Source organism: Sylvia atricapilla, chromosome 2 (assembly GCF_009819655.1).
Source record: "Sylvia atricapilla isolate bSylAtr1 chromosome 2, bSylAtr1.pri, whole genome shotgun sequence".
Classification (NCBI taxonomy): Eukaryota; Metazoa; Chordata; class Aves; order Passeriformes; family Sylviidae; genus Sylvia; species Sylvia atricapilla.
In genome coordinates, this window is record NC_089141.1 from 108,068,654 (window position 1) to 108,176,375 (window position 107,722).

The 107,722-nt window shown below is 39.0% G+C and overlaps 1 protein-coding gene across 5 annotated transcripts; it reads left to right on the forward strand.

Moving 5' to 3' along the window:
- The first annotated feature begins 8,723 nt into the window (after positions 1–8,723).
- Positions 8,724–106,078, forward strand: USP9X (ubiquitin specific peptidase 9 X-linked). Of its 5 annotated transcripts, none has more exons than XM_066314049.1 (45): positions 8,741–9,093; positions 32,751–33,004; positions 36,570–36,715; positions 37,020–37,099; positions 41,060–41,172; positions 41,506–41,724; positions 42,954–43,069; positions 43,323–43,574; positions 43,652–43,790; positions 45,340–45,492; positions 49,308–49,412; positions 50,905–51,111; positions 51,880–52,016; positions 57,168–57,301; positions 61,536–61,623; positions 63,174–63,516; positions 64,928–65,023; positions 66,937–67,148; positions 68,715–68,955; positions 69,165–69,314; positions 69,432–69,552; positions 69,992–70,122; positions 70,382–70,660; positions 73,825–73,950; positions 75,993–76,118; positions 78,794–78,960; positions 82,207–82,315; positions 82,900–83,046; positions 83,164–83,310; positions 84,061–84,268; positions 86,571–86,791; positions 87,189–87,379; positions 87,802–87,975; positions 89,867–90,008; positions 90,178–90,928; positions 91,431–91,554; positions 92,762–92,987; positions 94,196–94,325; positions 95,948–96,133; positions 97,815–98,035; positions 99,085–99,173; positions 101,551–101,707; positions 102,105–102,317; positions 102,751–102,846; positions 104,301–106,078. In XM_066314049.1, exons 2-45 carry the CDS (start codon positions 32,909–32,911, stop codon positions 104,433–104,435), a joined length of 7,644 nt encoding a protein of 2,547 aa, XP_066170146.1. In that variant the 5' UTR covers positions 8,741–9,093; positions 32,751–32,908; the 3' UTR covers positions 104,436–106,078. The 5 variants fall into 5 exon arrangements, 3 of the variants coding, with proteins under 3 accessions (XP_066170147.1, XP_066170146.1, XP_066170145.1); XM_066314048.1 differs by having other exon boundaries at positions 8,742–9,093; positions 84,061–84,283; XM_066314050.1 differs by lacking the exons at positions 94,196–94,325; positions 95,948–96,133; positions 97,815–98,035; ... (3 more) ...; positions 102,751–102,846; positions 104,301–106,078 and adding an exon at positions 94,039–94,140 and having other exon boundaries at positions 8,726–9,093; positions 84,061–84,283.
- The last annotated feature ends 1,644 nt before the right edge of the window (positions 106,079–107,722 follow it).

Sequence of the window (107,722 nt, forward strand, 5' to 3'; positions counted from 1 at the left end):
CCCACCAAAGCCACCCTGTCACTCCCCTCCTCAGCTGGGCAGGGCAGGGAAAATACACCAGAAGGTTCATGTGTGAGATGAGGACAGGGAGAGGTCACTGACCAGTTACTGTCACGGGCAAAACAGGTTCAGCTTCAGGAAATTACTTTAATTTATCACCAATCAAATCAGAGTAGGGTAATGAGAAATAAACCCAAAACTTAAAAAGCACTTTCCCCCCATCCCTTTCCTTCTTCCTGGGCTCAGTTTCAGTCCTGCTTTTCTCTCCCTCCTCCCCTAAGCATCTCAGAGGGACAGGAAATGGGGACTGCAGCCAGTTCACTGCACATTTTCTCTACCACTTCTCCCTTATAGAGGGAGAACTTAAAGTCTTCCCTGCTCCAACATGGATTCTTCCCATGAGCTGCAGATCTTCATTAGTTGCTCCGGAGTGAGACCCTCCCACAGGGTCCTTTGGGAACAGTCTGCTCCAGCTTGGGTCCCCCATGGGGTCACAAGTCCTGCTGGCAAACCTGCTCCAGCAGGGACTCCTCTCTCCATGGGGTCACAGCTCCTGCCAGGAGCCTGCTCCAGTGCACCTTCCCATGGGCTCTCAGCCTCACTGGGTATCCACCTGCTCCAGCATGGAGAGCAGATGGATCATCTTGGCTCCAACACCTGGAGCAGCTCCTCTGCCCCTCCTCCTTCGCTGGCCTTGGTGTCTGCAGGGTGTTGCCCTCACATCTCACTCCTCTCTTTGGCTGCTGTTTAACAACAGGGTTTTTTCCCTCTCTTAACTGAGTTCCCCCAGAGGCGCTCCACCATTGCTGTTGGGCTCAGCCCTGGCCAGCTGGTTGGTCTCAGAGCTGGCTGGTTTTGACTCCTTGGGACACAGGGGAAGCTTCCAGCAGCTTCTCACAGAAGCCACCCTTGTAGCCCCTCAGAGCCAAAACCTGGCCCCATAAACCCAGCCCAGGGCTCTTCCTGGCTAAATGGGCCATTGCTCATCTTGCTTGCAGCTGCCAAACTCACTTCTGGGCAGACACCCCACTTGTGGAGGACACAAATTTAGTTTCCCCTGATACTGCCAGGCTGAAAGTTACGTAGCCATCCACTTTTTCTCTGCAGCTACTGGAGAAAGGGAAGCAGCTCTGGAGGGCAAAGGTGGAACGGGGCAAACTGTGCTCAGGGAGTGCTGCCTTTCCCCATGGTCTGCCCAGAGATGCCAGGGAGCCGCCTCTGACAAGGTGCCTGTCTTGGACTCTAGTATAGGGTGTATTCTATCACCATCTTCATGAACTGATGGATCCAACTGTTGGAGCAGTGCTCTTCCCAGGCCCCCTCCCTCTGGGGTGCCTTCTGTCAATGGCCCATCAATGCCTTGTACATGACTCACAGATAACTCCCTCCTGGAGTTATCTCTCTTTAATGGGCCATCAAGGAGCCCCTGTATGACTCATCATCCCATTGTGAGATGCTCCGCCCATGGGGAGGAGCCAAGCATTCTCACCTGGATATAAGCTGGGATTTGGGAGAGTAGAAGCAGCCTTCACCCACTGGATTCCCAGAGGAGCAGCGCTACCAGACCTTTCTATAGGATCACTGCTTCAGGAAGAGCACCTCACCTGGACTGCTTCCATCACCCTGCTCTGGTTGTATTCTGACTCCGTCACTGGTCTTTTTGTATTATTGCATTTATTTTATTTTACCTTTTTTCCCTTTTCTTCTCATTAAATTGTATTTCTGACTTGGAGCCTCTCACTGGTTTTACTTTGAAACCACAACAGTGCCCCATTTGTAGGTAACTGTGGACAACCCAGCGAGATGGATACAGCTGAAGTGAGTATTATTTACCATGTTAGGAGCCTCACTCTCCTTTGAAATAGAGACAGACTTATAATGGATTTATCCCACTAAGCAGAGGCTGGAGCTGTGCAGTTGGCCGCAGTCCTTCAGCCATATGGTTTTGATAGTCATAACATTCCTCGAATTAAGGTTCAAGGAAAACTTCAAAGTCTACTATTACTCGGTGAAATTAATACTATTAGTGGCATTCATCTGTGGAGTTCAATTAAATTCTCTACCTGAGAAGAATAAGGAATTAGTCTTTTGTAATGATGTGTAGTCACAAGTTAAAATCCTTAAGAACAGCTGGCAATTTGGTCCATCCTATTCAGAGGGCAAAAAAAAAAGCACAAAACGTGAATGACTGGATTCTTTCTGTCATTTCAGAATATAAAGGAATAATTACTTTGTCTCTGGGAAGTTAAAATACATTATTTTGTCCATTTTTGTTTTGTTCATTTTATATTTCTGTTAGAGATGTCAAGATTTCCTGTTATACATCTAACCATGTCTTACTACATATGCATCTAAAAGTACAAACACAAGGAAAAAGCAAATAATTAAAGAGATATTATGATATGAAATTTGATTCTCATTTTAGCCTAGGAAATAACCAGCAATAAGTTTAAAAGCAGAAGAACTCCCGAACTACAGTAGTTTCAACTTCAAAAAGAAAATGAACTTGTAGATATCAGATTTTTCCATTTGGTCTCAATTTGTAACCGAGAGCAGTGCAAACTATGGAAGTAGTGACAAATCAGTTGAATTTCTAAAGAGCATTTTGCTTGATATTCAAAGAAGTCAAACCACAGAAATAATGCTCTGTTTACAGCATAAACTTTCGCTCTTGTCTATGGATGTTGTTCCCACATATTTAGATTCTGAATTATATTTACCTTCCCAAAATAATGGTATAGAAAAAAAAGTAAAAAAGAACTGTGTGTTGAAAAAAAGCAGATTGCCTCTGGATGATAAAGGATCTACTCAAATATTGTTTCAGTAGACCAGCTGATATGTCTAGTAAAAACAGACAAGCTTTGATGCATACAAGCCTGTTTTCAGATCTAATAAAAGATATTGCCCCTCTTTACAAGTTCTGGCTTGCTTACTGCCTTATACCATTCTGGCTACAGACACAGCTATTGCTCAAACACTATTGCTACTGTGAACCTTCCAGCCAAAATAACACTACTGCTGTACAAGTCCTAGTATCAGTTACTTCACATTTATCCAACATATTTTAATGCAATTTCTCAGAAGGGCTACGTAAAATACAGCATAGCATGCAGTTAATCTGCATTATGTTCTGAAGTGACCTGCCACAGAGACATAATGGAACAGCAATAGCAGTTATCAAAATTCAGTCTTTACAAATCATCCATGCAAACTGACATTTGCTTACTGTACCATTGCATCAAAGGAGAAATAATGAGTTTGGTTTTTTTTTGACAGTGGGAATTATTTTTGCAGGTAACTGGCAATAAAATATAGATATAGAAAGAGACTAGATACAGAATGGAGAAAAACATCTGGATGAAGTAAAGAAGGAAAGAGTGGAATGAAAACACGTAACTAAAGGTTCCAAAATCCTAGTAGTCTGCATGCTACTCTATGAAATCCCTCTTTAGACTGAAGAAAGAAAATCTTTAGTCATGTGGAAGAAAAAAACCCTAGCTTTACAAAATTTGAAACTTCCTTCCTGTAAATATTTTTAGATTTAAGCTATTTTTATAAAGCTCAGATAAAACCATTGACTCAAGATGTGAAGCGGATCTGTGTGTCTCTTCAGATCATGTTTGCATGTTGGTGTCAAAATATGTGGTTTACTCTTAAATAATATTTTCCTATTGTTTCTGATCACACCTTTTTTTTTTTTTTTTTTTTTTTTCCATTCCAAAAGTGTGGTGGCAACCCTTCTCCTTTCAGACTACCCTGTCTTGAAGTTTTGAAACTTCTCATGCTTTCTTAATGACACTGGTTTCACATGATCACCTTGTCTGGCTCTGCCTCTGCCTGTTGGTTCCCCTTGATTCTTTCATTCATTTCATTCCTAATTCAGCCAATTTCAGTAGATCCTGAATAAGGAAAAAGGGCTTTCAAAGAGACACTAATTCCTACAAAATTTTAGGCAGACTGCTTGCAAGAGGAGGAAGAAATGCCACTGCTGGAAAGGGTAGTACAAATCAGTTATCATTCCTCCTGCTTGCTATTAACTAATGAAGCTCCTGCCTAGGCCAGCACATCCAACACAAACCAGGCACTCTAGACCATGAGGGATGCAATTCAGGGCTGGAAGGGTGCAGGATGCTCAGCCCTAGGAAAACACAACAAGCTGTTTCTGTTCTGCTGCGCCCATAGCAATGCTCACGTTTACAAACCCCACTGAGCAGAAAATGGCCATCCCATGCCGGGTGAAGGATGGGGTTTGTGAGCCACAGGCCCCCTCAGATCCCTACCAGTGCAATGAAAAACACTCTGTGTGCAGAAAGCCGTTCAGAAAAGCTGAGGAAATCGCAGTAGTTCACAAATCTACAGATTTTCTGGTTGCTTTTTTGAGCAATGTCCTCATCTAGCACATTTAGGAACAACATTGACAAGTTGGAAGAATGGTTTCCCTTCTTCCCTCACTCTGCTCTTAAGGCTGGAAGGAAGTCAAACTTCTTCAAGGTTCATGTGGATGAAGAGGACCATATGGTTGTCAAATCAATTTTTTGAACTCTGTCCAAGTCCTACGAGATGGATGCTTTTCACATGGACACCACATGGCCTATCTGAGGACAGTTCAGCTAGGAATGAATTAGACAGGAAAAATATTTTTAATTGCTCCCTGTCCAAAAGATAGGTGAGATACTCTTTTTAGGCCTATAAACAGACTTTTTGACAAATGGTTTCTGCAATATCTTCTGAGCATTTGGGAGGCACACTGAGAATTTCTGTTCATGATGTTCATTTTACCCATACATGCACAACTAAATGAGTAACATGAAAACGCCACACCATGTTTCTTTTATCACAAGAATTGTTCCTAATCAGATAACCTCCTTTCCTCAATGTGAGAGACCACAGGTCCCTATGAAATCTTTTCTTAAAAAATGGCTATGATCTCTGCCTAAGCAACCATTCTTTTGTACCTGTAGTATGGAGCATGAACTGGATTTAACTGCTTCTGTGAGTTTTTTAAGAGTGACATTATGCCCATTCCAACATCACTGTTAATATCTCTTACAATCAGAAAGCAAAAGTTGAAAGATGGAAAGTCACCACTATGAAGAGAAGTCTTACAGTGATGTGAGGAATGGTAATTAAAGCAGTAACCTCAGAAGAAACTAAACTTAAATTTATATACTTGACCTTTATTTGCAACAGAAAAGAGATAGAGCATCACTCCAGGAGAGTTTCTACAAGTTTTTGATGCATCATTATCATGGTTTCTGCCCCCCCCCCCCCCCCTAATTTTGAATGTTAATTTATATGTACAGAGTAACTAAGTTTGTTTTCTGAGTGGACAGTCTGTGATGCAGCATTCAAGGGGCTGAACTAGGAGAAAAAAAGATCTTTTGTGGGTCTGTGGAAAAATTCTGCTTCCTCTCATTTGTTTTTCCTCCTTTTGCTACCCCACTGCAAAGCTCCACAGCTTTACTCTGCATCAGCAGCATTCTAAGTTTCATTTTTGTCTACTCATGGGGCAGTGCAGCATCAACCAGGGTTTAAGAATTGGAGATAAACACACCCATTAACACAGAGCCTTTCTAAATTCTGAGTAATTCCCTCACCAGAATAGAATGTTTTGTTTTTCATTTTCAGCTAGTCCACAACCAGTTTCACTTTTTGTTTGATGGGCTAGCTGCAGTGCTGGAGCAGGGAAGCCTTCAGGGAAATGCTTCCCTTCCCCACATTTTCACACTGAATTAAAGATGTCAGAAAAGCATTTCTAATCATACCAGCAATTTCTAATCATACCAACAGTTGTGTACAGTGAGGAATTGACCAGAATTCTGTCACAGTTATCTGTGTGGATGCTTTCTTTGGAGCACTTAGTCAGATTTGTGAATGCCTACTGACTTCTGTCTTCATCTCATGGGTATTTCTTTAATCAGCAATTTATCTTGCTTGTATCCTTTTGTTTCCACAGCTGCTGCACAAAGACAAACTGGTAACATTTATTTGCAGCCTTGGGGGGTGTGAACCTTTTCAGGCAGAAGAGTGTAGCACAAGGTGAGCCACAGCAACGCCCTCAGAAGCCTGAGCAAAGAGGGGCAGGCACAGGTTCTTGTTTGGGGGAACAGGAAGAATTCCCCAGCCAGAAGTCCATGTGCAGTTTGCTGGTTCAGGAACCTCACAGGGTCATTCCAGACCCAATACCTTCTTTTATTTGGTGCCATAAATAGCTGTGTGCTTCAGCATATTGTGACCTTTGATTAGCACGGCTTCAAGCAATTGCTGGTCTGTCAAGGCTCTCCAGAACACACCTTTAAACCAGGCAGGCAGTCAGATATAAGCAACAATACTTTTGACTTTTTTTTCCCCCATGCAAGTGCAAAATTCCTCTGGTATTGCTGTGCTTCTGAAAATTGAACATTAAGTAGAATCTAAAACCTGAAAAGTACCACCAAAGGTCCTGGAGAGTTGCAGAGGAATTGGTTCTTCATCTGTTCCAAGCCTAAGGTTTCAATTAAAATAATCAAAGTTTCCACTCTTTTTCTTGGCTGAAGGAATGCTTCTTCACAAGAGGGAATACTCTCTACAAGTTGCACCACCATTGTTTCCACAGCTACTGTTTGTATTTTGTTGTTGTTGTTGTTGACTTTTATGTGAACTGACAGTCAATTTCTTGGCGGACAATTGCCCGCATTATAAAAATCCACTGATGTGTCACTCTTTGGCTCTGCCGAAAAAAGCCATGGTAATCAGAAGGAACACAGTATTTGGCCTGTCATTAAAAAAAGTATCTACTTAACAATAAAAAGAAATACCATCGACACAGTAGTTTATTTTTAAAGATACAGTGTCCAAATGTAGGCAATTGTTTGAGGTGTCGCAGTGCCTCTCTAAGTTATCACAAACAGTGAAGGGCTTGAGGAAGAATACTGTGGTAGCAGGGGAAAGTACAAGCATTGTAGGTCCAGCTATTTTAAATGCTTTCCCTGGAAAACAAAGTGGATAAATGGGAAATAGGAGGAAAAGCTGAAAGTAGTTGATAAGGGACAAAAAAGAAGGCCACAGTACCATGCCCAGATGCATGAAAATCACACAGATATCACACAGGCTGTTTTGATGTGATTAGGTGTAACCCGAACATGAAAGACTTACACTTGCACACTTTCACCATGGTTAGGGCTTGTTTTTATTGTTGAAGAAAATGCACATAAAGCTATTCCTTCAGTAAACAAAGTGTTGTACAGTGGGGAAGGAGCCGCATCCCTTGCTTACTGAGTGGCTAACACAGTAACACACTTCAGCTTTCCATCCCAAATAACACCACCTAATGATCAGCAAAATAACCCCTAGTAACGCTGCTAAATTAGGACATCTCAGAACTTATCACCACTTGGTTTTGAGCTCCAGCTTTTTACTGAAAAACACGCACCCAATTTTGTTCCAATTCCTGCAGTGAGCAATTGGTTTTTCAGTCCTTTGTCACTGCGTGGCCCAGAAAATTCAAACATTTTGCACAAGAGTTAAAATTGCAGGTTCCTGGCCTGAGCCTCTCCAGCAAATTCCAACCTGTGGAGCCTAAATTCCTCCTGTGTTTTCAGCTCAATACCGTATCTTTCACTTCCTGCTCCGAAATTCTTCAATGATGCTGTTAAAATCAGACTTTGATCCTGAAATAAAGACTAACAAAACTTTAGGCACCACTCCAGGTATTCCTGAAGTCCAAGTTCCCCATATCTGCCAAACTCCTGCGCTGCCACAAGGCATCCTGTCCCGTGTTTCCAGGTTTTAAATCCAGGCTTGAAGTCTTCCCGGCCGCTACATAAAGCACGTACTAACACTGGGGATCTACCGATCTGCTGCTCTGGCCATGTAAATGCAGACGTATCAAAGAAAGGAAAAAGAACCAAAGAATCACAGAATATTCAGAGCTGGAAGGGACCCATGGAGATCATCGACTCCAACTCCTGGCTGTGCGCAGGGCATCCCAAGAGTCCCAACCGTGTGCCCAGAGCGCATCCTGAGCCCTGCCAGGCTCGGCGCTGGGACCACTGTCCTGGGCGGCCTGCAGGAGGATCGAAAGGTCCGTTTAGCTTTTAGAAAGCGCCGGTGTCCCCGCACGGGGTGCCGGTTCAGCGGGCGGTGAGGGCCGGGGCCGCCGGCATCGCTCCATTCCCGGTCTCTGTCCCAGCGCGGCGGGAGGCGGCCGCGCTGACGTCACCACCGTCACCGCCCTGACGTCATCATCCGGGCCCCGGCGCGCGCCCGGCGGCGCGAGCCACAATGGAGAGCGCGCGCGCGCCCAACCGACGCCAAGCAGGCCCCGCGCGCGCCCGCGCGCCGCCGGCCGTGCGTGTGTTGTGTGTGCGTGTCCCTCACGGTCCGCATCCCTCCCCTCGCCGCCGCCCCCGCCCCGCACACGGACACACGGGACTGGGGGGGGGTCCGGCCGTCAGCGGCAGCCCCGGGCGGGCACACGGGCGGCGCGTCACCGCCGCGCTCGGGTGGCCGAACCGCCGCCGCGCTGGGCCGGGTGCGGAAGGCGCTGCCGGCGCCGCCATCTTGCCCACGGGGCCCCGCCAGACGCGGCTGCGCCGCCGCCGCCGGGAGCGCGAGGAGCCGCCGCCGCCGCCTCCCTCCGCGCTGCCTCCCCCGCACCGCTGAGCCCCGAGCGCGGAGCTCCCGCGGCCCGGCCCCGCCGCCCCCGCCCGGCCGAGCCCCGGCCGCGCGTCCGCCCACCCCCCCGCGTGCGCCCGGTGCCCGGACGGGGCGGAGCGGAGCGCGCAGGCCCCGGCCCAGCCCCAGCCCGAGCCCAGGCAGGACCGCCGCCGCCGCCGCCGCCGGGCAGCAGCTGGTGACGCAGGAAAAACGCCCCAGAGAGAGAGAGAAGCGCTCGGGGCCGGCACCCGGAGCGCGGGCAGCGGCGCCGGATTTGCCCTCCCGCTTCCCGCCGCAGCGCAACCGAGTGGGAACCGGGGGAAAGCGGAGCCGCCCCCTCAGAGCCGCGGCCTGGCATGAGACCGTGCCCCGCCGGCCGCCGGGCATGAGGCAGCGCCCAGGAGGGCTCCGGGCCGCCGCAGCAGCCGCCGCGGGACGAGGGGAAGCGGTGCGCGGGTGAGTGCGGAGCGGTGCCCGGGCGGGGCCGGCAGCTGTTTGCGCTCCCCGGGGATGGGGCTCCGCGGGCCGGGGCGCGGCCGGGGGGGAGGACGGAGCTCCCCGGGACCCGCGGGGCGTGAGGCGGCGGCAGCGCCTCCCTCGGAGCCCCGGCGTGTCGGCCCCGCACCGCCGTGTTTTGGAGGGCGAGGGAAAATGGCTGACGGCTCCTCATCCCCGGCTGCCGGCGGGGGGGAGCGCCCGGCGCCCTCGGGGGGCTCTGGCCGCCCCGCCGCGGCCCCTCCGGCCGGGCCCCCTCGGTGAGGAGGGCCCGCTGCGTCCCTGCGGCGCTGCACCGGCGTCTCCTCCCCTGGTTCTCGCTTCCCTTCGCCCCGAACGCCATTACTGAGGTGGAGTGATTGGGGCCGCGTAGGCCCAGGCGACGCCTGGAAATCAGGCCCTGCCGAGGCGCTTTCCCGTCGGTCTCAATGAAATCCACCGGCAGCAGCTCGCTCACGCCCGCTGTAAACACTGTTAACACGTAGGCCACTCCTCTGGCCTCGGCTTCCAGCGCCCCGGCTTCCATCTACGAAAAACATTCGTGGCTTTTTCATCTAATTCCTGCAGTTCGCCGCGCCGCTTCTCCTCGGAGTTGTGTCTTCGGGCTTGTCTGTAGCGATTTATTTTCGGCAGGACAGCCCTCTCCCCTTGCCCGACGTGTGCGGCGGGGGTAGGTGCTTGTAGTTTGGCCGCAGATCCTCTCTGTTATTGTCCTCGAGAAAACGGGATTTCACCGGTTGGATGGGTTATTGGGGTTTTTGTGTGTTGGTTACCGCTGTGTTAACGTGTGCCGTCCCACTTTGTGCGGCTTTGTTTTGTATACAGTGGGGATAGCTTTTGAAAATTACTTATTTTGTTCTTGAGTGATTTCTTTCTTGTAGAGGCATCCAGAAATGTTGGGTTAGTTTTTCAGATGCCATATTTAATTTTCAGCTTGCTCCTTCAGAACTCCAGCTAGGTATTTTGCAGTAGCTCGCAACTGTACAGAAAAAAAAATTAATAAAAAGAAGCTTTCAGAAAAGAATTGTTCTAATTAAGTGTTCAAAGGACTCGTAGGCTCGCTGCAGACATATTGTGTCTGTCTCAGCTGTTTTCGTGTTATCTGTACAACTCGGTTTATATTCGCAGTCCTGCACTTGCGGTCCTATCGCTGGGCGTTTGTATCAGCCCCGAGACCCTCTGGAGCCGCGGGCTCGGAGCCAGCACAAGGCCTGCTCCTGCTTTCGCTGACCTATTTGCCCAACCCGGGCCTGGATTTTTATAAAAAGTTGTTGAATTGAGATACTGTTATGTCTTCTTCGGTACACTTGTGGCAACACTTGCTGTGACAGACCACCTAACCTGTGCTTTTCGGCAGCTTCTCAGATGCCTGACAAATGGGTGGTAAAATCGTTACATTTAGGAAGGGGCTATTGATGGGTGTTTGGGGATTGACGGAAATTGATTATAGAATAGAAACAATGTCCCTAGTAAGAAAGATTTAAGGGGGACTGAAATCTGCAGGCAGCTAACTTTATTAGTCATATTGTACTTGGGAATTTTTTTTTTTTTTCATATTTTACTTGAGAAATTGTCTGGCCTCCCCATCAAAAATGTTACTGATTAAGTTGCATATTTATTTCTGCAAAACCCGAGTCACACATGGGGGAGTTGGTTTGTTTGTTTGCTCGGGCTTTTTTTGTTTAGCTTTCTAAAATAATACTTTTGATTCTTGGAGTTGCAGTAATGTTTATTCTTTGAACCAACAAACTACAGTAGCTGATACCAAGAATTTCAGGGAGGCGTATGGAATACATGGATTGATTATTCTGTTGCAATACCCCAGACAACAATGATGCTTAATGATAGCTGTGTACAAAACCCAAAAACATAATCATAAAGCTGCAGTGGAAGAAACTCAAATTATCAGCATGTTTATAGGGAAAGAATTAACCAGATATAAATGTAAGATGTATCATAGTAACTTTTCCCTCTCCAGTGGGTCTTTTGTGGAGTTTGTCTTCAGGGTATTTCTTTTGGGGAGCTTCTGTCTTAATCTTGCCTGGCTGCTGCTTCATGTCCTGCAGAATTTGCCTTTGTGGCAATGTCTCTGCCCATGGAAATGACAGGAAGTCTGCATCTGGAGGTGGGAATCAATAAAGACAGTGGGAGCAAAACTGTTTTTGGTCTCTGTGGAACACTGTCACCCTTACATAAACATTTTATTCCCCACATTGTGGTGCCTTTGTACTCAGAAACAGACCAGTGCAACTACTCTGTGTTCTAAAGGCACACTTTTAGGTTTATGCATTTTATTAATATGCTGAAATTCATAGATGAGAGACTCAAAATAAACTAAGATACTGATTAGTGTTTAGTTTGCAAAATTAAGTAGACTTCTGAGAAAATAAAGGTACCTGTAATACCTTTGTTCCAAGGCATCTTATATTTGAAATTAAAATTAGTTTTGGACCTTACAGTATGAATACAGCCTTGGGTAAGAATGGGTACGAATTAATTTATTTATTAGTTTGAACAATTTATTTTTAAATGGCTTTGAAGTTCTGTTTCTGTCGGGTGTCTATTGCAAATATATTAAATTCCATGGAAAGTATTTCTGCCCTTCCTGCTCTGGTTTAGACAAGTTCTGAACTTCTTTCAGATATTTGAATGGAAAGTACTTTTGTGTTAGGTGGTACTCTGAGTGCAGAGATGTATCTTATATGTCTATATAGATATATATGTTTGTCTGTATATGTATTTACTCAATTAAAAAAAATACTGTTTTATCTATTCCAAGAGATCAAAAATAGGTATATTTTGAAAACATCCAGATCAAGGTAGCCTCATATGTGGAGTAAATGAATCAAAGGTGTCCTTTACTGTTTTTAAGTTAAAGCACGGTTTTATTTTTTTTTAAAGACAATCCAAACCCTGCAAAACCCTTGAAACTACAGTACTTACTTTAATTCTTTCTCTTGTAATTACAAGAGCCTTGCTTATCCAGCACTTGCAGAGACCAGTGTGAAAATGTGAGAAACTTGGCTGGATTTTGTGTTCATTTGAGAAGTTGTGCATGTGAAGGTTGTTGTGTGCTGTGGACAGTTGTGTGCTGGGTCGTGGGCATTCACAGTGATCTGAACACGTGGTCATGGTTTCTCTTGTGCAGGTATCTTAAGGTTTTCTTATGTGGATGTATCTTCTCTTCAAGCTCTGTGTAGCTGCACCCAGTTTTATTATCCATATCCCCCTGTTTAAAATCAGAATTCAAAGTTTAAAGCTACACTTCAGGGCGTGTTTTGGGACACAGCGTGGTCCTGTCTCTCGTTCATTGCAGTCCTTGTCTTTTGCAAAGCTGGCAGCATCGTGTGCTGTTCCTGTAAGTTTGTCTCATGTCACACATGTTTGTTATCTGGGTTCTGTAAATACACAACTTTACTTTTATTTTTTTCCATGGCTGAGCCTTGTTCTGATATTCCATAGCAGAGGCAAAGGAGGGAGGGAAGATCTTCTATTAGCACATGCAGTGAGACTTGAATTTTCTATCTGGGAAGTTTGAACTAGTTTAGATTTTGTGTTAGAAAAACACAGTGACTTTTTTTTTCCCATGTATTAAATCTAGTTTTTTGTTGTCTTACTAATGTAGGAACATGTGAAAGTTCTCACACTCTTATTATGAAACCATAATTCATTATGAGTTCCCTTTTTAGAACAGTTCTGTTGTACTGGCTGATTCTCTTATGCTTAAGGCTAGAACATGACTTGGGAGTATGGTTAACAGAGGTTTCCTCTGCTCTTGGGCATTTCAATATTTTGTTTGGAGTCTTCAGTAGAAAGGCAAGGCAGAAACTGTTCTGTCCTTACCTTGTACCCTCAAGATGTCAACTGCTTTCTGATACATCACAGTGCCCACCTGAGCCCAGCGGTGTGTTGAGCACCTTCTGTGGATCTGGGTTGGTAAAGTAGTTTAAAATGGGGTATTTCTAACCTTACAGGAGAGCTGTTACTAACTGTCCTCAGTGTAGAGGATAGGAAGAAAGTAAATAAGGTCTTAAAGCAGCCAGTTGTGACTTAATATTAAATCTTTTTCTTCTCTTTTGATTTTTGTTTTTGGTAGTTTTTTGTTTGTTTGTTTTCTTGAGGGAGCTGAACAGCACAACCAGCTCCTTCTGTATTTTCTGCTGCGAATTTTCTATTATTTGCTTTGTTTTATAAGAGCCATTAGTTACTCATTTTATTTTGAGAGTTGAAGTCACTCTGCTCGTTATTCAGGCTTTTTGGTTATGAGTTGTTGTTGATGTGTTTTCAAATAAAAACTATAATGCTGGAAATGAAAACCACTGGGATATAGGTGTGTTCCCAAGGTTGCTTTCTAAAAGACCATTGTTGATATATGACTTTGTTAAAGGATTAGTTACTGTTGACCATGAGAATTGCTTTTGGTTAACTTTGTGTCAGTACAGCTCTGAAAGAGATCACGGGATGTAGATTTAAGATCTGGGTGTGTTTTGAATGCTGGTATCATCAAGCCTTTTTCATGAAGTCAGGTTGAAAATGCTTTGGAAGTAATGGGTAACTAGCAGGAATGTTACTGTGGGAAGCTTTTAATTGTAGCATCCTTGATCTGCTTACAAAACCACTTTGTTACCCTGTTTAGTGACTGAGTTTTCCTTACACGTGTAACTCCCAACAGAAAACCACGATTTTCTTGCATTTCGATCTTTGCATGGACATTTCAGCAAATGTCTGTTTGGTAGTTACCATTTAGCTGTGGGTTTACTCAGAAGAGGGGAATTCCACATTGCATCATTCCTTAGAGATGTGCTTTTTTTTTTTTTTTCCAAATTCTGTTTCTAAGCTGGGATTCAAGACTGTGTCGAATCAAGACATCCTTGTGCTGCGAGTTTCCTCATATCCTCTCTGTTACAAATTGCAAAAATCTTTTTTATTTTGACAGAAGTATTCAAATGATTGCTTCAAAGTAATGAAAAGTATGTGGAGGGAATTTCAGGGCTGTCTTTTCATTAGGCTTTCATGTAAAATACCCAAAACTGAAGTAACAGAATTGTCCCTAGAAGAGCCTTTAAGACAAGTAGCACTTTTTTGTAACAGCTGAATGGCAACATGGAATGACAGAGACGTGCACCTTCCAAATTCCATGGGCTTCAGTCTTTGAGTAATTTCATTGCTGCTTAACCTTCTCTCAGGCTTCAGCAGGACTAGGTGGGGAGAGGAAAAGGTTTGGTTTTGTGTTAGGGTGGTCGTACCTGGAACAACATGAAATGGTGAAAGAAGGAAAAATAAATACTATTTAGAAGTGTGTTCAGTCAGAAAAATCAGTGGTGATGTCAGTGATGATCTCTCTGTTACCTGAGGGGCTTTTTTGGCTGGAGGAGTGTCCTGGCTGACACTGTGCTGTGGGACAGTGGGGCTGTCCCCCCTGCGCTGGCTGCGGGTGCAGCTTCAGTTCTCTTGTCCAGAAATCAATTTGACAGTGAGGAGAAGAAGAGTCTCTTTTCAAATATAAGATAGGAATGGACATTGTTGTCAAAACACTGGCATCTTGGGAAATGAGCCTTCAGTTGTTTGTTTTTCTGTCGTTTTAGCAATAGAGTACTTCTGGGTGTTTTTTAGTAAATTTTGACTGGATGAGTCCATGAATTTGAAAGTTACATGAGAAAGACATATCTGTTTAATTTCTAGGTGAATTGGTTGGTGAAATACTAAAATTTTGCTGAACTAAAGCCTTAAACTATATTTTAAACTTTATTTTAGACTTTGTAGATTTCTGATTTAGAAATAAAATGTTAATTGTCTGACGATTTCTGATGTTTTCTTTTAGTTTATTTTCCTGAACCCTTAAGCTGTGACGATTTCCTTTTTTTTTTTTTTTTAAATCTTAAGTTGTGACATAAATCCTCTGGAGCTTGAAGATACAGCTCAAGTGGTTGGTTCTGCAGTTTCAGGTTCCAGTTTTGCACAGCTCTCAGACAGTGTTTTATTAACCACTGTGGGACCTTAAAATCCCAGTTGCTTTTCCTTGAATACTTATAGTGGTGTTTTTATAGAGACACGTGCACACTCATGCAATGGGATTTTCTCTAGCATGATGGACTGACTTTTTTCCTTAGGTGGAGTGGTAACGTCAGATGTCTGAAGTGCTTTACAGCTCTCTTGCTGTGTCAGAATGTCTTTGGGGTAGTTTTGGTAATTAAGCAGGATCACAACTTGAAAATTCTCACAGTTTGTGTTCTTACAGCAGTTCAGCCAGCTTGCTGTGTTTGACAGTTTGTTACGTGTCTAGTGAAGATGGAGCTGAAAACATGAATTCCCTTTGTGCAATTTGGGAAGCCATTTTTTTTCCCTTTGCTTCCATGGAAAGGGACTTGGATTTCCAGGATTGGAAAAATGAGGATGGGGTTTTTTTGTTGGGTTTTTTTGAATGGATGCAGCAACCATCAGTGATGAGTGATGTTCAGTGAGTTCAGTGGTACCTTACTGTCTGCTAGTGTGTAGTGAAAAAACTCCAATCAGTCCCAGCCTCTGTTTAGCAGGTGTATGACTGGGATTTTCCATTTACCTGCACCATTCTGAGATTTTTGACTAGATGGAGGAGGGTTTGGTAATTCACCCTGCCATGAATATTCCTTTTCATTTCTATCACTTTCCTGATAATGGTTTGAATGTTTAGGACCAGTAAAACTGCTGATACGTTGTCTGGAGGCAGCTGAAGGAGGGTAGTGGTTAGTTCAGTTTCATTGCTGGCCGGTAAGAGCCAATATCAGGGTTTAATTTGGAGGTTCCCCTGCACTGTGGTGGTTGATCCTTAGATGGTTCTCCAGAAGATCCTCATTTTCTGAAGTTGACGTTTTACTGATACTCAGTGTATTGTTTGTGTCACATTTACCCTGGTACAGATTCCACCCAAGGGCTGAGGTGTTGTGCAGGTTATGGACATTATGTAGGCCAGCAGTGAGTAACTCAACAGCTGAGAGCAGAGGATCAAAATCTCTCCTGCTTTGTGCTTTCAAGTGTGTGCTTCCACTGTGCTACACCTGAAATATGGTTTGAGGATTTGGCAGTGTTGATGAGCCACTGCAGCTCTTTGTGGGTGTGAAAATACAATCAATAGGTAGTAGTTTGTGCTTAAAATGAAGACTAACCCTTTAGTTCTACTTTCAGTTAGTCTAGCAGCAAAATTTGCTTTAATGTGAGTTCATCATCGTATGTCACTTAAGTTCTAAATTGCAGTTGTCCACTAGAATTTTTTATTCCATGTATTTGACATAATCAGTTTCTCTAGTGTGTTTCTTCAGTTTAAGTTCTTGTCTTAGAATTTTGTTCCAGAAATGGAGGGGAGGAGGAGAAGCCTGAACAACCATGTTAACATTTAAACAGCTCAGTTGCAATGATTTTTCCTTTGATAGGAATTGTGAAGAAGTTACTTTGGACATTCATTTCTGTAGGTATAAAAAACTTTGCTTCTTACATAGGCTGCCAAAGTGTTTGTTTTCTCTTAAGATACTTTCATGATATTTGTGATGATTTTTTTGTTAATAAGAAAATTTTGTTATCATTTTTGTAGTTTGCTCCTACTTGCCTGTTTGGTCAAGTGTTAGTAATCTGCTTTCAGTGAGAGTTGTCTTGTCTCTGCTGAGTAGCAAATGTTGTTTCCCCAGCATTGGTGATGCTGGGTCTGTACTTTGGTGATACTTTCTAGCTGTGAATAAGGAAGTGTCTGCAGTACAGACCACAGCTTGTCACAGGGGGCATCTAATCAGTTGAGTGTTTTCTTTGCCTTGATACATTTGTAAATATGAGGTTGATGTAAGTGAAAAGTTTGTTTCCGTCATATTATTTCATCAGGACTTGGGGTTTGTATCTCAGAGTGAATTTCTCAACAGAACCAGAAGTTTATTTTAACAAAATGTGTCCACTATTAATTTTTTAGCCAAATTGTCAGATGGCTCCGTGAAGTTATTTTAAAATTGTGTGTGGTAGAAAACAGATGATGCAAAGAGCCTTGGGAAAAATTATGAATCATGATCTGTATAAGCATTTTATAAGCATTTAAGAACCATTTAGGGTGGTGGTAGTGCATCCTGTGATCCAGCCTGGCCTTGAACACTTCCAACAATGGGACACCCACGACTCTGGGCAGCCTGTTTGGGTGCTTCACCACCTTCACAGTAAAGATTTTCTTCCTGGCCGCTCATCTAAACCTCCTCTCTTTCAGCTTAAAGCCTTTCTCCCTTGTCCTGTCTCTACATGCCCTTGTCACAAGTCCCTCTCCAGCCTTTTTCTAAGTCCCCTTTATGAACTGGAAAATGCTCTAAGGTCTCTCCAGAGCCTTCTCTTCTCTGGGCTGAACAGCCCCAGCTCTCTCAGCCCATCTTTATGGCAGAGTTGCTCTGGCCTCTGCTCCTTTTCCTGTGATCTCCTCTGGACCTGCTCCAGCAGGCCCATGTCTTCCTTGTGCTGGAGACCCTGAGGCTGGACACAGCTCTGTGGCTGGGATGTCACCAGAGCAGGGGACAAACTCCCCTTCTGCACCCTGCTGCCCACACAGCTTTGAGTGCAGCCCAGGCCACGTTTGGCTTTCCAGGCTGTGAGTGCACATTGCCCAGGCCATGTGCTTGTCCCCCAACACCCCAAGTCCTTCTCCTCAAAGCTGCTCTTATTCCATCCTTCACCTGCCTGTGCTTGTGTTTGGGATTGCTCTGACCCTTATGTAGGACCTTGCACTGGGTCTTGAACTTCAGGTTCCTCTGTGTTTACATAGACGTGGAAAATGGGGAAATAGGAGAATGAAGCTTGTCATTAAACCGGTGTTTTCCCTCCCCCTCTCCCCTTAGTTAGGAATTCTTCCTCCCACTGGATCCTCAGCTCATTCAGTCAGATGGAATTGGATCATCATTCAGTATTTTTTCTGGAATTCTTTCTGTAAATGCGTATGTGACATCAGTCTAAATACTGAGTGGAATTATTCCTCTGTTAAGCTTGATGGGTTCTTTAGGTTCTTTCCATTCTCTGCCTGTTTATTACCCAAACATTAATCAAAAAGCTTTTGTTGTCTTTGTGTTATTGTTAAAAAACTGAGACTGTCAAGTTCAAACCTACCTCCTGTCATAACTTTTCAGTGGATTTTTGTTAGATATTCAGGTGTTACACAGTTTTGTTGGCATCAGTTGCTGTTGTACCTCCTCACTCTTTCTCCGTTTTTTGTTTCTCTCAATGTCCAGAAGAATGAGAGGAGGACAAAAAGGTTAATCTGAAAAAGGCTGGTGTGTTCTCCAGCAATGTTTTTGAACAAGACACAGAATTAACTTTGAGGAGTTCTATATAGCTGTCTTATAAGCCAGAGATTTCCCTTTGATTTCTGAAGTTCTGTTTCTTTCCTTGTTAGACATCATTAAACTTCTGTGACAAATAAGGTACGGACAATTTTTCTTCCCGGTGCCTCAGTTGATTACTGTTTACGCAGGGGACTTGGTTTGATAGAAATGAAATTACAGTGGAAACCAGATTACTCTGAAAATTCCAATTAGGTAGGAGCAAAATGGCAAATTGAGCCTTTGACAAATACAGAGAGCATGTTGTGTCTGTCTGTCATGCAGACACAAGATTTTGTTAAAGGAGAACCTATGAAAAAGTCGAAAGTTGTTGACTGTCACCGTGGATGTAGCTGTTGTACTCAGCTACTCAAGCTCTGTCATCACTAGTTCCATTTTTTTAACCTGAGTTTCCAGGTAATGTTTGAATTGCAGGTAGAGTTTTGCTTAGAGTTTCATAACTCTGGCTTTTTAAATTTTTTTTTTATTTTTGTCATCGGAAGTAAAATTTTTGCCACCTTCCGTGCATTACAACTTCTGTGTTACTTGCTGTAGCTTCATCATTAAGTTGTCTCCTTGTAGTGAGATTATTCAAAGTATTACTGCCAACTAATTTTCCTGACTCATTGTGATCTGCTGAATATTCCACTGGCTTCATAAGAATTTCCAGTACAGTTTGTTGCCTTCACCTTCTCAAACTTCTTGCACTTGGCATTATTTGCTGTAGCTGCTTAATATTTCTTTCATGACTGAGCTTGTGCTGTTGGTGGACTGACATTCCTGGCATTTATCATCTACTGAACACCTTTCTCTGTGTGTGTTTTCCTGTGATATCCATTATGCCTGGGAAGAATTTTGTTCTTTATGACTTTCTGTGTTGTAAACACTCATTTGTGCTGTAATGTACGTGAACCTTGGTTACATATTAGTTAAATATGCGCTAATTGTAATGATCTGCATTCGGTTTCCTTCACTTTCCCTCCTCTTCTAGGGTGTAGTTTTGTGAGAGATTTGCAGCGATGCTGAAAGAGGTTGGTTCTGTTCATGGTTATGTTCATCCTGATTCTCCTGCCATTGTTAATGTTCATATGGCGTATGATACAGCTGAAAATGAAAATTATTTTATTCCTATCCTCCAGTAATCTTTCAGCCAGATTGGCTTCTTGATCTGGCTGGTGATGTGATGCAAGGGCTAATTCCTTAGTGGTGAAGAAGTGCTTAGGAAGGAAGGCAGCAGGATCAGCTTCCTTCCCTTCTTGTCACAGTGGAGACTCCCCTGATTTCAAACAGACTGAGCGGCTTTACACTGAGCTAAGGCCTGTCCTCGTGCAGAAATACAATGAGACTTATTTTTGAGAATTTATTAAGATATATTACTTGTACTGGGGGATGAAATCGCTGTTTCACACTGAGATTCCAACAGTAGAAGCAGAACAGATCCATGCACACACTGTGGTGGCAAAACCACCTTATGAGGGTTCTGTCACTCACGTGGTGCTGGTTTTAGCACTGCCCCTGAGAAGAACAGATCCAATGTTCCTCCTTGTCTCTCCTGGCCTATTGGTAGGCTCAGCTCAGAAGTGGGATCTTTGTAGGCTGTTTTGTGATGAAGGGAGGGCTCTTTAACAAGGAGGTTTTATGAGATCGGCAGTTTATGGGATTATTTCAGTCCGGGGAACACAACAGCAGTGTGTGTTACAGATTTTTTTAATTTGTGTGTCATGGGTTTTGATTTTCTTGAGTGACTTCCTGGTTTTCAGGTAGCTGCAACATAATTCTTAAACCCATCCTCAGTCCTTAGGATGTGTTAATAGTTGATTGTTTTCTCCTGCATTTCTCAGTAAAGAAGGTTGTGACATGCTTTTTAGTAAGTTTTATGGATACAGGGATACTGTGTGTCTGGGACAGTGGTGTCACTCCTTGGTTCTGTGGAAGGGAGTGAACAGTGGAAATAGTTCTTCTATTTCCCACCCTGCTCTGTTCTTAGTGTACTTAGTGGGGGCTTCTTGTTCCTTTCCAACCTCCTCTGTTATTTATCTTTCTGCATTTATATCAAACGACACCCTTCATTGTGTTGGCAGAAGGAACATGAAGACAGAAGACCAAACTGCTGTTCTGTTGCCTCTTCTTGCTTCCCTATAGAGAGGCCAGGACATTAAAGGGGAGTTGTTACACAAGTTCTGTGGAGCAGGTGGATCGTTCTCAGGGACTTCTGGAGGATTTGGTCTGCCTAGGAAGATAGGATTGTATGAGTTTGGTTGGAATGGAGCATGTTTAAGGCAGACAGAATTAAAAGACATGAGCTATCATCTTGTAACACCTCTAGGGAGCTTGTGCAAGCTTGATTTTTCAGGCAAAGTGTCTTATGACTGACATGGTTGTAAGGCAGCAGAAAATGTCAAAATGTTTACTTGCAGTTATCTGGCATGGAACAGCACAAAAATCGCCAGGCTGAGTAGGCAGTTGGTATGTTGAAACTAGTTGGAAGTTTGGTTAAGTTTGTTAAACAGTGATGAAGGAGCTTATTGAAAAATGAATTTTAATGCTGCTGTCACTTTCTTCTGTATTAGAGATATTTGAATTACACTTGACAGTGATGATGATGGTAGAGTTTGGGTTCTTGTGCTTAGTTTGTGCTGATTAAGCATTACATGAAAAGCAGAGTTCTAAAACAAGTGAACTTAAAGCTAGTACTATAACAGGAATGCTTAGATATTTGAATTTAAAGCATTTAAAAATATCTAGGTATTTTGCAAAGTTATTTTTGTCATGATTCAAGAATGCAATCTACTTCCAGCTTAATACCTGTGTTAGGTGCTGTAATTATTTACAATTAACCAAGCAATAAATCGTGTTGATTTTATACTTTGTGTGAAAATTTCCATTAAGTGTTGATAATGTCACAGAATATTAGACATAAAGACTACTACTGATTAATTTTCTTTAGTGTTTGACATAGTTTAGAGAAGCCATTAAGTTTTCCATAGGGAGCATGAAGGGAGCCAGAGAGGCTGAGCCAAATTTTTGCAGGTCAGTTTTAAACTCCACTTTTCTACCAGAATCTTTACAGTCCAATTGCAGTATTGACATGAGGTGCTGCACACCACAGTGACACATCAGGTGCTGTGCATGAGCAGGGTTTAAGAAATGGTGCGCAAGTAACATGTAAAAATAACATTGTAGTAATATCCCTAATTCACTAGCTGAATGACTTAACCAACATTTCAAATATTTATAGTCCTGAGTTTTGCAAAGCCTTAAGTGCAGTATGTATACTATAAATAAGGCCACGTTTTCAAGCTGCAAGTGGGACAAATCTGCAGGATGCCATTATCCTTCCCTTCAGGTACTTGAGAAAGAATGAAGTGCATTCAGCACTTAGCAGTGGCCTGGTAAAATGCATGAATGTCATCAGAAATTACAGAATCCACAATATGTTTATGTGTCTCAGGAAGAAACCAAGGCTGGGAATGGCACTGAACATGAGTGAGGATTTGGACCTCAGTATGGTTTGGCACAATCTTCCAAGGAGGGAATGTTGAAGTGTTGTTTCCTTTTTTCACTCTGTTCTATAGGAAGAATTGGAGTTGTGAACAGTATTAAATGACTCTAGTACTTTGAAGGGAGTGTTTTGATTTAAACTTTTCTGATTAACTTTTTGATTTTTGTCTGCAGTTAGTATTATCTGTAATCCTGAGGCAGTTGGACTAGATGATCATTGGAGGTCCCATGCAGATGAACAAAATAATTCTATTCTTAAATATTCTTGAAATTGGAGGAGGAAGTAGATATCTCACCATTTTAGCTTCATCAATCCTGCCTATGAAATTGTGTTTTAAAAAAAATCTGAGCTTTCTCTGAGCTCTGCAGCGAAAGAAGAAAACAACATCCAAGGGAGTTTCAGAGGTTTATCTTCTGTTTATCCTCTGCTAGAGCTGGGGTACAAAAGTTCTTAACAATTATGAAGGGTTTGAGCCTCTCTCATAAAAAGAAGTGACACATTCTGTGGGTAGCTTTTGGAATTTACAAGACCTATGTTCTTCTCTAGTTAGCAGTAGGACTTGGCTTTGAGAGACATTATAGAATCTAATGCAACCTAAAGTAACAATAAAACCTTCCTGCACAAATTGCAGAGCTGAAGTTTGGGCTGTGCACTATCAATGGCTTCACTACAATCCTCACAATATTTGATACAAACCCCAACGTTCTTACCAAGTTAAAGGTCCAAGCATTTGATGATGAAAGAAGAGCCTTGAACAGTACCAAGGTTGGGCATCCACAACGTTCCTGGGCAGCGTATTCCAGTGTCTCACCATCCTCAGACTAAAAGATTTTGTCCTAATATTTAACCTAAATCTCCCCTCTTTTGTTTGTGCCCGTTAGTCCTTTTCCTTTCACTGCCATTCCAGATGAAGAGTCACTTTCCAGCTTCCCTGTAGACTCCCTTCAGATACTGGAGGAAAGTTGCTGTGAAGTCTCCACTGAACCTGCTCTTCTCCAGGCTGACCAGCCCCAACTTCTCAGCCTGTCTTTATTTAGGGAGCTGTTCCACTGCTCTTACCAACTTCGTGGCCTCCTCTGGACTTGCTCCAACAGTTCCATGTCCTTATACTGGGGACACCAGAACTGTACCCAGGACTCTCAAGTGGGGTCTCAGCAGAGCAGAGTAGAGGAGGAGAATCCTAAGATGTTAGAGACTACCTGAATTTCTGTACTGCATTATAACACACTTGTCTGATTAAATTTACAGGAAAAAACCTCAGCGTTTAAAAAAATGAACCTTTACTGAGTGAGACCAGAATTATTAACATGACTTTAACAAATAGGAGCACATTTCCTAGCCAAACCCTTCACCTAGCAATTCAGTTTTGTACTGTTAATATATTACCAATTACATAGATAAAACTATAAAATTACTAATAAATCTTGCACGTGGCACATTGCAGAGTAATGAGAATTATCTGGTGAGCTTGGCATGATAAAATGTGCACTAACATAGCCAAGTGTCAGGTTATTTACCTAGAAAAAATGACATATAGAAAACTTTGTATATATTGGTGAACATGGCAAAGAGCACAGTTATTTTACAAAAGCAACTGCCTGTGAGCACCACAATTGTATGTTTGTAGAAAGAATAAATTTTAGCACTGTCTTTTTAATATCAACATGTAATTTTGGTCACAGAACTGATAAGAAACTTGTGAATTACAGCCTTTTACATCTAGGAAAAAGTAAGTAGCCAGAAAGTTCTCCCTCCACACCAATTTGCTGCCCTAGTGAGATGAGAGTGCAGTGGGATGAATCAAATATCTGTGAGATACTAGAGAATGTGAGAGACCATCCATTGCCAAGGTAGCCTGGCTGTTCTGGGGTTTGCAACTATTTATCTACTCCCTTGCAGTTATGGAATGAAGATGTCTGTTTAAGATTGCTGTTTCTATTCTCTTTGACTTTTGGGCTTATCAAAGAAGAAAAAGGACTGAGAAATCGGCAGACAAGAACTACACAAGTACTGGCTCTTTCCTTTAACTTTAACTGGCCCTTTCCTTTCAAAAAAAATCAGAACTGCCAATCAGGCGCACAAACAAAATCAGGAAGAGCAGGAGAACCTACCTTTTCCTCCAGCTTTTGAGAAGAGGTACAGCATTTCATACACGACATGGTATCTCCTCCTTGGTTCCGTAGCTACAAATTATAAATACATAAGGCATTATTCCAGCTAGGAGCTTTTAAGCTGTGGACTTCAAGAACAGAACCAATACATCTAAATTGTGTTTTTTTGTAGGTATTTTAGCTTCTGATGCAATAAAATGTTTGACTGCTTGAATTAGCACACAAAGTTAAGAAAAGCCACTACCACCTATCTATAGATACACTTTCAATTAAAAGTAATGTCCATACAGAGAACCCATCTTTAAACGTAACTCCTAAAGCACAGATGATAAAGAGTAACACATTCAGTAAAAGTTCTTTGTACCAAGTGGAAAGGGAGGATGCTGAAGGCATTCCCAGAACACTGGGACTGTTTTGTGCTCAAGTTTATTGGGTAGTGAACTTGGCTCCATAGCTTGCAGAGGTGTAGCTGTCACATCCATTTTTGAATTGGTTGAATCCAGGACCAAACTATGGATTTAATCATCAGAAGTAAGAGAACTAGTGCATTTAATCCATCTTCAGTGCAAACTTTAGACATGCTATTTTCTTGAAATAGTGATAGATATAATGATACAGTAACAATTACTCCAGAGATGATAATTACCAACTTCAGTAGGTTACCAACTGTACTCCTTCTCCTTGCCTGAACTGTTCCACAGCTGCCCACAAAGGACTGGGTTTGCAGCTGGACTTGAAGTATCAACTTAATCCTAATTGGCTCTATGGCCAAAAACATGGTTTTTTGGGTTGCAGAAGGACAGCTTTGTGCATAAATTAACCACAGCCTGTTTGGGAAAAAATATTAGATAACGGCGTGAATTTGATCTGACTGAAACAAATTATATTCTGAAGTTCTTTGATATTTTTTGTTTTTTTTTAGTTTGCTGCTGTAGCTTGTTCTATTAATACAAGGTAAAAGGAAGTATTTCCCACTTCTTTGCATGTTCATTGGGAATTCAAGAAAAGGGCTTTACAGTAAGTGAAAGTCATGGTTGAAAACATCTAAGCATTTTAAAATAGATTTTTTGCATTTACTAGATAGAAGTCAGTAAGTTTGCTCTTTTTAGGTTCTAGTGTGTGCATTTACCAGTGGTTTTTATATTTACTGGATTCTGTTCTTGAAAAGTCTGGGTTTTTTACTGTCACAACTAAAATTTTCATCTCCCACCATAAAACCCCATATTATTTAGCCACTTATCAGTGTCTTGAATGTAGTTTCTTCATTGCTGGGAGATGTTTAGACCAGTAATTTAAATAATAGAATTTTAGGGGCTGTACATTTATGTCCCTCTTCCTTCTGTCACTGAGATACACTGAATATCCTTGAGGATGTATTTTGATAGCAGTTGAACCAGTGTAACTTGCAGTGAAAGCTCCCGAGTGAAGGAATGGCTGTACAGGATGAAAGGCCCAGTCTTGCTCAGCACTTTCTCTTTGACAGCAGCCTGAGATGTGCACCTGTGGAAAAGCACGACAGCAGGGCAATAGCCCGCTGGGAGGAACTCAGTTCATTGTCCTAACATTTGGTGTCAGACATTGAATGGGTGCTGTGTATTTGGGTTTGTCTCTGTTTACTGTCATATGAGCAAAACACCTCTTCAGAGCAGGAGCTGAGACTATTTTTTCCATCTCGTAGCCAGAACAAAGTGTGTGATCTGAAGGCCTGACCTTTCCATTATTTGTGAAGAAGTATCATGTGCTGGAAGTAACCAGGGGTGCACTGTCTGACTGTTACTTGTCCCAAGAATTATTGGCAGGTGAATGTCTTTTGGAGAAAGACACTGCTGCTCTCAGTTCCCTTTCAGGGCCTGGCCTTCAGCAATTACTGCTTTGAAGCAAGGCAGTCCTTTGATGTAAAGGGTTTCCTTTTTTGTTTATGTCTTCTGGGAGGTTACTCTATGTGGAAGCACCTCTCCTCTGAAGACACACTGACAGGCTTGGGGCTGTTCAGCCTGGAGAAGGCTCTGGGGAGGCCATAGAGCCCCTCCTGGTATTGAGAGGGAGCTACAGGAAAGCAGGAGAGGGGCTTATGGCAAAGGCATGTAGTGACAGGACAGGGAGAATGGCTTTAAACTGAGAGCAGGTTTAGAGTAGATGTGAGGAAGAAATTATTTCCTGTAGTGAAGCACTGGCACAGGTTGCCCAGAGAAGTTACAGATGCCCCATCCCTGGAAGTGTTCAAGGCCAGGTTGGATCAAAGGAGCAGCCTGGTCTAGTGGAAGGAGTCCTGTCCATGGCAGGGGCTTGGAATGGGATGATTGCTGCAGTCGCTCAGTCCCTCCCAACCCAAACCGTTCTGTGGTGCTATGAAACAGGTTGATGTTTTGAGTGTGTCAGCTTTGTTGCCTTGGTGTGCAGAGCCAAATCCTGTTGTCAGCCTTGGCTTGAATACAGTTTGTTTTGATTAGAATTTCTGGGGCTCCAAGTTCCGAAGTTCAGTTTCATTCTCTGCTTGCTTAAACTCATGTGGGTGCTGCATGTAGGAGCATCTTGTACAAGGCGAAGTTGGATGCTGTTAAGTAGACATATCGTGGCTGAGCTTAGTCCCAGCACCAAGTTTTGAATTAAAAAGAAAAGAGACCTGAAAGAACTGAGATATATTTTAGGACAATTCCCCTTTATTTTGTTATTTGGATTTGAAGACAAAGACGTTTGTGTGTATACATGGATGTTCTCCATGTTCCAGAAACTTATGATGCCATTTGACTTCATTTCAGGTGTATGATGTGGAACAATCACAAAAAAGGTTACTTGAAGTAATCTATTTTTCCATAAGAATACTTTTTGTTTGTAACCATTATAGTTACTCAAATTCTTTCTTGTTCTGTACCATTAAGACATTTATTGCTTTTAAGTAATGTTGGAACTTGATGCAATTGACTAAGTCTCATATACACTCACTTCTTTAGGAGGAGAAGGAATTTAAAGGGTTTATTTGTATTTATTGTATTAAAGGGTACTTATTTTATTTTGGTGATATGCTGTGTGAGATAACATTTTCTTATTGCTGCTTATCAGGTATTTTTAAATGTTGAAAGTTAGGTACTTCTTGCTCAACTGAATAGTAGCTTAATGACAGGTTTGGCATTAATCATTGAATGCATTTCACTTTCAGTGCGTGCCAGTGTCAATGAGCAAAATGCTGCGACCTCCGGTTCCCTATTCTGATTATGTAAATAATTTCCTCCTTCCTAAAAGATACAAGGCTCAGGGAGGAAAGAAAATGGAAAATTTGTGGGGGTGTGTATATATTGTAACTCCTGAATTAGGTCAGTGTTACAGATTTGTTGGGGGAGGTATTTCTAGATGAGAAGTCATTCTGGTTGAAATAAAGGAATAGGGTAGAAGTCTAGAATTTTTAAACTAGAATCACATAATAATCCTTGTGATGAGTCAGTACTTATTAAGGTTTTAAGAAGGCAGTTCCTGGAATCCTGTATGAAACAAGTCAGTGATACCTTTCAACCCCAAATTTGTATTGCTGCTGTTAAGCCTTTTTGCACTACAGCACTTGTGATGAAGCACATCTGTGAGCTCCTGTTTCATGGGAACATCATTCTGTAAATGAATTGCTGTATGCTTGTTAGAAAGCTCTGTTGTTACATGTTCAGCAGACACTTACTCTGGCATTCATTGTTACCACATGGCAAAGTAGATTTTGTGACATATGTCCTCACTTGTGGATAACCAGAGCACTTTAGTTAAAGGAAAAAGTCTGTCCTGCTGGATAGGGCTTAGGTAATGTTCCTGGATAATAAAATGTATTTTTAGGTCTGCCTCTGTCACCTTGCATTTGCTTTTTTCTGTGGCTCTATATTATAAGTAGATGATTCAGGGGAAAGGACAGTATGTATGGGGCTATTTCAGTTACTTTTGAAGAGGAGACTTTGAGAAATTCAAATGAAGGTCATTCTAGAAGTATTAGAAAATTGTGTCTGTTCCTTTATCATTGCATGCTAAGATGCCATCTTTTGTGTTTGCTGTGACATGTTACCATGTAACAGAGTATTGTGTACCTACTTACTTCTTACCTACAACTTATCCAGGAACCCACATCTGATTTTTTTCTCCTGACTTTTGGTAAGGTGCTTGATTTCTCCCTGAAACAAAATTAACGTGTTGTCCCATGTAGGCATGAGATTGGAGACTGTGATGAGGTTCAGGTGTGCAGCTGTACTGAATGGAAGCAGAGGCTCCTCCTGGAGGACAGTGCCATGCCTGGTGTCCTCTGTGTGGGCAGCAGAGCCCTCACAGAGTCCTCTGTTTGAACTCTTGGAATGCTGTTCACAGTGAGTGGTGCCTTCTGAATGGGGACCATACAGAGTCAAAAAATCTATAGTTGTCTTTTTCTGGGGCTACTGAAAATCCAAGGAGTAAGGTGGAGCAAAAACTGGCTTTCGCTTACAATTTAGTGGTGGATCAGGGTGACATAAGGAGATGGGAAAAACATGTCAAATAGGAATTTTCTCAGTTGGCATCAAAAGCAAGTGTCGGTGGGATTCATTTGACTCAGTCTTCATAGCCTGATACATTGCTTGATTAGCAGTGGAGGAGTGAGTTTGTTACTTAACAGGGTTCTGTCCCCATCTTGACCTTGTGTTAAAACATCCATTCAAAACTTTGGGTAAAGGTGATGATTTTTTTTAGTGTGGTTTGTACCTGGTATAGGCAAACCCTAGATGTGTGGGTAGGCTGGGGCATGAGGTTCCGGAAGGCAATGCTGCAGAAACAGGCCTGGGAGTCCTGGTCACTGGAGAGGTGAATGTGTGCCAGCAGTGCCCTGACAGCCAGGAGGGACATCGCTTGTCTTGAGAGGCATCAGGCACAGCATCACCAGCTGGGCAAGGGAAGGGATTGTCCCACTCTGCTCTGTGGCAGCCTCCCCCTAAGCTGGCGCACAACGATGCAAGAAAGACGTGAAGTTCTTAGGGAATGTCCAGAGGAGGGCCGTGAGGATGGTGAAGGGCTTTGAGGTGAAGCTGTGTGAGAGCAGCTGAGGACACTTGGTCTGTTCATCCTGGAGGAGACTGAGGGCAGACCTCACTGCAGTTACAGCTTCCCTGTGAGGGGAAGGGCAGGGGCAGGCACTGATCTCTGCTCTGTGGTGATAGTGACAGGACCCCAGGGAACGGCCTGAAGCTGTGTCAGGAGAGGTTAAGGCGGATACTGGAAAAAGGTTCTTCCCCTGGAGGGTGGTTGGACACTGGAATAGGCTCTGCAGGGCAGTGGTCACAGCACCAGCCTGGCAGAGCTCAAGGAACATTTGGACAATACTCTCAGGCACAGGGTGTGACTCCTGGGGATGGTTCTGTGCAGTTCCAGGAGTGGGACTGTATGATCCTTGTGGGGCCTTTCCAACTCAGCATATTCTGGTGATTCTGGGATAGTGTGCTGAATCCAAAATCAGAAATAGTAGAAATGAGATGTATATAAAAATTACTATAGAGTATCCATTAGAATTCAGCTGGCTGCAAGCAGTTTGAATTGTTCTGTTGGGCTGTCTGTACACTTAAAACCAATATGTCACTGCATCAGTTTGTATTTGTTTATAAATTATCAAATTGATTATAAATCGGTATAAAGGCTATTCTTGAGCTGAGCCAAACTGTGCCTTGGTGCGTTGTAACTCTAAAAAATTGAAATTTAATAGTCTGAATTAAAGAAGTGATGGGAATTTGAAGTTTCGTGGTTAATTAGTTCTAGAGAGATTAAAACAGTGGTGTGTTCTCCATGGGCATGCAGTTTGATGTTTTCACTGAAACATAAATGGTAAATGAGTGGCTAAAAACAGGACTGGTAAACCACTAATCTGCCACTGCCTTTTAATACTGCTTAAATTGCATGAATTGGATTATGACTGCATTTACAAAAGTATGTTTACACATTCTGTAATTAAAAGGAAAATACCTGAACAAGGATATCCCTGCAATTGAGAACATGCAGATACTACACGAAGCAGTCAGATGATTTATTAGAGATGGAATGTTTTTAGTTAGCTGCAGCTTAACTTGGAAGTTTCTGTTGTGGGTCTTGAGGATGTCACACAAATTTGGAGGCGGAAGCGATGAACTCGCTTAGGAAGTTTGCCTTGTCTAATGCACATGACTAAGATAAGTGAAATTCTATGGAAGCCCTGAAATACATTTTCTTGGGAATGTAATTAAGGAATATGCGTGGAGAATCATTAGACTCTTAAGCAAACAATCCCTAAATAAGAGGAAGAAAATATAGATTACTCCTTCATGTAAATGTTTTGTATTTACTAGCATCTACAAAATTCATAATATTTTCTTTAGATTTGGTTTCATTCTGTGAATTTGCAAGATTTCGAGTAAATTGGGTATTTCAGTAGTAGCTCTCTTGTATCTCCTCATTAAGTTGTGCTACTTGCCTTGAGCAAAATGGAATTTACGGGAATGCTTTGCCCACATCCTTCAGCTAAGCACAGAGGCAAAATCTGAGGGTAAATTCACACTAATGTCAGTCTGTCTGACAGGAGAGCTGCAGTTTGTCCTGGTTCCCTGGCTGGCATAGGGAGAGTACTCTCTGGCCTTACAGTGCACCACTTCAGATAATTAAAGAAACTAAAAAATGATCAGTCTTTGTACATTTGGTGGGGTTTTGTTGTTGTTTCCTTTAGTACTCTGAACCAGCTCACCATTATTCATAACCATAATTCAGCCCAAAGCATTAGAGTAGGGAAGAGATGAAATCAAGAAACTTGTCCTTGGCATCAGCTGCTGTGGAATCGCAGCTGCTGATGGACACTTCTGCCTGCAGTTTAAGCCAGCCTGGACCAGGATTGCTGCTGAAATGAGCTGTTTTACCCTTTTCCTGCTGCTTTGCTCCCTGGCTCCTTGTGCCAGCACAAGTCTTTTATGTGGCCCTTGTGTGACCCAGCCCTGTTAAGGAAGAATGGTGCTGATTAAAGAAGGTTTATTGTGGTGCTGGTTGGCTTAGGGCTGCGGAAGAGTGCAGTGTGAGTTGGCAGCAGTTTGATTTCACTGGTTTATGGGAGTACCTCAAAACCTCCATCAGGTAGTGCAGGGGAACTGACTGCATTGAACTGCAGTAGACTGCAGTGTGTGTGTATGTGTATATATATGTGTCAGGAAACTTACTCTTGCTGGTACTTCCTGTGTAGTGACCTTTATAAACATCAGTCGAAAACAATTAAGTACTCAGGAGAGCATTTTTTTAAAAAGTGTGGTTAAATACCAAATACATTCATTTTAGAAATTGCATTTCAAAAATCAGCTTCTTCCTGAAGTCAGTTTTGAGTTGGTAATGCATTAGTTCTGGACTTACTAGGCTTACTAAGCCTTATGAATATGAATTATGAAAGCTAGGAATGGATTACAATGGACTGTTTTGAAACAATACAATTTTATTCAAAAGTGAACACTATTGTGACATTATTAGAGATCTCTAACTTTGTTGGTGCTGCTAATATTGGAGAATGGGCAGAGGAGTTGGAGTGTATTCAGTCAATTTTTATTGTATATGTAATGCATTGCAAGTTCACACAATGTAAGAAAAGATTTTAAAGTGTCTTGGAGAAAGATAACAGCATTGAAACTTAACTTGAGATGAGACATCATTATAAAACACTTAGGAATATGCATAGTGTTACAACAGAAATTTCACTCCAGTTGTTAACTTGAGGTTTTGGAGGTTGGATCAGGAGCTCAGCACTGCCAAATGCATCTTGCTGGAAGCTCATACAACTCTTTGTATCACCTTACTTGGCTTTTTAACTTTCTGAGAACTGTTTTTGTTTTATGTGGTGCTTGGAAGTCTGAGTCGCTCTGGGAAATTACATTTCAGCTTCCGTGGTTATACAATGCCTGTGGTACAGAGTGGAATTGCTGTTATAACTTAATGCAAATCTTTTTGTCTGAATATAACACAATGAAGTAGAAACACGGTGAATATGGAGCTGTTGCTATGCCTTTACAAGTTCAACAAATCTGATTTGTCACCATTTTCTTCCTACAACCTGCTAAGCTGCTTGGTGGGGATGTGATGGGTTTGGTAGTGAGGCCAAAAGGCCAGTGGACCCAGACTTTCATAGGCACATGCTGGATAAAGGGAATACAGGTCAAATTCCCTGCGTGAATGAATACTGATGTGCTAGGAGGAGTTTGGCTGCAAAGCTTCTATTACTCTCAGCTGAAGTAGAATCAGTCTCTTATCTCCCTCTGATATTTGCAGTTAGACAGTGTCAGGAGGAGAGTATTGGAAAACATTAAAAATTTGGCTCTTTAGACTCTTAATCAGGTCATTTCTGCATAGACCTTGAGCAGCACCATGAATTCATATCTGCTGTAGGAATTCAGGCACAAAAGAGTCAGAGTAAACAGCTGCACACATTTACTCTGAACAGATTAAACAGCCACAGATTTGAAATGTGTGTCAGTTTCTCAGTGGTATAAAGGTGACTATATGTGTAATTTTTTACTTAGAACATTAAAATAATCTTAAATATTTCAAATGTGACTTTGTCAGTTGCATTCAATAAAAAAAAATACTAAGTCTAAAATAAAAGATTCTCCACAGCAGTGTATTTGTTTCTATAATGTTCTTTTACTGGTGTGGATTGTTTCCATGCATGTGTTAATACAGGACATTGTCTCTTTTTCCCTCCTCCAGGTTATGCAATGGTCTCTGCAAGATGGCATGTTCTTGAGTTGGAGCTTTTTAAGGCAAGCATATGCTGGTACTTCAACTTTACTAAGTGGACTATAATTTCTTCTCTCACATCAACTACATAAGCAGACAAAATTGCAAAGATCTGCCCTGTGTCGAGTATGACAGCCACGACTCGTGGCTCTCCGGTAGGAGGGAATGATAGCCAGGGCCAGGCTCCTGATGGACAGTCCCAGCCTCCCCTCCAGCAGAATCAGGTATGGTATTAACAATCAATTCATCTTAAAATAAAGGAATTTGTTCTTTAGAAATAGCAGTCCTGAATTATTTGAATTTAGTTCTGGAGATCTCTAGTTGAGTTAGACATTTTTGTGTGTGTGTCTGGAAGTACAGCAATATTTTGTGAGGGATGAAGGCGGTGGTATTGGCAGAGTAAATATGGTTAGAGAGCATGGCATTGTAAAAAATGCTCCCTTTTCAGGCAGGGGCATAATTCTTTCAAGCATACCTGTTTCGGATGAGAAGCCTTCTTGGATTAATACCAGAAGCTTCCTCAGAACCACATTGTAGAACCTGCCACAGATTGGTAAAACCACACTCCATCTGTGAGTTTGGTTTCTGCTCAGTTCTGCAAAAGCACTTTCTGGATAAAGCAGCTTACTCAGGTATCAGCCCCTGCAGAGCAGCTGCATCCGGGTCTCTGTTCATTGTACTTGACTTCCTGAACTGCTTCTCATGTTCCTTGCTTTCAGAAGAAAAGCAAAAGCTTTCATCTATTACATCACAGTGTAATGATTCTTTTTTGTTGGGGAAAAAAATACCAGAGAAGATGCTTTTAAACAATATCATGTAAAGCCAAAACCATTTAAGCGAAGAACCCACGCTTTGTTATTTAATTCAGTGTGGAGATGGTATTTTTTTTATTACCATAAGGTTTAGTGATTGCTCCTCCCTGAGAGTGAATTGTACTTTGATGTGTGGAGTGGGCTGGCCCTGAACTGCCAAGGAAGTCTCCACTGTTGCTGACTCCCTCTGCCTCAGTGGGATGGGGAAGAGAATTGGAAGGAAAAAGTGAGAAACTGTTTGGGCTGAGATGAATGCAGTTTAATAAATAAAAGGGGGTAGGGGGAAACAAGTGATGCAAGTGCCATCACTCACGACCAGCTGATGGATGCCCAGCCAGTCCCCAAGCAACAGCTGCCTTGGGAAAAAAACCTCTTTGTTTTATTGCCAAGTGTGACGCTCTGTGGCATGGAGTATCTTCTGGGTCATTTGAGGTCAGCTCTCCCAGGCTGTGTCCCCTCCCAGCCTCTTGCCCTGCTGGGTGCAAAGTGAGAATCACAGGGTGGGTAAGGTTCAAAGGGACAACTGGTGGTCATCTAATCCAGGCTCCCTGCTCAAGCAGGTTCCCTAGACCACCTTACTGGGAATTGTGACCAGACAATGTATCTCGAGAGAACGAGGCTCTACAACCTCTCAGGGCAATCAATTCCAGTATTTAGTCAGCCTCACTGTTAAGTTCTTCCTCGTGTTCAGGTGAAACTTCTGTGTTTCAGCTTTTGCCCTTGTCCTTGCCTCTTGTCCTATTGCTGGGCATCACCGAGCAGAGCTCTGACACCTTTCTGCAGATACTGATGTGGTCCCCTCTAAGCCATCTCCAGGTTAAATGGGCCCAGTCCCCTCAGCCTTTCCTCAGTGAGATGCTTCAGTTCCTTCATCATCTTTACCACTCTTTGCTGGACCCTCTCCAGGAGCTCCACATCTCTCCTGTACTTACAAGCCCCATACCAGACACAGCACTCCAGGTGATCCTCAGCAGGGCTGAGCAGAGGGGCAGGATCCCCTCCCTGACCTGCTGGCAGTGCTCTCCCTAATGCACCCCAGGATCCCATTTACCCTCTTGGCCACAGGGACACGGTGCTGGCTCAGGGACACTCATTGTCCACCATGTCCTTTTCCCCAGAGCTGCTTCCCAGCAGGTCAGTCCCAGCCTGTCCTGGTGCCTGGGGTTGTTCTTCCCCGGTGCAGGACCCTGCATTTGCCTTTGCTGGATTTCAGGAGGCTCTGTGCCCATCTCTTCATCTTGTTGAGGTCCTTCCCAAGGGCTGCAGGTCTCTCTGGGGTATTGGCCTCTCCTCCCAGCCTTGTGTTACCAGAGAATTTATTGAGGAGGCATCTGCCCTCACCCAGGTCAGTGATGTACAGATTAAACAGTTCTGGGCCAAGTATTGAACCTTGGGGGCCACCACTGGTGACAGGCCTCCAACTGGGCCCTGTGTCACTGATTATCAACCTCTGGGGTCTGCCAGTTCTCAATCCCCCTCACTGTCCACTCACCCTGTCCTTGCTTCTTGAGTTTGTGGATGTGGATGCTGTGAGGGAGTGTCAGAGCCTTGCTGAAGTCGAGGCAGACAACATCCCCTGCTCTCCCCTCGTCCATCCGGGAAGTTGTTTCATCGTAGAAAGCAATCAGGGTGGTCAAAGCATGGTTTACTTTTAGTGAATCTGTGCTGACCTCTCCTGATTATCTTCTTGTCTTCCGTGTGGGTAGAGGTGGCCTCCAGAGTGAACTATTGTCACCTTTCCAGGGCTTGAAGTGAGGCTGACTGGCCAATACTTCCCTGGGTCCTCTATCTTGCCCTTATTGAAAGCTGGGGTGACATTTGCTTTCTTCCAGCCCTCACACACCTCTCCTGCCTCACTGTGGTTCCAGCAGTTCTCTCAGCACTTGGAGGTGCATCCCATCAGGGCCCATGGACCTGTGCATATGAGGTTTAATTACATGGTCTCTACCCAGTCTTCTCAACCAAAAGAAACTTCCTTCCTCTAGACCTCCTCCCCAGTCTCCTGGCTGAGGCAGCAACAGGACCACATTTTCCTGTGTGTTTATTTTGGTTGTGATGTATTTGAAGAAGCCCTTGTTGTTACTCTTGACATCCTTAGCCAGGTTTAATTCCAGCTGAGCCTTAGCTTTCCTCATTACATTTCTTCATACTCTGACAAGATCCCAGGTGGCCTTTCCTGCTTCTCCCTCATGGTATCTCCTGCCTATGTCTGAATTCTGACAGGAGTCAAAGAGAAAAACAGGCCTTGAATCTATGTCAGCACTGTTCACCAACAGACAAAACACTGGTGTGTTCCCAGTGCTGTTTTGGTCAGAAATCCAAAACCCAGCACCCTACAGGCTGCTGTGAAGACAATAACACTCCCTGCCAACCAGATGTGGTGCAGCAGGAGAAAAATGTTCTTGAGGTTTTGTCTTCCTAAGTGTTGTTCTTATTGTCAGTTCATACTATTTGTGTGTATGAATAATAAGCAACATTTGCAAAATGTGTTGTGTTTTGCATGGCCCATCAAAGTGGATTTAACAGTAATGTTCTTTGAGGTTGATTAGTAGATGGTTATATTAATGAGTCATTTATTTTTAGCAAACTCTTTAAGAAAGTGTTTTTTATTATTGTTTTCTTTTTTGCTTTTGTTGAAAGCTATATCTCTGCTTAAAGTAATCAATTTTTCCGGACAAGATTTGTAAAAGCTGGAGCTTCAGTGTATTTATTTCACCTTCTGGAAAAATGATCTGCTGAAAGTAGAAGCTGTTACCACAAAAATCCCACTTTCCTCACTGGGAGAGTTGCTTGATTTTTAAGCTGCCAAGATAGAAAAAATGCAGCACATTTTATGCTCTGTTTCTTGTTAATAAATCTGAAATCAATATATTTTATATTGATATGTACTTGAGAGGATTATTTGGGATACATTATGACAGAAAACTGCCAAAACAAGTGCAGGTTGTACTTCAAGTATTTTTCATCCCAATTTTAGACTTCTTCACCTGATTCTTCCAATGAGAACTCCCCAGCTACCCCGCCTGATGAGCAGGGCCAAGCTGATGCTCCACCCCAGCTTGAAGATGAGGAGCCTGCATTTCCACACACAGACCTGGCAAAGTTGGATGACATGATCAACAGGTATTTTCACACTTTCTTGTCAAGGTGTGGATGATTTGTGCAAATGTCTTGACAGTGGAATCAGAATTTTTGTGTCTTTGTTTCACTGGATTTCTTAAAGTGATTTTTTTTATTGGGTTAAAGTTGTAAAGAGAAAAAAGCTTGAAGCAGAATGCGGTTTTGTTTGGGTTGGTTAGTGCAATACTTGTCAAGGCATTTATAAATCTATGTACTGAGCCTATATTTAAAAGCATTACAATGGGTCAAGAATTCTTAATTTTTCAGAAGCACAATTGAACGTGGGTTTGTTTGTTTTTGAATATAGGCCTCGATGGGTTGTTCCTGTATTGCCGAAGGGGGAATTAGAAGTTCTTCTAGAAGCTGCTATTGACCTAAGTAAAAAAGGTAACTGAAAGACATTTGATTATTGGATTGGTGTGCAAACATTCTTCTTTTCAATCCTTGGTGAAGGCTTAAAAATTGTTAATAAATTCTGTTACAACCCTGGTCTTGAAGATTGTGCCAGAGTGCTGTGCAGAATCTTCACAGATGAGAACTTTAAAAAAGTCATTAATGTTGTTGGAAATAGGTGCCTTAAAAGCAGTAGGGAAGTTGAATAAGCTCAGAGATGTAAAAATCCTGTAATTCCTGTCATACCTGTTTTCTGTATTCACTTTGATATCAAACCTAGTGGGTTTGGTCTTATAGCAGATGCTAAAACTCAAAGAATTCTAGTTGGTTTTATTTTTTAATAAGTTTCTAGTCTAGCTTTCAAATGTCTTGCCAGAAATTTTTGTTCAGATTTGGCACATGTACACCTTTAAGAATGTCAGAGAAAAGTTAGCATCTTAAACAGCATGGCTTAGACTAATAGTCTAAGTGCTTGATGGTGTCTGGCTTGGGAGTAAGAGGGTTCCATATCAGGACAGTGTGTGTCTGGTAAATTTATACTGGTCAGATTGACAGGTTTGCCGTGTGTTCTGGAAAGTTCTGTTCTCCTGGGAGGTTGCTTGTGTTTGAGTAATAGCAAGAGTCATAGCAAAACAATTTTTTAGGATATCTGCACTTACCAGCTCTTTGTATTTTGAATATAGTTCATGCATACAAAGTGCCTGCTCTTTCTTCTGCATGGGCGCTGGCCCAGGACAACTTAATTTTCATGTTAATAAATATTATTCTTAAGCAGCTTTAAGACTAAAAAGCTGATTGTGGTTATGATATTCTGGGTTGTCTTGATTTTTAAGTCTCTGTTGCTTTGGAGCACTCTGTGGAGGAACAAAAGTTAGTGTGCGTCTTTGCGATCCAGCACAGAATAATGACGTATTGTTGCCAACACTGATTTATCAGCTGTAGTTGTGTTGGAATTGGTGGCTTTGTGTGTAGCTGAGTCTGGCAGGAATCCTCAAGCAAGTGTAGGATGTTCAAGGGATCACATCTGTTCTGAAGGAAAAAAATTGCCAGCTTTTCTAAAGAAAGTGCAGCCACCTTTGTGTCTGTGTTGTTGGAACAGTGCAGTAAGAAGAAATTATCTGCTTGTGATTTGTGAGAGAGGAGATGTATGTTCTGCCAGCTGTTAAGTCATCTTTAAAAAAAAAAAAAAAAACAAAACCCAAACCTAAAAGCTGTCAATGCAGTGAAGTAATAAGAGCAGAACGAGATTTCGAGCTACTCCTGATATCAATGTACTTCCCCAAAGCATCAGGCTTAGTTGAAAGTTCCCCAGAAGAAAAGCTTGTTTTTCCTCTTGAAGTTGTGAAAAACAGTGGAAACATATTCTTATGTTTTTGCAGTTTCATTTTTATTAAGTTGTTGGTGTGCAATTCTAAGAAGTACTTCTGTGTTGCTACTTAATTATGTTTCCCCTTCCCCTCTAAATAAATTCCTGTGTGTGTACACAAGGATTATTGGATAAAGAGAAAACAAGGAAAGCTCTTAGAAGTAGTTGTTTACTGTGTTATCTTTACAGCTACATCTTAGATTTTTGGAGGGTTTTTTGCTACTTGCAGTTACATGATGGCTAATGTGGTTCCTTTTAAATAACTTCCAGTTCCCAAGGAATATGATAGGGTGTAACTTGGTGTAACTGACACTGTTGTGGTAGCTCAGGGCTTGGCAGACACTGTTTGAGAGTGGGGTATATATAGAGAAGCAATATAAATGGTTCTGTTGTGTGTATTTCTTAATGGATTGAACTGCTCCATTATCTCTGTGACATCTAAAATTTGAGTCCTTACTACCTGTCTATTGGAATTTTTCATATTCTGACGAGATCTGTTTCCAGAAGGAGGACATGAAAGGACAGATTGAAAAATAACCAGCTTTTGAATTACATAAACTCTGTATTTCTGACTGTATCTTATTTAAATTCTGAAGCAACAAAACCTAGGAAGACCCCAGTAAGTATTTTTGTCAAGCACCATTTTCTTGTTGTTAGGGCTCTTAAATGGCTTTTATTCCTACTGTGGCCAATGGCCATCAGCATTCTGAGGTGACTGCAGCACAGCTGTTTCTTTGTGACCCTGGCTATAAGAGTGATATTTGCACCATCTTTAAATCTTTCCAGAAACTACAATTGACAGGGACATAACTGAACTAATTGGAAGTACGTATATGAATGAAATGTCAGCATTAGCACCTTCAAGTGAAAGGAGCAAATTTGACAGAGTAGTGTGAATTCTGTTAGACTGTGAGTTGCATTATTCCTGGCAGATGCACCCATTTATGGAAAATTCTCTTTTTATGTGTAGGCATCGATCTATTCTTCTTTGTTAAACAACAAGCCATGAAACTATCAACAGATTGTCTGGTGTTACTTGCTAATAGAAGAAAACCTATTTGAAAAATAGCACTTAATAGCTAGACTGATGTTTATCTTCACAATAAATCTGGAATACTTACAGAATATTTTTAATAATGAGATTTGCTCCAGAAATAAATGTCCTAGTGAATTGGAAACTATAAATTTAAAAGATTAAAAAATGGTTTATTTTAAGGTTTTTGTTTTTTATAGGCAAGAATATTCTCCATTCTTTCTTTCAAAAGAATTTTATTGCTCCTAACATTTACACTCAGTTTTTAATGTGCTGCCAGAACTTTACAATGTGACACACGCAAGCAGGATGCAAGGCAACTTCTGGAATTTATAACTTACTTAAACTGAAATGAGATTTCACTACACAGTATAAACTTAAGATTTTGTCCCAAATCTGTGTTTTTGATGAATTGCATGGAATGGGGAAGAGAGGGAGGCCCTAGTGACAAAAAAAATTAAATCTGTGTGTGCATGGGCACGTGAGCATCCAAAAGTTAGGCCACCCCAAGAATGGGAGTTGTTTCCAGCACTGAAGACCATCCCCATCTCTCTCAAGGGGATTCATCTGCATTTCTGTGGGACCACTACTGAATTCCTTACTGAAGCTGTATCTTCTGCATTTCCTTGAAATGCTTATTTTTACCCCTCTTCACTCACTGGTTTTGTTAGCAAGTAGATAAGGGAGAACATAAAGAAGAATGGAAGAGAAAGATAGTACTGTTATTTTTGCTAGCATATCTATCAAAACATAATGTTACATAATTTAGTAAACATAATGTTTACTAAAACATTAATCTATGGAGTTTTTTGTCCATTTAAGCTTATGTAAGTTTGTTTTCATCCAAGCCTTGTTTAAAATTGATTCTGAAACTTTAAACACCAAACCTTTGAAGTCCAAATGTTGTGATTTAACCCCAGCCAGCAGCTAAGCACCACACAGCCACTCTGTCACTGCCCCTCTGCTGCAATGGGGGAGAGAATCAGAAAGGCCAAAGTTTAAAAATTCATGGATTGGGATAAAGACAGTTTAACAGGTAAAACAAAAGCCTTGTGTGCCAGCAAAGCAAACCAAGGAATTCATGCACATGTTTGGGCAGTGTTCAGCCATGCCCAGGACAGCAGGGCTCCATCATGTGTAATGGTGACTAGGGGAGACAAACAACATCACTTCTAACATCTCCCCCTTCCTTCTTGCCCAGCTCTGGAGGTTGATCATGACACCATATGGTCTGGGACATCCCTGTGGTCCTTTAGGCTCAGCTGTCCTGGCTGTATCCCCTCCCAGATCCTTGGGCACCCCAGCTCAGTTCCTGGCAGGGTGGTGTGAGAAGCAGGAAAAGCTTGGATCTGAAAGTGCTGCTCAGCAGTAAAGAAAACATCCCTGTGTTACCAACGCTGTTTCCAGCCCAGATCAAAACACAGCCCTGTATAAACTACTGAGCACTTATCAACACCAGCACACCAAATCTCTGCTTTCAGCATTCAAAATGCTCATGTAACAACTAATGAACTTCCACGTCTAATAGTTTGTTATTCTTTCTTATTTTAAATAGGCCTTGATGTCAAAAGTGAAGCATGCCAGCGATTTTTTCGAGATGGGTTAACAATATCCTTCACAAAAATCCTTACAGACGAGGCAGTGAGCGGCTGGAAGTTTGAGATTCATGTGAGTTTTTTTTTAAGTTGTATTTCTGAGGAGCATGGTAATTTAAATAAGGAAGGAGACTACCATTGTGATTAGGGGGAGACTATAAAAACTGGATCTAATCTTTAAAACTCAGTAGTGAGTTGTGAGAAAAGTCTTGTATGGACCTGGGCAGGCAATGGGGAGTCATCTTTCTGTCAGTGTTTCATTTTATTGCCTCCAGTGTTTTGGAAGGAAATAAAACATGAGAGATTATTTGGGGAGGACTGGAACCGTGTATGTTCTGAGTTTATAGTTCATATTCATTGTACAGTCCCCTGCCACATTCTTACTTGTTCCTTTTTTTATTAACAGAGATGTATTATTAACAACACTCATCGACTAGTGGAACTCTGTGTGGCCAAGTTGTCCCAAGATTGGTTTCCCCTTCTTGAACTTCTTGCCATGGCCTTAAATCCTCACTGCAAATTCCATCTATACAATGGTACTCGTCCCTCAGAAACTGTTCCTGCAGGAGTCCAGCTGGCCGAAGATGAACTTTATGCCCGTCCTCCTGACCCACGATCACCAAAGGTGTGAGAGCCTTTCCAGACCTGTGGGTTTTATTCTATGCAGTGTTACCTAATGGCACAGCAGCTGTAGGGAAGTGTTCTTAGAGTGAGGGGCAAGAGCCCTCTTCATTCTCTCTATCACTAGGATGTTCTGCTGCTTATGACTCCTGATTTAATGTACATTTCCCCTTAGAACTCTTCCTATCTTTGTCCACAATCAAACTGTGTCACATGTTTCTGTGGTAAGCTGGCACAACTCTGCTGGAATGCCATTCCTACTGTGTTAATTGGCTTATTTGCCAGTTGATGGATTTACCTTCTCACTTGACATGAAATTTTGTTAGTGACACATTTTGAGGAGAAGATTATGTGATAAAGTAGGAATTTTCTCTCCTCCCTTACAGTTTCCGATGGTGGAAGAAATGTTTTTAGTTGGACATGAGATACTACTGTCAGTGTGGTTTTTTCCATGGATTTGGTTTGGTTGGGTTTTGTTTTGGGGAGATACTGAAGGGTTTTGTATGTTTGTTTAGGTTTTTTGTTTGTTTTTATAGTTGTGGTTTCTTGGGGTTTTGGTTTTGTTGTTTTTTTTTTTTTTTTAACTGGAAGTGAAGATTAGCAATCCATTCTGGTTCTTGAGTCTGAAGTTTTCAGACTCATTTGATCTCCAAATGGCATTGATAAGACTTCAGGAGTTAACTGATTTTTAAAAAATATTTATTTATTTATTTGTTTGTTTGTTTACTTCTTTATATGTATATTAAATATTCTTGGGGAGGTTAGATTTTTAATTTTTTTTTTGTTTAATAGAACTGCTGAATATTGACTTGCAAGAACCAAGGATAAAAAACTCCAGTGTCCTTGGATTTCCCTTGCATTTCTAGTTGTGTTTAGAAGAATGTTACTTTGCATTCTTAACGTTTTTATATGTGGCATTATCACATCCAGGACAAAGAAAAAAATACCAGAACTGTCAGACTTTCTGTAGCAATTTAGCAGCCATAAATTATAGTCAATTTTATTCCTATAGATCTAATACATTTCTTTGAGAAACTCTTATACAGCATCTGCTCTTTGACATGATAACAGAAAAGATCTTGTTTTCTGTTTCTGAGCATTTCCTTAAAACTGAATATGTAAACTGTTGTGTAAAGACACGTTTAAAGCAAATTTTGTTATTATAAGGTACTGTCAAGTATTTCTAGATGGCACTTTGTAAATAGCAGAAAATAACTGTTTGTTTTATTACAGGGTTGGTTAGTAGATCTTATCAACAAGTTTGGCACATTAAATGGATTTCAGATCTTGCATGATCGATTCATGAGTGGATCAGCATTGAATGTTCAGATCATTGCAGCTCTCATCAAGTAAGTTTTTTTCTAAATAATGATTTATGCATTTGCAAAAGTTGGACTCAGTATAAAATATGGTGTTAGCAGAGAGCTTAGATTTTATTGAAGCACTTCCTTTTGTTCCATCTCTTTAGCTAGTTGTGTCTACCTTCACCATTCATGTGCTTCTAAGTAGATATAAGTTACTTTAAATAATTGCACCTTACTATCATAATATTGAATGACTACTGATTGGGACACTTTCCTTTTTTTTTTTCTTTGTTTTTAGGCCATTTGGACAATGTTTTGAATTTTTAACATTACATACAGTGAAGAAATACTTCCTTCCAATTATAGAAATGGTTCCACAGTTTTTAGAAAATTTAACAGATGATGAACTGAAAAAAGAAGCAAAGAATGAAGCCAAAAATGATGCTCTGTCAATGATAATCAAATCTCTAAAGAACTTAGCTTCAAGAGTTCCAGGACAAGAAGAAACTGTAAAAAATTTAGAAATATTTAGGTTAAAAATGATTCTTAGGTAAGATGCTACTCCTAATATAATATGCCACTGGTGACTTTTTTTTCCACACTTCTTACATTACATTTTTCTCACAGGTTGTTACAAATTTCCTCTTTCAATGGTAAAATGAATGCACTAAATGAAGTTAACAAAGTAATATCCAGTGTGTCATACTACACTCATCGACATGGTAATCCTGAAGAGGAAGAGTGGCTCACAGCTGAAAGAATGGCAGTAAGTGCTCCTTTTCAGTAAAACTCACCACCTAGATTTTGTTTCTCCTTTGTACTTCAGCTGTAGAAGTAGCTCTATATTGTGGATCCAGCACACACTGTTTATTTTCACATACAGTGTTAGAAACATTAGGTATCATGGGATGGTAATAAAGCACTTTAATAGTAGCCTTTCTGTGGAGAAATGCTGTATTTGTGTCAAAGCTGCTGCTGAGAATTACTTCCCAGTGCTGCTAAAAACATAGCTCCAAAACAGATCCTTGAATAGTGTGGGTTTTATAGAGAGTTTTTAAAAACCCAGAGAAACCTAGATAAAAGAAGTGTGATTCTTTTGAAATTTCAGTGCCACAGTAACTAGAAATTTAACTGTCATTTAAATAAGGATATAGTCTGGGTTTGGTGCTTCAGCTTTTTCTTGTTAGAGTTCTATGTGACTGCTCTGCTTTTCACATTCAGAAGTTGGACACTTTGGTACAGAAAGTTCTAGTTACCACATTTTTGTGTTAATTAATATTTTCATATTTTGAATACTGTTGCTTGGATATATGTATAGGGAAGTATGAAAATAGGCAATTATAAAACTAAAATAAGAACTCTTTTCTCTTAATCTTTGTGAAATCTAGTTGTGTTAAGTGATTTTTACACTGTTCTGCCCCATCTTTCTGACTGGTCGCCTGTTGTGAGGTTTGTAATCTACAAAAGGACATCTGACAAGAAAGAATAACTGCAATTTTGTCTTTTTAAAGCAAGATGAGGAAATAGGTTTCTTTTTTACACATTTCCTACACTTTGGTGTCTCATACAAAACCTGTGTTTTTAACTGAAAACATCTAGATTCCATTATTACATGAGACCAGCTTGAATATTGTAAGTCTAATCAAGGACACTGTTGGAAATTATGATGCTGTGGATGTTTGTTTTCTCTTTGAGTGCTCAGAGCACATCCTGCTTTCCTTCACTTGGAACAAAATGGTCTGACCGTGCCAGTGACACCACTGAGAAAATTGCATCTCCTTAAATATGACTTGAATATTTGCCTCTGTTTCAATTAGAAACATTTCAAAACCCCTAAAAGTGACAGTATTTAAATAATGTTTTTTATATTTCAGTCCTAGCTTAAGTCCTTTTTATGGGATATGCTGTAGGTGTACCAGTAGAGTTAGAAGTGTCATAATTTGGTTTTGATTCTTAATGACTGTGAATTGGAAGATAAAAATTTTGTTCCGTGAATAGAAGAGTGAACTCTTCCTCACATTCTTGTGTTTGAAATTGTTTGAATATTTTATGCTCTAAGTTCATGATTTTAATATACATGAAAAAAAATTCCCCCTAAGATAATAAGTGAAGAAGATTCCAATAATAGTCAAGTAATGTATTGTATTATTTTAAATTGTGATTTTTTTTGAGAGAGAGGAAATAAAAGGTAAAAGCCTTCCTGTTTTGCTGTACCTTTTTAGTTCTGTAACAGGTTGGATTTTTGTTTTCTAGTTGAAATATCAATGATGGCACATGAATAATTTGAGATGGCACTACTTTCTTTTTATATTCAGGAATGGATCCAGCAGAACAACATTTTATCAATTGTATTAAGAGATAGTCTTCATCAACCTCAATATGTAGAAAAACTTGAGAAAATTCTCCGATTTGTCATCAAAGAGAAAGCTCTCACTTTGCAGGATCTTGACAACATTTGGGCTGCACAGGTAAATAATTCAACTGCTTGTCTGCTGCTGCACAGGAGGCATGTCCTTGTGTGTCGTGTTGGGAAGAGAACCTGGGCTGCTTCTGCTCTGTGTTAGACAAAGCTAAAGAGAAAATTGACATGAAATGAGGCCTTGGAGCTTAAAGTTGTCATCTCAAATGTCTCCAGTGGAAGGGGTCAGCTTCTATGTAAACTTGAGGGAACAGTTCAGAACATGGTGCAGAGATGATCCTTTTTAAATATTAAGGAACCTTCAGCATTGAGCAAAGAAAGACATGATACATGATAGCTTAGTTTTTTAAAATGCATGAAGAAATACGTGTTGCTAGTCTCTGAATCCCCCACAGTTGTGTAAGTTTTTCCTGGGCAGAGTGTGATTAGTAAGGCTTATAACAATGACTGTTCTAGAAGTTGTTTAACTGCAAGTTCTTTTCCTTGTGTTGCAATAATTATTTTTGAAAAATTACAAATTTTGCGATGTTGAATTTTTTACTTATGTGACTGGGGAGGCTGGACTTCCTTAACTGTGGGCTGCACGAGTTTAACACACAGACTAGGCAGCTGGAGAGACAAAATCATTAAGAATTACTGAGCATACAGAAAATTTAAAAAAATAGGGTAGAAACATAAATAATGGGTAGTGAAACTCTGATTGTACAGTTAAGTCCTCAGGCCAGTCTTTAAAGTGTAGGAAAGCTAACTGTGGTTTCCGAGACAGAGAGGGAGGGCTGTACTGGTTTGGGAGGGACAGAGTTAAATTTCTCCATAGTAGCTTCTGTAGTAACTATGTCATCTCAATTCTGAGTTTTCTTACTTTCACTCCCCTGACTCTCTTCCCCCATGGCATTATGGGATGGAGAGCTCAGTGAGCAGCTCTGTGGTGCTCAGTTACCTTGAGGAGGGCTAATACAAGTCTGGTTATTTTGGTAACACAGTTTACATGTGTCCATGCTGTTCTGAGACTATAACATTTGGCTTAAGTGGAGTTGTTTTCAGGTTACATTTAAAACACTTGGGACTGCAGGTGATGTAGGGGAGGTCTCTGGTGTTGCAGGTAACTTTATCATGCCTGGGCTTCAATTCCAGCATGGCAGTAACTGCACAGGCTGAAGCTCAATACAGTCTGTTTTTATTATCCCAAAGTCCTGTTAATCCAAAAATTTTTAAAAAACTTGTCATGTAGCAGAGCAATACTCAGATTACTGGAATAAAGGTCTTGGATCATACTGTTAGTTTTCTGCTTGTGGTCTGTAGATTTTTCCAGACTACACGATACCTGTGGAGGAAAAAACCCAACAAAATGTTGAGAGGTTAATTTGCTGTTAGTAAGCCTCTTTTACCTATTTTAGAGACTCACTTTTAATAAGAGGAGAAAAAAATCTTAAAATTGAAAAAAAAAAAAAAAAAAGTCTTCCAAGCGATTACCTTGCTCCTAGTGCTTGGAAATAGGACATGTGGATAAGCTAGTGTAAGTCAAACTTTCTACCCTTCCAGAAAAATGTGAATAACCCTTTAAAAATGGACATAGTCCACCCTAACAGTTGAAAAAAATCAGGAATAAATAAGAGCAATATCAAAAGCAATGTTCCTTGCCCTTAAATGCATATCTTACTCTGCTCACTTCTTATTCTTTCAAGTAGGTGGCTACTGCAGTGCTCTGGCTGTAATTTTGCCCTGTACTTTTTTTGTGTGAAAGTAACTCTTATTCAGGTTAATTCATGGCCTTAACCATGGGATTATAATGGACTAAAAATTAAGAGTACTAAAATCTGCTAATACAGAATGATTTTCACCTACTTCATTACTCCCTGTGTATAGTAATTTTTATAAGTTCTTATTAAATGACTGCTCCTGAGAGCAGCTGGGGCATGAAATTCAGTAGTGAGGAGTTGATTTACTGTGTAGCTTTATATAACAGGCTATTTTAGCTTGGCCTCAGTGCAGCAGTGGGGAGGTTCTGCTTTCAGGCTCAAGCACTTGTGTTGCAGCCTGGGTTTCGAGGGTGAGCATGCACCTGAGACTCTTAGTATTACTGAAAGTAATTCAATTATGCTGCTTTTACCTTTCAAAGGCAACACAAGTTTTAATTTTATTGAAGTGTCTTAAAAAGCCAGTGCTCACAATATAGGAGTGTATTCGATTCAAGGAATAATGTTGGAAGTTTCTAAATGCAAGCATTAAGTTGCAGCCTCTGGAGTTGCAGGTAAAGGTCCAGCTGTACAAAATACAGAATGGCAGAGGCTGAGGTCTTATGACTTACATTCTGGAGTATTTCACTGGAACTTCCCAGGCATTTCCCTGTTCCTGTGCAGCAAGCTGGCAGGTTCCTTACCTCCTCCCACTGTCTGGTTTTGCTTCCCCAGACCCTTCAGTGCTTAATGGCTGCCCCATATCTGTTAAAAACTTCCCAGATCAAGGTTGTTACCTACCTTGTTCTTGTTCTTCTTGCTTCCCCCAGGAGCTGGCCATACTTCTCCTTTTATTTGTTATATTTTACATGCTCTTTCTGCCCTGCATGTTTCAGTTTTTCTTTCTATCCAGGAAATAGTCTGGTAAGAGGAAAAAAAAATTACATGATGTTTTCCAAAGTCAAGTGGAATTACAGGTTTAGTAATTTCCCCCTCTTGTAATCTGACCCATAATGTGAAAACAAACATTACGACTTAAAATTACTTTTTTTAAAACAAAAATTTATGGCACCTTATAAAGAATTTAAGGCACAGCATGTAACAAAACTATTAGTCTGGTTTTGGTTTTTAGTTTTGGTTTTAAATTACTGATGGAAGTTTTTAGTCGGAATTGAATTTCAAAAGTGCTTATACATGTATTTTTAATAGTGTACAAGATTAATTACATCAGAATGTGTATTCTAGGTATTTGTTTTGCATTTTTTATTTCTCTCTTATAGCAAAATTTTCTACAGTAAATCAGATATTGATTCTCATAGTCCAAATTTGTTGGTTTTTGAGTGCAGATGTAAAGTGCAGAATGTGTTTTCAAGCCTGGGCAGAAAATTGTCTTCATGCTCAGAGTTAAATGGAACTAGTTTTTTTCCTCTCATCGTCTTCCTCCTTAAATGTCAAAATTGTGATGTACACCAAACTCTCACTTAAAACCCTATCTAGTATAAAACTCAACATCTTGTCTTTTGTTGTTTCATTGCTAGATTTGTAAGTTTAAAAGCTTCTGGACTTCAAAACATTGTCTGGTAACAAGTTGTTAGTAATAGAAGGCTTTAGTTGTCTGTGAATCCACTAACACAAAGGAAGTACTTCAGCCTGAGAAACTATGTAGAAGTACTAAAAATTGGTTTACACCTTAAAACACCTCAGTGAAATTCAGGAGTGGATTTTGAGTAATTTCTTATTTAAAAAACCACCATACCATAACCCATTCCCCCACCCCCCCGCAAAAAAAAAAAAAAAAAAAAAAAAAAAAAAAAAAAAAAAAAAAAAACCACAAAAAACCACCACGTTAAAATACCAGTTTGTAAGTTTTAGACTTTTTTTGTCCACTGTCCCAGCTTGATTTTATAGCAGGAACAAAAGTATAAATATTTTGATGCTGCAGTATTTATGTTCTAAATAAATACTTGTGTGCACACACACAAAGCACACTTAAATACTTACACTTATAAGGGAAATCTAAATATTATGAATTCCCAGTGAAGTATTCAGTTTGCTGTGGTGCTCCCACAGCATCAGCTTTTCTTGCTGGCCACCTCTAACAGTCTGCCTGAAAAAACTGTGTAGAATGTCTTGCTGCTTGACTTTATATGAATTGTTGGTGGATTCTTTTTCTTTTCCTTCCTGACAGGCAGGAAAACATGAAGCCATTGTAAAAAATGTACATGATCTCCTCGCAAAATTAGCTTGGGATTTCTCTCCTGAACAGCTTGATCACCTGTTTGATTGTTTTAAGGTAATTTTGTGTTTTGACTGTGTCCAGGAAATGGATTGTCAGGGTGTGTGTTAATTTGTGGCTTTTTCAGTGTCTTTCTTTCTGCTTTTAGATTTGCTCACTTTCTGTGTGTTAAAAGACTTGGTAATGTCTAGCAACAGTCTATAATATTTAATTCTAGAAAGGCTGTTCTTTAATGAGCACTCCTTCTGAGATTTTCTGTTTACTTCCTGCCTAAAACAAAGGCTGCTTATGTTTGTTTAGTAGACAGTTTTGTTTTGTGGTTTGAACACTTGAGGATAATGCAGATCTGTGAAGCCTGTAGTGTTAGTTACATTTAGAAATCGTAGGAATATAGAATTTTCCAAACAAAATAAGTTATTTGTCTTAAATACCTTTTTGCATTTGTTGCAAATTAAGAAGTGTTTGGTGATTTAGTAAATTATGGTTTTCTCCTGGCATTAGAGTAGATTTTGTCAGGTTTACTGGGCAGTGCTACTTTTGATCTTTTAAGCAGAGGAGATCAAGGACTTCCGTTCCCTGCTCCCCCAACTTCCTCTTTATCATGTAATAACTTTTCTCTGTTTACCTTACATTCAAAATGAAACAGTCTCAGGAAGATAAAGTTTAATGTTTATAAACACATAGTGATTTGTTTGAAATGACAAAACAACTCGTTTCTGAAAGTTTATGTTATTCATTGGCTTTTACGTATAACATTTAACATTTGCAGCTTCCAATAGTGGTGCTTTCCAGCTTGTTTTACTGTTTCACTTTCAGGACATGATCTGCTGTACTAGAAAATGCAAGCCAGCTTTGTAGACTCTTGTTTTCTCTTTTTAGATAAATACATTATAGTCATATTTTGGCTTACAGGCAATTTATGCTTCGTTTAATGTGGTCTTGTAGTTTGGTGAATGTGGGTCTAATGTTCTGTAGTTCAGATACTCAACAGAGTGCTCAGAAATTCTGTGTGTAAACTGTTGTGTCTGACCTTGACAGATGAATATGAAGTGATGCTATATTGAAAACTTTCCCAGGAAAAGGTTAATTTAATGCAGGGGCCATGTGTTTCAGTCAGATTCAGAGGCAGGAGTGATACTGAAGTTTTACATATGTAGTAATTATTAGTTATTTGAGAAGTCTTCTAAGTGTTAAGCACAGGAGTTTTGTTAAAGCATTTGAAAGAAACAGCTGAGTCCACTCTGTTGGTGAAATTGTCAATGGTAATGTTAACTTTTTCAAGCACATCTGTGACCTTTAAACAAAGAGCCATCTTTTTTAAGCCTCAAGTTGAATCTGCTGTGGTTGCAAGTACTAGAAGACCAATTCATCTGTGTCTGGCTTATGTATTGCTCTAATTTGCTATTGATTATTAATGACAGTAATTAATGTGAAAATTCTTTATGTAGTTGCATCACTTTATTGTTGCATCATTTATTAACAGTGCAGGTTATATGTGAAACTTTGAACCAAAGGAGTTCTGTAATGTTTTTTACAAACACTGTCTTAGGCAAGTTGGACGAACGCGAGCAAGAAACAGCGTGAGAAACTGCTGGAGTTAATTCGGCGCCTTGCGGAGGATGACAAGGACGGTGTGATGGCACACAAAGTGCTGAACCTTTTGTGGAATTTGGCTCACAGTGATGATGTGCCAGTTGATATCATGGACCAGGCTCTTAGTGCCCATATTAAAATCTTAGATTACAGCTGTTCACAGGTGAGTAGTCCGCTATAAAATCAGTCAAGAGTTTCCTTCCATTCCCCATGAAAAATTCAAGGTATTTGTAAATTTAACAAAAGTGTTACTTACATAAATTTGTATGGTTCTACCAACATCCCGGTACTTTTAAAATGTTGCAGGACATCTTTTAATTAACACAGTTGGTGCTTTAATAGGAGAGAGTGTAATACATCAGAACTCTGCCAAAAGAAATAGGGAGAAAGGAAAAGCAGCCCTCCTGCCCCTCAAACTCCATCATGCTGATTTGTTTCAGTGGGTTTTGTTGAGGGTTTTTTGTGCCAGTAAGTCCTTACCTGTCTTGTATGATGATAGAAAGGACCTAGCAAGATCTTTTTGGTTCTATTATACACTCTCCTTCCCCAGCCAAACTTCTGTGGAAGTCTGTCAGAGTAGTAATTAATTATGGTTTGAAATGAATCCATTATCCATCTTGCTAAGAAACAGTTTCTCATTGTTTCTTGATATTTTACCGAAGTGAGTAGAAATAAATGAAAGAGGAGAGAGCAAATTATTTAAACACTTGTTAAATAAGTAGAGGGCTTGAGTACAGGAAGTTTGTAACACACTGGTAGCTTCTGCCAGCATGTAGTGCTGCTCAGATACTTCTGTTATGCTTTCATGCTTCGGTCCTCAGGTGATCCAGTATTTGTTTGATTTTGTGTGTTCTATCTTGGAAGCAATGAAAGGGAATTAGGATGGTTCTGCCATATGCCTGGTTTTGATTGTAAACTGCTGTTCTTTAAGGATCGAGATACACAAAAGATCCAATGGATAGATCGTTTTATAGAAGAACTTCGCACAAATGACAAATGGGTCATTCCTGCACTGAAACAGATCAGAGAGATTTGCAGTTTGTTTGGTGAAGCACCACAGAACTTGAGGTAAGAATGGGATTCAGATAAAATTTTGTCTGTTAAAAGTTGGATGAGTTGGATTTGATTTTTTTTTTTTTTAAGAGGTCAGAAAAGTCTAGGAAAAACCATAATCCGCATTGGAAGTTATGGTCTTGAGTTTGTTCTAATCTGTATAAATAGTGTCTGAAAAGTCAGACACCTAAGTTTGGTAAGATAGCATTAGCTGCTCCTACATGCATGTTTTTAATGATTTTTATGCTAATCTAGTGGAAAATCTAGGTTTCTTTTTCAGTTATTCATGGACTTTCCTGCCTAACAATGGAATTATCTTATATACGTTTATAAGCATAAGTACATTTTACGAGCCTATATGGCTGTATGCACACACGTACATACATAAACATAGCCACCCACCTTGTTCCTTGATGATAAATTCTTGCAGGTCATCTAGTTCAAATGGTTAAAATCAAAGGTAACCTTATGGTCTGGGAGAAATTCTCTACCGATTTTCTCTCCTGAATGGAATAGATTAGAAATGTGTGGCATTTGGCTTATTTGACTTAAGAGGTTGGTTTGTTTGTTTTGTGGGGAGTTCATTTGATGTTTGTTTCTGAAAGGAATAAATAATGAGAAGCCATTATCTCTTTGGACTTGTTGAAGTATATTATACATGATTATTTTAATTATTTTAAATATCTTCTCAGTAAGAAAGACTGAGCCTCTAAGAGTGTTTGTATCCATGTCAGAATTTTTACAAACTTCTGAAAAACATTGTTGGCATATCAGTGTTGCACAATTGCTTTGTTTTAATTCTTGTAAGCAGATAAAGCATTCAAATCAGTGTTGCTATTACAGTTGGCTCACAAGAACGATCTAATCAGGGAAAGTTGAGGGAAATAAGCCACAGTTTGCAACAGCACTATCTTCTTATTTTCAGGAGCTGTGATAATGTTGCATTCCTGGCTTTTGGAGTTTTCTTTATTAATTTAGTTTGCAACATACTTCTCAGATTTTCAGTATATTTTAATTCATTACAGTTTTACATTAATGATTGTTTAAGGTTTATCCAAAAAGGTCACAGAATTACCTGGTAATTCACAGAAAAGTCTTGTTTTCACCGTCTTGGAATCCTTAACCTTTCTCATGCTGTAAGATCCAGGCAAACCAAGCTACCTGGTTATTCAAGTTGGATGCTTTTAGCACAGTGCCTTAACCAAAAGGTGCTTTGCTTTAAGGAATTAATTACTGGAACACTTCAGTCATTCAAGGCACTGATTTAGGTTTGTGCTCTGAAGTAATCTTGGGAGGAACTGAAGGTCTTTTGGTCGTGGAAGTGTAGGTTTCCCCTATGGTCTGTGTTCAGTTAAATGGTTTGAATGTCTCTCCTCTTTTTTTAAATCTGACCATATCTTCCTCAGATTTCAGGGCAGTCTGCATTGCAGTATGTAGTGGCACCTTATTTTTATACAGAATTTCAAAAAAAATATGGCAGGAAAGTGAACTTGCAATTGAAAGTTTTAACCAAGGAATTTAAAACCCTTTTATTTTCTGAATAACTCTTAATATTGATACAGTTTGGAAACTGTAATGCATGCATACAGTACCTCTTCTAACAGCTTACCTTATCTGACTTAAAACTTAAACATCCTTCTAGAATTTGGAGTAAAAATAGGTCCAAACAGGTGTTTGTGACAACTGCCTCAAAAACATGTCAGGGCAGATACTCTTTATGCTACTCTTTTGAGGTGGGTCAGCTGCCTGGCACTGGCAATGGAAAGTTCAGTCCAGATCAGCAAGTGCTGCTGATCTTGGCAAAAATCTGTATAAATTATCTTATGCCATTGGCACTGTAGAAATTCTTTTGAGGGGGAGGTTTTTATTGTTGCTAGTTATTCATGCAGTTGAACAAAGTGATGAATTTGTTATACAATTGCTGTGGCAAAATTTAGCTCCCTGACAGAGAAATGCTACATGTGTCAGGAAATTCAGCTTAACCAGAATTAAAACAGAAAATAATATTTATATAAGTACAAGGACTCTTATGTGTGCAAAGATGCTTATTAATACCTAGGGTTAGTCGCCTTTATTACTCAGAATATTGACCTTTAGTTTACAGATAATCATATTAATTCTCTCTGTGTTGTATGATACAGCCTCCTGTAGACCAATATCAAATGCTTAAGTCTGACCTGTGTCTACCTGAACAGTAGAAGACCAGACTCTTAAATTACTTGTCCAGGAGAATTGACTGAACACTGAGACTTCAGAGGTTTCATAGTGCTTTAAGGCAACAGTGATGCTTCAGGTCACTCTTTAGCATAAGTAGTAGAATTTGTGAGGGTTGACTGCTGCAATTTGGATTTAAATCTGAATAATCTGCACTCTCTTTTAGTGGTACATAGCATTTGTTCAGTTAGCACAATTGCCATCTTCAGAAGCTGAGTTACATATGTAGTATTATATTGGGTGAGTTGTATGTGCAGATAAATAATTCTCTTTAATCCATTTAAATTAAATTGTTTGGAATTTTGCTGTTGCTGGTTTGCCAGTATTTTTCTAACAAATAATCATTCTAGCTGTGTCCTTTTTCATAATCTGAAATAATTTGTCATCCCTTTCAAAATGCTATTTTTTCTTTTTATACGTTGAATTTTGGTATCCATTTACTATAAACACAATGAAAATATGAGTTTTTCTGTTAACTTCAATCTTTCAAGCTCCTTAGTTATTGCACATTAATGAGGGCCTAGTAACTAATAATATATGTAATTATGAATGATTACATTAAATAAATATTAATATTTGTTTAATGTTATTTGTTTAATATTTCATGATATTTTATTAATGTTAATAATGTTTACTAATAATCACATTAAGTAAACATTAATAATAATGTAATGTTATTAAAGGTTAAATGATTGTGTCCCAATGGCAACATCATATTAATCTAACCTTAGATGCTTAAGGAAAATTTTAGTTGCATGTAGACTTGGTCTTAATACTAGAAAACATGCTGGAAGCTCTTGTCAGGTCAGCCTTTTCCCCTGTGCCTAAAGACAATCTTATTGCCCTTGTGTTTGTCCTAGCAATGGATCAACATAACATCGGAAATGTTGCTCATGATCTCTGTTATAACTCTAGTTGTTTCAATTATTAAGCTTTTTGAAGTCATTGCAAACCACAATGGATCCATGTTCAAATGCACTTTTTGTGCATGTGGCAGAGAGAGGAGAGAAATAAAAAATATCTAACAGAGAACATTGTAGTCTTCTGCTGATAAACTTTGGTTTTGATGTTTTTGATTTTGATAAACTTTTTGGTTTTGATGTTGATACAAATGCATAATATTATGAATATAAATACGCAATCCACTATCTCTGATTCCACAAAATAACCCACCTTGGTTCTGTTTGTTTCTTCAGTTGTTTGACTATATGTATTTCCTAAATAATCAGGGTTCTTATTTACTGTTACCTTTTGTGAATGCAGTTCCCTTGTTTAGAGACAACATCTTGAGTAACCACTGAAATAGACATCCAGGCTTTTGCTGGATTTGCTGCTGCTTTATTCTGAGTAAGAAAGTTGGTGGAGATGGAGTGAAACATAATTAGAAAGTTTCTTAAAGTGTAAACAGAGAATCTTTTGAATATATGAAGTCCTGTATGTTTTCCTTTTTTCATACATTTTGATTTCTCTCTGACAGATGTCTGGGTATTTGGGTTTAACACCATTTGTGTTTGAAGTGCCCCTTTCAAACTGTTTTAGAAAATTCTGCGTGTTATGGAATTTAATCTTCTGAAAAGCACAGTGCTTAGCAGGCTGAATTCTGTTGGTTGCAGATAAAATAATTATTGGCAGGGTGTTGATGGCTTCTGTCTTTTAAACCCAGATGGGCACTGATCTTTGGCCAGTGAATCAATTAATCTGTTGCTGTTACCTCTACAGTGAAATGTGGTTATCAGCTGCAAAGATCACTGTCAGCTATGCTGGAACTGGGATTTCTTGCCTTCCTCCCCACTGTTCCCTAAAGGTGTGGCAGTACTGTGGAGTGCTCTAGGCCATGTAGCATGGACACTCTCTTTCCCAGAAAGGATGAGAATTCCTACCTGTAAGCCACTCAGCTGATTCTGAGGTCTACTTGTTTAAGTGTTGAAAGAATGGAGAACAATTTTGAAATCACATCTCTCTTTAGGGCAGGCTATGGGATTGGCTGAGTGGCAGGGAGGAATGCTGCTCTTCCTCCTGACACCCACTTGTTTTCTTTTTTCTCTCTTTACCATGGAAGAGCAGTACTGGTTTATGCAGTCAAGATCAGTGCTCTGACCTACAGCTACAGCAGTTGAGACATTTTGAGAGTGTCCTGCAGAGATGATGAGTCCCCAGGCTCTAGAATTTGATAGTGTTCATGGCATGTGGGTCTTGGACACAAGCTCTGTCTTTTCTTTTGCTTTTGTCATTTGAATATTTCTGGTGCTGTTTAAGATTAGCATTTTTGGTCAAGTCTTGATAATACACTTCACTTGTAATCTAATTATTTCTTTGTGGTATTTCCTTGAACTTGTCCAGGGGGTTTTAGGTTATATGCTCTTGTGTAACAGCTTTTTTGGCTTGTACCAACATTTTTTCACATAGTCATTATTAGAAAAAAATTAATACTTTTTTTAGGATTTTAAAGTACTGAAATGATTGGTGTGGTTATTGGCTAGTGTGCTTTGACTCTGGTGTTGAGTTTTACTTGGTGTTTTAATGTTAAATATGGAGAAGAGTATCAGATGGCTGTGGGAGAAACCAGGGTAATGTGTATTGTAGTTATACTGTAGTTGAGGGTCTCTGTGCTGCATTTTGGACAGGTGTTTATTTATCTTCTGCCTTGCTGCAGATATTGTCCCTCCAGCACACTGAGCTGCTCACATTGCTTTGATGTTTTCCATACATATTGTAACTGTAATTATTATTATATTATTATAATGCTCATAAATGAGCTGCTTTAGTAACTGATAATAACTGTTGATATGTCAGAAGATAGAAAAGTATTGTCAGAAACTTAATCTGTGTTCTGTTTGAGATGTTGTAGGAAAATTTGCACCTTGCATCAAAGGTGTTTCTCTTAAATTGATTTCTGAACTATTTGCTGCAAAGCTTCTTTCTTTTCCTCTGACACTTGTATTTTCATTTCAGTCAAACTCAGCGAAGTCCTCACGTGTTTTACCGACATGACTTAATCAATCAACTTCAGCACAATCACGCCCTCGTTACACTGGTTGCAGAAAACCTCTCTGCCTATATGGAAAGCATGAGGCAGTATGCTAAAGGTGAGTGTTAACATGGAAGTTGCTTCATGGAGTATAGGAGAACTCCAGTTGAAAATGGAGTTAAATTCCCATAATAAAATAACTGTTAAGTTTATTTGTTTAATTTTCAAGCATCTATGGGGTTAATAGCCTTTGTGGTGACTGGTTTGGTTAGAAAACCTTAAAATACTAATTTTTTCTTTTTTATAATTGAAATGTGTGTTTTGCAGCAGAATATGAGAAAGTGGCAGCCATTGTTTATCTATGGATTGATAAAAATCATCTTAACCAGCTTAAGCTAGGGTAGTTACTTTGTGGAAGGTTCTAGTAGTAAAACTTCTAGTTTTGAATTTTGAAGGCTCCTTTGAGAAGTGTTTTTATCACCTCAATTTGCAGCCAATATTTGGAATTTGTCATGGAGAAGGACTTCAAACCACAGGGATACCATTTCTTTTTCCTGTGTAATTTGCAGCACTTGTGTTAGTGTTTTTGTATTTTAGGCTAAATCCAGCTCTTTGCTAGATGAATTTACCCTTTTACTCTGGATTAACTTTTACCTACTGAGGTAGAAGTGTGGAAGTGAAGGTGAACAGTGGACCAGGAAATTCAGTACACTGGACCACAGTTCTATAAATATAAAATGATGCCAACAGAAGTGAAAGGAGGAGATTTACACCCTTGACTTTACTTACTGGAACCAAAGACTGTTCTACCCTGGCCTTATAACAGTCTGGCAGCCTTTCTGTTGGATGTCAAAAATGACACAGTGTGTTCTGGAGGAATTCAATGTAGGTCATTCAGAGAGGGCAGTTTATTTGTCTCTTGGAAAGCTTCTATCTACCAGTGCACAGGAAAGTAGCCTTTTGGACTTCATGTGTTTTGGAGTATTAAATATATATATTTATATGTGTGTGTGTGTGTATATATATGTATTTTGTATAAGAGTTACCAAAAATACATACCTGAGGAGTTGTGTAAATAGTGGTGCTCTGTGAAGATGGCCACTTCAATGAGGTGTAGGCCACTGAGAATAACATTCAGTTAAATCTACATACTGCAGCTGTATTTCTCTATTCAGGAATACATGAGGGAGGGGGGTTACCCTAATTTAAGTTCCTTAACTAATGATAGCATTGCACTAATTCATGTTAAAATAATACTAAATTATTTGGTCTGTTCTCACTGTTAGGCTAGGAACTATTTTTAATTTGTCTTATTTTTAATTCTCAAGCCAAAAGGTAATTTTTGAAAATATTGTTAACCTATCGAATTGTTGAAGGCAGAAGAATTAGGCTGATGTCTTGCATGATTCTTTTCCTTTCCCAAAAACCCACATTGCCCTGCCCCTTCCCAGCTATAATGACTTAGTTAAGCATTAATACAGACATCTTCAGTGCAATAGGAATTACAAGTGTGTAAAGGGTTTAAATTTAATCTAATTACAAAGCAATTAAATTGCTGTTTCTCAAGATGAAGCTGCTGCAGAACTTCTCATTTGTATCAGAGTACAAAAGCAGATCAATAATAATGTGGGGATTTTTATTAGCTGCTTTATTGCGTTATTAAGGGCAACCAGGAAATCTTCCTCATGTTGCAGATACTGTGCTCACTGTAATCCACAGTTCCTGTGCAAAAAACTCTTTTAATTTTCAGTTTTATATACTAAATAGAGCAGAACATAGAGTACTGTGAAGTTTGTCTTCCATGCCTTCATGGAGGGGGAGGAATTATGCCAGGGGGCCATATAAATGAAAGGAAATAAATGAAAGGGGAAGAAAGAAGATTATGCATGTGAAGACAGAAAGAACTGGAAGCTGTAGAATGAAGCTTGGGTGGAGAAGGTGAATGAGATGAGGGGGGAAATTCAAGGCTAAGTCCCAAACAATGACACAGGTCAAACAAATGCCACAGAAATAAAAAATCCAGTAGTCAACAGACATTCTTGGCACTTAACACTGCAATTACCGTGTAATTTGGACATTTTAAAATTAATTTGAATTTACCATATGTTTGTTTTCCTTGAAGTCTTCCCTGGTTGTGTTCAGTGATGGAGAACAGTGTTCCTATTCTTCTGTTATCCACTAATGCGTGGTGGTTTCTGGGATACTCCCCTTTATATGTTTGCCTTTTTAAGGTTAAAAACAAGCCTAGTCTATGCTTCTGAACTTTTTCCATGCCCTGTGATTTTCACTTCTATTGAACTCATCCTTTCCTTCAGCTCTCCGTGAGATGAAACAACTGCTCTTGGATTTTGTAGTCCTGAAGGAGGTCACAGTTTCACCTTTTCAACGATTAATCAAAGATCTTCTGAAAAATTTAAAAGATTGCTAGCCAATTCTCCTTTATTTCTGTTTTCCTGCAATAATAAAAACTCCAAAGTGTTAATGAAATGGATTTGTAGAAAATGAACCATATGATCTTCTGTGTGTGTTTATCACTAATTATACGTAAATTTTCAAGTGGTTGTTTTCTGCTCCAGTATGTAACAGGAATTTTTAAGGAGATCACACTTTGACTTGCTGTGGGATGTACAGAGTAGAAAATAAATTGGGAGATGTAGAAAGAATGTGATATAGAAAATATTTAGGAAAGTGGAATTTTTTTGTAGTGCAGAGTTTTTCAGAATTCTGAAGTACATCCACACTGCCTTTCTGCAGCTGCATGGCTTTGAGTTCTCCTGTCATTACTGCTATTGACGTTGTGTCTGTGAATTAAACTCTAGTCAGGAAGAAAAAGCCCAGATAGTCCCCACAGTGAAAATAAACCAACATCACAACCTCCCCCTCAGCAAATCAAAATCAAACAAAAAACCCACCCACAACACCCAACACTTCAAATAATCAATTTTAATTTCTCTGCAATATGCTTATCTACCCTGATTTTTTTTCTGCTGGAGACACAGCATATTTTGCTTGTTTTCTACTTCTAATTCTTAAATTATTTTTGTTCACATACTTTTATATTATTTCTTCAGATTTTTTTTCACATTTCTCCTTTTGCTAATTGCTCATTTATGATCATTTCATTAAGGTTATGGTTTGATTTTTAAGGATTTCTGATTAACATAATGTCTTCAGTTTTGCAGACATCAGTTAACTACTGGTGTTCTGTTTCCTCTGTCACTCAATTTTTAAGGTACAGTACATTTTACATTTGGATATAGAGAGGAGTATTTATGACAATTTTTTTTCTCTTTATTTTGAAACACTGATGTACTTCTTTTATCCCTCTGCCTGATGTAATAGAAGATACTGTATTTCAACTCTGAAGATAAAATTAAGTATTAACCTTGATGTTGTCATGAGAAGTCTACCATGGCTGGGTCACCTTAGTTAAGGGCAATCTTTACACCTTTGCAAATACGAAATGTAGCATTAATTAGTATATAATGCAGCTGTCGTAATGAATATGTGTCATGATGAAATTCTGCTAGTACAGATGAAGGTAATACAAGTGCAGATCTATATTGTATCTCTTTAATTTAAAAAAAATGAAACAACAGCCAACCACCAAACAATACCATGTTCCTATGAACAAAATTGCTGTTTTTTAAGAAAATATTTTCCTAAACTTTGACAAAATGCAGGTGAAAGTTTGACTTCATGCTTTACTTTCAAAATACTTCTTCTGTTTCAAGCTTGTCAGTATTACAGGCATTTGGGATTTATGTTTGGAGACTTGCAATAAATGATGTCTTATACTTCCTCTGAGTTATGTTGTGTGCATAGCTATGTATAAAGGTGGTAAAGAAATGTAGTTATGATTTCCTCTGGAGAAGAAAAAGCCTAAAAAAATAGAAAAATTAAATTTTGGAAAAGATGCTGCGTAATAAAACTAAAGCATCCTCAGGAAAAAAAGCACTGGATAATTGAGTTATATGCTTGGTATAGTTCTATTTTCAACTAACTTCTGACTTCAAATTGACTACTTGAAAATAGGAAAATTGATGTGAATTAGTAGAGTGCAGTTCCAATTGTTCTGTAACACTTCCATTACATTCTGTAAGACTGAACAGTGAGCAGCTGTTATCTGCACATAATTGTTGACTTGATTATAGACCTCGGTGGTCTTTGCCTGTGCTCAGCTCAGGGGGAAGCATTACCTGGTAGCTGACATGTGAAAACCCTTCCTACATCCCACTGCAAATGTACTGGGTCTGGGTTATTCAGAGTAACAAATCTTCAAACACATCCTGTCTTCTGGAGTCAGCATCACTTTTCTGAATGTGTTGTCTAATAAAATACTTTATTTGCAGAGCATGGTGAATATGATCCTCAGACTGTGAGACCAGGAAGCCGATACAGTCACGTGCAGGAAGTACAGGAGCGGCTTAACTTCTTACGGTGAGTTTTAACTTCAACATTTAACTTATTTAAGAATGCTTTGAATGTTTTTTAAAGACAAACTCTTTGCATTTCTTTCTCTTCTATGACTTTAATTTGTTTTGTTAACTTCTTTCAAAATCAAGATGCAAAGAATACACTGAATGTTTTTGGTTTGGCTTGGGTTTTTTGTTTCCTGGAGGGCTTCTATGCTACTGTTGGGTTATTCAGATAAAGTTTATTAGAATCTTTGGAATCCAAGGCTCTGATTCTGGACTAAGATTTGTACTTTTTCCTCTCTGTGTACGGAACAATACTGATTTAAATAGTGTTATATTTCTATTGGGGTAACTCAGTTTAAAATTTAAAATATTCCAAGGAGGAGTATGGCCATGTGTCCCTGCTTATATCACACCAGATTTGAATCCATGATCATAAACTGACATATACTTTTGTACATTGCTGATACTGCATTGGCAGCAACTGAGCCCTAGAAGGAAAGTGCAATGAAAAATTTATTTGGATTATTTTGGCCAGCTCCTGTTTGAGTAAAATAAGAAAACAAGGGATCTCTGCTGATCACAGAGCAGAATGTTGATGCTTTTTAGGCTAAGTCTCTCTCAGCTTTTTCCTACTTGGTTTTAACCTTTTTTTAGATGAGTGAAAATTTTGGATTGTCAAGTTTTGAACTATTTTTACCTTGTTTTCTAAGGGAGATTTTCTTTTTAAAGTTTTACCAAGAATTTTCATTATCTAAGCTAAAATGTGAACTGTTTAGTAAAATTATACAATAGGATACTTAATGTATCACTCATGCATGTTAACAATTTTAACTTCTTTAGATTTAAGTTCACTATTTGTTAATGTACAGATTTATGAAGTCTTGTGGATGTCAAATGTAGAATATGTATGTAGCAGTTCCTGAAAAGCAGAGCCATAACTCAGTCCTTGATTTCTTTTACATTTAAAAAAAAATTGCATCAGAAAAATTATTCTAAAGAATTTTGATTATCATTTGTTCCTCCTGAAACATCCTTATGTTAGTTCTCAGCATTGAAGATCTTAGTAAATGTTTCATAATAATTGAACACAAAGGAAAAACTTGCTTAAATAAAAGGAAAAATTTCCAGTTAATTAATTTCTGCTTCTGGCTCTGCTCCATGCTATTGATACCTTTTTTGCAATTTTGCTAAAGCAAGTGTTAAAGCATAGCGAATGATTGCAGAACTAATTTTGTCTCATATGTTGTGACCTGATTTTTAGACTAAATAGTTAACATTAGGAAATGTGCATTTCTGTGTATATAAAATGTAAACAATGTTTGATATTTTTGTGTAAGGTCCTTTTTACTGAATTGTGTTCTTTTTTTGTTTGGAATATAAGGTCTTGATCCATTCAAACTTGCTGATGGGGCTAATTATGAGTAGATTGAGATGTAAATAAAGTTTACATACTTGTGATATATACATGTATAATGTGCATATCCAGCTTTGTGCCTGTACTTTTTACTGAATTGTAACTCTGGATGTCTCTTAGACAGTGCTGTTAATTGTCTTTTTGTTTTGCTCAAGATTTTTATTGAAGGATGGTCAGCTGTGGCTCTGTGCCCCTCAGGCGAAGCAAATATGGAAGTGTTTAGCTGAAAATGCGGTTTATCTTTGTGATCGCGAAGCCTGTTTTAAATGGTATTCCAAACTAATGGGGGATGAACCAGACTTAGACCCTGACATTAATAAGGACTTCTTTGAAAATAATGTGCTTCAGCTGGATCCTTCCCTATTAACAGAAAATGGAATGAAATGTTTTGAACGTTTCTTCAAAGCTGTGAACTGTCGAGAAGGAAAGCTAGTAGCAAAGAGACGAGCCTATATGATGGATGATCTGGAATTAATAGGATTAGACTACCTTTGGAGGGTGAGTTAATTGAAGGAAGCATCTGAAAGGTTAACTGCTAAGACTTTCTCAGTCTCTTTGTGTTTTTAGGAATGTGTAATTTATTAGTAATGAACTGAAATTACGAAAATCTACTTTTTCTAACTGAACACATGGCTTTTGACTCCACTGTCCGCCCAGCAAGTATGCAAGTTGGTGACTTTGTAGACTGATGTTTAATGGAAAGTTATTTGAAACATAAGTGTATTTATGTATGCACATGAAATTAAAAATTTGCCTATACCATTGAAGAAGAAAAGATCCTTCCAGGTGACTTATCTGTAGATTTCTCATCTTTTCACATGCACGTTAGGTTTTGTTTCATGCACTTCATAAGCTGTTCCATAGCATTCCTTCCAGTGTGGTAAACTGGAGTGATTTTAGATCAGACCAAGTGATCATTGATCTGATTCTTCCTCTTACAGCCACAACCTTTTGGCTAAACATGGTGGTTTTCTAGGATCTAGATTCCATATATCCACCTATTCTCTATATACAGAATCTTCCCTTTCAGTAGAAAGGTTGAAGCTGCCTGAAGATTTACCAAATCTGTTGGTGAAAACCATCAGTATCTAAACTGTAACCTAATTTTTTCAGGGTATTTCTAGTTCTCAAGAGTAGCGTTAGAGCCCACAGTGGTGCACTGTGACATGATTATTATGGCTGTGTGTCTGTAAAATGTGTACAGCAGCAGTCTTCAGCAATTTTGGTTGTGCCTTGTTGAAGGGTTGGCTATTTTAATCCTGGTGATAATAGTTAAAACCGAAGTAAATCCAAATTTTTATACAGATAAGTTCACATGGTGTTAGTGAACGGAGTCCCCACAGAATGTTAACATGTTTTAGTTTTGGAAATCAGCTTACTCTGGCAGTATGACAAAACTCAGGAAGCTTCACCTCAGTACCCTGCAGGGGTTGTCTGTAAAACCTGGTGACTAGTAATTAAAATTTAGGTTATCAGGTTAGAAGCAGAATTCACTTGCTTGTCCCCCTTCCACCCATTCACAGCCATTTAAATACTTGAAAATTCTGTCTGGTCATGCAGATTGTTGAAGCATCTGAAGAAACGGTTTTCTTAGTCTCTGAAACAAGAGAAAATTTGTAATATTATGTGAACATGAACATGTAAACACTACTTTTATTCTGTTTATAGAACATCAGCCTTTTTACCAACTCTGAGCCTCAAAGCTAGTTATTAATTTTTGTTCATATAATCATCTTAAGTGTAAGTTGTATTGATTGTATTTTGTAACTAAGCATTTTAGTCCCTTTCACCTCATAAGATAATTAGACATACTATTGTGTCAAGAGACTTATGTAGTGGTTTTCTTTTTTCATTTTTATACCAGCAAGTTTTAAGAGATACTAATGCTATTTTTTTTCAATTGTGCTAGGTTGTGATTCAGGGAAATGATGACATCGCAAACAGAGCAATAGACCTTCTTAAAGAGATCTATACTAATCTTGGCCCAAGGTTACAAGTTAATCAGGTAAGAAAAGGCAATGAGAAGACTGGAGCAGAATAAAAAATAGTCTTAAAAATCAGGGTGGTGGTACTTTTATAGTTGAAAGATTTGAAAACAGGAAATAGTTTCTGTATTTTGGAGGGTGAGTCCAACCATCAAATTCTGGGCAGAGGCAGAATTTAAGGTTTTTCCTCGTATTTCCAGACTGAACTCTCATTAATTTTTCATACGAAGTTCATCTGCTGTATTTGCTCTTGCTACTCAGAAAACAGTTAATGTCATATGAGGAAAGCCTTCTGTTGCTCTGCAAATTATGTCACTTACTTATATGAGTATGTTCAGTGGCTGGGTCTATGGGGTGTTGCCACAAACTAATGTAATCTCTATTTTCTGGCATGTCCCTTACAAAGGGTCACTGACTTTCTATGTAATGGTCAAGCTGAGGTCTAGCAAATCAGATATTATCTCCCTGCATTAATATTTGCTGGGAGCTGTGGTTCAGTGGACAGAGAAGAGATACTGGCTTTCTGTAAGGTCAGGAAAAGGGATGTCATCCTCAGGGTCCTTGACAGGCTTGAGCAGTGGACCCTTGAGAACCTTGTGAAGTTCAACAAAGCCAAGTGCACGGTCCTGCAGCTCAGTTGGGGCAATCCCAGGCACAAATAGAGGCTGGGGGATGAAAAGGTCAAGAGCAGCCCTGCAGAGAAGGACTTGGGGGTGTTGATTGACAAGAAGCCCAATGTGCACTGGCAGCCCAGAAAGCAGCCTGTGTCCTGGGCTCCATCAACAGCAGCAGGTCCAGGAAGGGGGTTCTGCCCCTCTTGTCTGCTCTGGTGTGACCCCACCTGCAGTGAGTGCTGCATCCAGCTCTGGGGCCCCTGACATGGGAAGGACGCGGTCCTGCTGATGGCAGTCCAGAAGAGGCCATGAAAATAATCAAGGGCCTGGAGCACCTCTGCTGTGAAGACATGGAGGAAAGAAGACTTTCAGGAGACCTTAGAGGTCTTCCAGTACTTACAGGGTGCTGCAAGAAAGATGGGGAGGGACTTTAGACAAGGGCATGTAGTGACAGGACAAGGGAAAGCTTTAAACTAAAAGAGGGTAGATTTTAATTGGATATTAGGCAGAAATTATTCCTGTGAGGGTGTTGTGTCACTGGCAGAGCTTGCCGCAGAAGCTGTGGGTGCTTCACCTTTGGAAGTGTTCAAGGCCAGGTTGGATGGGACTCTGAGCAGCCTGGCCTCACGGAAGGTGTTGCCCATGGCAGGGAGATTGGAACTGGATGATCTCTAAGGCCCTTTCCAGCCCAAACCATTCCGTAATTACGTGACTGCACGAATTTAGTGGGGGAATATTATCCTTTGGACGATCTCCAGTTGATAACTTGCCAAGTATATTTCTTAAAACTCTGGTATTCTACTTGTCTTGAAAAACACTTGCATAATCTTCAGAGCTGCCAGTCTGCCAGGTCCTGCACAGCTGCTCTAGGTGGGGTGTTCACAGCCATTCAGGCTGTATCTTCCTGCAGTGGCAGATGGCTGGAGGCTTCTGTCTTGCTGTAGGTCTCGGCTTACTAAGCACACATTGATCTGTCCATCTGCACATGCTTTGCTCTGACAATTCCAAAAGTGTTGGACACAAGAATTCTTCACACAGTGTGAGAAAAGGAGGAAGTGGAAGTCCAGTTCAGTGTTCTCTGTTCAAACTGTTTTTCTATTTACATGCAATACAGTTACAGCTGCTGATGACATGAGGTTATTGAAGTGCACACTAAAATAGAGCTATTTATTGATGGGAGTTGCTGGAATGAAACAGCTTTCTTGAGTCACTTCCCTAGTTTGGTTTGGGGGATTTTTTTTCTCTACAATCTGGTCATCCTCCTGAGAAGATGGATTCTAATATGTCTTGTAATTACACCAATTTCTTAATGTAATTAGGTAGTGATCCATGAAGACTTCATTCAGTCCTGTTTCGATCGTCTAAAAGCCTCCTATGATACATTATGTGTGTTGGATGGAGATAAAGACAGTATCAACTGTGCAAGACAAGAAGCAATAAGGATGGTGAGAGTGTTGACTGTTTTAAGAGAGTATATAAATGAATGTGACAGTGATTACCACGAAGAGAGAACTATTCTACCTATGTCAAGGTATGTGTGAAAAAGCAGTATGATGGTTTTGATTTCTGTTAAACTAAGACAGTACTACTATCCTTGGGATTTTTACATTCTAAACGGTTTCTATTCAGGAAATGGTTTCACAGTGTTTCAGATTCCCTTTCCTTTGCTAATACATAAAACTGTATTTTTAAAAAATTTTGAAAGATCAGGCAAATACAAGTATATATGAAAGGGACAGCAGACCTAAGAATAAACTTGGTGTTTTTTTCTGTAACTCGCACAACGTACCTTGAGGCTCAGTTGTTTAGGATATAGTTCTTTATTTCAGATAATTACTTAAAAGCAGTACTGTTCTTTACATTAGCATTGGCAAAGCTTTTTTGTTTCTCACCTCTTACTATATAAAAACATGTTGTGAATGTATATATTCACCTTTCAGAATTGTTTACAGAGATCTCAGTCTTACTTTGCAAGATTAAAATTTTAATTATCTCTAAGTGAAATATTCTGTAAACTCCTCACAAGAAGAGGAAAAAGAGAACAGTACTTCGAAGTATATTTATTTTCTGTATACCTTCACTCTTTTTATACTTGTCTTTGAGTGAAAACTTAGCTTAAGTCCTTTGTGTGTCTATGAAGTTATAACATACTTTTAACTAACAGCTAACATATTTTTAAACACAGTGGAGGTTTTTTGTCCACTTACTTTAAATGCACGTTTTGTCAAAAAAAAAAAAAAGAAATTGGTGTTTTTTCATGGTGTGTCAGTACTTTGCAGTGTTGCTACAGCTCTTCTACATATATTGTATTTGTGCATATATTTATAGCTTTTTTGCATATATTGATTGATCAATTGATTGATCAGTCTTAACAAAGTTTTCTTGATTGTGGGTACATCTTTTTTTATATGGTCTGCTTTTTTGATTAGATTAATCTTTCACAGGCCCTGTTAGCAAAGAGCTTTATGAGGATTTTTTGCCTCTTGTTACATGCGATTAGTTTGTTGGGCTTATCTGGGAACATCTCTCCTAATGAGCTCCCCTGCCATTGTGGGGAGTGTGATCACTGCTAGAAGAAAGTTTCTTCCTTTTTTGACCACTTTAAACTTTTTTAAGATTGTGATTTTAAAAACTGGAATTCTAGGATAAAACTTATAGCAATTTTAGACAGAGGGTATTAAGGCTTGGCAAAATGATGGCTTTTTCTGATCTTGATGTGTTTAAAGCTTGAGTTGCTTTGCTAAAAGAGCAAAACGTTGTTGCCAGTCTGATTAAGCTTTGTTTGCACATTTTGATCAGGGAGTTACAAGACAGAGAAAAGATGTAAAACTTTATGAGAGACTTCTAAAATTTCTGTCAGTGTTCCTAACCTGACTGTAAATTTAACCATATGATTAATTCATTTGTACTGAGTGTGGTTTCATGAAAGGTTGTGTTTATGTTGTTGCTGTAGTTGCTGGGGCGTTCACAAAATCTTCCACTGGAAAATACCATGTAAAGATTTGATGTTGAAATAACAGTCACAAAAAAATGCAGGAGGGAAAAGAATTTATTTAATGAGGACCAAAATAACTTCTGCTGGTTTGTTTGTTTCCAGAGCTTTCCGTGGTAAACATATCACACTCGTAGTTCGTTTTCCAAACCAAGGCCGGCAGGTGGAGGATTTGGATATTTGGTCTCACACAAACGACACGATTGGCCAAGTGCGGCGTTGCATCCTCAATCGCATCAAAGCCAACAGCGCACACACCAAGGTGGAGCTGTTCATTGGGGGTGAGCTGGTGGATCCTGCAGATGACAGAAAATTAATTGGGCAGCTGAATCTCAAAGATAAAACGGTACGTGTTGCAGGCCTGGTATTTTCATCAGTTCAGATATTCCTTCCCTTTTGTAAGTGCTTGAAAACTACCATGCATGGCATCGTTTATTTTTGTGAAATAATTCCATTCTTCCTTCTTACATTATGCTGCTAACATTATATGAGATGTTTATTTGGCAAAGAATCTTAGTTTTTGGGGAGTATTAAAACTATGATTGTGTTTTTCAGCTAATTACAGCTAAGCTTACACAGATAAATTCTAATATGCCCTCAAGTCCAGACAGTTCTTCTGACTCTTCAACTGGCTCTCCGGGCAACCACGGCAATCACTACAGTGATGGTCCAAATCCAGAAGTTGAAAGCTGTTTGCCTGGAGTGGTAAGCATTTTCTGAAATTAGCAGTTCAAACATGTTTTTTCTTACACTTTATCTATGGCTAACAATTTTATGGGTCTTTTTTGTTTTTTCTCTTTTTTTTGATTTGTTTGTTTTAAGATCATGTCACTGCATCCTCGATACATCTCTTTTCTTTGGCAAGTTGCAGACTTGGGCAGTAGTCTAAATATGCCACCTCTTAGAGATGGAGCTCGTGTTCTTATGAAGCTCATGCCACCAGGTAAAACTTAACTATAGGCTTTTTTTAATATCTTGTAATATGCTATATAATGATTTATCATCTGATACATAAAAGTGAAGATAGGGGAGTATTTTGTACTTTCTGGTAATTTATTAGGAGTGTAAAAGATTTCCCAAGTAGTTATTTCTTGTCTGGTATATAAAGTTGCATAGTTTGCAGTTGGTACTGGGGTTCAGTGCCACAGTGCAGTGAAAATAGGGATCATTATATCTTCAAGTAGTTTTATAGCACTGCTTTAAAAGGATCACTTTTGACTGTAATAAGCATTGGAGAACACTGTAGTCTGATTTTGTCTGTAACTTTTGCAACTGTACTGACACACTTAAAATTTTTCAGATTTGTAGTTATAAATAGTACTGAGTTGTTGTGGAGTAGTTTTGCTGCTGCAAAATGCTTACAAGTTGTGTTTTTATTGCAGATAACACTACGGTTGAGAAACTAAGAGCAATTTGTTTAGATCATGCAAAGCTTGGAGAAAGCAGCCTTAGTCCATCCCTTGATTCTCTATTCTTTGGTCCTTCTGCCTCACAAGTGCTGTACCTAACAGAGGTTTGTGATGCTTTGCCTGTTCTTTAAAAATTGTCAGTTTTATGTGGCAGTCCTCTCTGTAATGTTATAGAGGCCTAAAGATCAAATTCTGGTTTGGAATTAACAATTGAAAAGATTTAAAAATTTACTGGCATAAACATGTATGTGGCCAGTGCTGTCAAAGCAGTGCTTATGTAGTGTTGCTATGAAATCTCATGTTCAGTCATCTATATCCGAGCTGGTGCATTTCCATTAAATAACTCTGTATTTTCTTCTACAGGTTGTTTATGCCTTGTTAATGCCTGCCAGTGCACCTCTGGGAGAAGATGCCAGTGACTTCCAATACAACTTCCTGAAAAGTGGTGGTTTGCCTCTTGTGCTTAGCATGCTGACCAGAAATAACTTCCTGCCAAATGCAGATATGGAAACTCGAAGGGGTGCCTACCTTAATGCTCTAAAAATAGCCAAATTATTGCTAACAGCAATTGGATATGGCCATGTTCGAGCTGTGGCAGAAGCTTGTCAGCCAGTTGTGGAAGGCACAAGTACAATTTCACCGGTAATATAAATCTTCCTTGCTGCAAATAGCAACGTGCTCTGTGTTTTATAATGTGCCCAGCAACATCTCTGTAGTTTTCATTGGTAGTCTGTTCTTTGAGTGTGTTGCATATCAAGAACTCATGGTACTTTCAGATAATATTTTGCAATTCTGAAAAAGAGATCAACTTAGTAAACAAATCCTATTTCTTGATGACTGTAAAAAGTTAGGTGTGAGATGCACTTGCTCTATATGTGATTTTCGGTGGATTGTCAGTACAGGTAACTTCTCATTTTAACCTTATTCATCCTTCCGGATAAAATGTCCAGCAGGATAAACACATCATGTGATGTGTGAGCAGCTGGCTGACAGGTTGGACACAAAGGGTTGTAGTGAATGGTGACATCAGACTGGTGACCTGTCACAGGGGGGATTCTGCAGGGCTCAGTCCTCAGCCCTGTGCTCTTCAATATCTTCATAAATGACCTGGATGCAGGACTGGAAGGGACACAGAGCAAGTTTGCAGATAACACAAAACTGGGAGGAGCTGTCAATTCCCTGGAGGGCAGGGAGGCCCTGCAGAGAGACCTTTACAAATTAGAGGACTGGGCAGTCACCATCGATATGGAGTTCAGCAAGGGCTAGTACCAGATTCTGCACCTGGGATAGGGCAACCCTTGGATGTATGGACACACTGAGGAATGAGATGCTGGAAAACAGTGACACAGAAAGGGACTTGGGTCCTGCTTGATGGCCAGTTGAATGTGGGTCAGCAGTGCCCTGGCAGCCAGGAGGGAATTCCGTGTCCCAAGAGACATCAGGCTCAGCATGGCCAGCTGGGCAAGGGAGAGGATTGTCCTGCTCTGCTCTGCTTTGCACTGGGGCAGTTTCACTCCAGTGCTGGGGACAGTTTTGGGCACCATGACATAAGAAGGATTTGAACCTCTTAGAGAATGTCCAAAAGAGGGCCACAGGGGTGGTGAAGAACCTTGAGATGAAGCTGTGTGAGGAGCAGCTGAGGACACTTGGTCTGTTCATCCTGGAGGAGACTGAGGGCAGACCTCACTGCAGTTACAGCTCCCCTGTGAGGGGAAGGGCAGGGGCAGGCACTGATCTCTGCTCTGTGGTGACACTGACAGGACCCCAGGGAACGGCCTGAAGCTGTGTCAGGAGAGGTTAAGGCGGATACTGGAAAAAGGTTCTTCCCCTGGAGGGTGGTTGGACACTGGAATAGGCTCTGCAGGGCAGTGGTCACAGCACCAGCCTGGCAGAGCTCAACAAACATTTGGACAATTCTCTGAGGCACAGGGTGTGACTCCTGGGGATGGTTCTGTGCAGTGCCAGGAGTGGGACTGTATGATCCTTGTGGGGCCTTTCCAACTCAGCATATTCTGTGATAAATGGGAACTCCCCATTTGTGTGGTTCCATCCCAAACAGTTGCTTGTTTTATTATCAACCTGTACTCAAGAATACACCAAGAGCCTCACTTCAGAACACTTTATTCCACAGTGTTGACTAAGATCTATCTCTGAATCAGAGAAGTACATTCCCCTTAAATCTCTGTTCTGGTTAGCTGCATCTCTTGGAAGATACATAATTAATTCTTTTTCAAGTAAATCAGAACTCTTAATGGTTACCAAGAAGTGAAGATCCTTTTTTATGTCTCATGTTAAAGTATAATAGAAATATATTAAGGCAGACATGTTTGCCACCCTGTCTTTTGTCTGTTTAAAATGAGTGAATTTTACTGCCCTGTTTCCTTACAACAGTTGTTTAAAGAGCAGTTTGGAACACACATTGCATCACTTGAGTCTTGAAGTATTGTTTGAAACAGGCAGACTTCTTAGGATATAGTAACATTTGTCTGCAATTGCTGACTTCCACTATTTAGAGTTGCAAACATCTAATGTAATAATAACTGATTTGTTGGAAAAAACATGATTGTTCTTGTTGTCACCATCATCCTCTTTGAAGGACTTTGGTATTTTTTATTTCCCTGGGATACAGGTGAGATTTGCTAAAACCTTTCATTTCTCTTAGCTAAAGCATAAATACCAAAGCATAGCTTTCTGTCTTGGCTTTCCATCAGTATTTAAGAGAAGGAGGCAGCCAAGGTTATGTGTCTGTAATTTTTCAATTATTGGTCTGTTGCTGTCACTGGCACGTTTAAAACTTTCTTCCTTGTTTTCATAGAAGGTTGTATAAATAAATGTTGTGGCACACAGAACTGATTTACCCCCATATATATTGTTGTTGATCACTTCCAGTAGCATCCAATTGACTTTGGAAGCATCCAATTGATTGACTGTGGAAGCTCTGTTAGTCTTCAGTGGAGGCTCTGTAGCTTTGCTCCCTGAATCGAGTGTCTTAGTGAAGCTGATAAAACAACAGATGTGACCAACACTAGACCTTACACAGCAGCCTCACAGTTTGTCTTTTGAGCAGCATTTGAGATGAGTTTTTTGAATGAACTGGTACAGGAAAATGAAGAAACTCTTCTCTTTTAACTTGTAACCACAGACACATCTTTTGTTTGTCTGTGAGAAGGAAACAACCATTTCAGGTTTTGTCAAAACTATGAAGCTCTGGCAGAGTAAGGAGAGAGGAATCTCAAACCAATACAAAAAAGATAAAAATTTGGTTTTATCTTGCTGTTTCTGTTTTGAAAATATTGTAAAAACCAGGAGAGATAATTTAGAACAGAATTCTTCAAGAGTAGCTTAACTCAAATGTTTAAAATGTACTTCAGTGTAAGAAAACTGCAGCTGTATTCTGTCTGGACACTCTTATCTAATCTGGAGGGAGACCCAGTATTTTACCAAAGCCTTTCTTTCCCACATCTACTGAAAGGGAAGGAGGCATTGTAACAGAAAAAAAAAATCTGTTAACTTGAAGTAATCTGATCAATAAACAAAAGCCCCCAAATCTAATAAGTTTTGAGCAAGTGCCTTTCCTTTTAACTACCTGTACTCTGTGATCGTACACTGCAGCTTAGTGTCTTCAGATGTGGTGATACCTGTTTGAAAATGAGGAAGTTTTATTTATGTTGGCCTTTGCCCTAAGTAGTTTTCCTTCCAACATCTTACCTACTTCTACCAAACCTTTCCAAGTAACTTTAGATCTTCATATCTTTTTGCTTTTTTATTCCCATGTAAAAGTAAGTATGAGAAATACTTTCTTCCAGATAAACCAGGCTACGCATGACCAGGCAGTGGTGCTACAAAATGCCCTACAAAACATTCCTAATCCAACTTCAGAATGCATGCTGAGAAATGTAGCAATACGTCTTGCACAGCAAATATCTGATGAGGTTGGTGAATTCCTTTCTGTATCACCTTTTTCCTTATAGCATCTTTTCTATTTTTTTAATCCTTAAATTTGTTGCTTTGTAAGACACAGATTTTCCTTTTTAAATGTTTTAGGTAACGGTCATACGAAAAAGAAAAATCTCAAATCATTACCAGTGTAGCTTTATATATTGAAGATGGATTAATGACAGTGAAAACCTCAGTAGGGGTAAACAGTCTGCTTTGCAAAGGTCGTGATCTTATGTGCATGGTGTGGCCAAAGCCCATTTGGATCTGGAATCAGGAGTCATATTAGTGAGCACTTTAGTGAATTCAGCTGAATTCAGCAGGAGCTAAAGTCACAACAGCTTTAAGTTCCTCTTCCTCATGCATCTGGATCCCTCGGTTTCCAGGGTGGAAGCCATAAATACAGTGTTTCTGATCTGTATAACATATCTGCAAAACTATCTCCAAAACATTTCTGAGATATCTAGAAGGAAGATACTATTGTATTCTCATCTTGGTGTTGACAAGTGCACTATCCCTTGAGAACAAAGGGCAGTGTCTAAAGAAAGCACAGTATGCTGCACTGCAAGACTGAGCCATCTACCTTCCATCAGTGGTGGTTTTGCATCCATAGGTGTAAAATCAGACAACTGAACTCTGATCTAATCAAATTTCTTCTATAGAAGAAATGTCTTTTGAAGTGAGATGTGAGGAAAGGTTTTTTAATTCTGCCTTTGTCTTTCTTAGAGGCCTGCTTATAAATAAATAATCTATTTTTCTTTCACCAAACACATCAAAACAAAAAAAAAATCTGAATGTGTTTAACAGTATTACTGTGGAAGATCTGTCTGTAATTTTCTGAAATTATGAATACTGCCGTAGATCTAAATTTCGTATGGATTGTAGTTAGCCTTTGAAAGGTTTTTTTATCCCTTTAATGTTTTGATGGTCAAAGACTCTTTTCAGTGGATCTCACAATTTAAAAAAAAAATTAATCTGACATAGTTTCCATAGGCCAGAGAGAAGACTTTAGCACCGAGAGGAATCATTCACCTTTTTAAAAAAAGTTGATACTTAAAGATTTTGAAACTACAATGAGATTTTAAAAAAAACTGTTATTTTTCTGGTGGTGCTGTTGCTGTAAGGTTCCTTTGCTTGTGACAAAGATAAAATGCCAATTTATTTTTTTTTTTTGTAAATACTGCTAATGTCCTTATCAGTACAAGAATGCACATTGTTCAGGTTTCCTGATGCAGATACCCAACTAGCTCAGCTTCTTAGAGTCCCCTTTTTTATTGACTGAGCATTAGAAAAAGGAAACTTGAAATCCCTGAAATTTGAAATTCTGCTTATAGAAATTAGTTATTTTTTAGACAATTCTGTTTTGAATATAGGCTTCAGATAAGTTTGGTCATTTTTTTGAAAGTTGATGTGAACTATAAGTAATAGTAGTTGTAGTATGTTTTGTACTGTGTGCATATCAGTAGAAACTACTGGATGTTAACTCAGACCATGCACAAAGTACTGAAGAGTGACTCTGCATTCATTAAACACATGAGCTGTGTTCTTGTTCATGTTCAACCCTCTGTGTCTGGAACGTGAAGCAATCACTTTATATAATGATCACATATTTGATAACATCAGTGTGTTCAGGCTGGCTACCAGCTAGCACAGCGTGGGGAGAAACTCAAAAATAAGTTCAACTTTTTACATTGCTTAAGAGACTGGCTGCCTTCCAGATGAATGCTTGGTGGTTTCTTGGGGTTTTTTTCCTAAATAAAGAAGGTTTTAGCATTGAAATTGGTAGTTTCTTCTAGGTCTTAAAATCAGAGTTGCCTACATCCTACTTAAAAAAAAAATGAAACTTTACATAAGTGAAATATAAATACTCTTCAAGATATATCATCTGTTTTGTATTTAAGGAAAAAAAACCTTTGTTCTAGCATTTTAAATCTTGAATTTTCTGTGAAAAATACATTTGTGGGAATTTAGAATCCATTGTAATGTTATTTTCAGCTGTATTTTAAAGTTGCTTTAGTTAACTTCTCTTTTTTTTCAGGCTTCAAAATACATCCCTGACATCTGTGTTATCAGGGCAGTACAAAAAATTGTTTGGGCATCAGGCTGTGGGTCAGTTCAGCTGGTTTTCAGCTCGAATGAGGAAATCAGTAAAATCTATGAAAAGGTGAGAATTCCTGAACCACTACTTTTCTGTATAAATGTTTGTTTCTGTATAAAAGGGAATGTTGACCTGGTCAGGTTTAGAATGTAATGTGCTTTTGGGTGGATACAATGATATATTTCCGAATTTAGGACATGTCATTGTTATAACACAGCTTAATTTTCTATTCCAAATTCCTTTGCTCAGTAACTGTTGAATTGTAACTTGAATCTGGTGTCAGTTCAAAAATGCACCAGTTCTGTAACTGCTGTAACACATCTTCAGCCCAGTTAGATTCTGCATCCAAATAAGGAATAAGCATTTCCTGCAGTGCTAATTTGTCTAGTCTTCAAACTTAAAAGGTCTGTTTTACACAAGTGATTCAAAGTATATATGCAGTCTAGAAAGAGAAAGAAGAGCAAAGTGATGCGAGAGCATTGGGAAAAAAGATTTAATGGTTAATTCTGTATGGCTTTTCTTCTTTTGTTCATGGTTTCACATGTGGTTTACACAAATGGTTTGGATTTGGGAGTTCTATATCCATGGATTATCACACATCTTGCATTTAAGTAATGTTGCTTACAATTATAGGAAATAACAGTCTTTATTTGGACAGCGATTTTAAAAAAGTCTTCCTTTTTTTTGTCATGTAAAGTCAGGTTTAGTACTCATCAATACTTGCCTGAGAGTGATAGGAAGAGGAATATGTGGGGAGGCTTAATTCTTGGTGTATTTGCTGTTGTGTTTAAATGATCAGTTGAAAGAAGAATATTTACTTCAGCAAAATGCAACACCTCTCCATTAGCTTTCATGGCTTATAATGGCATCTGCTTCTGTTGCTGTGGGCATGACGTCTTCATGAAATAGATTGGGCTTTGGGGTTTTTTTTAGGTGATACTTGCATACAAAACATGGTTTAGTTTGTGTGACAGTCCAGGCACACCAAGATAAGCTCTTATATGTATACATAGGATGCTTTAAGAGCAGCAGTGCACTGGAGAAAGTATACCTAAAAGAAAGCAGACCTAAATGTGCTTCTTTAACATTTTTCTGGGTAAAAATTATAAAGTTAAGTTCTGTAAAAATACTTTGAGGTAATGGAAGTTTTAAAAGACGTGAAATATAGGCTGTGCATTATTCATCATCCTTCACATGATTTTTTGGGGTTTTAATTTTTGTTTTATTTCTTTTTTTCTTATTGACACTTATATGGACATCTAATAAATGGCAGCTGCATTTGTTTTTTGCTATGCGAAAGGGAAATATAAATTGAAAGACAAAAATAGGGAATTCAAAAGAGGAAGGAATTGCAGAAGTAATGAGAAGGGGAAATAAAGTACCTTTTGTTAATATAACAATAAAAGAGAGGAAAGTATCCTAGAAACAGAGGAATATGATGGAAGAAAAGACAGTTTAAGAGAACTGTATCTGGTAATAGGTTATAGGAAGCTATTGTGATGATGAGTTTATAAAGATTGAATATAAAGATGTACAGACCCCCCAGCTCTGGGTGCCCAGGTGCAGAGAGGTTCTTCATAGGGTATTAAGTGCACTTTGCCTTTCTCCTGGGTCCCTGCAGCTGTGCAGAAATAATTTTCCCTTCTAACCAGAGCTTCAGTGCAGAGCAGGTGCAGTTCTGGACTTGCTGAAGCCATTCTGCATTTGCTTTCTGATCTCTAGTTGTGTCAGAGCTGCCACATCCTCCTGCTGCAGTGCAGTGACTGCCTCTGATTTTTCAGTTGTTGTGCATAGACAAAATAGTGTTTGTTGCCAGAGTGAGGCATGGTTTGGCCTGTTCACAATTAGTTCTGTCCTCTGCACTGTAATCCCTTCTTTCTGCCTAATTAATTTTAATACTTTTCCACATATAAAACAAATATTTAATGCCTCTAGTTAATGTGACTAACCTGCACTCATGATTTATATATGTTAAATTGAGACCTGCTCACATTCAGTTTCTTTGGAACTTCTTGAACATAATTACTTCTAGATGGAGGAGAGGGTTTGCCATTATTCTCAAAGTATTTATTTTGAAAAAATGTACCAAAATCAACTCAATTAATTCAGTTGTTTAGTTTAAGAAGTGACCTATGCACCAATTACCACTAATATTATTTTCTATGTCAAAAATCACCACAGCAGCTATGTTAAAAACTTGAACAGCTCTTTCACGTTTCTGAAAAATAGCAAAGTGATTTATAAATTCTAGCAGTATTAAAAAGCCTTTGGTCAAATAAGTTGTGAATGTCAAAGACTTGTAAAACTGGATTGATGAATTAATTATACAGCACTATAGCATTTCTCTGTTTAACTAGTAAGAGTTTTCAAGCTTTGAACTCCTTGTTTTGAGTGGTAAAGAAAAACAAAACAAAATCCCAAACAAACTAAACCCCAGATGCAAATAAAGAAAAAAAACCTCCTACAGTAGTAACTGTGGTAACTGTTGCTCACAAGCTTCCTATTGAACTTCTGTCTCCGTAAGTTCACACTTGGAATCCTCCTGTGAGATGCACAATTTTCAAGTCATCCCACACAGTGCTTTGGCTTGGATCTGCGTGCATAAAGTACCCTGCACTGAAAATCATGTAGTGTACAAAGCTGTGGTTTGTGTTTGTGTTTAGTGATATACCTTGGAGCCAGTTGGGTTTCTTGGGCTTGTTTTCTGTACCCACTTTGTGCACTCTTGTTTGTTTTCACAGACAAATGCAGGAAATGAGCCTGACATGGAAGATGAACAAGTTTGCTGTGAAGCACTGGAGGTGATGACCCTGTGCTTTGCTTTGATTCCAACGGCACTGGATGCACTCAGTAAAGAGAAAGCGTGGCAGACGTTTATTATTGATTTACTATTGCACTGTCACAGCAAGTAAGTTTTGGTCACATCTATTATTTTACAATTCAAAATGAATACGAAGCCTAAATGCAGAGCAGTGGCTTCAGCCCATCTGAAATTCTGATGTGAAGTACTGGGGGTGGGTGTTTTCAGAAACCATCCAGGTGGAAAGTTGTTATATGTTATTAAACTTGGTTGCCAGTGCTTTGATCTGTTACTAAAGAGTTAATTTTAATTTTTTAAGACACTATTGTTTCATTAATATTCTAACTTTTCATTGAGAAATGACAGAGATCCAAAATCAGTAGTGTCGTAAGCCTTTCAGTATGTTTTAAAGGGAGTCAGATTGTGGTGCTCTCAGATGAATAGGGTCAAAATCTGAGCAGAATTTGTGTTTTGGGGGTTCTGACCTCTTTAGATAAAACAGGTTGAAAAGTCTTATGTTTAGGAATCTTTACCTTAACAAAAGGATCAATAGTGTCATCAGAGCATCTCTTTACAGTGAACTCTTTGTACACATTGGTGAAACTGTGGAGGGTTACCAGAAATACCACAACCTTTATTAGTTTGCAGCCTGTGGTATAAGGTGTTGAATTTTCAGTTTCACTGAAGCTTGCTTATATCACTCATTGTATGGAAAAATAGTTCATCCTGTCAGTACTGGAAGCTACTACTGAGCTCTTTTCTCTCATATGCCTGTAAAACTTGTGATAAATATGATAATCTCACTTAGAATGGTGCAACTACATGCTACATGATAGAATAGCATAAATGTGAGTGCAAAGAGAAGACTGCTTTGTAAATGAAAATGGTGAAGTTGGACTGCTGAAAAGTTCCTCTTCTGAATTAATGTGGAAACAAATCAGTGTTTGCAGTACAGAGAAAGTTTAGCAAGTACCAGACAGAACTCTGAATATCCTTCCACAACTATTGTTCTCTAATCTCCTATGCTCAATCAGAGAACAATGTGGGCAAAAATACGCATGTGAGAAAATATTTTTTGGTGCATCGTGAAAGATGACCAAGTTCAGATCTCACTAATAGGATCTTTCTAGAAAAGATCAGATGGATTGTTTGTTTTTTAGAGTTTTAGATTGGGACTTCTGTTTCCTCAGAGCATAACCATGCTACCTCTAAACTAAGAAACAGAATGCAGAATGCTTAATACCAAATGCTAGAGCAGTTTTTTTCCTACAAGATAACTGATTTTATAGTGGTGTCCTCTGAATGCAAGACTGGCTGAGTTAAGAGAAGATAGCAAAACAGTTAGTCCTAAATATTCCTGGAACCCGGAAGTATTCTGCTGATTCCTGCAAAGTGTTTGGTGGCCACAGGTATGTGGCTTAAATACATTAAAATTCTTTGTGCTGGTGTAAAGCAATGGCACTTAGACCCACTGAAGAGACTGTCTTCTATTAACTGAGCAGAAACCTGTGTCCTCAGTAGGGCAGGGTTCAGGGTACCATGCTTAAGGGAGGTGCTTGACCCCCAGCTGTTCCTCCTGCTGAGTGTGAGTTCACTGTGCAGCTCGTGTCCTGTGTGCCAGCTCTGCTGTCATCAGGTGTCTAAAACAGCATGAGATGCCTGTGCTCAGGCAGCTGCATCCCTCTCGTGATTGCTTAAGAGCACTTAGATGGTTACAGCTTCACAGAAATGTGATACTTGTGTTCAAACACTGCATGCAGCTCAGAAACATAACAGTGTGTGGCATGTCACATTGGTCACAATTCTCACTGTAGGAAAATATCACCTTTATCTGTTTTGCTCTGCCTTCAAGTGCACAGACCTGAGGAGTGAGAGTCTGTGTGATGTGTCCCAAGCAGTTGAAGGATCGTGTCTTAAAATAACTTCATGAGATGTTCCACAAAAACGTCAGCTCATCAATCAGACCCCCTAAAATGTCAGTTATTGTTAAGAACAAAACAAACCAGCCGCACCCCACAGTCTGCTGCAGCTCAGAGCAGAGTAGAAGAACTTGCAAAGATCAGGGAAGGGTGACAAGGGAGATCAAAGCTCTGCAATGACTTCCATCTGAGGAACAGCTGAATAGCTGGGGGCACTTCATACTGGAGGAGAGATGAATGGTGGGAGGAGAATACTACAGAGACCCTTAAAATCAGAAGTAGCAAAGGGAGAACAAATGAAGAGTTGTGTTTCTTTGTATAAGACCTTCTTCAGCATAACTTTTAAGCAGTGCAAACCTTCAGTTTGGAAATGGTTTGAGGGGTTCTTTCATTAACTTGTCCAGTGAGGGCTATGAAATACTGCTCTTGGTAGTCTTCTTGAAGCACAGAAGAAGCTGAGAGAACCTTCTGGAGAAGTGTAACTGCATGATTCCTTCTTCTTGTGCACTTTGCTTTGTGCATGGTAGCACAGATGAGTGCTCAGCCAGGGCATCTTTGCTCTGACCTCAAGGTCATCCTTGTGTGGCTTTGAAATCACAGTTAACCATAGATGAAAAAGCTCTGAAGGGAGTAGGATTCTTTGGTGTGCTTTCCACCCTGACTCCATGGGCACAAAACAAAGGCAGCCACACCAAACAGACACTGCAAAACTCAGTTTTTCATATGTTGAGATACTTTCAGAAAATCGTTCATTCAGCATTCATTTGTAGTCTCTTCCCACACAAAAAGAGTTGTTCCTAACAGTTTTTACGAGGCATACTGCTCAAACAATTGAAACAACTTGAAAGAAAAGGATTTACCTCAATTTTTTTTTTTTTTACTGAAACTTACCCATTCCTGCATTGGTCTAATGATTAGATTAGGTTCTGAGGTGGAAAATTTCCTTTAATTATAGCCACTTGAATTTTCAGGAAGGTCATCATCTCTCACATCTTACTAATGATGAATTTTGATCACTTCAAAGATACTCAGCAAATTGCTGCAGTGATACATAAAAGCAGTTCTACTGAAGTAGTTCTGGTTTGTCTTACCAGGTACAACTGGTACTTGATTAGGAAAAAAAATTATTTAGGATTGCAAATTGTTGCATTATGCAATATTTGCTGTCAGTTGCAAAGGTTAGGTGTTTCTAAGTTTCTTTTTCTTTTATCTTTAAATATTTGATTTGTGGAACAAGTTTTGTAATATAATTCATGCAACTGAAATTTGACTGCAAGGAGAAATAATATGATGGGTAGTGAATAATTAAACTATTCATGTTTCTTATGTTACATTCAGTTTTAGAAAATGGCATTAAGCAGATAAACACAAATTTAATTAATGTCTTGTTTGGATAGGGAGATTGAATTTAATGTTTCTGTTAAATTATTTCCAGAACCGTTCGTCAGATGGCACAGGAGCAATTCTTTTTAATGGCTACCAGATGTTGCATGGGACAGAGACCTCTCCTTTTCTTCATTACCCTGCTGTTTACTGTTCTAGGGGTAAGTTTTCAGAGCTCAGGTCTTTAGTATGGGAGTGTCTGTAAAAAGTAAAAGGACAAAATACCTGCAAGAAAAGATAAATTGCTATTAATAGCAGTCTCTAAAATCTAGATTGCTTCTGACCTACAGGCAGGCAGCACAGATGATTTCCACTTGGGCTAGATCAGGGGAAAAGGAACTCTTCTGCATTTTCTGATAAGAACATAAACAATAGACTTCAATGCCTGCATTTGATCTTTGGTGATTGCTAACCTTTAAGTAAAAATTATTAGCAGGTTAGAGAGATACCTACAGTTAGTGCCTTTTCCTTATGGTCCTGCCAGGGCTTTTCAGCTCCCAGTGCTTTTGGCTCTCTTAAATAATTGATCAAAAGTTTTGACTTGGTTTTCTTTTTCTCATTCAGGTATAGAATAGTTGAGAAGTAATTCATTAGCAGCTAAATACAATTGTAGGTTTCTAAAAGGTTAAAAATTACCTTACATTTGTTTTCTTTTATGTTTACTGCAAGATTTAGGAGCAATATGTTGGTGTTGCACTGTAAGTAAAAAGGTCTGTAAATTCTAATTTGCTTTTGGTTTACACAGAGCACTGCAAGAGAGAGAGCTAAGCATTCTGGAGACTACTTCACCCTCTTAAGACATCTTCTTAACTATGCTTACAACAGTAATATTAATGTACCCAATGCTGAAGTTCTTCTCAATAACGAAATTGACTGGCTTAAGAGAATCAGGGTAAGTTTCAGGAACAGTTTATTCCTGATAATCAGGTTTTTGCTGCTTTGTTGTAAAGTGCAGTTCTGGGCTTAATGTCTGCTGTTTGGAGTATTGTAACTTTCTCTTAAATGGCAGGATGAAGTTAAAAGAACAGGGGAAACAGGTGTCGAAGAGACGATCTTAGAGGGTCACCTTGGAGTAACAAAAGAGTTGTTAGCATTCCAGACACCTGAGAAGAAATACCATATTGGTTGTGAAAAAGGAGGTGCTAATCTCATTAAAGTAAGTTCAAGCTTTTTGACCTCTGGAGGGGATCTTTTTGTCTTTGTGAGGTTTTAGGGTGGGGGGTTGTTTGTTTTTACCTATAAATAAGTAAAAACAAGCTTCACATCTTGTGGGCTATATCCATAAAATGCTTTTGATTGGAGTTTAATATTTTCTTTAAAAACAATTCTGAAAATTGTATGTTTCATTCATCAAGTGTATTTAACATTCTCATTCTTACTGTATTCCAGTACTTGACAAATATCACATGAAGAGAGTGAGCTACATACAGTCCTGTACAGGACTGCTTTCCTTCATTACTCCTGTAATGGCTTTCCTGCACATGTTCTTAATTAGTGCTATTAATGCTTAGGGCAGGTTTGAACAAATGCATCACATCTGAGCATCCCTTTAATCAGAGATGTTGTCTTTGTACTTCTGATATTACTGAGCAGGAGTGTTGGTTTTTCAGCACTAATTGATTAAGAGCTTTGTAGATAATACTGGTTTTGCAAAAGAAATTTTTTACCAAACAAGAACAGTACAGATATATTTTTAACTTTAGGTGGGGAGGTGGGTTTGCAGGGAATCACTTTAGAATGGAGTTCTTCTGTTCTAAATTTAAAAGCTCATTATGGTGTTGTTCTCAATTTTTACTCGTTTTTTTTAAGTACCCCTCTGGTTCTCAGCCATTCATTTATGTACTTGCTCTCTTATAAAATCATTTCCATGGTAACAGGTGATTTATTGTCTTTTTTTTTTTTCCAGGAGTTGATAGATGATTTCATCTTTCCAGCATCCAATGTTTATCTACAGTACATGAGAAATGGAGAATTGCCTGCTGAGCAGGCCATACCAGTCTGTAGTTCACCAGCCACTATCAATGCTGGCTTTGAGCTCCTCGTTGCACTAGCAGTTGGATGTGTGCGAAATCTCAAACAGATAGTAGACACGTTGACTGAAATGTATTACATAGGTACAGCAATCACTAGTATGTAATACTTTTAATTATCTATTTTCTACTCTTTAATGTATATATAATGTGTAGGTTTTGTTTATATTATCTACTGAACCAAGTGCTAAGTTTTTTAGTTCATTGTTTGTGGCTGCTTTTAATGTTGCAAAATCAGTTTGCCAGCGTAGCCTTTACTTGTGTTTCTTTATGCGATAAATGTACTGACTTGCATTCTGTGGTCACATCCAAATTCCAGCCCCAGTCACTTGCAGAACCTGACCCTTCCTGTTCCAATCTCTGACTGCTCCCCTTTGTCCATACCAGCTCCCAGGAACCTCATTCTGTCTGTATCTTCTGCTTCTGTCTCATCATTTCAGGCTCTTGCTAACCAGTCCCAGAGCCTCACCAGGTATCTTCACCTTAGTTTTAGAGCCAGTCTCTTGGTTACTCACCTGAAGTGTCATCATTGTCCACACACAGACACAGGTCCTCTGTCCCGCTTCTATTCTTAGTTCTGAGCTCATTCTCTGCTTGTCACAGTCCTTTTTCAGGCTCCATTTTGGTCTTGTCTCAAGCACAACTCTGCACTGAAAGAACTTTCTCCCTCTCACTGGAGGAAGTTTGTGGTGATTGCAGTCTGTTCAAAAACTTGAAAATCTTAGTGCTTCAAAAGCCAATAGTCAAGTGAAACTTGGGCTAATTTTCACAATGATGGCAAAAGGCTTGTTTTTAGCACAGAATTTTTTTGTCATAAAGAAGCATTTCTTAAAAATGACCAAGTAGGAGCATATTTTTTCAGCCCTAAAGGTACACTGAAACCATTCTGCTGTAATATTAACAAGGAAAGGGAAAGAAGCCAGCAACCACCAAAGTCCAGACATCATCAAACCAAAGAAACCCAAGCTCATGTGGTGATAAAGGCTGGGAGAGTTGGGATTGTTCAGCCTGGAGACAGGAAGCCTCCAGGGGTACCTTATGGTGGCATTCATTACTTGAACGTGGCTTGTAAGAAAGATGGAGAAAAAGTTTAATACCTGGGCCTGTAGTTACAGGACAAGAGGTAATGATTTTAAACAGATTAGATTTAGGTTGAATACAAGGAAGAAATTCTTCACTGTGAGAATGCTGAGACACTGGAACAGGTTGTCTGCTTGTGGATGCCTCATCCCTGGAAGTGTTCCAGGTCAGGCTGGATCAAATCTGGTCTAGTGGAAGACATCCTGGCCCATGGCAGGGAGTTGGACTAGATGATCTTTAAAGGTCCTTCCAGCCCAAACCATTGTGTGATTTAACAGAATGTTTAAACTCACAGAGTTTAGCAAAAGCAGCCAAAAATAGTATTCCAAAGTGAAAATTGTCCACTACCTCTCAGAGTGGCAGTGCTACTTGCTTGACTGGTGCTGTCAGTGAGTCACTTGAGGTTTTTCAGTCTCTTCCTGTTCAATTGCATCTCAGATGAATAAATTAAAATCACAGCTTTATGGCTTTCCCCTCTGCCTCATCCTTCTTTCTTCACCCTTTTCTATTGGGAAGTAGTGTATTTCTTATCACCTCACAATTAGGGGGATTTCTTGGTATTCCCTTCCATTCAAGTGTTTGATAAACACCAACACTGGATCTCTGTGGTATGTCAGACAGAGGAGAGAACACATGTATGAACTGTGCATGCTCTGGGATTCATATACCAAATCTGCCTGTAAATAAATATGCATGCTCTTTTATATCAGAATTTTTGTGTTACAACTACAGAAAAAAACAAGTTAGCCTAGATGATACATACAACTTAGGTGATGCATGTTCTTGAAGAGATGTGAGGGACCTGAGAGAGAAGACTCGGGAGCAAAAAATATGTATCAAGTTATATGATAGCATTTGCTAAAACTGTTTTGCATCCTGGCAAGAAAAAGTGAAGCTGAAGTGAAATACTGTAATTTTTGAAGGATTGTAGATTTTTGAGAGTATTATAATTTTTGAAAGGCTTTAAAATTAGTTATATATTCTATATTCATGCAGCAGAATTCTTGAACTAAGAAACTTGCCAGTACTGGGGAAGGGCTTCCGTTTCCTATATAAATAGACTAAATTCTTGCCTGACTGCCTCTTTAGTTATGCAGTAGAAGATAATGTTAAGATTACAGATAGAACTGTCCTTCACAAAAGCTGTATTAATTTCAGCAATTAAGTTCTCTGATGGAACACTATTTTTTATTAAATTGCATTATGATACAGGCTAATAATAATTTTATGCAAATGCCCTTTGCATTGATCCTCTTTATTTCATAACAAAACAGTTCCCTGACCACATTCTGCTGTTTTCTCTCAGCTTGTGAGGCGCTCACGGAATGGGAATATCTGCCACCTGTTGGGCCTCGACCGCCAAAGGGATTTGTGGGACTGAAAAATGCTGGTGCCACTTGTTACATGAATTCTGTCATTCAGCAGCTGTACATGATTCCAGCCATCAGGAATGGGATTCTTGCAATTGAAGGCACAGGCAGTGATGTAGATGATGACATGTCTGGGGATGAAAAGCAGGACAATGAGGTAAATTTAATTATATAAAATTACCTAGTCTTTAAATTGTAATTACTTTTTTTATGAAAAGGTTATAGTAAATTTCAGTTGCTAATCAATCACTTTGATTTCCACTGATATCTGTGGGGAAAATAGGATAATATTTCATACTTGAATAGGTTCACTGCCAGAGGGGCACGTTAGAAGATCCAAATGGCTGGGTTTGCAGAATTCCTCCTCAGGCATTTCTACTGCAAAGCACTGCGCCTTAGTTCTGCCACCACCACTTTATTAATGCAAACAAAGACAGTATTTGGGTTTTCAGCTGAGTATGAAACAACTTAGATTGTCAAATTAAACAAGGGGTAAAACTAACTACAAGGCAGCTACATTTGAAAGTGAATTGCACAAATTTTCTGTTTTTCAGAGCAATGTTGACCCACGAGATGATGTGTTTGGTTATCCACATCAATATGAAGATAAACCAGCGCTGAGCAAAACTGAAGATAGAAAAGAGTACAATATTGGAGTTTTAAGGCATCTCCAAGTAATATTTGGCCATTTAGCAGCTTCCAGGCTTCAGTACTATGTACCAAGAGGGTTTTGGAAACAGTTTAGGTAAGTAGAAAATTGAGTATTGATGTTTGTTCACTGGATCACTGAAGTGCAAAAAACTAATCATAGTAGAATGGCAATGATGTAAAGTGTAAAATTACCAGTAGTTGTGCAGCTTTTTCTGCCTTTTCACCATCCTGTAGAAGTTTGTTAATAAACTAAAGTTTACAGCAGGGTGGTACTTTCAAATGTTAGTAATTTTTGATAGTGAGACTTTGAATTAAGTATGAAGTTATGCTCAAGAGATTGTTTTTACTTACTAGAGAGTGTCAGAGACAGAACAACAGGTTGTATAGTACATCAAAAACCAGTAGCTTGGCTCTTTAAGGAGGAGGGGTTAGGAGCTTGAATAATATTTTTTTTCAAAAAGAAACAGTTGGTGAACAAAACAAAGCATATTTGACAAAATGTGCTTTCATTTTCAGACTCTGGGGTGAACCTGTAAATCTACGTGAACAACATGACGCTTTAGAATTTTTTAATTCATTGGTGGACAGTTTAGATGAAGCTTTAAAAGCTTTGGGCCATCCAGCAATGCTAAGTAAAGTTTTAGGAGGGTCCTTTGCTGATCAGAAGATTTGTCAAGGATGCCCACATCGGTAAGTGTTGAAGATTTTAATCTTTTTTTATAAAAAAACAACCCATGTTTGTTTCTTTACAAAAATAATTTGAATCAAGAGTGGGCTTTTTGTGTGGGTTTTTTAAGCTAATAGATTTTGTTACCTCATTTTTTCTACAGCTGAACATTCATTCATCTACAAGTGCCTTAAAGTACTTGTTATTGCTTCTACTTCACAGATTGTATGTGAAGCATTATGTGTTGATCAAGGCAGGAAAAGATTGTGCTTTTTCATGTTAAAACAATTGTATGGACCAAATACAATGAAGAAAATTTTAGTATCTGGTCAACAATTGCTGCTGTTGTTGGTTTTTCATAATGTGTGTTTAGAGCTGAGCCAAGTAGGAATCTTCAGTTCCAATGAGTAAAACTGTTCCTACTCACCATATAACCTATAATTAAGGACAAGTGTAGAAAGTTCATAATTTTCTTAAGACTTCTCCTGTATTTGTAATTAGCTTTAAATGTGAATACTGAAATTCAGCTTTGTAAGAAGGTATGTAAGAAAGCACCCATGCCAAATCAGACTGCAAGTCTGTAGCTCGCTGTTTCAGTGATGGTTGTTAATGAAGGAATAGAACTTGGTATTGCAAAGTTGTAATTCCCCAGACTTTTTAAATCTATCTCTCTTTTTGCAGTGGATGGTTAAAATTGCAAAATTCAGAATGGCTAATGATGTACTTATTCTTTTTAGCATTTGGCTCTTTTTTTTATTGTTATGTTTATTTCTGTCACTATCAGTTGGCCTTCTTACTGTTCAGATCATGTGTGATTCTTTAACAGTACATATCTCTGTACATTGCCATTGCAAATTCTCTTTATTTTGAAAGATGACAATTTCCTTTAGCCTTCAAATAGGAATTAAAATACAGGGAAAAATGATAGAAATGGATTTTATTGTGGTAATCTTTCAACTTCAATTTACCTAATGTATGAATAAGAATTTGTAAAGTGAACATCTTAGGTTTCATGGGTTCCAATGAGTGACTAGAAGTGAGTTGAAATACTGTAAGGTAAATTATAGCACTGATTTTACTTTATATGTAATGGATAATTAAATGGCAGCTCTAGACCAGAAGCAACGTGAGTTACCATTCATTCCTGATATTATGTACTACTCCTGAAGTATTTTCTGTGGTTTTGGAACTCCACTGGATTTGCAGAATGTTACTTTTATTAATAAAAATATTACCCTGATTGTAGCTTAGGGAGGAGAAAACTGATAGTAACTAAACTGTCGATTTATGTATGACAAATTGGCAGCCTTTCTATGTATTTTTTAAGTTATTTATTGAATGAATTAATATTGCCGTTGGTTGAAGTGTTTCTAAATCTTTATTTATTCAAGCCTTTGAATGCTTGATTGCATATCAGGGAAACAAGCCTGTCAGTGTTACACTTGAATAGATGCAGCTTTTTAAATTTATTCATCATTTCTTTATCTTTAAAAATAAAAAGTTGCTTCCAGGATGTATCAACTGGTTGTCTCTCAAGCATTGCTGGTTCATTGCTAGAGATTTATTTGTAGATTATGTTTGGAACACAGTGTCAAAGCCAATCATAAACATTCAAAGAGGTTTTATAAAGATGGTGATTCGGGGGTTTTTAGACAGAAAATAAAAAGGCTTTTTGTTTGGTTTTTTTGCAGAATTTGCATCTGTTTTGAACTATTGTCTTTAGGTGTGATACAGTATTTGTGATTATCAGTCTAATTCCTGACCATAAAAATAAAGTGTTCAAGTACTGTAATGTAACTGTAGGAAAACTGCAGTAAAAAAGAGTTCGGTTCTTTTACACAAGGTAGCACATGTAAAACATAAAAAGTTGAACACATTCCTACCTTCCTCATATGTTTACCTGTTCATTGCTAGGTACGAGTGTGAGGAATCCTTCACAACTCTGAATGTAGATATAAGGAATCACCAAAACCTTCTTGATTCTTTGGAACAGTACGTCAAAGGAGATTTATTAGAAGGAGCAAATGCATATCATTGTGAAAAATGCAACAAAAAGGTAATTATTCCTTATATATTTAATTCAACTGTGATGTTTCAGCTGTAGAAAGTTCAGTGTTAATCCATGTTTGGAGAGAAAAGTCATTCTTTCATTACTCAATTGGTATTTGGTGAGAGTATATGAATGGAAATTTGACAGCTGGTAACTGTTCATGTCCTTTTTTTAGGTGGATACAGTGAAACGTTTGTTGATTAAGAAGTTGCCTCCAGTTCTTGCAATCCAGTTGAAACGATTTGATTATGACTGGGAAAGGGAATGTGCAATCAAATTCAATGATTATTTTGAATTTCCACGAGAACTGGACATGGAGCCTTACACAGTGGCAGGTGTAGCAAAATTGGAAGGGGATGACGTGAATCCTGAAAATCAGATAATACAAAATGAGCAGTCAGAAAACGAACACTCTGGAAGCACAAAATACAGACTAGTGGGGGTACTTGTGCACAGCGGCCAGGCCAGCGGCGGACATTACTACTCTTACATTATCCAGAGGAACGGTGGAGATGGTGAGAAGAACCGGTGGTACAAATTCGACGATGGAGACGTGACAGAGTGTAAAATGGATGACGATGAAGAGATGAAAAATCAGTGTTTTGGGGGAGAGTACATGGGTGAAGTGTTTGATCACATGATGAAGCGGATGTCCTACAGGCGCCAGAAGAGGTGGTGGAATGCTTACATTCTTTTTTATGAACGCATGGACACGATAGACAAAGACAATGAACTAATAAAATATATTTCAGAAATCACTATCACCACTAAACCCCACCAGATTAAAATGCCCTCGGCCATCGAGCGAAGCGTGCGGAAGCAGAACGTGCAGTTCATGCACAACCGGATGCAGTACAGCCTGGAATATTTCCAGTTCATAAAGAAGTTACTTACTTGTAATAGTGTCTACCTAAACCCTCCTCCAGGTTAGTATGGTAGTGTGATAATTATGGATTCATTTCTTGCAAGAAGAGTTTTGGTTTGTGTGGCCAAGGATTTATCTAGCCAGTGAAAATTTGGTGTGTCCTGCTTTGAATATGCTTGTCCTTCTGGACTTCTGCACTTAAACACCTCTTGTTGAGGTGTTCATCAGTTATAATTTGCCAGAATATTTCACAAAAAATACTTCAGTAAACTATCAGCTATAACTTGGTTGCTGTACTAAATCAAGTTAAAATCCTCAAGTTTGAGGACTCTTACTGAAAACAGTTCTCAAAGGTGAGATGCTGAATTTATAAGACATCTGTTAGCCTCCTGTGTTAAAGCTTACATTTTCAAATGATACATTATAGAAGTTAGAGGCTTTTTTGATCAAGTTTCTTCTAAAATTGGAACACCATGTCAGACAAAACAGTAATCTGAAATCAGTTAAATTATTGCACATTGCTTTTACTTTGTCTACATGTGAGTATTCTGATTTTTCTTTAGGACAAGATCATCTGTTGCCTGAAGCAGAAGAAATAACTATGATTAGTATTCAGCTTGCTGCTAGATTTCTCTTCACCACAGGATTTCATACAAAGAAAATAGTCCGTGGCCCTGCTAGTGATTGGTATTTTGTCTTTTAACAACAATTAAAATTTTGGAAGTTTGATGTCTGTTAAAAGATCCCATTTAAATACATGGTGAAGGTGCACATGAGAAGGGGGAAAATTTTAATAGAAAATACTGGGAGGCATTTGAGCGTTATAATATCCTGCTGATCTGAACTGCTTCAAATTGTATTTTCAAACAGAGCTTGACTCTGTCTTTTTGTCTGTCTTTTAAAAAGAATTAAAGAATGGAAGCTCTCACTAGCACAGAACTAACAGGTTATGTTTTCTGACAAATTCAAAATGATTTTTACATTGTTTTAGTAGTTTTAAACAAAACTCTTTACAAGTCATTGTTACAGCTTATGTTTGAATTCTGTTTGTGAAACATGTAGATAGTCTCTGAGTCACTGTTGGCAGAATACTTCATGTACATTGCTACAGGGCCTGTAGTTCAAATCCACACTGTGACAAACAGTCCTATCTTACTCATTGTAGTCCTTCTGCTGGGTTGTTCTCTGCTGGGGAGAGGAGTCTGGGTTGCTACTGGTCAAACTGGAGAGAAAATCTGGTATTTATGGCCAGTAGTTTACCAGCTTCTAGTAAGTAGTTGTGTAATAATGGCAAATTCATACCCCTAGCAACAACTTCCAGAGTAGCTTAAGTTACTCCTTTTAATTTAAGAGATCAAGAAGACTTCAAATATTCCTGCTGAAAGGACAGAGTAATGCAGGGCCCTCTCTGAAACAGATATTTTAGTCTTTGGGTACTGTTTTTTCATTTTGTGATCTCTAAATGAGACTATAAATTCTTGTTAGGTTACATGTTTAGTTATGTGTCATATACACAGCTTATGAAATCCACCTGTGTTCTCTGCTGCTCACCCTCTCCCCCAGTTCCAGTACAGAGAGAATGGTGACTGCCAAAATAGGACCTGCTTTGAGGAGTATTTAGGGGGTGTAATGCTGTCTTAATTCTCATAGGTGATAGAAGTAAAACACCACAGTTAAGTGTTACGCTTTTAATTGAAGGATCTGTTCTATTTCTGATTGCTCATAAGAGTATCATTGTAAGAACTGCAAATAATCTGATTAGAATAATTTTGTGAACAAAAATGTTTGGGGATCACCATTAACATCTATTTTCTTCAAACTCTGCAAAAGAACATGTCTGCCAGAATTCAGTGATGTCTGCATTTGGTCAAAACTGTGTCATGTCCTGTTTCAGGTATGATGCCCTGTGCATCCTGCTCCGTCACAGCAAGAATGTACGTTTTTGGTTTGCACACAACGTCCTTTTTAATGTTTCAAACCGCTTCTCTGAGTATCTCCTGGAATGCCCCAGTGCAGAAGTGAGGGGTGCATTTGCAAAACTTATAGTATTTATTGCACATTTTTCATTGCAAGACGGACCATGTCAATCACCTTTTGCCTCTCCTGGACCTTCCAGTCAGGTATTTAATTTTCTAATGAAAAGGTTTTGAAACTTATTCTTACTTCTTTATGATAAGCATTTAATGTAAAGTAAACTCTGGAGCAGATGCATCAGTGTTGGCTGGAAAGCTGTACAGCCCATTTTGCACCACAAGAGATGATGTGACACAACCACTTAGAGAGTTGCTGTCACAGGGTTCAGTTTCTCTTCATTTGTAAATCTCTGTGAAGGCTCAGTGAGAGCTTTGAGCTAAGAGTGTGAAATCTGCAAAAATAAAACCCCAGTGGCTATTTTAGTGAAGTAATGTCTAGAGAAGTGAACCTTTGTTTTTATTTTGAACTGTAAAACAAACAAACACACTAACATAAAAACCTGCAGGAGTTTTCCCTAAGTTTTAATTCCATTTATCTTGCAACGGTGAAATTGTCAAAAATTGTAATTCAGTGTAGGAGTAGACAGTGAATTGCCTGATTTTACACACGTAGAATTGACTAACAACAACAAAAAAGCCTGTATCTTATTGTGATACTTGTGATAACAGTGTTAAAAAAGATCAACCTTTTTGAGCCTTTGTCATGATTTAATGTCTCTTTTGGCTTACATGGTCCCACTTCTCAGAATGTTTTCACTACTGCGTCCAGCAAAAGAATCTGTTAAGAGTTAAGTTAAAGCTCCATAGGCTTAGGAAGTGTTTGGTATTGTGAGGCATTTGAGATACACCTGTAGAGGTGATTTGATTGTCTTAGTTTACAGAGTTAACAGTGGAATTGCATGTGTGTTTCTTGAGTATTTTGGCCTATCTGCTACTGGAAAAAGAACACAGCTACAAGTTTCTATAGCTGCATAATTTTGTGGACTTACACAGCGTTGAGTGGTGGAAGTCTTACTTCCTGTCTGTGTCTTTTTCTCTGTGTGAGATACAGAGGGCTGACCAGCTGCTGGTACTTTGGAGCTTGTATAAATCCCATACCTTTTAACCAGTTCTGTTTTCTGTCATAGTACAAAGTAAAAACTAAAAAAAAGATATGATAGATTCAGCCACCAACAGTAGAACTCATTTTTTTCCATAGGCTTACGATAACTTAAGTTTAAGTGATCATTTACTGAGAGCTTGTATAAATCCCATACCTTTTAACCAGTTCTGTTTTCTGTCATAGTACAAAGTAGAAACTAAATAAAGATCTGATAGGTTCAGCCACTAACAGTAGAGCCTGTTTCTTTTTGTAGGCTTACGATAACTTAAGTTTAAGTGATCACTTGCTGAGGGCGGTACTGAATCTTCTAAGAAGGGAAGTATCTGAACACGGGCGCCACTTGCAGCAGTATTTCAATCTCTTTGTGATGTATGCCAATCTAGGTAAGCAAATCGCTTTTACTGGTGACACTGTAATAAACTGGGGCTTTATTGATGATGCAGTTACAGAGATAACAGCAAGAGGATCCAGTTTTCCATCCTCTAGGGAGATTGTTATAGCTGTATGTCATATAAATGTTCCCTAGCATCTGTGTTCCTTCTCTTTGGAGTTTGGGGCTTCAGTCTCCCTATCATCCATGGAATATGAGAAGCTTGGAGCAGTAGAACAGTGTCCTGCTGACAGAGGGTGGGGGTGAAATTTTATAAAATACTTGACTGTTGCTGTTTATGAGTTCATGCAGGAAGTAGACAGTTTTAAAGGAATTTGATTACTTATCTCTAAAATTAACCTAGACAATTGTGTTTATTTAATTACACCTGTAATGTCTGTTGCTTTCATATACTTTGCCTACCAAAGCATTCTTTCTCTGGCAGGTTTCTGTTATGACCCTAGAGTAGAATTAGTGTCATAGCAGAGAATAAGATGCAATTCTTCTGCTCCAACTTATCTTTTCTTTTTCACTAGCTTTTCATAGTCAGTGCAGTTCAGGCCTCAGAGTAGGAGAGCACTCAGAGGCCAGATAGGAAAATGTAATTTAATTTGTGGGTCTGATTGTTATCTACCCTGCAGAGATAAACCTGGAAATACTAATACAATAAGAAGTTGTCCTTGCCTTACTACTGTTACCTGAAGGCTTTTGTATGGATGTAGAGTTCATTCAGCAAAAACCACAATAACATCATTCCTGCATTCTCTGAAAAAGATTAAACTTTCTGACATTTTGAGAAATAAAATAGTAGATTGTTCACATCAAAGCAAGTGAGAGATCAGTTCTGCAGAGGATGTAACTACAAAACTATCTAGCATAATCAGAAAAAATACCATTAAAAAAGCACTTAAATTCCTCTTTATCAGAAAGATGAAAGGTGAGGTCCAGTTGTATTTCAGAATAAGAAAAGACTTGCAAATGTATGAAAAATCATTACTTTTAAGCAAAATAAGAAACAGAATGCAAGAAGGGACGTAGTGAATTTTCTGGTGAGTACTTGGGTAGTATGCGTAAGGTATTCTTGCAGTAAAACCAGGCGTAGGTTGGGATTTTTTGGTTGGTTGGGGTTCTGGAGGTTTACTTACTTTGTCACTTAATTTTCATTTATTACATTGTGTGGCACAGTTAGAAATTCTTAAGTTTGTGATTGATGCATCTAGGACATGATAGAAAAATAAAATACACTGTGAGAGTTGTTTATCCTATCCTCCCGGGCCTCACAATAAAAGGATTAATTTGTTGTCCAAAAGACTTCTCTGAGGCTTTGCTATTTACACAGATGCTACTTGTGCATTGCTTAAGTGCTAATGAGAAAGAAGTAGTAATTTGTAACTAGTAATAAGAAACTAGTAATTTACAACTCTCCTTCAGTGTGATTTTTCAGCTGTATATAATTTTCTTGTGCATCTTTACTGATTTGATTATTTTTTCCCCAGAAGGTATAAATGAGGGTTTAATAGAACTAAAAAGTTGCGAGTCATGCAAACTCTTGTTATTTTTCTTTTTAAAAAATCCTAAAAGTATTTTCAGTGCCAAAAAACAAGATTATTTTTTTTTCCTCCCTGCCCCACAAAGGTGTAGCAGAGAAGACACAACTTCTGAAACTCAATGTTCCTGCAACCTTCATGCTGGTGGCTCTGGATGAAGGTCCAGGCCCTCCAATTAAATACCAGTATGCTGAGCTGGGGAAGCTGTACACCGTGGTGTCGCAGCTCATCCGCTGCTGCAACGTCTCCTCGCGGATGCAGTCTTCTATCAATGGTACAGTGGATTTTAACTTTGCTTTAGGTCCATTGATTAAATCAGTAAATGTCTTCTTGTGCATGTTGAGCTATTATTTATAAAGTGGATCAGCTGGCAAAAATGTTAAATGTTTTCCTTTTATGTTTAGCAGCTCTTTTCATTTAAAGAAACAAATCTGTTTGTCATAAGCAAAACTGATTTGTTTTACTAAAATGACCAAGACACAAATCTGTTCTGTATTTTATGCTGCTTGGCTTATTCCTTAATAAAACAGGGAAATAATTAGTAAAGTAGGAGGCTGTTCATTGCAAAATATTAATGCTTTTCAGATAGTTTAAGCTCATTGTAAAGAGTTGTCCAAGGATGTTTTTATCTTGAATAGGCAATAAAAGAATGGACTACAGAAATAATCAGAACAATACAGAATAAAAGCACCACAGCAGGTTTTGAGATAACTGATAGTGCTTACCACTGAAGAGATGTTGCATTGTTTTGGGTAGCTCTTGAATAGTGTTTGATGCTTGTTCACACTCAACACAGCAAACAGAAGCCAGTGCTTCAATTTATAAAAGATAAAGAATCAGCTAGAAATTCATTAACCAGAGTGTAAATCATTAACATTTCCAGTAGCTGAATAGACTGCAGTTATTTTTGAGAAATGGTGACAGGATATTGGCCCGTGTGGACTTTATAGCCTGTATCTGTACATGTTCTGCTAAGCATATTTTAGAAAACCTAATTAGAAATCTGTAGAGAAGCTATTTAATGGCAAACTGATTACAGCTTGATGTGTCAGGCTATAAAGTCAATAGGCTAGACTGTGCTATAGTGAGATTAATGAACTGAAAATTTTACTGTGCTGTAATAAGCTTCAGAATCATGTGGCAATTTTGGTTGAGGTTTTTTCCAGTGCATTACTTGAAGCTTAAACTGAAAAGATACTCTACCTGTGAAAAATAGTTGTATTTTTACTATATTCACAATATTGTGCTAAAAAAATTATTTATATGAACTTTACTTTGACTACTAATTATGTTACTATTTGCATAATAAAGTTATTATTTGCTTCAGCTTTTGAGGCTGGAAAAGTTCTCCCTAGTCTTCTGGGCATCTTCAAACAATAATTCAAAACACTGTTAAATTTAGAAACATCAGGAGCAAATCATCATTTTTCACTACACAAAATCAAGCTGACTAAATAAGATAATAAATACACTTTTGTAATTAATGTCTCTCCACTCCAGAGATTTAGATGGGACTGTTCTAACATAGATATTCCTCTGAACAATTTTGCATTGTCTTGTGGAGTAAACAGACATTATGTCCTTAAAATATGGCTTGGGCTGTGTTACACAGGCAGTGAAGCAGATAAATGCAGGACATAAGAGGATTTTTCTGAGGACTCTCAGTGATTTCTCCTCTTGCATGTGAATATGTCTCCAGCTGTTCTGCTTTGATTGTCACTGCATAATCTTACCAGAGAGGGAGACGTAGCTCTCAGGCAGCAAGTGTCAAGCTTCACAAACATAAAAATTAGTTAATTCATACTAATGTTTTTTTCAAAGGAAGTCAGCTGTTAACTTAGGGCTTGTTTTTGCTCCATCTGTGTTTTTTGATGAGTTACACCAGTTTGTATTTTGGAGTGTCTACACTGAAGGTACTTCAGCATCTTTTAATCTGTAATAACTGTTTGTTCCAGGTAATCCCCCACTTGCCAACCCCTATGGTGATCCTAATTTATCTCAACCTATAATGGCACTTCAGCAGAACGTAGCAGACATTCTGTTTGTGAGAACTAGTTATGTAAAGAAAATTATTGAAGATTGCAGCAACTCTGAAGAGACCATCAAGTTGCTTCGTTTCTGCTGTTGGGAGAATCCTCAGTTCTCTTCCACAGTCCTCAGTGAACTACTTTGGCAGGTAAAAATAAAAAAGCTAGGAGAAAGATGGGAATAAAGATACGAATTATTCTGCATTTATATGTAAGAATATTGTATTAAATACTGATCAGGTGCTTGATAAATAAACTTTCCTCAAGATGGCATCCTCTGTCAGTATTTACAGTCTTAGGTCTGTACAGCACCTTGGAGTACTGTGAGAAGCACTTTATGAATTTAGGGAAGCAATCAACCTTGAACAAGTCAGGAATGATGTGTTAAGGGTGGAAAGTAGACCAAGGTGGTCTTTGTGTGTTTCAAGAGCATCTGCTAAAGCTTTCTGTCACTATCCACAAATGAGGTTAGTAGATGACATGGGAAGTTGGAATCATTTCCTAAGATCTCCCTTGTATTTATTTCAAGTTCATAAGGTTTTTTTACAAGTCTGCAGAACATACAGGGCTTCAGACTCAGCAAAGAATCTTTGATACTGTCTTATATTTCCATTGTAATCTCTGTAAGGTCAGTTACACTTTTCTACTCCAAAGAAAATTCTTTACTTCTGTTAACCCATCTTTATATTTGCACATTTTTTTCATGCAACATCACATTTTTCTGTGTCGCTTTGACACTTGAAAGCATCATAATAAGAACCACTTTATTGATGCTTTGCTAGCCATGTATTTTACATTTTAGGACAACCCATGAAAGAACCTTTGTACACATTGCCCGAAAGTAGCAATATCAATGAAAAGTGCCATTTTTAAATTCGGCTTTTCTAAAGGTATCTTTTTAAGGTGCTTCCTTCAGCATATCATGCTTGGGGCTTCAGATCAGCTGTGTCAGAAAAATCATGAAGAAACATTTTGTCCTTTACAGAACCTACTAAACCTAAAAACAAACCAAATCAAACAAAATTGCAACCTGCAAAATTCTGGACACAACCAACACTTTATAGAAAAGAAGTATTGTATCTTGAAACATGCTTTGAAGTACAGTGAACTTCAAATGAATTGTGTTCTTGTATTTCACTGTGTAAGCTGCCTGCCTCAAGGAATGCTTTCTTGTGTTCTCTGCATTTTCACTTTTTAGGTTGCATATTCATATACTTACGAGCTTCGACCTTACTTGGATCTGCTTCTGCAAATCCTGTTAATTGAGGACTCTTGGCAAACTCACAGGTCAGTATTTACCTGTCCTTCTATAATTCAATATTGTTCTGTACAGATTGTTTTTCCAGTGGTTCTGTTGCTAATCCGTTCAATAGGTTTGTTTTAAATAGGTATTAAATCAAAATTCACAAATAAAGCGATTTTTGGGGGTTTTACCTGAAATTTTGAGATAAGTACACTTTTTCACATTCCTTACTCTTGAGTAAGGAATTAAGTTTGCTATAAAGCCAAGATTTCTCACATACAAGAGGATGTGCTGTTTAGGTTAGAGTCAGTGGTCTTCCCTGTGAAGTGCTCAGATTGATTCACAGAAACATCCCCTTGCGGTGGGTCAGCAACAGCCTGGACTTGCTCAGGAGTAGATCAGATGTAGGAGTGGTACCAAGACACTCATAAGTGTGAACGTGGGAGAAAAGAATATTTCACCTATAGGTATTCTCTTTATGATCACATTTCAAGAGAATTGTAACTTCAGCATGTTACATATTAATCCAGTTTTAAACCTGATTTTTACATGTCTACAGAATAGAACTTTTGGAAGTTATTAAAAATTGTAATTACTGCAAATACTATTTGTGAATACAGTCCATTTTTCAGAAGTTTAATATAAAAGTAGTAGGTGAAATAACACAAATGTCATCAATGTGCTACTTGTCAGTGATGCAAAATGTCAGTGTTTCATAATAAGCAATTATAGGTAGTATGGGAATCACTGAATCATTTCCAACTGTGTCTCATAGGACATTTCAAATAGTTTGAGTGAGAGCACACTTGTTAGGTATGGGAGCAGAGTTCTGCCCTTAGCTGTGGAAACAGACTGCACATTTAGGATGTTACCAATTGCCTGGGCTTATTTTAGGAGGGACTCCTAGGAGATGGTGGTCTGGCTTGACCACATTCCAAAATGTGATGACTGAGTTGTAGGGATTTCATAATCATCTTTATGGGATTTGCTTTTATTATCTTCTTGATAAACAAATAATGCCATGAGGTAAGTCCACAGGATGCTGGAGGATGGGCAAACTTTAATAGATATGGAGTAAAACAATGGATTTTTAGGGTTGAACTACAGATGAGAAATCGTGGAAGTGGTTGTTGGGGATAATGTTGTATTTGGAATAACAGGGTATGAAGGAGGTGGCATTTTGTGGTGTGGCTTTCCTGGAGTAGTACATCACTCCATGTTGCACTGCAGTGTCAGGAGTAGCACTGCTCTGTGGAATTGTGTTAGGCTTCCACAGAGGGTAGGAAATGGCCAGCTCCAGTCATCCACTACTTGATGCCACTTGTGGCCATAGTTTGAAGTACTTGTCTCTGCCCTGTTCTTGCTTTTGCTGAGAATTTTAATGATTTTTGTCTTCTGCTTAAAAAAAAAAAAACAAACCAACAAACTAACCCCAAAACCCATCAAACCACCATGAAAGAGTGAAATTGTTCATTATAAATGGTGTCTTGTTAGTCCTGGAAAACAAGTCTGATCTGACCTCGGGCAGTGTGCATCCCCTAGGACGACTTGTCCTCTGGTACTGCAAGATCTCTGCTGCTGGCCCTTGGCATCAGACCCACTCTCTTAAATTTCTCTTCATTTGACAGGTTAAGTGCCAAGTATGGAATAGTACAAGTGCCATTAAAGTAATTTTACTAAGCCACTGCTTTACAGATGGAGCCTGGGCTGACAGCTGCCAGGGCTATGAGGAAAGAGGGTAGTTGCTTTCCCTGCCATGAGTGCAGCTCTTGGAGACACCAGTGTGGGTTCTGTGCCCCCTCTGACTTTTCTTCAAAGCCAAAAGTTATGTCAGTTCTCATTTTTGCAGAGAGTTTGCAGAGTTTCTCATTTTTCGCATTTTCAGGGCAGAATTAATTCCTCTGCCGTGTTCAAGAGCAGAAGGGACAGAAACTGGGCTTAGTTCCAGAGAATGCCCAAGTCTCTTATCCCATGCACAAATATGTACCATTCATTCCCCTGCAGAGGAGCTGCATGTAAAAGGGTGCCTTTGAGAGGCATAACTGAGTGTAAGGTACCCATCTGTTGAGATTTAACTGTTCCAATTCTGTAACGACCTATTGAGTTAACAGGGCTGATTTGTAAATGCAGTAGATACTTCAGTAATAAACTGTTATGGTTGAATACTGTGACTAGAATTAATTACTTTTTAATATATCTTGTTCAATTATATTTTTAGCTTGTTTGGTAATTTTTAAACTAAGTTATATATATGACATGTCAGGGGCGTTTTCTGATTTAAAAAACACCCTCTTGACTTACACCAGAAGTCAGAACATCAACTGTCCCTTTCAAAATTACATTGTATATAGGGCCTTAATTCAAATGCTAAAATTCTTTAACACTTAAAGTTTTGTCATTGTTCTGGTTTGTTTTTTCTAGGATTCACAATGCACTTAAGGGAATCCCAGATGACAGGGATGGACTCTTTGACACCATTCAGCGCTCGAAGAATCATTATCAGAAAAGAGCTTACCAGTGTATAAAGTGCATGGTAGCTCTCTTCAGCAACTGCCCTGTAGCTTACCAGATCCTTCAGGTGATACTTTTTACTCTGTTTCTTTCTGCTTTTTTCCCCACTTCTGTGTTTAAAAAATACTCAAAACAAACCTCACCATAATTCAGTTTTTATCACCTTGATTAAATTACAACTTCCAGGGACAGTTAATTTGAACCTTCTGTATGAGAAGGTCATGACAAGGGTTTGAAAGCAATCTGCCTAAATTCACACTCATTTGCAGCTGTGATGCACCTGCAAATCTGCAGGCTTCATTTCAAATTAGAGGTTTTCTTTGGGGAAGAAAGGATATTTGTGACTCCTTTAAGCAGCAACAAATAGGTTGGAGTCTCTGGCAGCTGATGTATAGGAAAGGAAAAATACTTCTGTTTTCAAGAACAGAGGAAATAATTGTGAATTGTTCATTTTCCATCTGCAGAGCAATGGAGATTTGAAGAGAAAATGGACCTGGGCAGTGGAATGGCTTGGAGATGAGCTGGAGCGTAGACCTTACACTGGCAATCCCCAATACACCTACAATAACTGGTCTCCACCGATACAGAGCAATGAAACATCAAATGGCTACTTCCTAGAGAGGTCACACAGTGCTAGAATGACTCTTGCAAAGGCTTGTGAACTCTGCCCAGAGGAGGTAAAGAATTAATTTGACTTTCAATTCAGAAACTGAGTAAAGTGCTTCTGTAAATAATTAGTCTTAACAACAGTCTCCACTCATTTAAGAGGTAACATATTTCATATGTACTTTATAAGTATGGATTTATATTTTTATTTTTCGGTTTTTATTACTGTTCCGATAGGCACCTGTCACTTAGAGAATTGGCAATTTGAAATTGACCATTTGAAGTAGATTATGAGTGGGTCTGTATTTCCAGTAATGCATTTATAGAGGGAATTTTTATTTAGTACAATACAAGCTGTAGGTGGCAGGGTGGGCTGGAATTTAAATGTCTAAAACCTGACTCTAGCATGTCTGAAACAATCAGTTTCACATAGGATTGGTTCAGGCTAGAATAATTGTAATATGTTTTTAAAAAGTCAATTAAATGGGCTGTTTCAAACTTCAGGAACCAGATGATCCTGATGCCCCAGATGAACATGAGTCTTCTCCACCTGAAGATGCCCCACTGTATCCCCATTCACCTGGTTCCCAGTATCAACAGGTAAAAGCTCTGAGTTGAACTATTTATTCAGAGTTTCAGGTTTGCTATTTTTTTTTAGCATTTATGGTGACTTAAATTATAGGCATTTTGCCAGAAGTATGTTATTGTCAAATACCATGTTTGGAGGAATAAAGATAAAGGTACACCTCTGTTTCACCAGGAGCAGTTTCACCATCAGAGCTTCAGGTGAGAGTTTTATCAGATCAGGGATTAATCATCCTCAGAAAAAGCAGAGAGATTGATGCCATTCCAGCCTAGTGCATCCTGAATTTGGTTCTGTTGTATTTATTGACATTGATAATTTTGTGAGTTGTTTTCTTGTTTTCAAATATAAAATCAAGTCTCAAGGCCTGAATTTGGATAACTGGAAGGCTTTTGGGAAAAAGCAGATGGCTTTGTTGCCATGTAACTCATGCTATAGACAGTGATCTCTAGATCTTAAGTACATATAAAATCCAAATCTAATTTTATGTCAAATGGCTGCTTTGTTAATACTTTCTAATGGAAAGCCAGATGTGGAAGAAATAATAACCAGGGTCATCTTACTGAATTGACTAAATTATTAGTTTCCTCACTTAGTTGCCGTTTTTTGTTCCAATTCATTTTGAATATTCCAAATCTGCTAATTTAATTTCCTTTCCTGCCCAAATCCATTTTTCCCTCCATCTTGCTTTCCTTACTTGATGTTCTCAGCAGAGCAGTTGGTAAGTCATGCAGATTTTCCCACTCCTTCCTGAGCTGCCCAGTTCAGACACATTCTGTAACCTCACCATTGCCCTTGTCACGTGTTCACTTTCTTGCAAGAGACAGCATTTCTCACTAACACACACACACAATCCTCAAACTCTTGGTTTCTCCACAAACTCTGCAACACAGTAGATAAAAGTGAGGTGGTTTTGTTTGCCAGATCTGTGTGACTTTTTAAACTGGGGGCAGAGCAGTTGCAGAAAACTGCTGGTCTAGATTTTGATCAGTTCTGTAATATTGAGACTTTCCCCTTAAAAATTAAAGTATGCTGCATAAACAGGTTTGCTTTTCCCATTGTTTTAGGGAAAGAAGTCAAGCTGGTTGAATCTGTTAATAAAATAGGTGCACGGTTTAATGTGGCAGCACATAGGCAACCTCTCTTGATCTCCTTTTTTCTCCTTTCTTGCTGCTTTTGCTTTGCATGTAATTGTTTGTGAGTCAAAAGCTGAGATTACTGTTTCAACCGATGCTTTTATCTTTACAAGCCGAAAGTTTGTTTCCCTTGTGTGTAAATCGCCAAGGTAAGTGAAAGGTGTGAATCAGAGGAATGAAGCAGCTGGGATGTGCCTTCATACCGATGGAGGTACATGAGAAGTTGGTGTGCTTGAGGATACTTCCCAGTGGTCTGAGTGGGAAGGGGGAAAGCAGGGAGTCAGGAGACAGCCCACAGGTTTAAATCCCTTTGAAATGTGTGTGCTTTGTTGCAGAATAACCACGTGCATGGACAGCCATATACGGGCCCGGCAGCACATCATATGAACAACCCTCAGCGAACTGGCCAACGAGCACAAGAAAACTACGAAGGCAGTGAAGAAGTTTCCCCACCTCAGACAAAAGATTAGTGAAATGCACATAATCAATTAACTTGCTCCATCAAGACTGTGCACCCAGGCCTTACAGTCCAACTTTTCTCTGTGTCTGGCTAATATTTAAAACTAGAAAAACTATTCCTAATCAACATGGAGTGGAGAGTCTATTCACTGTCTTATCTGCAGAAAATTGCTGTCAATATATAACCCGCCTGCAGTGGAAAGTGTATAGTGTTTTGTAATAAATGGCCTGATGCTAATGTGTAAATGGCAAAGGTGTATATAGTATATTAATGTTTGACTGTTAATTCTTGAGCAAGAAACATTTTTTTTTGTCTTGATGAGACTCACAGATCTACAAAAACAAAAAAATAATTTCTTGATATATCTGCTGCGCTCTGCAACCAGTGTTGCCTGCCTCATGGCAGTTGGATCAACTCCTTTATGAAAAAGCCTATCCATGTCAACCACAAAAATAGTTTCATGTTAATTCTTTGCCACTGGAGTCGATTTTACTATGAGCAACGTAATGGCTGGTAACCTTTTAATTATTTGGTTGATGTGGAAAATTGGTGATGTAACATTGTTTCTAGATCTTTTTTCATTGCCTTTTTCATTCTGGTATTAGGTTAATCACTTTGAAGCTATAGTTATGCTGTAACATTTAGCATGGCTTCACACCAAGTTAGTGTAGCCAATGAGGGGAAAAAAAAAAAAACAAAAACAACAAACGTGACAGCAGTTGTCCCAATGTGACAACTGTATTGCTCAGAACTTTTTCTTCTTACACCTAGACTATAAAATGGGGAGGGAAAATGTGACAAGTGGTTTTCAGTTTCACATATGTTCCTCACATCTGATGTTTGACAGTTCTCTCTCTGGGTGGGATAAAGAACACTTAGTTTTCAGTAATAGGAATTTAAAAGATTTAAAACAAATATGCAAAAATTTGCTATGCCAGGATGCCTGGAGCATAATAGACTGTATTTGGTGTGCTTGTTTTGTTTCTTTGGTAGAGCTTATTAGATAAACTTCTAACACTTTCCTTCTACTGCATCCCAGTGAAGTGGAAGTCAACAAAATCACAGAGTACTTGTGAGTGCCACTGCACCAAGTTAACTTGCTGGTTTTCTGCTCGTTCACAGTTCTACTTGAAAGCGAGAATTGTCTTAGCTCTTTATCCATTATACAGAAAATCTTAACATTAGAAGCAGGGTTTAAATATAAAAAGAAACTACTGGTTAGTCAAATACAATTCTGAGGTATCTCTATTCCAGAATAAACATTTGTTTAAAGACTTAAACGCATCAGTAAATACTGTATTTAAATGAAAATTGGTAACTTGAATGTGTGTAATTTTTTTGGAACCTGTCTAAAAACCAAATACCCCTGCAAAACAGATACAGCCCACCCTATACTATTTAAATATTTTGCTGTTTTATTTTATAGAAATTATTTTGCTGAATTCACAAATAGAATTTGATTTAAGAAGAATGTTTTGTCCTGTGGTGTGTGTTGTTTTTTGGGGTTTTGTTTTTTAATGGACTGCACAGAAAGATGAATTCTGTGCAGTGGCACTATGCTGAATTCTGGAACAACAGTCACATTGAGATTCTGTGCACAAAAAAAAAATTGGCCCTCAAGAATAAAATAATCAGGACAATTACACTGTAAAAGTTTCTTAATGTGATTTATCTTGTACTTTTTGTATGTTTTTATATATACATATATATATTTAAGAGCACAAGCTTGATGGTGTTTTTTACAAATGAGTTGATAGAAACAAAGCTGCTTATCAAATTAAAGGTCTGTAGTTTTGAAATGAACAATGGAAAATTCAGTCCAAGTGCATTCTTAGGCATTTAGTGTAACAAGGGAGGGACACAGAAGATTTTTGAATATGCTGTGTAGTGATGATCACTTTTATGCTTCCATGTTTTTCCTAGTGCTCAAGTTAATTACGATTTTTTTCATAGTTTTTTAGTAATACCATTTTACCTGGATTTAGTAAATTTGGATAACGTGTTCCCATTTATGTTTGGGGATGCTTGTTGGAGGTTTTAACTAAAAAAAATTCTACCCTGAATTCTCAAGTTGAAATATTTATTTGGACCAGTAATTGTTAAACAAGCTATCTCAGAGGCGATTATTACGTATTTTGTACTATATAGGTAAAATATATAATGTGCTAGTTCAGCCTTGCCAAATGTCTTTGCTTTTAATAGTGCAATGATTGTAGAGACATGTCAAACCTGTGACACTTTAAGGCTGTGGCTTTCTTCAGCCATCCCCAGCCCTGCCCCAGAATTGGGAATGGCTGCAGTGGCAGTTGTTTTGCAGGCAGCAAACTGAGGATATTGTGCATCTTTGTGACAAATGAAGAAGGATAAACCCATATTGTTTGCTGCAGCTGTTGCTTTTTAAACAGGCAGCTCCAGTGTAAGGTGCAATGTTTTCTTCACTCTGGGCAAAACCATTTTGAATTGTACTTCTTAACAAATACTGTACAAGCAAAAAGTTTGATATGCACGTTTCTGTCGCAGCATTTTGGCAGGTGACTTTCAGGAGATGCACCTGGCGATACCTCGTTGGTGATGGCACACTCTAAAGCAGTAGCCCTCAAAGTGCCTAAAGATTTAATTCCCCCATCACTGATTTCAGTCCTGTTTTCTGTTTAGAACAGTTTGTAGGGAATCTCTGGTCTTCCATAAAATGAGCCAATAAACAGTAAAGCAATTCCTCGTGTTCCTGGCGGTGTAACATGGAATACATAGAAACTGAAAATCCATAGGTGATGTTGAGTCGGGGTTAATGTGTAGTTTGACCGTGGGGGAAATCCATAACCTTACTGAGCAGAATTTCTCCATCTTGTACATTTGGATTGTGGTTGTTTAGTGACTAAATTAAGCTTTTAACACTTGCTACTGTCAGTGTTAAAATTAGTACAGCCATATGTATAAAGAATTCAGTCACTGTTTGTCTTTCAGTAAATATAGTACATTTTGGTCACTGACTTGGTCACCTGCACCTGTGTTACCCCTTTGACAAGGAGATGGCTCAGGGTTCAGTCAAAACTTGTTTGTGCTGCAGGATCCAAACTTGTGGGAATGGACAAGCAGAACAGGACTCTGCTTGACATGGAATTTTTCACATTATTTTCCCAGCTGACTACCAGCTCTGAAAATCTGAGTTCTCTGTTTTTCAAGCTTGTGTATCTTGCTGAAATTGAGCCAGAAAGAAATGAAATTCCCCCCTTGACATTTTTTTTTTTTTTCTGAGTGAAACTTTGGACAACATGAGAGATTAGTGTTACCATATTT

What these genes read in the sequence shown, in the direction of transcription:
- USP9X (XM_066314048.1), top strand. Translation starts at nt 32,909, where the DNA reads ATGACAGCCACGACTCGTGGCTCTCCGGTAGGAGGGAATGATAGCCAG. An exon ending in TTGGATGACATGATCAACAG is followed by an intron (nt 36,716 to 37,019) that starts GTATTTTCACAC and finishes TTTTGAATATAG; the next exon opens with GCCTCGATGGGTTGTTCCTG. An exon ending in GGGTTTTGGAAACAGTTTAG is followed by an intron (nt 87,380 to 87,801) that starts GTAAGTAGAAAA and finishes TTTCATTTTCAG; the next exon opens with ACTCTGGGGTGAACCTGTAA.